Genomic DNA, 144,179 nt, shown 5'->3' on the forward strand with positions numbered 1-144,179 from the left:
TCAACAAGCTTCTATTCAAAATCTGGAACAAGAAGTAAGCAACCTAGCAAGGTTAATAGGTGAAAGAAAACCGGGAAGTCTACCTAGTGATACAAATGCTAACCCCCGAAATGAAACAGCTAAAGCCATTACCACAAGAAGTGGTACAACACTTAAACCACCCGAAATACCTGTAACTTCTGATGAAGCCATTCCTACTCCACAAGAACCACAACCTGATCAAGATAAGGAAAAAGAACCGGTAGTTGAAAAGGTTAATGAAGATAACACAGTTAAGGATAAACCTTATGTTAAACCATACCAACCACCACTTCCTTACCCGAGTAAAATGAAGAAAGAGAAACTTGAAACCGAGCAATCCAAATTCTTGGATATGTTTAAACAGATAAATGTAAATCTTCCTTTCATTGATGTGATTTCAGGAATGCCTAGATATGCTAAATTCTTGAAAGATCTAATTTCAAATAGAAAGAAAATGGAAGAACTCTCGGCTGTTACTATGAATGCTAATTGTTCAGCAGTGCTGTTGAATAAGATACCAGAAAAACTATCTGATCCAGGAAGTTTCACAATTCCATGTTTTCTGGGTAGTCTTAGTTCAATAGAAGCATTGGCAGACTTAGGTGCTAGTATAAATCTAATGCCGTATTCACTATACACTAAACTAGACCTTGAAGAATTGAAACCAACCAGAATAAGCATACAACTAGCTGATAGATCAATAAAATATCCTAGAGGGATAATGGAGAACATGCTAGTTAAAGTTGGTACTTTAGTATTTCCAGTAGATTTTGTTGTTCTGGACATGGAAGAAGATTCTCAAGTTCCTCTCATATTAGGAAGACCATTCTTAAACACGGCTAAAGCAATGATAGACGTGTTCGGTAAGAAACTGACCCTAAGTATAGAGGATGAGAGTGTTACATTTTCAGTTGATAGAGCAATGCAACAACCACAATCTGCAGATGATACATGTTATTATATTCAAACTATAGATGCACATGCAGAATTATTAGAAGAATTTCCAGAATTACAAGGAACAGGAGAATGTTCTTTAGGAGAAGGTAATGAACCAATTGATGAAGCTAAAATGTTAGCTACACTTATAGCTAATGGATATGAACCAACAACAGAAGAAATTCAAATGCTAAAAGAAGAAGACAGATATCGATACAAATCATCGATAGAAGAACCTCCGAAATTAGAGTTAAAGCCACTTCCAAACCATTTGGAATACGCTTATTTACATGGTGAATCTGAATTACCTGTAATAATATCGTCTTCTCTTACTGAAAATGAGAAATCACAACTCATTTTTGTGCTTAAAGCTCATAAACCAGCCATTGCATGGAAGATTCATGATATTAAAGGAATAAGTCCTTCGTATTGCACACATAAAATCTTTATGGAAGAAGGTCATAAAATGTATGTACAATGCCAACGAAGACTAAATCCTAATATGCAAGATGTAGTTAAGAAAGAGATTATTAAACTGCTAGATGCAGGTTTGATATATCCAATTTCTGATAGTCCATGGGTAAGCCCAGTTCAATGCGTGCCTAAGAAGGGTGGCATGACTGTCATCACAAATGAGAAAAATGAGCTTATTCCTACTAGGACTGTAACAGGATGGCGTATATGTATTGATTATAGAAAATTAAATGACGCCACCAGAAAAGATCACTTTCCCTTACCTTTCATAGATCAAATGTTGGAAAGATTAGCCGGAAATAGTTACTATTGTTTTCTAGATGGATTTTCCGGATATTTTCAAATTCCAATAGCAACCGAAGATCAAGAGAAAACCACATTCACGTGCCCTTATGGTACTTTTGCTTACAAACGCATGCCATTTGGACTTTGTAACGCCCCTGCAACCTTTCAAAGGTGTATGATGGCGATTTTTCACGACATGATAGAAGAATGCATGGAAGTATTCATGGATGACTTTTCAGTCTTCGGTGATACATTTAAATCATGTCTAGTTAATCTGGAACGAATGCTAATTAGATGCGAAAAATCAAATCTAGTACTTAATTGGGAGAAATGCCATTTCATGGTTAAAGAAGGCATCGTTCTTGGACATAAAATTTCAAAAGAAGGAATTGAAGTGGATAGAGCTAAAGTAGATGTAATTGCTAAACTTCCACATCCCACCAATGTTAGAGGAGTTAGGAGTTTTCTAGGGCATGCCGGTTTTTACCGACGTTTCATAAAAGATTTTTCTAAAATTGCCACTCCTATGAATAAACTCCTAGAAAAGGATGCTCCATTCATCTTTTCAGATGAGTGTATCAAATCTTTTAATATTCTTAAAGAGAAACTCACTAATGCACCGATCATGATAACACCAAATTGGAATCTACCATTTGAACTAATGTGCGATGCAAGTGATTTTGCAATGGGAGCCGTTTTAGGACAAAGGATTGAAAAACGATTTCAACCTATATATTATGCTAGTAAGACGTTACAAGGAGCACAAACGAACTATACAACTACTGAAAAAGAACTCCTTGCTATTGTCTTTGCATTTGACAAATTTCGTTTATATCTCGTTCTAGCAAAAACGGTGGTCTATACCGACCATTCTGCTCTTAGATACTTATTTTCAAAACAAGATGCTAAACCAAGATTAATCTGTTGGATCTTACTCTTACAAGAGTTTGATATTGAAATCCGAGATAAAAGAGGAGCAGAAAATCTCGCCGCCGATCATCTTTCTCGTCTTGAAAATCCCGATTTAGAAATTCTAAATGAATCGGCCATTCAAGATAACTTTCCCGATGAATATCTATTGAAGATAGATTATAAAGAAATCCCATGGTTTGCAGACTATGCAAACTACTTAGTTTGTGGATTCCTTGAAAAAGGATTATCGTACCAAAGACGAAAGAAATTCTTCAGTGATATAAAACACTATTTCTGGGAAGATCCACATCTGTTTAAAAGTTGTCCCGATGGAATAATACGCCGATGTGTATTTGGAGATGAAGCTAGTAAAATATTAAACCATTGTCACACAGGACCAACAGGAGGGCATTATGGGCCTCAACTAACAGCAAGAAAAGTTTATGATGCTGGATTCTATTGGCCTACAATTTACAAAGACGCACACTTTCTTTGCAAATCCTGTGATGCATGTCAAAGGGCCGGAAAAATAAGTCAACGTGATGAAATGCCACAAAATGTCATCCAAGTATGTGAAGTATTTGACATTTGGGGTATTGACTTTATGGGTCCATTTCCAAAATCTCATAAAAATCTATATATACTCGTAGCCATTGATTATGTATCTAAATGGGCGGAAGCACAAGCTCTCCCAACTAACGATGCACGAGTTGTAGTCAACTTTTTAAAACGTCTTTTTGCAAGGTTTGGAACACCGAAAGCTTTAATAAGTGATCGGGGTACTCATTTCTGTAATAATCAACTTGAGAAAGTTCTTAAAAGATATGGAGTAACTCATAAAATCTCCACCGCATATCATCCACAAACAAGTGGACAAGTTGAAAATACCAACCGAGCTTTAAAACGTATTCTAGAGAAAACCGTAGGATCAAATCAGAAGGAATGGTCCATTAAATTGGAGGATGCACTCTGGGCTTTTAGAACAGCCTACAAAACTCCAATTGGAACCACACCTTTTAGACTTGTTTATGGAAAAGCATGTCATCTTCCAGTAGAAATTGAACACAAAGCATTTTGGGCTTTGAAGACATGTAATCTTGATTTACATGAAGCCGGACGTCTACGATTAAGTCAACTAAACGAATTAGAAGAATTAAGACATGAAGCATACGAAAATTCGTTAATCTATAAAGAAAGAACGAAGAAATGGCATGATAAAAGAATCAGAAGTTCAAAAGAATTTAAAGAAGGAGACAGAGTTCTTCTTTTCAATTCACGATTCAAGCTATTTCCTGGAAAATTGAAATCAAGATGGTCTGGACCATTCATAGTCAAAAGAGTTTTCCCATACGGAACGATAGAATAAATAAATTCAAAAGGGATTGAATTTAAAGTTAATGGTCACAGAGTTAAACATTACATACATGGTCCGATGGAAGTCGACAACGAAGTTAATCACAATTTCGACACCACGGCTAACTAAGTGTGGGGAGAATCAAGTCTTTAAAGGATAATATGTATTTCTGTTAGAGTTAGATTGTCTGTTTTCGTGTAGTTCTCGAAAATGGAACCTGAATGGTCTTTCCCTAGCAGACCCTAAAGAACTAGTCTTCTCCCCCCATTCTGAATTTTTATTTTTTTTAGGTTTTTACGAAATGAAGATATTTTGATCAAAAATTACAAACCGATTTATTTTCTGAAAACCCTATTTTCAATGCGTTCATTACCATTGAACGTAAAATCCTAGGAATTCACCTGGAATTCATTAGGTCACCTGAACCAAATCGGGTGTCAACCGTAAGAACGGTGGTTGCATAGCATGGTCAAAGACAGGACCTTGTGCCAGACCGAAAAATCATAAGGGTGAGCTTTACTATTGCTCCTACCAAGGATAGTAATTGCGTCCGACATGTTATAGACCATAATTAAAAGCATGTCAGGGGACATTGCCTTAACAGTTGCTTGTTCAACGCTTTCCTTTACAACCGGACGGTAGTTTACCGAAAGGTAATTTACGGGACAAGTAAACTGGACGTGTTGCTTTCCTAATACAAGGTTAGCAAGTGGGTGACACAAAACCGCAAGTTTTTAGCTAAAATTTTCAAATCTGAAACCCATCAAACCCACAAAAATATTTTGCAAACACCGGTGAAGGGTTATTCTGGAAAACTTATCTAGGGTAAAAGCTAGATTTAATTTTCAAAAGATCAAATGTTTTCATAAAGATCCAATTTCCTTAATGGATCTAAATTTTTATAGTCATGTGGGACTGTAAACCATATCGTTGCTACCATTGTTTATACCGCCGTATAGAAATCACTGATGTACAAAGTGTGAAGAATAAAGAAGTGATTCTAGTATTTCAAGACGATATTGCTTGAGGACAAGCAACGCTCAAGTGTGGTAATATTTGATAATGCTAAAAACGAACATATATTTCATAGCATTATTCCTCAAGAAAGACAAGCTTTTAGTTGCAATTGTTCTATTTACAAGTGATATTCGTTTAAATAATAAAAGGTGAAGACAAAAGACAGATTCGGCGAATTGAAGACGCAAACGACCAAAAAGCTCAAAAGTACAAAATACACTCAAAGAGGTTCCAATTATTGATAAGAAACGTCTCGAAATTACAAGAGTACAAGATTCAAAACGCAAAGTACAAGATATTAAATTATACGCAAGGACGTTCGAAAATCCGGAACCGGGACCAGAGTCAACTCTCAACGCTCGACGCAACGAACTAAAATATAAAAGTCAACTATGCACATAAATATAATATAATATTTAAATAATTCTTATAATTATTTAATATATTATATTTATTTATAAAACCGTCGGTAAACAAAGAGCCAAACTTGTGTGAGCTGTAAAAGCAAACTCCGCGACTCGCGGAGTTTGAAGGCCAAAAGGGCCGCGAGTCGCGGAGCCCCAAAGTTTGAAACTCCCTATAAAAGCAACCGAATTCTGAGCATTTTTCATCCATCATATATCATTCTCTCTATCTATATACGTAAAATATATATATATAATTTATATTTTAATTTTAATTTTAATTTTAAACTTAATAATAAGGGTATATTAGCGAATGTTGTAAGGGTGTAAGTCGAAATTCTGTCCGTGTAACGCTACGCTATTTTTAATCATTGTAATTTATGTTCAACCTTTTTAATTTAATGTCTCGTAGCTAAGTTATTATTATGCTTATTTAATCTGAAGTAATCATGATGTTGGGCTAATTACTAAAATTGGGTAATTGGGCTTTGTACCATAATTTGGGTTTGGATAAAAGAACGACACTTGTGGAAATTAGACTATGGGCTATTAATGGGTTTTATATTAACTAAACAATACCTTGTTAATTTAATATACAAACTTATAATTCGACGTATTTATATATAACCACATACGCTTGACTGGGTACGGTGGGCGGAATATCTATAAATACCAATAATTATTCATTTTACCGGATACGGAACTGGATTAATAGTTAATAGACTTGTTGAAACAGGGGTGAATTACATTCAAGGGTAATTGGTGTAATTTTTAACAAAGTAGTAAAACCTTGGTTTACACGCAGTCGATAACCTGGTGTATTCATTAAACAAAGTATTAAAACCTTGTTACAATTCGAATCCCCAATTAGTTGGAATATTTGACTTCGGGAATAAGAATAATTTGACGAAGGCTTTCGCTCTTTATATTTATGACTGATGGACTATTATGGATAAATCCGTATGGACATATTAAATAATCCAGGACAAAGGACAATTAACCCATGGGCATAAAACTAAAATCAACACGTCAAACATCATGATTACGGAAGTTTAAATAAGCATAATTCTTTTATTTCATCTTTAATTTCCTTTATTTTATATTTAATTGCACTTCTAATTATCGCATTTTTATTGTTATTGTATTTAATTGCACTTTTAATTATCATACTTTTTAATTATCGCAAGTTTATTTTATCGCATTTTTATTATTCGCAATTTACTTTACGCTTTAATTTAAGTCTTATATTTATTTTTAATATTTTACATTTGGTTTTAACTGTGACTAAAGTTTTAAAATCGACAAACCGGTCATTAAACGGTAAAAACCCCCCTTTATAATAATAATATTACTTATATATATATTTGTATTTTTATAAAAGTAAACTAATATAGCGTTAAGCTTTGTTTAAAAAGATTCCCTGTGGAACGAACCGGACTTACTAAAAACTACACTACTGTACGATTAGGTACACTGCCTATAAGTGTTGTAGCAAGGTTTAAGTATATCCATTCTCTAAATAAATAAATATCTTGTGTAAAATTGTATCGTATTTAATAGTATTTCCTGTAAAAATATAAGCTATTTCGTATACCCCGCTGCGCACATCATATATATTCTCTTCAGATGTAACGTAGATTTTATTGAGTTAATACTAAATTAAACTCATTCGATTTACGGTTGGAACTAGAATTGAATAATCCCTTGAAGGCTTTAGAGATTACATAAGTATTTCTTCAATAATATTGAAATTATGAACCAATACTTCATTATTTGTTGAGGCGTGATGTTGGTTTTTTTTATTTTTTAAATTCTTGTGAACTTCGCAAAGTACGAATGATGGTATCTGAAAAGTTTTGGGTACATCGATGATGAAAGTGTAAAATCAAATATATACTTGATTTATTATGAATTGAAATTTGTTGAATTGAGACAGAGATTGTAGTTAACGATGGTTAAGTTGTGGCCGAAGAACGTACATTATTTCATATTTGTAATATGAATTAACTGAGTAGTTAAGATTCACACACAATAGCTTAGCACGGAAAGATTTATTTTTATTTCAAAATATATATATATATATATATATATATATATATATATATATATACATATACATATAATTTCTTTAGAGGGAGTGAGTTAATTCTTCATAACTCGTTGATACAATATACGCGTTATTGATTCGTAATGATGTCCACAGTGATTCTTGAACTGACGGAGTTTGTGATGTTATAAGTGTTGTTGATTCTGATGTTGACTGTACTGACGATGCTGGTGACACTGACGGTATTGTTGATGTTGTTGGTAAAACAAGTTTAGTTTGTTAATCACACACCATTTTTGTCAGGGTTTATACTCTTCCTTCTATCATTTTGGTTCGCTTAACTGATTTATGTTTAGGGCTAGATTAGATAATCTCTAAGACTTTAGAGATTACATAATCACTGCAGAATTTTCTCCAATGAAGTTATGAATTAATACTTCATCAGTTATTGTTGTTGGTACTCCTTGGTATCTATGGTGCGTATGACGTTGATGCTCGTGGGACAGATTGTGAAGTTGAGGTTTATGACGCGGTTTTGGTTGGGGTTGGTAATGGTACTGTTGGCGTTGATGATGGTGGTACTGGTTATGCTGATGGTGCTGCTGCTGGTGTTTGTAATCTTTTCACCATATTCTCCAAAGCCACTACCCGAGCGCGAAGCTTGTTGACTTCTTCTATTACACCGGGGTGATTGTCGGTTCAGACAAGTGGATAAATAAAATCTAGAATTTGATGTAGTATATAATCGTGACGAGATACTCTGGAAATGAGAGAGAAAATGGTGTTTCGGATTGGTTTGGCGGTAAGTGCTTCAGGTTCTTCGTCAAGAGGACAATGTGGTGGATGGAAAGGATCGCCCTCTTCTTGTCTCCAATGATTGAGGAGGCTACGAACCCATCCCCAATTCATCCAGAATAGATGGTGGCTGATTGGTTGATCCATTCTGGTCACACTGCTTTCGGAGAGGGAGTGGGATTCCATTTCGGAATCCGAGTGACTTGAACTAATGACGAATTCCATTTTGTACGATTGAATAAAGGATTTTTTGATATGAAATAATTTTCCGGCTATCGGATGGTATTCTAATTACATAGAATATCCATATATATAGAACAAAAGATTTTGTAGATTACGGAGGAATTTGCGGAATATGTCAGGCAAAGTTTACAGTAACAGATACGATAAGATATGATTTAGCAGATACGCTAAGATATGAATTTTGTCTATACACTATTCATGCAATCAATGTAGCAAGATGTGTCTAGACTTAAGAATGATAAGCAGGTAATTTTCTACGGATGATAAGTAGATGATTTTCGACACAAAATGATAAGCAAAACTTTTGACATGCAGACACGATCGAAGTCCAGACTCACTAATGCATCCTAACAACTTATCAGTTAGACACACTATTGCAGACCTGGTTCGCTAAGACCACCGCTCTGATACCACATGTAAAGACCCGTCCTAATCCATAAGAACGAATACAATAACATATGATTATATCGCGAGGTATTTGACCTCTATATGATACATTTTACAAACATTGCATTCATTTTAAAGACAAACTTTCATTACATCGAAAGTTGACAGCCATGTATACCATTTCATAATATCCATCTATAAATGATCTAATCTGTCATTTACTTAATCATAATCTTTACTGAACTCAACGACTTGAATGCAACATCTTTTGAAATATGCCATGAATGACTCCAAGTAATATCTTTAAAATGAGAAAATGCACAGCGGAAGATTTCTTTAACACCTGAGAATAAACATGCTTTAAAGTATCAACCAAAAGGTTGGTGAGTTCATTAGTTTATCATAATCGATCATTTTCATCATTTTAATAGACTACAAGATTTTCATTTTCATTTCTCATAAATATACGCCCCATGCATAGAGACAAAAATCATTCATATGGATTGAACACCTGGTAACAGACCTTAACAAGATGCATATAGAATATCCCCATCATTCTGGAACACCCATCGGACATGATAATTTCGAAGTACTAAAGCATTCCAAATTCCAGAATGGGGCTTGTTGGGCCCGATAGATCTATCTTTAGGATTCGCGTCAATTTGGGGGTCTGTTCCCAAATTCTTAGGCTACCAAGCTAAAAAGGGACATACTCGGCTTCGATCATTCAACCATATAATGTAGTTTTAATTACTTGTGTCTATTTAGTAAAACAGTTATAAAAATTGCGCATGTATTCTCAGCCCAAAAATATAAAGGGTAAGAAGGCAAATGAAACTCACCATATTGTATTTCGTAGTAAAAATACATATAACGTCATTGAACAAGTGCAAGGTTGGCCTCGGATTCACGAACCTAAATTAATTATATATATTTATATGTTGGTCAATATTTGTCTAACAAATTAGGTCAAGTCATAGTGTACCACAATCCTAATGCTCGAGACTAATATGCAAAAGTCAACAAAAGTTAATTTGACTCAAAATGATTTTCAAATTTATACATGATTATTATATAGTTTAAATATCGTCGTTTTATATTTTTAAATATTTTTAAAAGATTTTATTAGAGTAAATAATATAATTCATTTATTATAATAAAAATATACTTTTATATATCTTAAGTAATAAAATTTATAAGGTTCATTTAATATCATAAAAATAATATGATAGGTAGTATTAATGTAATTATATTACACTTAGAAAAATATCTTTGTATTACATATTTATTTGATAAAATAATATCGATAATAATAATAGTAAGTAAAACTTGTATTATTTTGTAATAATAATTATTATTATTCTACTAATAATAATAACAATATTTATATTTACGAAAAATTTGTATTATGATAAAATGATAATTCTTAATAATAAAAATAAATGAAATTTTTATATTAACAATGATATTCCTATTAAAATAATAATTTTGTAAAAAATAGTTTTAATATTAATAATATTTTTAATAATATTAGTGATAAAAATAATGAAAAATGATAATTTTATTTAAATCCGTATTTTACGATATTTTAATTTCATCATGATACTCATACTCATTATTTCCTAATCGATTCGTTTAATAGCTTTTAATCGTCTTTTATATCGCGTTCATATTAATGGTAATAATAGTAATCATAATAATTAGGTGTTACTAATATTAGTTTTAATAATGATAATAAATATTATGATGATAATACTAATAACTATTTTAATGATAATAATAATAATACTAATTATAACTTTAACAAAAATACGATAGTAATAATAACTAAAATAACAATTTTTAATGATAATACTTTTTATTGATAATGATAATAATAATAATAATAATAATAATAATAATAATAATAATAATAATAATAATAATAATAATAATAATAATAATAATAATTAGATAAAAATTAGAACGACGATAATAACGACGATAATAATAATCATTTTTAATAATAATACAAAAATTCAATTGACTATAACTTTTAATCTGTTTATCGAAACCATTCGATATCTAAATGAAAAGTTCTTAATTTTTCGCTAGCTTTCCAACGACATGCATATCTTATACCTTATCTCAACCCCAGGTGTAACTAATTTAAGATTCAACATAACCTATCTATGGGCAATATTAAAAGTACAAGCATGCATACTCCTAAATACTCGAGCACTAGTCAGGGATACACTAATAATATGTAAAATTTAAATTATAAGTGCTTACGTATCAATATTGAGATTCAATATTGCAGGAAAGGTACGTAGATACAACGGAGACGATAAACACTAGGTTGACCTCACGAACATACCCATGAACATTACCCATAACCTCCATAGCTATAACCCATAATTTCCTTAGCTCTATCCCTCTCGAAAAACCCGTTTTGAAATAATTCGCTCATGACTTTGTCGTAGTATTTTATGTATAATAGTAATACTACTACTACTAATAATAATAATAATAATAATAATAATAATAATAATACGATTAATAATAATAATAATAATAATAATAATAATAATAATAATAATAATAATAATAATAATAATAATAATAATAATAATAATAATAATAATAATAATTGAAAGGACCCGTTCATATACATTATAAACGATTCACAATAGTTGATTACATCGCGAGGTATTTGACCTCTATATGATACGTTTTACAAACATTGCATTCGTTTTTAAAAGACAAACTTTCTTTACATCAAAAATTGACGGCATGCATACCATTTCATATTACATCCAACTATAATTGACTTAATATTAATCTTGATGAACTCAACGACTCGAATGCAACGTCTTTCAAAGTATGTCTTGAATGACTCCAAGTAATATCCTTAAAATGAGCTAATGCACAGCGGAAGAATTCTTTAATACCTGAGAATAAACATGCTTTAAAGTATCAACCAAAAGGTTGGTGAGTTCATTAGTTTATCATAATCCATCATTTCCGTAATAGTGATAGACCACAAGATTTCAGTTTCTATAAATATCCGTACACTCGCAAGTGTATAAAAGTATTCTATAAGTTGTAGGCACCCGGTAACAAGCTTTAACGTTCATGTTTTACCCTCTGAAGTACACCAGATCAGGTGTGTTTAAAATAACCTCGAAGTACTAAAGCATCCCATAGTCAGGATGGGGTTTGTCAGACCCAATAGATCTATCTTTAGGATTCGCGCCTATCGTACATAAACAAGTAGTTTAATGTTACCAAGCTAAGGGTATATTTCTGGTTTAAACCCACATCGAATTAGTTTTAGTACTTGTGCCTATTTCGTAAAACATTTATAAATCAGCGCATGTATTCTCAGCCCAAAAATATATATAAAAAGGGAGCAAATGAAACTCACAATACTGTATTTCGTAGCAATTATGTATATGACGGCACTGAACAAGTGCAGTGTTTGTCTCGGATTCACGAACCTATATTAAGTATATATATTTATATGTTGGTCAATATCTGTCTAACAATTTAGGTCAAGTCGTAGTGTATCACAATCCTAATGCTCGAGACTGACATGCAAAAGTCAACAAAAGTCAACTTGACCCAAAATGACTTCCAAAATCTATACATGTTTATTATATAACTTATATATAGTAGTTTTATATATTTAAATATATTTATCAGATCTTATTATACTAAATAATACAAGTCATTTATTAATAAATAAAAATTTATATTAAAATTCATATATGATAAAAATATACTTTTATATATCTCAAATAATAAAATTTATAAAATTCACTTAATATCATAAAAATATAGTGGTATGTATTATTAATGTAATTACATTACGTGTGGTAAAAATATCTTTGTACGCATATTTATTTGATAAAATAATATTGATAATAATAATAATGATAAAAATAATAAAATGATAGTTTCAATAAAAATATTAATTTTTAGTAATAAAGATAATTTTAGTAATAACATCAACTGATAACAGTTATAATAATCGTTTTAATAATAATATTAATATTAAAATTAATGATAATTCAGTTGACCATATCTTTTAATCCGTTCATCGAAACCACACGATTTCTAAATGAAAAGTTATTAATTTTTTCTTCAGATTTTCAACGACATGCATATCATATAACTTATCTCAGTAGCATATGTATCAAATTTGTGATTTATCATAAACTATTTAATGACGAAACTAAGCATACAAACATGCATAATCACATATACTCGAGCACTAGTTAGGGATACACTATTAATATATAAAAGATAAGATATGAATGCTCACGTATCAATATTGTGATTTAATATTGCAGGAAAGTACGTAGACGCAACGAAAATGATAAACGTTAGGTTGACCTCACGAGCAATACCCTCGATCAATACCCATAACCTTCATAGCTATAACTCATAATTTCCTTAGCTCTATCCCATTTGAAAACTTATTTTGAAATCGTCTGAATATAACTCCGTCGTAGTATTTTATGTATACTAATAATATCTTGAAATAATACTAAGTAAATATATATATATATATGTAATTCGATTGACAGAGTTTAGAGAAATATATTTTCAAGTTTCTATGAAATAATGAAACCTATTGAATTCTATTTATAATAGATTTTTGAATTATTAAAGTGAATTATTAAAGTATGAATTATTAAAGTGAATTATTAAAGTATGAATTATTAAAGTGAATTATTAAAGTATGAATTATTAAAGTGAATTATTAAAGTATGAATTATTAAAGTATGAATTATTAAAGTATGAATTATTAAAGTGAATTACTAAAGTATGAATTATTAAAGTTAAAGTAAAGTAAAAGTAAAGTAAAGGTAAAGTTAAAGTATAGTAAAAGTATAAAACTATGTACGTATAATACGCGTATAAAAATATATATAAATTAATTTAAATCGTTATATATATATATATATATATATATATATATATATATATATATATATATATATATATATATATATATATTTAATAAAATAAAATATAAATATCGTTATCTTTATCATACTGGTTAAGTAATGAGTTGTCAAAAAAAAATAGATTTCTTAAATCACAGTGGACCTCATAACATAGGCCCGTAATGATATCATAATGTATCTGATAATTCAATTATTTGATATTATCTCTTAATTCTGTCGATAAATTTATCGAAACAAATATGTTTATGTAAAGTATCATATATCTAATACTTTGTTAATGTTTTCAGTTAATATTATATATTATATATACATATCTATATACACATAATTGTTCGTGAATCGTCGAACACGGTCAAAGGGTAATTGATTACATGAATGTAGTTCCAAACTTTTTGAGATTCAACATTACAAATTCTGCTTATCGTGTCAGAAACATATAAAGGTTAAGTTTAAATTTGGTCGGAAATTTCCGGGTCGTCACAGTACCTACCCGTTAAAGAAATTTCGTCCCGAAATTTGATCGAGGTCGTCATGGCTAACTATAAAAATGTTTTCATGACGAATATGAGTTGATAAATAGAGTTTTATCATCATTGAGTAATATAGATAAAACAATTTGATTACGCGAAGAGTATAAGTGAAGCTATCGCAAGAGAGTGAAATGAGTAAACGTATATTCGTTTTAACCGATTACGTAGTTATGATTGATTTTCGAAATTCATGGGATTTAAAGAAAATCTTTGCAATAAGATTTGGTTCTTCGGTGATTAAGGAAATCAGGATCTTCTTTGATTAAATGCGATAATCTGTCTCGATTTCTCTGTCTGATATTTTACTATAATTCCACCCCCTTCGTTTCTTTATTTCCACAGCTCACACCTTCTAGTCTTTCTTCCCAATTCATACTTTAAAGCATTCATTAATATGCTTCATCCAGTATTGATTCTTGATATACTTTTAACTTTCATATCTGTCATTCTTCTTTTTCATCTACCACCGGAGGAAGTTATTTTCTTCTACCATTACCTTGGGGTTATTGTGTTTTTCATTCTCCCGTGTCTTTATATTGCTATACGCATTTATATACACGGTTTGTAATTTCGAGGTTGTTATCGGGCTTTATATTCTCCATTATATTTCGTAGCTTCATGCTTTCGTTTTCTCTTCCCGATCTTAAGTCAAGCGGATAATAGTCCAGAATTCGTAGATATGAATTTTTAGATGAACATAGTTAATGTTCCAAGAAAAAAATCGTAATAGCACGATCTTGATTTGGCAAATTACCAGAATATCCGAAAATATAGAGCTATCAAGATGATATGTTCTTAATATGTTTGAAAATTGGGTAGAATGTAAGAGTCGTGTAAACAGTACATGATGACGGTATGTTCTGTGAATCATCACGTTCCATTAGAAACTCAGCATGACTTACTGTAATATAATCACGTTGATCAAGTGTCATTATATTATACTAACTCATGCTTCAGTTCCCAACACTACTTCAAAAACATTCCTATTTTAAATTCAAATTTTTTTTTTAAATTTAGAAACTAACACAGTTTCTTTTTATGTTGTAACGCAGATATTGCGAAGAGATAAAATATATCGGTTAAGAATAGTTGTGAAAATATCTTCAGGAATATCGAAGATATTATAATAAAAGATACGATAATATGGATTATGAAGAAGATTTGTCTGTGAAGGTTTAGAATAAGAAGTAAGGTGTTTGCTAACGATTTCAGTAGACACTGAATCATTTGGATCCTTTGAAGGCAGGTTTAGTCTTTGTGATTTGTCCACAGCCTCCTTCATGGTCTGCTCAATTCGCTTTCCAGTTTCAAACCTTCTCTTTTTCTCAGCTTTACCACCATACTATTCTTTATCATCAAACTTTTGACTGTTAAAGTCGTTTACAGTTTTTGCTGCTTCATCAGCATTTTTCCAATTTCGGAGAACTAGTTCATAGTTTGGGATGTTTTTCAGAAAATTCACATTCGAAGTATGTAAGTCTAGGAGATAGACGTTATATGTATAACTTTTGACGTAAAATTGTCTCGAAATTCAAAATACTGATTGCTAATTCCCAGTAGTTGGTGTGACAATTATTGTTACAGGATGTAGGTGAGTACATGATGGGGTTTTAATGAATAAGTATAGTGGCTTTTCGGAGAGGCTTAAGTCGAAGGTTAATGAAGTTGTTGATAAGTTTACTGCTAATGTGGCGAGATATGAAAGTTTCCCCGGTAACAATGATGAAGGGGTAATTGTTATAATAAGGTTTATTCGTATAAACAAATGAAGGTGATTTGCTGGAGCTGTGACAAAACTGTCTATTTTGGAAAGAGATTGAAAAATTATATTTGGTAATAAATATCAAAGGATCTGACACGAATACGTGTTAAACTATAACTTTGGTTTCGAGAGCTTTTCAGATGCATGACAGTGGGTAATATGTGGTTGGATCATCATCTCGCATGTCTTTAGGAATTTCGAAGTGTTTGAACACATATTGTAATTGTTAATATACATATGATGTTCTAAGATTTTGAATGATACAAATATTTTTGTGAGTTCCATGAATAGAAATGAGGTTCTAGGACAGTTTTGAAGTCAAAGTATAGTTTTGAAAGATGTAGGAATCTAAGAGTGATGATTTCGGTTATATCTTGAATCGAATTCTGAGATTTCAAAATCAGAATATGTAATTAGATTTTGAATGAGTATGGTTGTTTTGATTTCTATAAAAGAATGTATATTGTTGTGAAAGTAGGGAGTATAATGGATGATTTGCTGAATCAGATTCGAAGAATGTAACATATTAATTGTGAATTTATATATCTCTCGGGTATTACCTACCCGTTAAAAAAAATTTCACAATTAATATTTTGTACAAAAGAATTTTATTACAGTCTTTATGGAAATATATATGTGTATATTTCTTCAGATGTAATATTGATTTAATGAGTTAATATTAAATTAAACTCATTTGATTTATGGTTAAGGCTAGGATAGATAATTCCTAAACTTTAGAAATTACATAATCGCCGTAGAATGTTTCCCCAATGAAGTTATGAATCAATACTTCATCGTTGTGGTATTCCTTGGTATCTACATGGCGTATGACGTCGATGCTCGTGGGACAGATTGTGAAGTTGAGGTTTGCGATGCGGTTGTTGTTGGTGGTGGTAATGGTACTGTTGATGTTGTTGATGGTGGTACTGGTTATGCTGCTGGTGCTACTGCTGGTGTTTGTAACCTTTGCACCATATTCTCCAAAGCCACTACCCGAGCGCGAAGCCCGTTGACTTCTTCTATTACACCGGGGTGATTGTCGGTTCGGACGAGCGGATAAATAAGATCTAGAATTTGGTGTAGTATATAATCATGACGAGATACTCTGGAAATGAGAGAGAAAATGGTGTTTCGGACAGGTTCGCTGGTAAGTGCTTCAGGTTCATTTCCAAGAGGACAATGTGGTGGATGAAAGGGATCGCCTTCTTCTTGTCTCCAATGGTTAAGTAGATTACGAACCCATCCCCAATTCATCCAGAATAGATGATGGCTAATTGGTTGATCCATTCCGGTCACGCTGCTTTCGGAGCTCATGTAGAAATCCATATCGGCATAGCTGTCGGAATTCGAGGAACTCGAACTGGTTGAGGGATCCATCTTGTATGATCAGGGAAAGAATTTTTTTGGTATGAAATAGATTGTAGAATTTAGATTTGGTATTCTTCAATATATAATTTACATATGTATATATAATACCAAAATCCCATAAATTACGGAGGAATCTTTGAAAGATGTCAGTCAAAGTTCACAGTAACAGATATGCTAAGATAAGAATTCGTCTATACAATATTATGCAATAAATGTAGGAAAACGCGTCTAGACTTAAGAATGATAAGCTGGTAATTTCTTAAGGATGGTAAGTAGATGATTTCCGACTAAAAACGATAAGCAAAACTTTTGACATGCAGACACGGTCGAAGTCCAGACTCACTAATGCATCTTAACAACTATCAGTTAGACACACTAATGCAAGACCTGGTTCGCTAAGACCACCGCTCTGATACCAACTGAAAGGACCCGTTCATATACATTATAAACGATTCACAATAGTTGATTACATCGCGAGGTATTTGACCTCTATATGATACGTTTTACAAACATTGCATTCGTTTTTAAAAGACAAACTTTCTTTACATCAAAAATTGACGGCATGCATACCATTTCATATTACATCCAACTATAATTGACTTAATATTAATCTTGATGAACTCAACGACTCGAATGCAACGTCTTTCAAAGTATGTCTTGAATGACTCCAAGTAATATCCTTAAAATGAGCTAATGCACAGCGGAAGAATTCTTTAATACATGAGAATAAACATGCTTTAAAGTGTCAACCAAAAGGTTGGTGAGTTCATTAGTTTATCATAATCCATCATTTCCGTAATAGTAATAGACCACAAGATTTCAATTTCTATAAATATCCGTACACTCGCAAGTGTATAAAAGTATTCTATAAGTTGTAGGCACCCGGTAACAAGCTTTAACATTCATGTTTTACCCTCTGAAGTACACCAGATCAGGTGTGTTTAAAATAACCTCGAAGTACTAAAGCATCCCATAGTCAGGATGGGGTTTGTCAGACCCAATAGATCTATCTTTAGGATTCGCGCCTACCGTACATAAACAAGTAGTTTAATGTTACCAAGCTAAGGGTATATTTCTGGTTTAAACCCACATCGAATTAGTTTTAGTACTTGTGCCTATTTCGTAAAACATTTATAAATCAGCGCATGTATTCTCAGCCCAAAAATATATATAAAAAGGGAGCAAATGAAACTCATAATACTGTATTTCGTAGCAATTATGTATATGACGGCACTGAACAAGTGCAGTATTTGTCTCGGATTCACGAACCTATATTAAGTATATATATTTATATGTTGGTCAATATCTGTCTAACAATTTAGGTCAAGTCGTAGTGTATCACAATCCTAATGCTCGAGACCGACATGCAAAAGTCAACAAAAGTCAACTTGACCCAAAATGACTTCCAAAATCTATACATGTTTATTATATAACTTATATATAGTAGTTTTATATATTTAAATATATTTATCAGATCTTATTATACTAAATAATACAAGTCATTTATTAATAAATAAAAATTTATATTAAAATTCATATATGATAAAAATATACTTTTATATATCTCAAATAATAAAATTTATAAAATTCACTTAATATCATAAAAATATAGTGGTATGTATTATTAATGTAATTACATTACGTGTGGTAAAAATATCTTTGTACGCATATTTATTTGATAAAATAATATTGATAATAATAATAATGATAAAATGATAGTTTCAATAAAAATATTAATTTTTAGTAATAAAGATAATTTTAGTAATAACATCAACTGATAACAGTTATAATAATCGTTTTAATAATAATATTAATATTAAAATTAATGATAATTCAGTTGACCATATCTTTTAATCCGTTCATCGAAACCACACGATTTCTAAATGAAAAGTTATTAATTTTTTCTTCAGATTTTCAACGACATGCATATCATATAACTTATCTCAGTAGCATATGTATCAAATTCGTGATTTATCATAAACTATTTAACGACGAAACTAAGCATACAAACATGCATAATCATATATACTCGAGCACTAATCAGGGATACACTTTTAATATATAAAAGATAAGATATGAATGCTCACGTATCAAAATTGTGATTCAATATTGCAGGAAAGTACGTAGACGCAACGAAAATGATAAACGTTAGGTTGACCTCACGAGCAATACCCTCGATCAATACCCATAACCTTCATAGCTATAACCCATAATTTCCTTAGCTCTATCCCATTTGAAAACTTATTTTGAAATCGTCTGAATATAACTCCGTCGTAGTATTTTATGTATACTAATAATATCTTGAAATAATACTAAGTAAATATATATATATATGTAATTCGATTGAGAGAGTTTAGAGAAATATATTTTCAAGTTTCTATGAAATAATGAAACCTATTGAATTCTATTTATAATAGATTTTTGAATTATTAAAGTGAATTATTAAAGTATGAATTATTAAAGTGAATTATTAAAGTGAATTATTAAAGTATGAATTATTAAAGTGAATTATTAAAGTATGAATTATTAAAGTGAATTATTAAAGTATGAATTATTAAAGTGAATTATTAAAGTATGAATTATTAAAGTATGAATTATTAAAGTGAATTATTAAAGTATGAATTATTAAAGTGAATTATTAAAGTATGAATTATTAAAGTTAAAGTAAAGTAAAGGTAAAGTTAAAGTATAGTAAAAGTATAAAACTATGTACGTATAATACGCGTATAAAAATATATATAATATTAATTTAAATCATTATATATATATATTTAATAAAATAAAATATAAATATCGTTATCTTTATCATACTGGTTAAGTAATGAGTTGTCAAAAAAAAATAGATTTCTTAAATCACAGTGGACCTCATAACATAGGCCCGTAATCATATCATAATGTATCTGATAATTCAATCATTTGATATTATCTCTTAATTCTGTCGATAAATATATCGAAACAAATATGTTTATGTAAAGTATCATATATCTAATACTTTGTTAATGTTTTCAGTTAATATTATATATTATATATACATATCTATATACACATAATTGTTCGTGAATCGTCGAACACGGTCAAAGGGTAATTGATTACATGAATGTAGTTCCAAACTTTTTGAGATTCAACATTACAAATTCTGCTTATCGTGTCAGAAACATATAAAGGTTAAGTTTAAATTTGGTCGGAACGGGTCGTCACAATAATAATAATAATAATAATAATAATTTATAAAATAATTATGCTACGTAGTAATATAGATAGGAGTAATATAGAAAAAAATAGATTTGTGAAATTAACTTGCAATTAAGTTCGAGCTTTATAGCTCATTACTCGTGACTTACAGCTCATTTTCACATGGACTGCTAATGATTTATATATATATATATATATATATATATATATATATATATATATATATATATATATATATATATATATATATATATATATATATATAAATTATATATATATATAATTTATATAATTAATTATATATTATATAATATTTACGTGCATAGTTAACTTGTAATTTTAGTTCCGTAGACTCGCACGTTGTCACTCGACTCATGTCCCACTTTCGGTTTTTCGAACGACTTTTTGTACGATAAGAAAACTGGCAATTTACGTTACGCGACAAGTACCTTTAACAATAATTAGACTTAAACATTGATGAATCTTATCGTAAGAAATGTAACTTATAGATTTGAGGGTTGTGGTCATTTGCTTCTATAAATCAATGACTCGTTGTTTATCAAAATATATTATTTTAAATCATGACGTTTTATGACTAAGTTAAAATATATATATATATATATTTATTTAGAACTGTAAATTTGTACATAGTATATATGTTTGAAATATTTATCTAATGATATAATATTTAGTCTCTCAAAACTAATTACATTTCAAAGTTCGTTTTATATAATATAACTCGTTTTAAATAATAGTAGTTATTTTACCAAATAATATTTTTAATATGAAAACTAAATAGTTGATTTATCAAGGGACACAAGTTAATCAAAGTAAAGTACACTTTTGAAATTTAAAAGAAAATGATTACTAACTTTTAACTAACTCTCGTTAATGACACTTTTTGTAAATCACTTTTACCAAATATTCCGGATACCGTTAAAAAGGAAAGGTTTTCTAAATCAAAGTGGACCTCTTAACAGAGCCTCGTAATCATAATTCAAGGTAACTGTTAAATCAATCATTTGATATTATCTTCAAATTCCATCGATAAATATATGAAACTAAATACTATTAAGTAAAGTATTTATACTTAATACTTTGCTAACGTTTTCAAGTTATAAGATATATACATATTCATATATAATCATTTATGTTCAATTAATGGTTCGTGAATCATTGAAATTTGGTTGAGGTTAAATGAATGTATGAACATAGTTTAAAATCCTTGAGATTCAACTTAACAAACTTTGCTTATCGTGTCGGAATGATATAAAGATAAAGTTTAAATTTGTTCGGAAATTTCCGGGTCGTCACACCAACCTACCAGAACTGGTGGCCGAGCAAAACAGGTTTTAACAACTTGTTTTGGCCATAACTTTTCGACCGTAACTCTGTTTTCGATGAATCAAATATCGTTGGAAACGTAATAAGATATTCTTACCAATGGTAAGGCTTTAAAACATCAACTTAAACTTTATTCGGGGTTGAAAAATTATGTTACACACCTTGTAACTCAAACAACATCCTGAATAACGTGTAACAGAAAAACGGTGAAATGTCCCGTTCTTATTGATTAAAAACGTTCCATATTAATTGATTTCGTTGCGAGGTTTTGACCTCTATATGAGACGTTTTTCAAAGACTGCATTCATTTTAAAACAAACCATAACCTTTATTTCATCAATAAAGGTTTAAAAAGCTTTACGTAGATTATCAAATAATGATAATCTAAAATATCCTGTTTACACACGACCATTACATAATGGTTTACAATACAAATATGTTACAACAAAATAAGTTTCTTGAATGCAGTTTTTACACAATATCATACAAGCATGGACTCCAAATCTTGTCCTTGTTTAAGTATGCGACAGCGGAAGCTCTTAATAATCACCTGAGAATAAACATGCTTAAAACGTCAACAAAAAAATGTTGGTGAGTTATAGGTTTAACCTATATATATCAAATCATAATAATAGACCACAAGATTTCATATTTCAATACACATCCCATACATAGAGATAAAAGTCATTCATATGGTGAACACCTAGTAACCGACTTTAACAAGATGCATATATAAGAATATCCCCATCATTCCGGGACACCCTTCGAATATGATATAAATTTCGAAGTACTAAAGCATCCGGTACTTTGGATGGGGTTTGTTAGGCCCAATAGATCTATCTTTAGGATTCGCGTCAATTAGGGTGTCTGTTCCCTAATTCTTAGATTACCAGACTTAATAAAAAGGGGCATATTCGATTTCGATAATTCAACCATAGAATGTAGTTTCATGTACTTGTGTCTATTTTGTAAATCATTTATAAAACCTGCATGTATTCTCATCCCAAAAATATTAGATTTTAAAAGTGGGACTATAACTCACTTTCACAGATTTTTACTTCGTCGGGAAGTAAGACTTGGCCACTGGTTGATTCACGAACCTATAACAATATATACATATATATCAAAGTATGTTCAAAATATATTTACAACACTTTTAATATATTTTGATGTTTTAAGTTTATTAAGTCAGCTGTCCTCGTTAGTAACCTACAACTAGTTGTCCACAGTTAGATGTACAGAAATAAATCGATAAATATTATCTTGAATCAATCCACGACCCAGTGTATACGTATCTCAGTATTGATCACAACTCAAACTATATATATTTTGGAATCAACCTCAACCCTGTATAGCTAACTCCAACATTCACATATAGAGTGTCTATGGTTGTTCCGAAATATATATAGATGTGTCGACATGATAGGTCGAAACATTGTATACGTGTCTATGGTATCTCAAGATTACATAATATACAATACAAGTTAATTAAGTTATGGTTGGAATAGATTTGTTACCAATTTTCACGTAGCTAAAATGAGAAAAATTATCCAATCTTGTTTTACCCATAACTTCTTCATTTTAAATCCGTTTTGAGTGAATCAAATTGCTATGGTTTCATATTGAACTCTATTTTATGAATCTAAACAGAAAAAGTACAGGTTTATAGTCGTAAAAATAAGTTACAAGTCGTTTTTGTAAAGGTAGTCATTTCAGTCGAAAGAACGACGTCTAGATGACCATTTTAGAAAACATACTTCCACTTTGAGTTTAACCATAATTTTTGGATATAGTTTCATGTTCATAATAAAAATCATTTTCTCAGAATAACAACTTTTAAATCAAAGTTTATCATAGTTTTTAATTAACTAACCCAAAACAGCCCGCGGTGTTACTACGACGGCGTAAATTCGGTTTTACGGTGTTTTTCGTGTTTCCAGGTTTTAAATCATTAAGTTAGCATATCATATAGATATAGAACATGTGTTTAGTTGATTTTAAAAGTCAAGTTAGAAGGATTAACTTTTGTTTGCGAACAAGTTTAGAATTAACTAAACTATGTTCTAGTGATTACAAGTTTAAACCTTCGAATAAGATAGCTTTATATGTATGAATCGAATGATGTTATGAACATCATTACTACCTTAAGTTCCTTGGATAAACCTACTGGAAAAGAGAAAAATGGATCTAGCTTCAACGGATCCTTGGATGGCTCGAAGTTCTTGAAGCAGAATCATGACACGAAAACAAGTTCAAGTAAGATCATCACTTGAAATAAGATTGTTATAGTTATAGAAATTGAATCAAAGTTTGAATATGATTATTACCTTGTATTAGAATGATAACCTACTGTAAGAAACAAAGATTTCTTGAGGTTGGATGATCACCTTACAAGATTGGAAGTGAGCTAGCAAACTTAAAAGTATTCTTGATTTTATGTAACTAGAACTTGTAGAATTTATGAAGAACACTTAGAACTTGAAGATAGAACTTGAGAGAGATCAATTAGATGAAGAAAATTGAAGAAGGAAAGTGTTTGTAGGTGTTTTTGGTCGTTGGTGTATGGATTAGATATAAAGGATATGTAATTTTGTTTTCATGTAAATAAGTCATGAATGATTACTCATATTTTTGTAATTTTATGAGATATTTCATGCTAGTTGCCAAATGATGGTTCCCACATGTGTTAGGTGACTCACATGGGCTGCTAAGATCTGATAATTGGAGTGTATATACCAATAGTACATACATCTAAAAGCTGTGTATTGTACGAGTACGAATACGGGTGCATACGAGTAGAATTGTTGATGAAACTGAACGAGGATGTAATTGTAAGCATTTTTGTTAAGTAGAAGTATTTTGATAAGTGTATTGAAGTCTTTCAAAAGTGTATAAATACATATTAAAACACTACATGTATATACATTTTAACTGAGTCGTTAAGTCATCGTTAGTCGTTACATGTAAGTGTTGTTTTGAAACCTTTAGGTTAACGATCTTGTTAAATGTTGTTAACCCAATGTTTATAATATCAAATGAGATTTTAAATTATTATATTATCATGATATTATCATGTATGAATATCTCTTAATATGATATATATACATTAAATGTCTTTACAACGATAATCGTTACATATATGTCTCGTTTAAAAATCATTAAGTTAGTAGTCTTGTTTTTACATATGTAGTTCATTGTTAATATACTTAATGATATGTTTACTTATCATAGTATCATGTTAACTATATATATATCCATATATATGTCATCATATAGTTTTTACAAGTTTTAACGTTCGTGAATCACCGGTCAACTTGGGTGGTCAATTGTCGATATGAAACATATTTCAATTAATCAAGTCTTAACAAGTTTGATTGCTTAACATGTTGGAAACATTTAATCATGTAAATATCAATCTCAATTAATATATATAAACATGGAAAAGTTCAGGTCACTACAGTACCTACCCGTTAAATAAATTTCGTCCCGAAATTTTAAGCTGTTGAAGGTGTTGACGAATCTTCTGGAAATAGATGCGGGTATTTCTTCTTCATCTGATCTTCACGCTCCCAGGTGAACTCGGGTCCTCTACGAGCATTCCATCGAACCTTAACAATTGGTATCTTGTTTTGCTTAAGTCTTTTAACCTCACGATCCATTATTTCGACGGGTTCTTCGATGAATTGAAGTTTTTCGTTGATTTGGATTTCATCTAACGGAATAGTGAGATCTTCTTTAGCAAAACATTTCTTCAAATTCGAGACGTGGAAAGTGTTATGTACAGCCGCGAGTTGTTGAGGTAACTCAAGTCGGTAAGCTACTGGTCCAACACGATCAATAATCTTGAATGGTCCAATATACCTTGGATTTAATTTCCCTCGTTTACCAAATCGAACAACGCCTTTCCAAGGTGCAACTTTAAGCATGACCATCTCTCCAATTTCAAATTCTATATCTTTTCTTTTAATGTCAGCGTAGCTCTTTTGTCGACTTTGGGCGGTTTTCAACCGTTGTTGAATTTGGATGATCTTCTCGGTAGTTTCTTGTATAATCTCCGGACCCGTAATCTGTCTATCCCCCACTTCACTCCAACAAATCGGAGACCTGCACTTTCTACCATAAAGTGCTTCAAACGGCGCCATCTCAATGCTTGAATGGTAGCTGTTGTTGTAGGAAAATTCTGCTAACGGTAGATGTCGATCCCAACTGTTTCCGAAATCAATAACACATGCTCGTAGCATGTCTTCAAACGTTTGTATCGTCCTTTCGCTCTGCCCATCAGTTTGTGGATGATAGGCAGTACTCATGTCTAGACGAGTTCCTAATGCTTGCTGTAATATCTGCCAGAATCTTGAAATAAATCTGCCATCCCTATCAGAGATAATAGAGATTGGTATTCCATGTCTGGAGATGACTTCCTTCAAATACAGTCGTGCTAACTTCTCCATCTTGTCATCTTCTCTTATTGGCAAGAAGTGTGCTGATTTGGTGAGACGATCAACTATTACCCAAATAGTATCAAAACCACTTGCAGTCCTTGGCAATTTAGTGATGAAATCCATGGTAATGTTTTCCCATTTCCATTCCGGGATTTCGGGTTGTTGAAGTAGACCTGATGGTTTCTGATGCTCAGCTTTGACCTTAGAACAGGTCAAACATTCTCCTACATATTTAGCAACATCGGCTTTCATACCCGGCCACCAAAAATGTTTCTTGAGATCCTTGTACATCTTCCCCGTTCCAGGATGTATTGAGTATCTGGTTTTATGAGCTTCTCTAAGTACCATTTCTCTCATATCTCCAAATTTTGGTACCCAAATCCTTTCAGCCCTATACCGAGTTCCGTCTTCCCAAATATTAAGATGCTTCTCCGATCCTTTGGGTATTTCATCCTTTATATTTCCCTCTTTTAAAACTCCTTGTTGCGCCTCCTTTATTTGAGTAGTAAGGTTATTATGAATCATTATATTCATAGATTTTACTCGAATGGGTTCTCTGTCCTTCCTGCTCAAGGCATCGGCTACCACATTTGCCTTCCCCGGGTGGTAACGAATCTCAAAGTCGTAATCATTCAACAATTCAATCCACCTACGCTGCCTCATATTCAGTTGTTTCTGATTAAATATGTGTTGAAGACTTTTGTGGTCGGTATATATAATACTTTTGACCCCATATAAGTAGTACCTCCAAGTCTTTAATGCAAAAACAACCGCGCCTAATTCCAAATCATGCGTCGTATAATTTTGTTCGTGAATCTTCAATTGTCTAGACGCATAAGCAATCACCTTCGTTCGTTGCATTAATACACAACCGAGACCTTACTTTGATGCGTCACAATAAATCAAAAAATCATCATTCCCTTCAGGCAATGACAATATAGGTGACGTAGTTAGCTTTTTCTTCAATAACTGAAACGCTTTCTCTTGTTCATCATTCCATTCAAATTTCTTCCCTTTATGCGTTAATGCAGTCAAGGGTTTTGCTATTCTGGAAAAGTCTTGGATGAACCTTCTGTAGTAACCAGCTAGTCCTAAAAATTGGCGTATTTGTTTCGGAGTTTTCGGGGTTTCCCACTTTTCAACAGTTTCTATCTTTGCCGGATCCACCTTAATACCTTCTTTGTTCACTATGTGACCGAGGAATTGAACTTCTTCCAACCAAAATGCACACTTTGAAAACTTAGCGTACAATTCTTCCTTCCTCAATACTTCTAACACCTTTCTCAAATGTTCACCGTGTTCTTGGTCATTCTTTGAGTAAATAAGTATGTCATCAATGAAAACAATGACAAACTTCTCAAGGTATGGTCCACACACTCGGTTCATAAGGTCCATGAACACAGCTAGTGCATTAGTTAAACCAAACGGCATGACCATAAACTCGTAATGACCGTAACGTGTTCTGAAAGCAGTCTTTGGAATATCATCTTCTTTCACCCGCATTTGATGATACCCGGAACGTAAGTCAATCTTTGAATAAACAGACGAGCCTTGTAGTTGATCAAATAAGTCATCGATTCTCGGTAGTGGGTAGCGGTTCTTGATGGTAAGTTTGTTCAACTCTCGATAGTCGATACACAACCTGAATGTACCATCTTTCTTCTTGACAAACAAAACAGGAGCTCCCCACGGTGATGTGCTTGGTCGAATGAAACCACGCTCTAAAAGTTCTTGTAATTGGCTTTGCAGTTCTTTCATCTCGCTGGGTGCGAGTCTGTAAGGAGCACGAGCTATTGGTGCAGCTCCTGGTACAAGATCTATTTAAAATTCAACGGATCGATGTGGGGGTAATCCCGGTAATTCTTTCGGAAATACATCGGGAAATTCTTTTGCAATGGGAACATCATTGATGCTCTTTTCTTCAGTTTGTACTTTCTCGACGTGTGCTAGAACAGCATAGCAATCTTTTCTTATTAGTTTTTGTGCCTTCAAATTACTAATAAGATGTAGCTTCGTGTTGCCCTTTTCTCCGTACACCATTAAGGGTTTTCCTTTTTCTCGTATAATGCGAATTGCATTTTTGTAACAAACGATCTCTGCTTTCACTTCTTTCAACCAGTCCATACCGATTATCACATCAAAACTCCCTAACTCTACTGGTATCAAATCAATCTTAAATGTTTCGCTAACCAGTTTAATTTCTCGATTCCGACATATATTATCTGCTGAAATTAATTTACCATTTGCTAATTCGAGTAAAAATTTACTATCCAAAGGCGTCAATGGACAACTTAATTTAGCACAAAAATCTCTACTCATATAGCTTCTATCCGCACCCGAATCAAATAAAACGTAAGCAGATTTATTGTCAATAAGAAACGTACCCGTAACAAGCTCCGGGTCTTCCTGTGCCTCTACTGCATTAATATTGAAAACTCTTCCGCGGCCTTGTCCATTCGTGTTCTCCTGGTTCGGGCAATTTCTAATAATGTGGCCCGGTTTTCCACATTTATAACAAACTACATTGGCATAACTTGCTCTGACACTACTTGCTCTGCCATTACTCGTTCTGACACCATTTGTTCCTTTCGTTCTATTAACCCCTAGTCCGTAAACCTCACACTTCGCCGCGCTATGACCATTTCTTTTACACTTGTTGCAAAATTTGGTGCAGAACCCCGAGTGATACTTTTCACACCTTTGGCATAGCTGCTTCTGATTGTTGTTGTTGTTGCGGTTATTATTGTTGTTGGGATGATTGTTGTAGTTGCTGTTGTTGTTGTTGCTGTTGTTGTTGTTGTTGTTGGGCCGTTTGTTGTAGTTGCGATTGATGTTGCGATTGTTGGGATAATTGTTGCGATTATTGTTGTAATTGCTGTTGTTGTTGTATTGGTGATTCTTATCACCGTTTTCCTCCCACTTTCTTTTGACTTGCTTCACATTGGCCTCTTCAGTAGTCTGTTCTTTAATTCTTTCTTCAATCTGGTTCACTAGTTTATGAGCCATTCTACATGCCTGTTGTATGGAGGCGGGCTCGTGTGAACTTATATCTTCTTGGATTCTTTCCGGTAATCCTTTCACAAACGCGTCGATCTTCTCTTCCTCATCTTCGAATGCTCCCTGACACAATAGGCACAATTCTGTGAATCGTCTTTCGTACGTGGTAATATCAAATCCTTGGGTTCGTAACCCTCTAAGTTCTGTCTTGAGCTTATTGACCTCGGTTCTGGGACGGTACTTCTCGTTCATCAAGTGCTTGAATGCTGACCACGGTAGTGCGTAAGCATAATCTTGTCCCACTTGCTCTAGATAGGTATTCCACCATGTTAACGCAGAACCTGTGAAGGTATGCGTAGCGTACTTCACTTTGTCCTCTTCAGTACACTTACTTATGGCAAACACCGATTCGACCTTCTCGGTCCACCGTTTTAATCCGATCGGTCCTTCGGTTCCATCAAATTCCAAAGGTTTGCAGGCAGTGAATTCTTTGCAGGTGCATCCTACACGATTTCCTGTACTGCCAGATCCAAGGTTATTGTTGGTATGTAGCGCAGCCTGTACTGCGGCTATGTTTGAAGCTAGAAAAGTACGAAATTCCTCTTCATTCATATTCACGGTGTGTCGAGTAGTCGGTGCCATTTCCTTCAAAATAGTCAAATGGAACAAGTTAATCATACAGAATATTAAGAGTAGTTAATAGTATTTCGTAGCATAATATGAACTCATTTATAAAAGCTTTTTCTTCATATTAGCGTTTTATAAGTTTAAATTCGGGTAGTACCTACCCGTTAAGTTCATACTTAGTAGCTAATATACAATTCAACTACTACAATTCTATATGAAAAACTGATTATAATAATATTTCGCGTTCAAACTTTTACATAATATTTTACAAACTTACAATACCGCTTATTTTACATATAGCATGAAATATAGCACACAATAAATTTGATACAAGATGGTTGTGAAGATAATTCTAGCTAGTACACAAGTCGTTCAGCAAAGGCAATAAAGACACGTAATTCATACGTCCAGAAACAAGTCATGCATTCTGGTTTTACTAGGATTACTTCCCATCCTTGGTCTTGTGGAACATAACCGTTATGGCCGTTGATAAGACAGCGTGTTGTAACGTCGTCAAAGGGACGAGGGTTACGTAATGTCCAACAGTCCCGTAACAATCTAAAAACCTCATTTCTTACCCCAATTACCGACTCCGTCACTTGTGGGAACGTTTTGTTTAATAGTTGTAGCCCGATGTTCTTGTTCTCACTTTGGTGAGAAGCGAACATTACTAATCCGTAAGCATAACATGCTTCTTTATGTTGCATGTTAGCCGCTTTTCTAAATCATGAAGTCCTATATTCGGATATACTGAGTCAAAATAATTTCTTAACCCGTTGCGTAAAATAGCATATGGGTTCCCCGGAATATATGCGTCAAAGTAAACACATCGTAACTGATAATGCTAAAAACGAACATATATTTCATAGCATTATTCCTCAAGAAAGACAAGCTTTTAGTTGCAATTGTTCTATTTACAAGTGATATTCGTTTAAATAATAAAAGGTGAAGACAAAAGACAGATTCGACGAATTGAAGACGCAAACGACCAAAAAGCTCAAAAGAACAAAAGACAATCAAAGAGGTTCCAATTATTGATAAGAAACGTCTCGAAATTACAAGAGTACAAGATTAAAAACGTAAAGTACAAGATATTAAATTGTACGCAAGGACGTTCGAAAATCCGGAACCGGGACCAGAGTCAACTCTCAACGCTCGACGCAACGGACTAAAAATTACAAGTTAACTAGGTATATAAATATAATATAATATATAATTAATTATATTAATTATATATATATTATATTTATAAATAAAAACCGTCGGCAGAGAAAGACTCCAAGGACTGAGCTGTAAATTCATTCTCTGCGACTCGCGGAGTTTGAAAAGGATTTCACCGCGAGTCGCGGAGCCCCAAAAATCAAAAATCCCTATAAAGCCAACCGAATTCTGATCACAATTCATAATCTTTTTCTTCTCTTATCATACGTAAACGATATATATATATATATATAATTTATATTTTAATTTTAATTTTAATTATAATTCTAATAATAAGGGTATGTTAGCGAATATTGTAAGGGTGTAAGTCGAAATTCTGTCCGTGTAACGCTACGCTATTTTTAATGTTAATATAAAGATTTACAATTGGGCGTCCCTATAAATTACCATATACACTCGATCGGACACGATGGGCGGGGTATTTATATGTACGAATAATCGTTCATTTAACCGGACACGGGAATGGATTAATAGCCACTAGAATAATTAAAACAGGGGTGAAATTACATTCAAGGGTAATTGGTGTAATTGTTAACAAAGTAGTAAAACCTTGGTTTACACGCAGTCGATAACCTGGTGTATTCATTAAACAAAGTATTAAAACCTTGTTACAATTCGAATCCCCAATTAGTTGGAATATTTAACTTCAGGTATAATAATAATTTGACGAGGACACTCGCACTTTATATTTATGACTGATGGACTGTTATGGACAAAAACCAGACGGACATATTAAATAATCCAGGACAAAGGACAATTAACCCATGGGCATAAAACTAAAATCAACATGTCAAACATTATGATTACGGAAGTTTAAATAAGCATAATTCTTTTATTTCATATTTAATTTCCTTTATTTTATATTTAATTGCACTTCTAATTATCGCATTTTTTATTGTTATTATATTTAATTGCATTTTTAATTATCGTACTTTTTAATTATCGCAAGTTTATTTTATCGCACTTTTATTATTCGCAATTTCATTATCGTTATTTACTTTACGCTTTAAATTAAGTCTTTTATTTATTTAATATTTTACATTAGGTTTTAACTGCGACTAAAGTTTTAAAATCGACAAACCGGTCATTAAACGGTAAAAACCCCCCTTTATAATAATAATATTACTTATATATATGTTTGTATTTTTATAAAAGTAAACTAATATAGCGTTACGCTTTGTTTAAAGATTTCCCTGTGGAACGAACCGGACTTACTAAAAACTACACTACTGTACGATTAGGTACACTGCCTATAAGTGTTGTAGCAAGGTTTAAGTATATCCATTCTATAAATAAATAAATATCTTGTGTAAAATTGTATCGTATTTAATAGTTTTTCCTAGTAAAATATAAACTATTTCGTATACCTTAGCTTTAACATCAAGTATTTTTGGCGCCGCTGCCGGGGAGATTTCTAAACGCCGGAAGCGCAACGCTAATAATAAAAAAAAAAAAAAAAGATTTTTAGCTTACTTCTATTAAAAATTCGTTTTTGTAAAAATACGTGTTAATTATTCAAAAATATAAAAAGAAAAACAAAAATATAAGTATTTTTTTTAAAATATTTAAGTTTTATAAGTTTCTTTATTTTTATTTTAATTTATAAAAATATAAGTTTTATTAAATATCTTTTATATATAGAAAAAACAGAAAACAGAAAATAAAAAAAAAATAAAGAAAAAACGCGTCGATTCAAACTGTGCCAGAATTGAATTTCTGAACCCCGCGACTCGCGGGGTTTTCTTCATTAATTACCGCGACTCGCGGAGACTTTCTGACAGGCGACAAAAAACCCTAAACCAGCATTAATTACGGGTATTAATTAATTATTATTATTATTTAACCCTAATAATTATTATTATTATTATTAGTCTTATTTTAACTTTTACTTTTTAATTAATTTGTATTTTTAGTTTAAATAAGTTTAATTAAATTGTAAAATTAGTAGTTTTATTAAATAAATAATATAAAAATAATATTTTTATAAAAATTGTACTTTTTACAATTTTTTTTGTATATTTTTATATTTTGGCCCTTTTTAATCGTTTTATCGTAATATTTGTATTTTTAGCTCATATTTAATTTTAAACTTAGTTTTTGCTATAGTTATTTTTACTCCTAGATTTTTAGGCTTTGCCGTAGAATTCCTTAAGTGCTTTTTCTTTAGACTAAGATTTAGGTACTTTAGAATTTTGCGACGCCTTTTTAAGTTTTAGTTTCTTTTTAAGTTATTTCCATTTGGGATTTAGTTTTTCCTGTAAGCTTTAATATTTTTAGACACCTTTTACTATGTATCAATTATCATTCCAATTAGTAATTTCAATTTGCAATTATAATTTTAAGTTAGTTGTAGTAATAAGGTTAGGTTAGTTAAGTATTTTTAAGTTTTGATAAGTTTCTTTTATTTTTTTTCGTCACCTTTTATTTTTCAACCATTTTTCTTTTTCTACCTTTTGCGACGAACTCTTTTTCTCTCTTATTTCTCGCCATTCTAGTTTTTAGGACTTAGAATTTTTTCTACTTCTTATCTAAATTTTCTTAAAATTACGAAAATTTATTTTAAGTGGTTAAATTAATAGACATCAAAATTTTCTGGTTCGTAGTAATAGTTGGATTTGTACGTGGACCGGGTTATTGGAGCCAAACAGTCCTCAATTATATTGAGACCAAACGAATCCTGCCCCTCTGCTGCATCTTTTGGCTATTCGAAACGTGGGCAAAATCAGAAAAGTCTATTAATTGGATAACTTATTATAATTTTTCTTTCCTTTTTAAAAACTAATAGGATATTCAGTGAATGCACCGAGCAAGACGTTCACCACCTTTTGTACGTTCACCACCTGTAACTAGATCAAGACATTTAGCAAATATAACCGCCGTTGATTTTTCTTTAGAATCGTCATCCAGTCGACCAAGTACTTCAGTTCAGATTTCCAATAATCCATTTTTTTAACCCAACATCACAATTGAGAATCCGGAAAATATTCAGGAACGGTTCGTAGATCCTGAACCATTAAACTTTCCTCCGGAGCCACCAATCATTCAAACAGAGATTGTTGAGGAACGAACCATTAAATCAGAATCATCTAGTGATACCGATTCAACAAATTCAATTATGAAGAATCTGGAACCTTTAAGTATGGAAGACCGAATGAGAGCTAAACGCAATGGCCAAGGTCACGCAATTACTCATCCAGACATTAATGCGCCAGATTATGAAATCAAAGGACAAATTCTACACATGGTGACTAATCAATGCCAATTTAGTGGTGCGCCGAAGGAAGATCCAAATGAACATCTACGTACCTTTAATAGGATCTGCACACTATTTAAAATCCGAGAAGTGGAGGATGAACAGATATATCTCATGTTATTTCCCTGGACTTTAAAGGGAGAAGCCAAAGATTGGTTGGAATCGTTACCTGAAGGGGCGATCGATACATGGGATGTTTTAGTTGACAAATTTCTTAAACAATTCTTTCCTGCATCTAAAGCCGTAAGACTTCAAGCTGAAATTGTTACGTTTACACAGAAACCAAATGAAACTCTATATGAGGCGTGGACTAGATATGGAAAGTTATTAAGAGGATGTCCGCAACATGGTTTAGACACCTATCAAATAGTACAAATATTCTACCAAGGATGCGACATCACTACAAGGAAAGACATAGATATAGCAGCTGGTGGTTCTATTATGAAGAAAACCGAAACTGATGCTTACAAAATTATTGATAACACTGCTTCCCACTCACATGAGTGGCACCAAGAAAAAGATATCGTTAGATCATCTAAAGCAGCTAGAGCCGATTCTAGCCATGACTTAGATTCCATTTCCGCAAAGATAGATGCTGTGGAGAGACGAATGGAAAAGATGACTAAAGATATTCACTCAATACGAATTAGTTGTGAGCAGTGTGGAGGACCACATTTGACAAAAGATTGTCTCAGTATTGAATTAACAATGGAACAAAGAGAGAATATTTCATACATAAACCAAAGGCCTGGAAATAATTATCAGAATAATTATCAACCGCCAAGACCGATTTACAATCAAAACCAGAATTATAACCGAAATATTCCATACAACAACCAACAAGGTCCTAGCAATCAACAAGTATCCAATAATACTTACAACCAGCAAAGACCTAATTTTCAAAACAAACCACCACAACAAACCGATGATAAAAAGCCGAATTTAGAAGATATGATGACGAAGCTAGTTGAAACTCAAACGCAGTTTTTCACATCTCAAAAACAAACTAATGAACAAAATGCTCAAGCATTTAGAAATCAACAAGCTTCTATTCAAAATCTGGAACAAGAAGTAAGTAACCTAGCAAGGTTAATAGGTGAAAGAAAACCGGGAAGTCAACCTAGTGATACAAATGCTAATCCCCGGAATGAAACAGCTAAAGCTATTACCACAAGAAGTGGTACAACACTTAAACCACCTGAAATACCTGTAACTTCTGATGAAACTATTCCTACTCCACAAGAACCACAACCTGATCAAGATAAGGAAAAAGAACCGGTAGTTGAAAAAGTTAATGAAGATAACACAGTTAAGGATAAACCTTATGTTAAACCATACCAACCACCACTTCCTTACCCGAGTAAAATGAAGAAAGAAAAACTTGAAGCCGAGCAATCCAAATTTTTGGATATGTTTAAACAGATAAATGTAAATCTTCCTTTCATTGATGTGATTTCAGGAATGCCAAGATATGCTAAATTCTTGAAAGATCTAATCTCAAATAGAAAGAAAATGGAAGAACTCTCGGCTGTTACTATGAATGCTAATTGTTCAGCAGTGCTGTTGAATAAGATACCAGAAAAATTATCTGATCCAGGAAGTTTCACAATTCCATGTTTTCTGGGTAGTCTTAGTTCAATAGAAGCATTGGCAGACTTAGGTGCTAGTATAAATCTAATGCCGTATTCACTATACACTAAACTAGACCTTGGAGAATTGAAACCAACAAGAATAAGCATACAACTAGCCGATAGATCAATAAAATATCCTAGAGGGATAATGGAGAACATGCTAGTTAAAGTTGGTACTTTAGTATTTCCAGTAGATTTTGTTGTTTTGGATATGGAAGAAGATTCTCAAGTTCCTCTCATATTAGGAAGACCATTCTTAAACACGGCTAAAGCAATGATAGACGTGTTCGGTAAGAAACTGACCCTAAGTATAGAGGATGAGAGTGTTACCTTTTTAGTTGATAGAGCAATGCAACAACCACAATCTGCAGATGATACATGTTATTATATTCAAACTATAGTTGCACATGCAGAATTATTAGAAGAATTTCCAGAATTACAAGGAACAGGAGAATGTTCTTTAGGAGAAGGTAATGAACCAATTGATGAAGCTGAAATGTTAGCTACACTTATAGCTAATGGATATGAACCAACAACAGAAGAAATTCAAATGCTAAAAGAAGAAGACAGATATCGGTATAAATCATCGATAGAAGAACCTCCGAAATTAGAGTTAAAGCCACTTCCAAACCATTTGGAATACGCTTATTTACATGGTGAATCTGAATTACCTGTAATAATATCGTCTTCTCTTACTGAAAATGAGAAATCACAACTCATTTCTGTGTTGAAAGCTCATAAACCAGCCATTGCATGGAAGATTCATGATATTAAAGGAATAAGTCCTTCGTATTGCACACATAAAATCCTTATGGAAGAAGGTCATAAAACGTATGTGCAACGCCAACGAAGACTAAATCCTAATATGCAAGATGTAGTTAAGTAAGAGATTATTAAACTGCTAGATGCAGGTTTGATATATCCAATTTCTGATAGTCCATGGGTAAGCCCAGTTCAATGCGTGCCAAAGAAGGGTGGCATGACTGTCATCACAAATGAAAAAAATGAGCTTATTCCTACTAGGACTGTAACAGGATGGCGTGTATGTATTGATTATAGAAAATTAAATGACGCCACCAGAAAAGATCACTTTCCCTTACCTTTCATAGATCAAATGTTGGAAAGATTAGCCGGAAATAGTTACTATTGTTTTCTAGATGGATTTTCCGGATATTTTCAAATTCCAATAGCACCCGAAGATCAAGAGAAAACCACATTCACGTGCCCTTATGGTACTTTTGCTTACAAACGTATGCCATTTGGACTTTGTAACGCCCCTGCAACCTTTCAAAGGTGTATGATGGCGATTTTTCACGACATGATAGAAGAATGCATGGAAGTATTCATGGATGACTTTTCAGTCTTCGGTGATACATTTAAATCATGTCTAGTTAATCTGGAACGAATGCTAATTAGATGCGAACAATCAAATCTAGTACTTAATTGGGAGAAATGCCATTTCATGGTTAAAGAAGGCATCGTTCTTGGACATAAAATTTCAAAAGAAGGAATTGAAGTGGATAGAGCTAAAGTAGATGTAATTGCTAAACTTTCACATCCCACCAATGTTAGAGGAGTTAGGAGTTTTCTAGGGCATGCCGGTTTTTACCGACGTTTCATAAAAGATTTTTCTAAAATTGCCACTCCTATGAATAAACTCCTAGAAAAGGATGCGCCATTCATCTTTTCAGATGAATGTATCAAATCTTTTAATATTCTTAAAGAAAAACTCACTAATGCGCCGATCATGATAACACCAAATTGGAATCTACCATTTGAACTAATGTGCGATGCAAGTGATTTTGCAATGGGAGCCGTTTTAGGACAAAGGATTGAAAAACGATTTCAACCTATATATTATGCTAGTAAGACATTACAAGGAGCACAAACAAACTATACAACTACTGAAAAAGAACTCCTTGCTATTGTATTTGCTTTTGACAAATTTCGATCATATCTCGTTCTAGCAAAAACGGTGGTCTATACCGACCATTCTGCTCTTAGATACCTATTTTCAAAACAAGATGCTAAACCAAGATTAATCCGTTGGATCTTACTCTTACAAGAGTTTGATATTGAAATTCGAGATAAAAGAGGAGCAGAAAATCTCGCCGCTGATCATCTTTCTCGTCTTGAAAATCCCGAATTAGAAGTTCTGAAAGAATCGGCCATACAAGACAACTTTCCTGATGAATATCTATTGAAGATAGATTATAAAGAAATCCCATGGTTTGCAGACTATGCAAACTACTTAGTTTGTGGATTCCTTGAAAAAGGATTATCGTACCAAAGACGAAAGAAATTCTTCAGTGATATAAAACACTATTTTTGGGAAGATCCACATCTGTTTAAAAGTTGTCCCGATGGAATAATACGCCGATGTGTATTTGGAGATGAAGCTAGTAAAATATTAAACCATTGTCACACAGGACCAACAGGAGGGCATTATGGGCCTCAACTAACAGCAAGAAAAGTTTATGATGCTGGATTCTATTGGCCTACAATTTACAAAGACGCACACCTTCTTTGCAAATCCTGTGATGCATGTCAAAGGGCCGGAAAAATAAGTCAACGTGATGAAATGCCACAAAATGTCATCCAAGTATGTGAAGTATTTGACATTTGGGGTATTGACTTTATGGGTCCATTTCCAAAATCTAATAATAATCTATATATACTCGTAGCCATTGATTATGTAACTAAATGGGCGGAAGCACAAGCTCTCCCAACTAACGATGCACGAGTTGTAGTCAACTTTTTAAAACGTCTTTTTGCAAGGTTTGGAACACCGAAAGCTTTAATAAGTGATCGGGGTACTCATTTCTGTAATAATCAACTTGAGAAAGTTCTTAAAAGATATGGAGTAACTCATAAAATCTCCACCGCATATCATCCACAAACAAGTGGACAAGTTGAAAATACCAACCGAGCTTTAAAACGTATTCTAGAGAAAACCGTAGGATCAAATCCGAAGGAATGGTCCATTAAATTGGAGGATGCACTCTGGGCTTTTAGAACAGCCTACAAAACTCCAATTGGAACCACACCTTTTAGACTTGTTTATGGAAAAGCATGTCATCTTCCAGTAGAAATTGAAAACAAAGCATTTTGGGCTTTGAAGACATGTAATCTTGATTTACATGAAGCTGGACGTCTACGATTAAGTCAACTAAACGAATTAGAAGAATTAAGACATGAAGCATACGAAAATTCGTTAATCTATAAAGAAAGAACGAAGAAATGGCATGATAAAAGAATCAGAAGTTCAAAAGAATTTAAAGAAGGAGACAGAGTTCTTCTTTTCAATTCACGATTCAAGTTATTTCCTGAAAAATTGAAATCAAGATGGTCTGGACCATTCATAGTCAAAAGAGTTTTCCCATACGGAACGATAGAATTAATAAATTCAAATGGGATTGAATTTAAAGTTAATGGTCACAGAGTTAAACATTACATACATGGTCCGATGGAAGTCGACAACGAAGTTAATCACAATTTCAACACCACAGCTAACTAAGTGTGGGGAGAATCAAGTCTTTAAAGGATAATATATATTTCTGTTAGAGTTAGATTGTCTGTTTTCGTGTAAATCTCGAAAATGGAACCCGAATGGTCTTTCCCTAGCAGACCCTAAAGAACTAGTCTTCTCCCCCCATTCTGAATTTTTATTTTTTTTAGGTTTTTACAAAATGAAGACTGCCTGTGAGCTAAACCATGGTCTAATGCTACACGCTTTGATCACTAAACGTAATAATGACATACTACCGAGTGAAATAGTATCAGTAATCAGAGAAAGAATGGACGGAGTTAGAAAAGAATCCAGATGCGAAGATAATAAGTTACAATTTGGTAAAGGAAAATCAAAATCCGCAGCGAAAAGAAGAGCACGACACCTAGAAAGATGTCACAAATGCGGAAAATGGTCACATGGAGGTAAATGTTCAAATAATCAAACCTATTCAAATACCGAATTTGTTACTTTATGCAGAGACGGACCGTTCATATGTTTAGAAGAAAAGACACTGAATGCTCGAGGTTACGCCTATGTAGCCATGGAAAATCAATTAAACCGACTATCTTATGAATGGGATAGATCATATAACTAAGAAATCTATTTCACAGGTATGTCTGTACAGTTTTTATTATTATTTTTATTTTTAACCTTTTGATAATAAACGCTAATTTGTTCGCTAAAAAGTATTAAATTGGTATTAAATAAAATTAGGTTTGGCGACCGAAATTATTGATATCATTCAAAAATTTATTACATCACTGCGAAATTTAACGTTTATTCTTAAGGTATAAATATCTTTAAACAATCAACCCAAAATATTTCAAAAATTCGTCATGAGTTAAATTAGGTCCTGGAACCGAAATTACTTTACCGAAAAGAGGGGCGCATATTTTTGATAATATTTGATTGATTAAAGTGGGATAAAAAGCCAAAAAGATTTTTAATTTTATTTTTACCATTTTTTTTTTTTAAATTAATATTTAAATCTTAAATTAATATTGTAAACTTTGTAAAAACAATATATTTAAAATTGTAAATATTTGAAAAATTAATATAAGTTTGGTGTGAATTTATAATATGAATTTTTAAATTAAGATTGGTGTGAATTTTTTTTATTTTTAAAATATGAATTTTTAATTTTATGCATTTTAAATTTTAAATTTGGTGTGAATTTTTAATTTTTAAAATATAAATTTTTAATTTTATGCATTTTAAGTTTGGTGTGAATTTTTAATATTAATTTTGAATTTTATATTTAAGTTGTGTGAATTTAAAAAAAAAAAAAAACAAAAATTTACTTTATCTCATTAAGTTAAGAATATGATTTTTAAAATTCGTCGTAAGTTGAAGACTAGGTCTTTGAACCGAAATTGCTTTACCCAAGGGAGGGACGAGAACTTTTATTATCATTATTTTTAATCTTATTGATTTAAAGTATGCCAAAAACATTAAAAAAAAAAAAACCCCCAAAAATCTTAGCTTTTAAAACAATCGCTACAAAAAGACAAATTTTAAAATTTTGTCGAGAGACGGACTAGGACATCGATCCGAAACGACCTCGTCCTAAATAATAAGGGAAACAAAATTTTAAAATTAATTTCTTAATTGTTTTCAAAAGTTAATGATTATAAAAAAAAAAAAAAAAAAACAAACTCCGCGAGTCGCGGAGTTTGAAGTGCATTTCGCCGCGACTCGCGGAGGGGCCGGATTACAGAAAAAAAATAAAAAGAGCTGAACGATCAGCTTCAGTCCTCAACCCAAAAACTCAAAAACAAACCGCGAAAAACCCCGCAAAATACACCCCAAAATCACAATTTTTAACCGTTAATCACCAAATCTTTTGCTAAAATCATGTTGAGAAGGATGCTATCTAAGAATTACTCAAGAAAAACGGTAAATTTCTACACCTAAACACCATTTAATTCGAAATTTGGTGTTCTTGAGCTATTTTTTCCCCAAATTGATTTTGATGCTTTTTAGTGTAATTAGACTTAAATTGTTTATGTATTATGCTTGTATAACCTAGATTGATGCTGTTTAACATGATTAGAAGCCTTAAACTTCAAATTTTGAATAATCTAGGGTTTGTGTTCTTGAGCAAATTTGGGGCTTTTTGATATAAACAGGTTATGGCCGATTTTTGTCATGAATTGTTGCTAAATTGAGTAGTGTAACATGTCTAGGTAGTTAAATGATCCAAACTTTGAGCCTAAACATGATTTTGAGAATTAAAGTGGACTTTTTCAAGTCTAAAATTCATGAACTTGATTTTTGAAAGATAATGCCATTTGAGACTTGTTTAATTGCTAGTAATGATTATTTTGACATGTTATTTGAGTTGAATGCTTATGAACTTGGCGAACATTTTCGTATATGCTTATTTGAAAAAGTGTAGATTTGATAAAAATGTGAAAATGAGCTTAAGTTTGATATAAATTGATAATGTCATTGTAATTATTTTGATTGATGATTTTGCTGACACTAATGCATATTTGGATGCACAAAAATTGTGTTTGATGTGTTTTGCAGAATGAAAGGGGTGAATCTTCATCCCAAGCCCGCAATGCTCCTGCTGAGAATTTGGAACAACAGGAGGTGGATAACTACTACAAGCAGGATATACCTCATCCAGTCATGACCTTTTCCGATATGCACTTGGAAGAGTTGCACCCGAACCTGAGATTTGACAGACTTTGGATAGATTATCCAAAATATCAAAGGAGTTTGCATACTCTTCATTCTAAGGTTGTTGAGGTACCAAGGGTCATAGAATGGGGACCCTTAGAAGCTGTAGAATTGGCCTGGCCAATTAGGGAATTACTTGTACAGAGGTATGGTAATTCTTCTTTTAATGACTGGGTACGTTTATTCACCATACGTAGACCTGTATATAAAGTATGGTGTGAAGAATTGTTATGTAGTATAGAGTTGAATGATCGGGTAGCTAGTTTAACCGATCGTTCTTTTATTAGATTTTTGTTAGGCGGTTCGATGCGCCACATGTCTTTACTGGACATGGCTCAGGCTTTACGTATATATACGCCTGAGGAGTTAGCGTCTGCCGATTGTAGAGGATTGATACTAAACGGTAGAAAGATAGATGAGAATTTTGATACACACGGTGTGTGGAGTCAAATGACAAGCCATCACCGTTTCAAAGGGGGAAATTACTCTTATTTGGATATAGATAGAGCCGAATTAAGAGTGATACATAGGTTTTTAGCTAATTCGATTACACAAAGGGGTAAGAACAAAGAAAAAGTAAATGAACAGGATTTGTTTTACCATATGTGTATTCGAGACCCACAAAGCACTGTAAGTATACCATATTGTGTGGGTTATTATTTATCAGCTATGGTTCGGGGGATGCGACCACATAGCATAATAGGAGGTGGTATTTTTATTACTTTGATTGGTGAATATCTCGGTGTGGATATAAGTCGGGGGGGATTATTAGTAGAAGAACCGGAACCCCGCGATACTATAGGTTTAAATATCTCGTAGCATGTCTTCAAGCGTTTGTATCGTCCTTTCGCTCTGCCCATCAGTTTGTGGATGATAGGCAGTACTCATGTCTAGACGAGTTCCTAATGCTTGCTGTAATATCTGCCAGAATCTTGAAATAAATCTGCCATCCCTATCAGAGATAATAGAGATTGGTATTCCATGTCTGGAGATGACTTCCTTCAAATACAGTCGTGCTAACTTCTCCATCTTGTCATCTTCTCTTATTGGCAAGAAGTGTGCTGATTTGGTGAGACGATCAACTATTACCCAAATAGTATCAAAACCACTTGCAGTCCTTGGCAATTTAGTGATGAAATCCATGGTAATGTTTTCCCATTTCCATTCCGGGATTTCGGGTTGTTGAAGTAGACCTGATGGTTTCTGATGCTCAGCTTTGACCTTAGAACAGGTCAAACATTCTCCTACATATTTAGCAACATCGGCTTTCATACCCGGCCACCAAAAATGTTTCTTGAGATCCTTGTACATCTTCCCCGTTCCAGGATGTATTGAGTATCTGGTTTTATGAGCTTCTCTAAGTACCATTTCTCTCATATCTCCAAATTTTGGTACCCAAATCCTTTCAGCCCTATACCGGGTTCCGTCTTCCCAAATATTAAGATGCTTCTCCGATCCTTTGGGTATTTCATCCTTTATATTTCCCTCTTTTAAAACTCCTTGTTGCGCCTCCTTTATTTGAGTAGTAAGGTTATTATGAATCATTATATTCAAAGATTTTACTCGAATGGGTTCTCTGTCCTTCCTGCTCAAGGCATCGGCTACCACATTTGCCTTCCCCGGGTGGTAACGAATCTCAAAGTCGTAATCATTCAACAATTCAATCCACCTACGCTGCCTCATATTCAGTTGTTTCTGATTAAATATGTGTTGAAGACTTTTGTGGTCGGTATATATAATACTTTTGACCCCATATAAGTAGTGCCTCCAAGTCTTTAATGCAAAAACAACCGCGCCTAATTCCAAATCATGCGTCGTATAATTTTGTTCGTGAATCTTCAATTGTCTAGACGCATAAGCAATCACCTTCGTTCGTTGCATTAATACACAACTGAGACCTTACTTTGATGCGTCACAATAAATCACAAAATCATCATTCCCTTCAGGCAATGACAATATAGGTGACGTAGTTAGCTTTTTCTTCAATAACTGAAACGCTTTCTCTTGTTCATCATTCCATTCAAATTTCTTCCCTTTATGCGTTAATGCAGTCAAGGGTTTTGCTATTCTGGAAAAGTCTTGGATGAACCTTCTGTAGTAACCAGCTAGTCCTAAAAATTGGCGTATTTGTTTCGGAGTTTTCGGGGTTTCCCACTTTTCAACAGTTTCTATCTTTGCCGGATCCACCTTAATACCTTCTTTGTTCACTATGTGACCGAGGAATTGAACTTCTTCCAACCAAAATGCACACTTTGAAAACTTAGCGTACAATTCTTCCTTCCTCAATACTTCTAACACCTTTCTCAAATGTTCACCGTGTTCTTGGTCATTCTTTGAGTAAATAAGTATGTCATCAATGAAAACAATGACAAACTTGTCAAGGTATGGTCCACACACTCGGTTCATAAGGTCCATGAACACAGCTGGTGCATTAGTTAAACCAAACGGCATGACCATAAACTCGTAATGACCGTAACGTGTTCTGAAAGCAGTCTTTGGAATATCATCTTCTTTCACCCGCATTTGATGATACCCGGAACGTAAGTCAATCTTTGAATAAACAGACGAGCCTTGTAGTTGATCAAATAAGTCATCGATTCTCGGTAGTGGGTAGCGGTTCTTGATGGTAAGTTTGTTCAACTCTCGGTATTCGATACACAACCTGAATGTACCATCTTTCTTCTTGACAAACAAAACAGGAGCTCCCCACGGTGATGTGCTTGGTCGAATGAAACCACGCTCTAAAAGTTCTTGTAATTGGCTTTGCAGTTCTTTCATCTCGTTGGGTGCGAGCCTGTAAGGAGCACGAGCTATTGGTGCAGCTCCTGGTACAAGATCTATTTAAAATTCAACGGATCGATGTGGGGGTAATCCCGGTAATTCTTTCGGAAATACATCGGGAAATTCTTTTGCAATGGGAACATCATTGATGCTCTTTTCTTCAGTTTGTACTTTCTCGACGTGTGCTAGAACAGCATAGCAACCTTTTCTTATTAGTTTTTGTGCCTTCAAATTACTAATAAGATGTAGCTTCGTGTTGCCCTTTTCTCCGTACACCATTAAGGGTTTTCCTTTTTCTCGTATAATGCGAATTGCATTTTTGTAACAAACGATCTCTGCTTTCACTTCTTTCAACCAGTCCATACCGATTATCACATCAAAACTCCCTAACTCTACTGGTATCAAATCAATCTTAAATGTTTCGCTAACCAGTTTAATTTCTCGATTCCGACATATATTATCTGCTGAAATTAATTTACCATTTGCTAATTCGAGTAAAAATTTACTATCCAAAGGCGTCAATGGACAACTTAATTTAGCACAAAAATCTCTACTCATATAGCTTCTATCCGCACCCGAATCAAATAAAACGTAAGCAGATTTATTGTCAATAAGAAACGTACCCGTAACAAGCTCCGGGTCTTCCTGTGCCTCTGCTGCATTAATATTGAAAACTCTTCCGCGGCCTTGTCCATTCGTGTTCTCCTGGTTCGGGCAATTTCTAATAATGTGGCCCGGTTTTCCACATTTATAACAAACTACATTGGCATAACTTGCTCTGACACTACTTGCTCCGCCATTACTCGTTCCGACACCATTTGTTCCTTTCGTTCTATTAACCCCTAGTCCGTAAACCTCACACTTCGCCGCGCTATGACCATTTCTTTTACACTTGTTGCAAAATTTGGTGCAGAACCCCGAGTGATACTTTTCACACCTTTGGCATAGCTGCTTCTGATTGTTGTTGTTGTTGGGATGATTGTTGTAGTTGCTGTTGTTGTTGTTGCTGTTGTTGTTGTTGTTGTTGGGCCGTTTGTTGTAGTTGCGATTGATGTTGCGATTGTTGGGATAATTGTTGCGATTATTGTTGTAATTGCTGTTGTTGTTGTATTGGTGATTCTTATCACCGTTTTCCTCCCACTTTCTTTTGACTTGCTTCACATTGGCCTCTTCAGTAGTCTGTTCTTTAATTCTTTCTTCAATCTGGTTCACTAGTTTGTGAGCCATTCTACATGCCTGTTGTATGGAGGCGGGCTCGTGTGAACTTATATCTTCTTGGATTCTTTCCGGTAATCCTTTCACAAACGCGTCGATCTTCTCTTCCTCATCTTCGAATGCTCCCTGACACAATAGGCACAATTCTGTGAATCGTCTTTCGTACGTGGTAATATCAAATCCTTGGGTTCGTAACCCTCTAAGTTCTGTCTTGAGCTTATTGACCTCGGTTCTGGGACGGTACTTCTCGTTCATCAAGTGCTAATGCTGACCACGGTAGTGCGTAAGCATAATCTTGTCCCACTTGCTCTAGATAGGTATTCCACCATGTTAACGCAGAACCTGTGAAGGTATGCGTAGCGTACTTCACTTTGTCCTCTTCAGTACACTTACTTATGGCAAACACCGATTCGACCTTCTCGGTCCACCGTTTCAATCCGATCGGTCCTTCGGTTCCATCAAATTCCAAAGGTTTGCAGGCAGTGAATTCTTTGTAGGTGCATCCTACACGATTTCCTGTACTGCCAGATCCAAGGTTATTGTTGGTATGTAGCGCAGCCTGTACTGCGGCTATGTTTGAAGCTAGAAAAGTACGGAATTCCTCTTCATTCATATTCACGGTGTGTCGAGTAGTCGGTGCCATTTCCTTCAAAATAGTCAAATGGAACAAGTTAATCATACAGAATATTAAGAGTAGTTAATAGTATTTCGTAGCATAATATGAACTCATTTATAAAAGCTTTTTCTTCATATTAGCGTTTTATAAGTTTAAATTCGGGTAGTACCTACCCGTTAAGTTCATACTTAGTAGCTAATATACAATTCAACTACTACAATTCTATATGAAAAACTGATTATAATAATATTTCGCGTTCAAACTTTTACATAATATTTTACAAACTTACAATACCGCTTATTTTACATATAGCATGAAATATAGCACACAATAAATTTGATACAAGATGGTTGTGAAGATAATTCTAGCTAGTACACAAGTCGTTCAGCAAAGGCAATAAAGACACGTAATTCATACGTCCAGAAACAAGTCATGCATTCTGGTTTTACTAGGATTACTTCCCATCCTTGGTCTTGTGGAACATAACCGTTATGGCCGTTGATAAGACAGCGTGTTGTAACGTCGTCAAAGGGACGAGGGTTACGTAATGTCCAACAGTCCCGTAACAATCTAAAAACCTCATTTCTTACCCCAATTACCGACTCCGTCACTTGTGGGAACGTTTTGTTTAATAGTTGTAGCCCGATGTTCTTGTTCTCACTTTGGTGAGAAGCGAACATTACTAATCCGTAAGCATAACATGCTTCTTTATGTTGCATGTTAGCCGCTTTTCTAAATCACGAAGTCCTATATTCGGATATACTGAGTCAAAATAATTTCTTAACCCGTTGCGTAAAATAGCATATGGGTTCCTCGGAATATATGCGTCAAAGTAAACACATCGTAACTGATAATGCTAAAAACGAACATATATTTCATAGCATTATTCCTCAAGAAAGACAAGCTTTTAGTTGCAATTGTTCTATTTACAAGTGATATTCGTTTAAATAATAAAAGGTGAAGACAAAAGACAGATTCGACGAATTGAAGACGCAAACGACCAAAAAGCTCAAAAGAACAAAAGACAATCAAAGAGGTTCCAATTATTGATAAGAAACGTCTCGAAATTACAAGAGTACAAGATTAAAAACGTAAAGTACAAGATATTAAATTGTACGCAAGGACGTTCGAAAATCCGGAACCGGGACCAGAGTCAACTCTCAACGCTCGACGCAACGGACTAAAAATTACAAGTTAACTAGGTATATAAATATAATATAATATATAATTAATTATATTAATTATATATATATTATATTTATAAATAAAAACCGTCGGCAGAGAAAGACTCCAAGGACTGAGCTGTAAATTCATTCTCCGAGACTCGCGGAGTTTGAAGAGGATTTCACCGCGAGTCGCGGAGCCCCAAAAATCAAAAATCCCTATAAAGCCAACCGAATTCTGATCACAATTCATAATCTTTTTCTTCTCTTATCATACGTAAACGATATATATATATATATATAATTTATATTTTAATTTTAATTTTAATTATAATTCTAATAATAAGGGTATGTTAGCGAATATTGTAAGGGTGTAAGTCGAAATTCTGTCCGTGTAACGCTACGCTATTTTTAATCATTGTAAGTTATGTTCAACCTTTTTATATTAATGTCTCGTAGCTAAGTTATTATTATGCTTATTTAAAACGAAGTAATCATGATGTTAGGCTAATTACTAAAATTGGGTAATTGGGCTTTGTACCATAATTGGGGTTTGGACAAAAGAACGACACTTGTGGAAATTAGACTATGGGCTATTAATGGGCTTTATATTTGTTTAACTAAATGATAGTTTGTTAATGTTAATATAAAGATTTACAATTGGGCGTCCCTATAAATTACCATATACACTCGATCGGACACGATGGGCGGGGTATTTATATGTACGAATAATCGTTCATTTAACCGGACACGGGAATGGATTAATAGCCACTAGAATAATTAAAACAGGGGTGAAATTACATTCAAGGGTAATTGGTGTAATTGTTAACAAAGTAGTAAAACCTTGGTTTACACGCAGTCGATAACCTGGTGTATTCATTAAACAAAGTATTAAAACCTTGTTACAATTCGAATCCCCAATTAGTTGGAATATTTAACTTCAGGTATAATAATAATTTGACGAGGACACTCGCACTTTATATTTATGACTGATGGACTGTTATGGACAAAAACCAGACGGACATATTAAATAATCCAGGACAAAGGACAATTAACCCATGGGCATAAAACTAAAATCAACATGTCAAACATTATGATTACGGAAGTTTAAATAAGCATAATTCTTTTATTTCATATTTAATTTCCTTTATTTTATATTTAATTGCACTTCTAATTATCGCATTTTTTATTGTTATTATATTTAATTGCATTTTTAATTATCGTACTTTTTAATTATCGCAAGTTTATTTTATCGCACTTTTATTATTCGCAATTTCATTATCGTTATTTACTTTACGCTTTAAATTAAGTCTTTTATTTATTTAATATTTTACATTAGGTTTTAACTAAGACTAAAGTTTTAAAATCGACAAACCGGTCATTAAACGGTAAAAACCCCCCTTTATAATAATAATATTACTTATATATATGTTTGTATTTTTATAAAAGTAAACTAATATAGCGTTACGCTTTGTTTAAAGATTTCCTTGTGGAACGAACCGGACTTACTAAAAACTACACTACTGTACGATTAGGTACACTGCCTATAAGTGTTGTAGCAAGGTTTAAGTATATCCATTCTATAAATAAATAAATATCTTGTGTAAAATTGTATCGTATTTAATAGTTTTTCCTAGTAAAATATAAACTATTTCGTATACCTTAGCTTTAACATCAGTAACTTATGGATTTCCCAATGTGATATCCCCCATCTTTCGAACGAAAGCCTTTTATAAACCAAGGCATTCTTGGAATGTTCTTCGAATGTCTTACAAACTGATCTCGCCTTAAATAGTTGTGCCGAAGAATTCTGACCGACTCTAGACAAGATTTCATCAATCATGTCTCCGGGTAGGTCTCTTAAAATATTGGGTTGTCTATCCATTTTGTGTTTTTATACTGTAAAATAGACAAGAGTTAGATTCATAAAAAAAAATACTTATTAATACAAGCAATTTTTACATATATCATAAAGCATAAGCACACTATATTACATATATTACACCACACGAATACAACTATCTTATTCCGACTCGCTTGTTTCTTCTTCTTCGGTTTTGGATCGTTTTGCCAAGTTTTGTAGGGATATATGATGTTCCCCTAATACGAGCCGTCGTTTTCCACGTTGGTTTAGAAAAACCTGGTGGTTTAGAGGTTCCCGGGTCATTGTTACAACTTAAGGACTTCGGGGGTTGACGATACATATAAAGTTCATCGGGGTTGGAATTAGATTTCTCTATTTTTATGCCCTTTCCCTTATTATTTTCTTTTGCCTTTTTAAATTCAGTTGGGGTAATTTCTATAACATCATCGGAATTCTCGTCGGAATCCGATTCATCGGAGAATTGGTAATCCTCCCAATATTTTGCTTCCTTGGCGGAAACACCATTGACCATAATTAACCTTGGTCGGTTGGTTAAGGATTTTCTTTTACTTAACCGTTTTATTATTTCCCCCACCGGTTCTATTTCTTCATCCGGTTCCGATTCTTCTTCCGGTTCCGATTCTTCTTCCGGTTCCGACTCTTCTTCCGGTTCCTCTTCGGGAGCTTGTGAATCAGTCCACGAATCATTCCAATTTACATTTGACTCTTCATTATTATTAGGTGAGTCAATGGGACTTGTTCTAGAGGTAGACATCTATCACATAATATCAAACGCGTTAAGAGATTAATATATCACATAATATTCACATGTTAAAAATATATAGTTTCCAACAAAATTTGTTAAGCAATCATTTTTCAAGTAAACACGGTCGAAGTCCAGACTCACTAATGCATCCTAACAAACACGATAAGACACACTAATGCAAAATTCTGGTTCTCTAAGACCAACGCTCGGATACCAACTGAAATGTCCCGTTCTTATTGATTAAAAACGTTCCATATTAATTGATTTCGTTGCGAGGTTTTGACCTCTATATGAGACGTTTTTCAAAGACTGCATTCATTTTAAAACAAACCATAACCTTTATTTCATCAATAAAGGTTTAAAAAGCTTTACGTAGATTATCAAATAATGATAATCTAAAATATCCTGTTTACACACGACCATTACATAATGGTTTACAATACAAATATGTTACAACAAAATAAGTTTCTTGAATGCAGTTTTTACACAATATCATACAAGCATGGACTCCAAATCTTGTCCTTATTTAAGTATGCGACAGCGGAAGCTCTTAATAATCACCTGAGAATAAACATGCTTAAAACGTCAACAAAAAAAATGTTGGTGAGTTATAGGTTTAACCTATATATATTAAATCATAATAATAGACCACAAGATTTCATATTTCAATACACATCCCATACATAGAGATAAAAGTCATTCATATGGTGAACACCTGGTAACCGACTTTAACAAGAAGCATATATAAGAATATCCCCATCATTCCGGGACACCCTTCGGATATGATATAAATTTCGAAGTACTAAAGCATCCGGTACTTTGGATGGGGTTTGTTAGGCCCAATAGATCTATCTTTAGGATTCGCGTCAATTAGGATGTCTGTTCCCTAATTCTTAGATTACCAGACTTAATAAAAAGGGGCATATTCGATTTCGATAATTCAACCATAGAATGTAGTTTCATGTACTTGTGTCTATTTTGTAAATCATTTATAAAACCTGCATGTATTCTCATCCCAAAAATATTAGATTTTAAAAGTGGGACTATAACTCACTTTCACATATTTTTACTTCGTCGGGAAGTAAGACTTGACCACTGGTTGATTCACGAACCTATAACAATATATACATATATATCAAAGTATGTTCAAAATATATTTACAACACTTTTAATATATTTTGATGTTTTAAGTTTATTAAGTCAGCTGTCCTCGTTAGTAACCTACAACTAGTTGTCCACAGTTAGATGTACAGAAATAAATCGATAAATATTATCTTGAATCAATCCACGACCCAGTGTATACGTATCTCAGTATTGATCACAACTCAAACTATATATATTTTGGAATCAACCTCAACCCTGTATAGCTAACTCCAACATTCACATATAGAGTGTCTATGGTTGTTCCGAAATATATATAGATGTGTCGACATGATAGGTCAAAACATTGTATACGTGTCTATGGTATCTCAAGATTACATAATATACAATACAAGTTGATTAAGTTATGGTTGGAATAGATTTGTTACCAATTTTCACGTAGCTAAAATGAGAAAAATTATCCAATCTTGTTTTACCCATAACTTCTTTATTTTAAATCCGTTTTGAGTGAATCAAATTGCTATGGTTTCATATTGAACTATATTTTATGAATCTAAACAGAAAAAGTACAGGTTTATAGTCGGAAAAATAAGTTACAAGTCGTTTTTGTAAAGGTAGTCATTTCAGTCGAAAGAACGACGTCTAGATGACCATTTTAGAAAACATACTTCCACTTTGAGTTTAACCATAATTTTTGGATATAGTTTCATGTTCATAATAAAAATCATTTTCTCAGAATAACAACTTTTAAATCAAAGTTTATCATAGTTTTTAATTAACTAACCCAAAACAGCCCGCGGTGTTACTACGACGGCGTAAATTCAGTTTTACGGTGTTTTTCGTGTTTCCAGGTTTTAAATCATTAAGTTAGCATATCATATAGATATAGAACATGTGTTTAGTTGATTTTAAAAGTCAAGTTAGAAGGATTAACTTTTGTTTGCGAACAAGTTTAGAATTAACTAAACTATGTTCTAGTGATTACAAGTTTAAACCTTCGAATAAGATAGCTTTATATGTATGAATCGAATGATGTTATGAACATCATTACTACCTTAAGTTCCTTGGATAAACCTACTGGAAAATAGAAAAATGGATCTAGCTTCAACGGATCCTTGGATGGCTCGAAGTTCTTGAAGCAGAATCATGACACGAAAACAAGTTCAAGTAAGATCATCACTTGAAATAAGATTGTTATAGTTATAGAAATTGAATCAAAGTTTGAATATGATTATTACCTTGTATTAGAATGATAACCTACTGTAAGAAACAAAGATTTCTTGAGGTTGGATGATCACCTTACAAGATTGGAAGTGAGCTAGCAAACTTAAAAGTATTCTTGATTTTATGTAACTAGAACTTGTAGAATTTATGAAGAATACTTAGAACTTGAAGATAGAACTTGAGAGAGATCAATTAGATGAAGAAAATTGAAGAAGGAAAGTGTTTGTAGGTGTTTTTGGTCGTTGGTGTATGGATTAGATATAAAGGATATGTAATTTTGTTTTCATGTAAATAAGTCATGAATGATTACTCATATTTTTGTAATTTTATGAGATATTTCATGCTAGTTGCCAAATGATGGTTCCCACATGTGTTAGGTGACTCACATGGGCTGCTAAGAGCTGATAATTGGAGTGTATATACCAATAGTACATACATCTAAAAGCTGTGTATTGTACGAGTACGAATACGGGTGCATACGAGTAGAATTGTTGATGAAACTGAACGAGGATGTAATTGTAAGCATTTTTGTTAAGTAGAAGTATTTTGATAAGTGTATTGAAGTCTTTCAAAAGTGTATAAATACATATTAAAACACTACATGTATATACATTTTAACTGAGTCGTTAAGTCATCGTTAGTCGTTACATGTAAGTGTTGTTTTGAAACCTTTAGGTTAACGATCTTGTTAAATGTTGTTAACCCAATGTTTATAATATCAAATGAGATTTTAAATTATTATATTATCATGATATTATCATGTATGAATATCTCTTAATATGATATATATACATTAAATGTCTTTACAACGATAATCGTTACATATATGTCTCGTTTAAAAATCATTAAGTTAGTAGTCTTGTTTTTACATATGTAGTTCATTGTTAATATACTTAATGATATGTTTACTTATCATAGTATCATGTTAACTATATATATATATATCCATATATATGTCATCATATAGTTTTTACAAGTTTTAACGTTCGTGAATCACCGGTCAACTTGGGTGGTCAATTGTCGATATGAAACATATTTCAATTAATCAAGTCTTAACAAGTTTGATTGCTTAACATGTTGGAAACATTTAATCATGTAAATATCAATCTCAATTAATATATATAAACATGGAAAAGTTCAGGTCACTACAAACGGAGTGTTACAGATTCAAGTATATGTAAGGCTGTTAGCCCATAACTAAAGTAAAAACAAATAAAGGATAAGAATTAAGATAAAGAATCATACTGACATAGAAGAGATAGAAAAACAAACGATTGATTAATAAACTTGAATGTTGAAAGGAAATAAAAACCTAACTAATTCGTGTTTTTGCTCTGAATGCAGAGAAAACTGAACTGACTTGTTAAAAACTCTGGCCTAAGGCCTTTATTTATACTGTTTCAAAACGGCTCCCAAGCCGGAGGCTTCTGGGTGAAGCCAGCGGCTTCCTTGAGGCGGTGAATTCTTCTCCAAGTAAAACTTGATCCGTAAGTAAAAAAACGCGTAACAGTCATAATTAAGCCGGCGGCTTTGGTAGCAAACCGGCTGCTTCTAGGATCCGGTAATCTTTTTGATTTGGTTTCCATATTTACTTGAACTTGATCAACAAGTCGAGAAACCGTGTCTCTAAGGCCGGCGGCTTCAGTATGAAGCCGGCGGCTTTACTCCATTTTTTTCTTTGGCTCCAAGTTTAGCACATTTTACGATCAAATCTGGAACATTCTAGATATCTTCGAGGAAGCCGGCTGCTTTATTGCCCACAGGCCGGCGACTTCATCTCATATTCTTCATTTTTTTACTGTTTTTATTCCTGTTTTGCACATAAATTAAACAAAATATCAAAAATACATATTTTTCCATTTTTACCCATTTTAGTGTGTTTTAGCATTGAAATGACTTTAAAATACCAAGATAACTCCTCAAAATGTTATCAAAATACTGTATAATTTAGGAGTTATCACCCATTCTCATATTAATATCTTAACAAATACTCCGTTCAATATAGTGTAACACTTTGAAGAAACAAACTACATTTAAAAATCATAATGATAATGATAATTCATATTATAAGTCAAGTCTGAAATAGATATATTGAAAAAGTAATTCTAATATCAAAACCAAGTTCTTTTCTAGTCGGAATAGTGTGACTTGATACTAGAAAAAGATTAGAGTTCAAAAATATAATTTAACTTTTTACTAAATTATTACATACTCTGTAGAATTTATTCAAGAAGACATAATAACCATAACTTATTATATCAATAAAGTAAAATATTCGATAATCAAGAGTTATCTAAATAAAAACTACTCCATATAATTCTTGTATTTAACAGAATATAGAAACATCAAATTTGTGTAGACAAATTGTATAGCTCGTTTAATATGACAAAGAATCAAAATAAAAGGAAAAAAAAGAAATATGAATATAAATAATTATTATTGAGCTAAATATATGAAGTTTTGAAAGACAGATGTCACCAACATTTCAAAGTTACCAATTCATATAGTTTCAAAAGGTACACTACTACTTTATACATTTTTTCCCTTCAAGTTAATCTACCTTTCATTTCTTCCTTATTCTCATTCATCTCTTTACTCATTCTCTACTATTCGGTTTTTTATTTTTTGAAAAATAAATAAATTCGAACACCATATTTGATGTCATTTCTAACTTAATGCCCGGTGCGATCGCACCTACAGTTCAGGTCCAGCTCGGTTCAAAAACAAATATCACCTTATTTTATCTTCAATATCTATCTATAGTTTCTATTATATTGCTAAAATGATGATGTCATTATTAGGCTAATTTCTTTGTTAAGAAAAAATCAAAAAGAAAAAGAAAAAAATCTAAGCATGGTGGATGATGTCATTAATCTAAATAATTTTTAATTAAAATTTAATCTTATTAATTAATTATTATTATTAAATCTTATTCATAATTATTTTAATTATTAAAATTAAATTATTTTAAATTATTTTAATTAATTATTTATAAAAGTTAAGCAGAAGGAAACCAATTCTACATTTATATTTTAATTTACACTCTTAAAATAAAATGACAACCAATATTATCTATTATGATTGGATGTGGATTGTTAAATATGCATTTTAGGTGTTTGATGAAATGTTCAGCTGACGAGTTTCTTAGTCGAACTATGTAGTTCTACGGGTCATTAAACTAAATAACTTTAGCATTTACGTTCACTTAATATCTATCATTAAAATGTTTTGTTTAAACAAACCCGTGATTTCACGGGTGATTTCACTAGTAATAATATAATTTTTCCAACTTTCTTTTTTCCATTGTTCCTTTCCACGGGGATAAAAATTTGAGAATGTAGTGAATAGTGATAGGCTGATAGCTGATCGGTCTAAGACTCTAAACAAATACAGTACGAATTATCGCAGCAGAAAGGGTTTAATCAACCACCCACCGAACCTAACACATCTTCTATTGCACCTCTGACGATCTTCACCCAACTAAGCCTGCCATGGTTTCTCACACAACGTGGTTGCGTTATTTTGCCCGCCGTTTCGAATACTCCATCGCTCACAACTACAAGGTTCTGTATTATCTACCTTATTTTTTACTCCATATTTGATTGATTGATTTTAGATCCTTATGCAACCTTTATCTAGCTCCCTTTATAGAAAGCTGCTTCAGTTTTTAGGGTTTTTGAAAGATTACGTGCGAGAATGAGCTAATGACCAGATTGAGCTTGTGATGGTTGATTGTAAGAAATTGTATCACAGGGTAATTAATTGACCTAATTTTGTGTCCATTTCAAAAGTTTACATTTTGTCTAGGTTTCTTATTTCAAATAAGTCTCATTTTAATTTTTGATTTTGTAGAATATTCTTTGTTAAATATTTTGAGAATGCATTTAAAAGGAGTCGTGATGTTGAACAAATCAATCGAAACAATAGTTTAAGCTGTTAAATAAAAATCATTCACAGTTAGATTTTAAAGTTATACATTTATGTGCTTCACGATGTTGTAAGGTTTATAATGATGAACAAGAAAACAAAATCATCATTGGATGAGCAGGAGAATTTGTATCTTGTCATATTTTGAGGACAATCATCATGAAAACAAAATCACGAGTCGATTTAGGCAAACATTTAAATGTTTAACTTTAACTTCTGTTGTTTTTAAAATGCTTAACTAAACCAAACTTTTGAACGGATCGAATATATAGAATCCACCTCGTGAGTTTTTTTTTTTTTTATTTTTATTTTTTTTTTTTATTTTTTTCAGTAGGCGGTCTAATCCATGGAATGCATTAGCCATTTTAAAGTTGATGGACGTGGTTTCACAACTTATCAATTCTTTTACGTAAAGGATGCCACAACTTTTAAATTAACCATTAAAGGCTTTGTTATGTAGAAGACAACATAACATAATGGAACAACGTTACTGTCCTAGCACAATTAACATCAACAAGTCTTTTATAGACTCCTGTTGTTTACTCTGTAGATACATTGTAGTAAGGAACTTTAGAAGATACAGAAAACTGGATGGATAAATGAGTAAGAAAAGATTAGGAGAAAAACTCAAATAACTGTTGTTATCGCATACATCATTATCAGAGAGAAAACGTTAATTAGTTATTCACTATTGTTTTGTGTATCTCGACAAATTCCAAAACGTTTTGGAAATTTCAATACTCTGATTTTACAAGTAAATTAATGTTAAAGTAATCAAACAATATTTTGTTGCAGAACTACCAACATGGTAAAATCTCTAATACACAAGTGACGGACAGTGTATGGAAAACTTTCTTTCAAGGAAAGTTGACATTTTTGCATTGGAACGAAAAAGGAGATGAGATGTCTCCGACAATTGGACTCGAGGGTGGCACTCTTCTTGTCAGAAAACTACCAGCTGCAAATTCACAGTAATAATCTCACAAAATTCTGATAACTATTTATTTATTATTAATTATTAATTATTACTGAATGTTTTGCTTTAAATATAATTACTTGTGACCCCTGTACTTTCGGGGAGTTTTAGAAGATGTTATCATGGAAATATATTATGATGCAGATTTTAATATTCCCTCATGCTTAAAAAGATTAATATGATTATTCGTACAGTTAGACTTAAATTAAATTAAAAAATAATATGCTACCATACTTTCATACTACGATCATCTTTTACAATCAGTGATATTAGCTTGAAATAAGCAATTTAGTGAAACCATTATGTAGAATTTTTTTTATTTATTTTTTTTAATATCTGCCTTTTGCTGACTTGACTTCAATTCGACATGTGAGATGCTTAGCAGGTTGGCATCACTTTTCTTAATTGCTTTTTTCAGGCGCGTTTTTGTTGGGGATGTAGTGGTCATTAAGGACCCAGAAAAATCAGATAATTATCTGGTTCGAAGATTGGGTGCCATTGAAGGATATGAAATGGTTTCAAAAGATGAAAAAGAGGAACCTTTTGTACTTGAAAAGGATCAGTGCTGGGTTTTGGCTGACAATGACAAATTGAAACCCAAGGTATTTTACCAATTCGTTCTTTTTGTAGTACATTAGTCTGGAACGCTCGTAGAAAACTATCAAATTTGGAAGTAAATTATATAGTTTACCAAAACAAAAACAAAAAATTCTTTTTTTTTTTTTTTTTTTTTTTTGTTGTCTCTTTACATGACATTTTTAAAAAAAATTCAGGAAGCAAAGGATAGTCGATTATTTGGTCCTGTTTCTATGAATGACATAGTTGGTAGAGTTTTGTATTGCCTGAGAACGGCGGTCGATCATGGTCCCATACAGAACAGGTATATTCTTGAAGTAGATGATACATGATATTTACATATAAAAATCATGAAAATCTTTAAATAATGTGTTTATTGCTACATTTGCCAGTCAATACAGCATGCAGAAGGATATGCCTGTGTTGGAAGTGGAATTGGATGTTGATGAGATGGCCAAAAACCACAAAGCATAGAAAGTTTTGCAACAAATAAACCCACCCTTCTCAAATTGGTTTGTATGTGCTTCGTTTCGTTCGAAATTTACCATGTTTTCCTCATGATCGAAAAGCTAATAACGGAAGTTCGTATTGTCTCGATTCTAATGATCTTCAACTCAAGTGGAAAATCTTTGGTGTATTCTTATCATGTTTTTCATACTTTTTGACTTCAATCAATTTATTGATAAGGTTTTTTAGGAAGGTCACTTGAATTTCTCTACAGATTTTGTAAGTTACCTTTTTTGAGCGACATTTTAAAGAATTGTTCTTGTATATATGTATTTCTGACATGTATCGAGTTTGTAGAATGTATTGTGCTTTGAACCTTCAAATAAATGTTCATGTTAATTACTATAGTTTCAGTTGTGGCGAATAAGATTTATGTTTGAAGTTGAATTTAAGCTAGTCCATAGCTCATCCCAAGTTCCGAATCAGCTAAGTAATATTGCAATTGGCAAGTGTTTGAAGTTTGATACCTATATTATCATAAATAGTCCGATTTAAGTTTTTGGCTATGGACCCTACTACGTATCTGCTATGCCGCTATGGTAATAGAGATTTTAACCCATCATATGATGCAACTTGTATTGGCACTAATCATTTCTTTTTAAATAATTTAACTTGCATTGTTTTGGTTGACGGATTACTCTAACATACTGTTGGGTCAAAAATCACGTAGTGCAAAATTGCCACACTGGGAATCTACCTTGTAATTCGCAAAATCAAGATATTTTATTTCAAACCATGTACAAAATATATTGTTTAGCAAGTAAAACGAAGAAGTAACTTGTAATACATAAAATCAACATCTTTCAATTCACAATGTCTAGCTAGGGACTTTAACTTTAGCATTTTCTTAAGAATGATTTACTTATTTAATATTGATGTGGTGGTTTATTTATTGAAATGGCTCCCGGTGACTATAAAAATCAATCAAAGATAAAAGATCGAAGAGAATGAAACGCACATAAGTTGGATTGAATACACTTTGAGTTAGCTATTGTCTTTTACGAATTACAATTATCCATCACATGTATATTCTTTTATTTATACGTGTATAATGTTCATTTCAGATAATTATCAAACTTGCGGTTGTTATTTATAATCAAATTCATGTAGAAACTATAACCATTTTAATCTTTGTTTAACAAATCAATCGTAATTAGAATCCGTTTTAAACTTTTGTTGTCCTAGCACAAAATGGAAAATTATTCATCAACTTTCCAAATTTGCCCCTTATGAGAGAGCATATTTACAAATTAACTAATAGACAAAAGTTATGAATAGTAACCATGGTCATTTTTGCCTTTTCACCTTTTTTTTTTTTAATTTTAACTAAATTTCATTTTACCAACAAAGTCCTCCACACTTTTTAAAAAAATTCAAATCGACCCCCCAAACAGGGGATAAAGTGTCAAATAACCATTTTTATAAAAAATCTTAAATAAACTCCGCCCAAATATTTGACGGGTCATATCTTCTTGCTCGCAACGAGTTAAATTTTTCCGACACCATCGTTAAACTCGAAATAATTTTAGGAACACAATGTCACTAGCTATACGCAAAACGGACGCTTTTTAAAAAACGCTAAATATTTGGGGTACTTTTCATACACGTTGATTTTGCGTTAAATTTTTAAAAGTCGACAATTCCATAGCGAAACGCGGAGATGCACTGTTAATTTAAAATAACATTTAAATCTCTCACGGGTTATACCTTTTAGTTCGACTCGAGTTGCGCTTCAACGACATCATCGTTAGCCACAAAATAATTTTATTAAACGCAATAAAATACATTGAAAACCGAACCCCGGCGCGAAGTTCGGGTTACGTTACAACAAAAGGGTTCACCCTCTTTGTCCAAGCACAAAACCTCCAGCAACAACAGGAACAATCCCATACCTTTACTCGTTGAAATGTTGCCGGCGTCCCATCTCACCTCTCACGGCGTCTCTGGTAATTTTCTTCGTTCACCGGAAATAACTTAACATATAATACCTGTAATATCGCCATTCATTTTACTTTATTTATGTAATACGGAGTATTTAATTTCCCAATTTTTCGTTTTAACTGAATATAAATACCTCTTGTGTATAAAGTTGTTAAATATTTTCTTATTTATTTAATTTCAGTTCTAGCTTGTTTAACAGGTATCCATTCCATTGTTTAGTTTCTGCTTTCTTGAGTTTAAAATGATTTTGATTTTATCTAGTGTTTTTTATGCCACTACCTGTTTGCGCACCAACCGTTCGACGAAATGCCTGAGTGAGTTTACGAGCTAGAATTATATTTGATAGTAATCTGTAATGTCTAGTAAGTTTTTCCTTTCATAACATGCTGTTTTGGTGCTTAATTTGTATCCCCCTATATCAGTGAAAGATATGATGTACTTTGATTATTTGATGTCAAAAGAGTACTTTTCTGTACAAACTTAATACTCGAGATATGATGCAGTTTCGTTACTGAACTATCTTGTGTCTCTTGTAAAAGATATCAGATTTGAGAACATGGTTTTCTTTTACCAGCAAGCATAACATAATTATAATTAAAACTTATTGCGATTCTGTTCAGGTCATGGATTATCAGATGGTAGGTACCTAACTGGATTCATGATACCACCATGTTCTTCTTGTAATGACTATAAAAGATCCCAACATATCAAAGTTGCACCTTTCAGTCCGGTTTCAAAGGGTACAACGTCTTTTATCTGCAACGCAAACTCTAGTGGTCAGCGAAGAAATCCCGACTTTCCAAGGCAAAATAGACAAGGATATTCAAGAAACAAGAATAGAAATAATGAAGATGTTGATGGATTTGAAGATTCTGAAACTTTTTCTTCAAAGAATGGCCCGGCTTTTTTTCCAAACTCTCCTCCCAAATTCCAATCTTCTTCAACTCCTGGGCCTAGAGAGAGAGAAATTGTGGAAATTTTCAGAAAGGTCCAGGCCCAACTCCGAGAACGGGCTGCACAAAAGGAAGAGAAAAAGGTTGAAGATTCACAAGGACATAATAAACAGAACGAAACCGTTGATTCTCTTTTAAAACTCCTGAGAAAACACTCTGTTCAACATGGAAAGAGCACAACCAGCAGCAGAAACAATAAAGATTTCGTGTTAGACCACCAACCAGAGCAGAACAATTCGTTTATAGAAGATAAAACCCCAAAAGACTCGAATAACCAAGTTAAATATACCCGACCCACATCAAATTTTCAGAAGAGGTCACCGGTTACTAGATTGAAATACAAGCAGATTTTGAATGGTGAAGAGTCTTTTAATCCTGGACCATTTAAAAGGAAAGAAGCTGTAGCTGAGCCTGAGTCAACACCTGAGGTCAAAACAGAGATTAGGTCTGAGCCGGAGGTTAAGAGTAAAGCCTTTGATGATGAGTTTGATGAAAGTTCAGATGATGATGAAGCTTCTGACATTGAGTATACTGCTGATGAAATTGATGATTCTGAAGAAGTGAAATCAGTTGAAAAGGACGATCTGAGTAGCATGAAACTGGTGGAGTTGCGAGAAGTGGCTAAATCTCGAGGCATAAAAGGGTTTTCGAAACTGAAGAAAGCTGAGCTGTTGGAGTTGCTGACGAATTGAGAGCTTACATTACATGCACCTTTTTTCACTGTAATGTATTCTTAGGATTCAAGTTGTTTTTTGCTTTCCATTTTCAGTTATTATGTTATAATAATATTTATTTATTAGTACTAGGTTTTAGAGCCCGTGCGTTGCACGGGTGAGTAAATAACCGTGCAAAATTAATTGAGTTTATCAAACAATTACGGAGTATTTATTAGAGCTAATATTTTCAGTAAAATGATAATAAATGATAAAATTATTGAAATGTTAACACTTTATAAAATAGTTAGTGTATGAAGCCCGTGCATTACACAGTAGTTAAAAACGCTTGAAATTTTGAGTTTTTTTTAAACAGTTTCCATTGTGAGCCATCACCTACCTTTATAACCTTTATATGACATAAATTCTTATGAATTTAAGAGCCTGTGTTATTGACAAAATTTAGAAGTGGTTTTTGTTATTCATTTGATATATATATATATATATATATATATATATATATATATATATATATATATATATATATATATACTAATCAAATCAAATTTAAAATTACATGAATCCATTATCGTATAAAAAAATATTAAATTAATCATCATATATATCAAATCCTCCTAACTATAATACGTGGATCTTTTTTTCCATATATATCCATTATCTTTTTTTATTCTATTATTATAATTATTCAATAATTATTAAATTCAGTTTAATTTAGAAAATGACATGTATGATTATTTAATTCAGATTACTTAATAGAATGACACGTATGATTATTTAATTAAGATTAGTTGAGAAGATGACACGTAGGATTCATAGCACGCGCTTTATAATAATGTGTATAGAAGATTATATCATATATTATATATTATATATTAGTTTGTATGTGGAGTTGGGTTTGTTTGATACGGTAGAAAACTTTCACTGCATCTAATGTAAGAAAGTTGGAAAACACACCACCTAGAACTTCAGATTGAGAATGCGAGGGTGCACACCAGTGGCGGAACTAGGATTTTTTTCACCGGGGGTTAAAAGAAATTTAAAACTGTAGCAATTTTTTTGGACAAAATATGGAGGTTTTGGGGCAAAAAATTGAGGTTTTTATGAAGGTTTTTGGGCAAAAGTTGAAGGTTTATGGGCAAAATTTGAAGGTTTTGTAGCAAAAGTTGGAGAACATTGGGCAAAATTTGAATGTTTTGGGGCAAAATACGTAGGTTTTGCGCAAAAAAAAATCCACTGGCCGCCCCCCTCTACCTCCATGTAGTTTCGCCCCTGGTGCACACCACCTTGAGTTTGTGTGTCAAATGATTAATAGTTAGGGCCACCTGGAAAAAAAATATTGTCCAAAAAAGAAAAGGAAAAAAAAAAAAACAAATCCGCAGAGCTTGGAGATCAAGACGTTAGCGCTTAAGGACTTCATTTGAGCTTTGTTCTTTTCTTAACCCAAATTAAATTTATGTGTATACTTCCTTGTTAGTATGTGTAACATGTGACATGGATACAACAACTTATATCTATACATGGCGTTTTACTTTTAACAGAAAGTTGAGTTGTAACAATATAAAAGTTATCCTAAAGTTATACAGTTTTGATAAAAGAATCAGAAGTTGCTTTCTTGTTATTAATATTAATATATACATTAAATTAATTATTAAGTGAAGTCAGTATTTTTCAACAGATTATTTGTAACGACCCTGGTTTTTCCAACGTTTAATTATTAATAATTATTATTATTAATACGTGTGATTAATCGAATGTATGTTATTACATTTACATGTTGCTTTGATTGCCCGTACTTGAACTTTAAATGCCCGAAACGTCTTTGTGACACCCGGAACTTGCACGAATAATATTTTAAGATATTATTTACATTCATGATTAATTTTATTAATCATTTTAATTAACTAAAGCTATTAGTTAGTTACTTGGGCTTAAGTTGGACTTTTATTGGATTACTTGCTAACTACTTGCAAACTTGGGCCTTTTAGTGTTAATGGACTTGTGTAAGCCCACCCTACTTATATTATGGATTAATTAGCCCACTCTTGCAACTTGTAAGTATCATTTAACTTGGAACTAGATGGTTAGCTTAGAATTGGAATCTTGTTGCACTTAATCCCCATGTAAACACACTTATTATCCATCTTTTGTAAGCCTTACACACTAGTGACCAAGGAACTAAAGCCACCCCCCTTTGAATGGGCTGCTGGCCGTCGCCCTTGGTGTAGGCCAAGGGTGTGATTTCCTTTCCATTTTGCTTACTTACTCTTTACTAGTCTTCATTCCAAAATACACACACACTAGCATTTCAAATTTTCTCTCAAACTCTCTAGTTCTTGTAAGTGTATGAACTTTATTTCTCTTCTTTTTCTTCAACCAAAACCGATTTCCAATCCATCTTCATCATCATTCTTTGTTGTTAAATTGTTACTTGTTCTTGTTTAAGGTTGATTACTTGTAAGTTACTAGTTATTATTTACTTACTTACTTGTCTTTCTTTACTAAGTTACAAGATCAAACTTTCTAGTTTTGATTCTTCATCTTTATCTTGTTATGACAAGAACATCAAGAACATAATCTATCTAGTTATGTTCTACATATTTTGTTTCAAAGATTATGAGTTCTTTGTTGTTAAAATCATACTTGCAAGTCATGGAAGTAAACTTAAAGTTTACTTTACTTAAAGGTCAACTTTGGTTGAATCTTTAAAGTATGAGCAACACTTGAACTAACTACTTGTTTAATTAACTTGTTTCTTTAATTTATGCACCTAAATTACTTGTTTGTTGGTTTGTTGGTCAAGAACTACTAGTTAGTCTTGATCTCATAATTTTCTTGAACTTAAAAGTTAACTTATAAGTTTCAAGAACATAGAAGTGTAACTTACTAGTTACAACTTCAAATACCTTTGGAAGATCTAAGTTATCTAGCTTATGGTCTTCTTAATTTGTCATAAACAAAAGCTACAAAGCTTACATACACTTTACTAGTTGATAATTTAAGTTTATAACTTGTTTTTACTTCTAAAGTTAATATAAGTGTTGAAACTAAGACTTTGATGTAACTTTGGTTCATCAAACCTCATACAACTCTTAAGTGAGTTGATCTACATGTCTTAAGAACTCACACTTGTGTTATAATTGTCAAAATTTAGTTGTATTACTTTTACATTTCATGTGTGTGCTAAATCTAAGACTTTGATGTAACTTTGGTTCATCAAAACACTTACAACACTTAGATGAGTTGTTCTTCATGTCTTAGACTTGCACTTGAGTTATGATGGACAAACCTTGGTCAAGATGATGTTAACACATCAACGAGTTGTACACTTGAAGCTATACGCATCAAGGATGAGAACCATGATGAGCATCAAGCACCAAGACACCGGAACTCACCTAAAACCCACTGTTTCTGTCCAAAAGTTTCTGTTCAGCTATTTCTGGAACAGACCCGTGGGTCTGGGCTGACCTAACCTTGATTTTTGGATAGAACTTTTCGAGTAGATAATTTTTCATTTAGGACTCGTCTTCATCCGAGTTACGGTTTAGGATTTATGGCCCTCCGTTCGTCACTATGTCCTTTAACGTTGTGCAGAAAATTTCAGACCTACTCGCACATATACCGTTGCCACGGTCAAACGAAGACGAGTTAGCTTCTGTAAATTTAATCACACTTAAACGACTCATATACGGAGCCATAGCCACTGGCCTCACCTCTGTTCGGTTTGTGTAGAGGCCGTGGTGACTGATCCAAGTCAGCCTTTGTTTTAAACGACTTTCATAAACGAACCTTACTTGTTACCTTTTGTTTAATGATGATTGATGATGACCCTTATGACCTTAATTACATACTTGTAAACATTTTGAGACGACTTATTGACTTAGTGCTATTTGACTTAGGTTGAGGACATTTGGACCGTTACTTGCACACCATTTCCCGACTACTACTTTACCGCTACTACTATCATTGTGAGTTATAGCATTCCCTTTTTACTTTAACTTATTTTGGGAACTGAGAATGCATGCGGATTTTATGTTTTACATACTAGGCACGAGTACTTAAACTTTATATATGTGTGGGTTATATAACGGCAGAAACATTCCCTTTAGCTCGGTAACGTTTAATCATTGGTTTTTGAACCGTGAACGCGAATCTTAGATATGGATCCATAGGGTTTGACATCCCCACTCGGGCTAGTTGTGCTAGCATTTAACGAGTGTTTAATACTTCGAGGTTATACGCACTTGCCAAGTGCACTTTAAGGGGGTACATTAAACGTTAAGTTAGTTACCGGGTGCCCACGGTTAAGCATATACTTTTACATACTTTTGAAACGCTCGTTGTAGCACTGAAATCTCGTGGCCTACTTACATTACTGTTATACTTAAACTATAGCTCACCAACCTTTGTGTTGACATTTTTAAGCATGTATTTCTCAGGTGCTTGAAGTCGCTTCCGCTATCATACTAGTCGTGCTGTAGAACCCGCTGCTTAGAGTTGTCATCGCATGACTACTTATCTTGCATTCAAACTTAATTACTTTTGAAACTATGTTATGTAACGACCATTGGGGTCACGTACACTTACTTATTGCTTCTACTTAGCGAAGCATGCTTTTGATTTGTAAAACAATTGACGTATGTTATGACGTCACTTTTATTAATGAATGCAAACTCTGTTTTGAAAACGCATATAGTACTTAACCTTGTAATGATCCTGTTGATGATGGTCCGTACATGATGATTTAGTACGGGGCGTCACATTTGGTATCAGAGCATTGGTTGTAGGGAATTAGGTTGCATTAGTGAGTCTAAGACCGACCCGGGTAGGATTCACTAATAGGACTAATCTACAACTTGCTAGTTTACTTGTTTCCGCTGAATTTACTGCATGCTACTGCTTACTGTTACTGCTATATGCCGTATGCTACTACATGATATCACTACTGCATGATATTACTTGCTTTCGATTGCATGCTACTTTCATACGAATTACTGTTATTGCCATGCTAGTTACTGTTATACATGATTTAAACTGTTGGCCTATTATTTGCTTGCTTTATGACATACTGACATGGAAAATTTATTTTTCCTTGTTCAGATGTCGGATGTTCCACCTGCTGGCATTTCGGGCAGTACAGACTCAGACCCCGTCGCCCTACCTACTGCTACACCTGCTGCTGCTACTGCCGATACACCGGCCCCGACACCCACTAGTGATCCCGGCGCTTCTACTTCCGGAGCTGGTACTAGTGCACCTGCCCCAGTGTCCGCTCCCGGACCCTCGAGGTCACAGCCCCGCATTGGTGGTATTGAGATCCCCGCGGAGTTCGGGGAAGGGCCGTTTCGTAACCACATGCGCACGCCTTGCCGACGCACTCCCGACGGACGTTTAGTCGTGATTCCTCCAGGCAGACACCGACAGATGTTGGCCGCCTTCGGACGCTTTGGATTACCAGCTCAGCCACCAGTGTCACCACCACACGATTCGGATGACTCATCATCCGTCGATTCTTCATCATCAGACGACTCCAGCGATGATGAGGATCCTGCTGATAGACCTATTCAGGCACCCTCCACCCCGCCGAAGAAGCGGTACCGTTCCGACGGCACCGTCATTCTAGGGGTGAATGGAGGTCGTGCTTTTACTGATGCTTTTGGCCATCGACGTAGGGTTACTGCTCGTAAACGAGTTGTGCCATACCCTGCCGACCCACAGATACGTAAGGTTCCCCGTTACGTATTGACTATTCCTGGAACCGTACCACCTAGATTCAGATATGCACCACTTACATCTAGGGACGTACCGTCTACATCCGGAGCCGGACCATCTACATCAGCACCACCGGCACCACCCGCCCCACCTGCACCGCCTGCCCCACCAGCTCCCTCTAACGAGGAACTGATGAGGGAGATTGAGACTCTCCGAGCTCGAATCACTGAGCTCGAGGAGCAGTTGGCTCGAGGAGCAGTTCACCCGCCTTCACCGTAGGACCTTGTATTTAGATTTCATGATGTAATCTAGACATAGTTTCATGTATTTCATATGTATTGTACGAACTTATTCAGATGTATGAAACTTATTATTATTAATGAATGGAACTTTGCGTTATTTAATTCTTGCACGATGTTCTATTTACATTGCTGTACGATGATTCTGTGGTATTTGTACCTAGATGCATTATTTAATAACATGTGATGTTTTGATTCCATGTTAGTCACTATATACTGTATTACTACTACTTGCATGCTGGATTTTGACTTGGGTCAAAATTTTTGTTTAGAATACCATGGCTAATGGAAGAACCACACCTACCGCCGCCCAGATTGAGGACATGATCAGCGAACGGGTCGCTGCAGCCCTAGCAGAAAGAAATCTCCAAGCTCCACCGCCACCACCACCAGTTATCCCACCCGTTCGAAATGGGTGTACATACAAGGAATTCCAGAGCTGCAAACCGCATAACTTCAGTGGCACCGAAGGACCAGTTGGTCTCACCAGATGGTTTGAAAAACTTGAATCAGTATTCCGAGTTAGCAACTGTTCGGAGGATAATAAGACCAAGTTTGCATCTTGCACGCTATCTGACGGCGCGCTAACGTGGTGGAACACGTTAGCTCAAGCAAAAGGGATTGATGAGGCGTATGCCACGCCTTGGGAAGAGTTTAAGTGTGCTATGATTGATGAGTATTGTCCAAGAACCGAAATTCAGAAGATGGAAATCGAATTTATGCAGTTAAAGGCCGTAGGGAAAGACCTTAACAGTTACAACCGTAGGTTTTTGGAGTTGGCTCTTATGTGTCCGACCATGGTCACCCCCGAATTCAAGCGCATGGAGAAATACTTCTCGAGACTTCCTAAGTCCATCAAAGGAAATGTCACCTCATCCAAACCACCAAATGTTCCCGAAGCAATGCGCATGGCGCATACTCTCATGAATCAGATCCTTATTGATGAGCCGGAGAAGGCTAAGTTTGAAGCTGGTAGTAGCGAAAAGAGGAAATGGGATAACAACCACAACAACCACAACAACAATAACAACAACAGGGGTAGAAACTATGATCAAAACCCGGCGAAGCGACATGAAGGGTTCAGGCAAAACAACAACAACCCCAACCCCAACAACAACAACTCCAACCCGAACTACAAAGGCACGCTACCACAATGCAAGAGGTGCTACAAGCACCACACCGGGTATTGTAATGCTGTTTGTGAGAAGTGCAAGAAGAGCGGGCACATCGGTAGGGACTGCAAGACTACCACGATGACAGGGAGGCCGAACACCAACGGGCCGAAAAAGTGTTACGAATGCGGGCAGACGGGCCATTTCAGAAACGAGTGCCCGAACAAACGAAAGGATGGCGGACCACCGCGTGCTAGAGCTTTTAATGTTAATGCAAGGGATGCACGCGATAACCCCGACTTGGTGACAGGTATATTCAAAATCAACAATCTTTTAGCTTCTGTCTTGTTTGATACTGGTGCGGATAGAAGTTATGTATGTAGACATTTTTGCGATAAGATTAATTGGTCATTAGTCCCGTTAAAAGAGAGTATGCTTGTCGAGGTCGCCAATGGAAAACTTGAAAAGGTTGACCATATTAGTCGTGGAGCTATTATCAACATAGCTGGTGTAGATTTCGAAATTGATTTGATACCTATCAAACTGGGAAGTTTTGACGTGATCGTCGGTATGGATTGGTTGAGCAAGATAAAGGCCGATGTTATCTGTGGAGATAAAGCACTTTGCATACCACAAGGAGATGGCGAACCACTGGTTATCTATGGAGAGAGATGTACCTCGAAGTTGAACCTCATTAGTTGCGTGAAAGCGCAAAAGATTATGAAGAAGGGACGCTTTGCTGTCCTAGCACATGTGAAAGCGGTAGAAACTGAGGTGAAGAGCGTGAACGACGTTCGAATTGTGAACGAATTTTCCGATGTCTTTCCAGAGGAATTGCCTGGATTACCACCGCCGAGAGCCGTAGAATTTCAGATTAATTTAGTGCCAGGAGCTGCACCTGTAGCTCGCGCACCTTATAGACTCGCACCTTCCGAGATGCAAGAATTACAGAGTCAACTACAAGAGCTATTAGATCGAGGGTTTATCCAACCAAGTTTCTCGCCTTGGGGCGCACCTGTTCTGTTTGTGAAGAAGAAGGATGGACCCTTTCGTATGTGTATCGACTACCGTGAGCTCAACAAATTGACAATCAAGAATCGATATCCTCTTCCACGAATTGACGATCTTTTTGACCAACTACAAGGATCGAGTGTCTACTCAAAGATCGATTTGCGATCCGGTTATCACCAGTTGAGGGTGAAGGAAAGTGACGTGATGAAAACTGCATTCAGGACCCGTTATGGTCATTATGAGTTTCTTGTGATGCCATTCGGTTTGACAAATGCACCTGCCGTGTTCATGGACCTCATGAATCGTGTCTGCAAGCCTTACTTGGACAAGTTTGTTATCGTCTTCATAGATGATATCCTCATCTACTCTAAGAGCGAAGAAGAACATGAGCAACACCTTCGATTAGTGCTTGAACTCTTAAGACAAGAGCAACTTTACGCCAAATTCTCCAAGTGCAAATTTTGGTTGAAGGAAGTACAGTTTTTGGGTCATGTTGTGAGTGACCAGGGTATCAAAGTTGACCCCGCCAAGGTTGAAGCCATCAGCAAGTGGGAGACCCCCACTACTCCGACGCATATTCGCCAATTCCTAGGTCTCGCCGGTTATTACCGAAGATTCATCGAAGGATTTTCTCTGATTGCGCGTCCTTTGACCGCACTGACTCACAAGGGCAAGAAGTTCATTTGGGAACCCGCACACGAATCAGCATTTCAAACTTTGAAGAAGAAGTTAACCACCGCACCTATCCTATCACTTCCTGAAGGCAGTGACGACTTTGTTGTTTATTGTGATGCATCGAAGAGTGGTTTTGGTTGTGTACTGATGCAACGATCAAAGGTTATTGCCTATGCCTCCCGCCAATTAAAGATTCACGAGCAGAACTACACTACACATGATCTTGAACTTGGAGCCGTTGTATTTGCACTCAAATTGTGGAGACATTATTTGTATGGAACTAAGAGCACTATCTTCACCGATCACAAGAGTCTCCAGCACATCTTCGATCAGAAGCAACTGAATATGAGACAGCGTCGATGGATCGAGACGCTCAACGACTACGATTGTGAACTCCGTTATCACCCTGGCAAGGCCAATGTTGTAGCTGACGCTTTAAGCCGAAAGGAGAGGACGGCACCTCTCCGTGTTAGGGCTCTGAACATCACCATCCATTCGAACCTCAACAACCAGATCAGAGTAGCCCAAGTTGAGGCTCTCAAGGAGGAGAACATATCTCACGAGCATTTGAACATACTTGTCTCTCGATTCGAGGTTAGAGAGTCTGGACTCCGATGTTATGCCGGAAGAATTTGGGTACCTTATTATGGAGATCTACGAAACCTAATACTTGATGAAGCACACAAATCGAGATATTCGATTCACCCCGGTGCGGGTAAGATGTACCACGACCTTAAAGAACAGTATTGGTGGCCGAATCTTAAGAAGGACGTTGCGACTTATGTTGGTAAGTGTTTGACTTGCTCGAAGGTTAAAGCTGAGCATCAGAGACCTTCTGGGTTACTTCAACAGCCGGAAATCCCACAATGGAAGTGGGAAAGGATCACAATGGATTTCATTACTAAGCTGCCGAAGACGGTGGGCGGATACGATACTATTTAGGTTATTGTTGACCGCCTTACCAAATCTGCACACTTCCTAGCGCTGAAGGAAACTGATACAATGGAAAGACTTGCTCAGTTATACATCAAAGAGGTTGTATCTCGTCATGGTGTACCTTTATCGATCATCTCCGATCGCGATCCCCGTTTTGCTTCTAGATTTTGGCGTTCTTTGCAAGAAGCCATGGGAACTCGTCTCGACATGAGCACTGCTTATCATCCTCAGACTGACGGGCAAAGCAAACGAACGATTCAGACCTTGGAGGACATGCTGCGTGCATGTGTCATTGATTTCGGAAAGGCCTGGGAAAGGCATTTGCCACTCGCCGAATTCTCGTACAACAACAGTTATCACTCTAGCATTAATACTGCACCTTTCGAAGCGTTGTATGGCCGTAAGTGCCGATCTCCTATTTGTTGGGCCGAAGTAGGCGAAAAGCAAATCACCGGACCCGAGGTAGTCCACAAAACGACGGAGAAGATTGCTCAGATTCAAGCTAGACTTAAGACTGCCCGTGATCGCCAAAAGAGTTATGCCGATCTTAAACGTAAGGACTTTGAATTTAATGTTGGTGATCGTGTAATGTTGAAGGTTGCACCTTGAAAAGGTGTGATCTGTTTTGGAAAACGTGGAAAGTTGAACCCACGATACATTGGTCCTTTCGAGATCTTGGAACGTGTTGGACCCGTTGCTTACCGATTAGATCTACCAGCACAATTGAGCTCAGTTCATCCTACCTTCCATGTGTCAAACTTGAATAAGTGTCTTGCTGCACCTGAACTTATCATACCACTTGAGGAGCTTACGATTGACGACAAACTCCACTTTGTGGAAGAACCAGTTGAGATTATGGATCGTGAGATCAAAACTTTGAAACGCAACAAGATTCCGATCGTTCGAGTACGATGGAATGCCAAACGAGGACCTGAGTTTACTTGGGAGCGAGAGGATCAAATGATGCGAAAGTATCCTCACCTTTTCCCGACTCCTCCATCTACCTCAGCTTAAAATTTCGGGACGAAATTTTCTTTAACAGGTGGGTAATGTAACGACCCTGGTTTTTCCAACGTTTAATTATTAATAATTATTATTATTAATACGTGTGATTAATCGAATGTATGTTATTACATTTACATGTTGCTTTGATTGCCCGTACTTGAACTTTAAATGCCCGAAACGTCTTTGTGACACCCGGAACTTGCACGAATAATATTTTAAGATATTATTTACATTCATGATTAATTTTATTAATCATTTTAATTAACTAAAGCTATTAGTTAGTTACTTGGGCTTAAGTTGGACTTTTATTGGATTACTTGCTAACTACTTGCAAACTTGGGCCTTTTAGTGTTAATGGACTTGTGTAAGCCCACCCTACTTATATTATGGATTAATTAGCCCACTCTTGCAACTTGTAAGTATCATTTAACTTGGAACTAGATGGTTAGCTTAGAATTGGAATCTTGTTGCACTTAATCCCCATGTAAACACACTTATTATCCACCTTTTGTAAGCCTTACACACTAGTGACCAAGGAACTAAAGCCACCCCCCTTTGAATGGGCTGCTGGCCGTCGCCCTTGGTGTAGGCCAAGGGTGTGATTTCCTTTCCATTTTGCTTACTTACTCTTTACTAGTCTTCATTCCAAAATACACACACACTAGCATTTCAAATTTTCTCTCAAACTCTCTCTAGTTCTTGTAAGTGTATGAACTTTATTTCTCTTCTTTTTCTTCAACCAAAACCGATTTCCAATCCATCTTCATCATCATTCTTTGTTGTTAAATTGTTACTTGTTCTTGTTTAAGGTTGATTACTTGTAAGTTACTAGTTATTATTTACTTACTTACTTGTCTTTCTTTACTAAGTTACAAGATCAAACTTTCTAGTTTTGATTCTTCATCTTTATCTTGTTATGACAAGAACATCAAGAACATAATCTATCTAGTTATGTTCTACATATTTTGTTTCAAAGATTATGAGTTCTTTGTTGTTAAAATCATACTTGCAAGCCATGGAAGTAAACTTAAAGTTTACTTTACTTAAAGGTCAACTTTGGTTGAATCTTTAAAGTATGAGCAACACTTGAACTAACTACTTGTTTAATTAACTTGTTTCTTTAATTTATGCACCTAAATTACTTGTTTGTTGGTTTGTTGGTCAAGAACTACTAGTTACTCTTGATCTCATAATTTTCTTGAACTTAAAAGTTAACTTATAAGTTTCAAGAACATAGAAGTGTAACTTACTAGTTACAACTTCAAATACCTTTGGAAGATCTAAGTTATCTAGCTTATGGTCTTCTTAATTTGTCATAAACAAAAGCTACAAAGCTTACATACACTTTACTAGTTGATAATTTAAGTTTATAACTTGTTTTTACTTCTAAAGTTCATATAAGTGTTGAAACTAAGACTTTGATGTAACTTTGGTTCATCAAACCTCATACAACTCTTAAGTGAGTTGATCTACATGTCTTAAGAACTCACACTTGTGTTATAATTGTCAAAATTTAGTTGTATTACTTTTACATTTCATGTGTGTGCTAAATCTAAGACTTTGATGTAACTTTGGTTCATCAAAACACTTACAACACTTAGATGAGTTGTTCTTCATGTCTTAGACTTGCACTTGAGTTATGATGGACAAACCTTGGTCAAGATGATGTTAACACATCAACGAGTTGTACACTTGAAGCTATACGCATCAAGGATGAGAACCATGATGAGCATCAAGCACCAAGACACCGGAACTCACCTAAAACCCACTGTTTCTGTCCAAAAGTTTCTGTTCAGCTATTTCTGGAACAGACCCGTGGGTCTGGGCTGACCTAACCTTGATTTTTGGATAGAACTTTTCGAGTAGATAATTTTTCATTTAGGACTCGTCTTCATCCGAGTTACGGTTTAGGATTTATGGCCCTCGGTTCGTCACTATGTCCTTTAACGTTGTGCAGAAAATTTCAGACCTACTCGCACATATACCGTTGCCACGGTCAAACGAAGACGAGTTAGCTTCTGTAAATTTAATCACACTTAAACGACTCATATACGGAGCCATAGCCACTGGCCTCACCTCTGTTCGGTTTGTGTAGAGGCCGTGGTGACTGATCCAAGTCAGCCTTTGTTTTAAACGACTTTCATAAACGAACCTTACTTGTTACCTTTTGTTTAATGATGATTGATGATGACCCTTATGACCTTAATTACATACTTGTAAACATTTTGAGACGACTTATTGACTTAGTGCTATTTGACTTAGGTTGAGGACATTTGGACCGTTACTTGCACACCATTTCCCGACTACTACTTTACCGCTACTACTATCATTGTGAGTTATAGCATTCCCTTTTTACTTTAACTTATTTTGGGAACTGAGAATGCATGCGGATTTTATGTTTTACATACTAGGCACGAGTACTTAAACTTTATATATGTGTGGGTTATATAACGGCAGAAACATTCCCTTTAGCTCGGTAACGTTTAATCATTGGTTTTTGAACCGTGAACGCGAATCTTAGATATGGATCCATAGGGTTTGACATCCCCACTCGGGCTAGTCGCGCTAGCATTTAACGAGTGTTTAATACTTCGAGGTTATACGCACTTGCCAAGTGCACTTTAAGGGGGTACATTAAACGTTAAGTTAGTTACCGGGTGCCCACGGTTAAGCATATACTTTTACATACTTTTGAAACGCTCGTTGTAGCACTGAAATCTCGTGGCCTACTTACATTACTGTTATACTTAAACTATAGCTCACCAACCTTTGTGTTGACATTTTTAAGCATGTATTTCTCAGGTGCTTGAAGTCGCTTCCGCTATCATACTAGTCGTGCTGTAGAACCCGCTGCTTAGAGTTGTCATCGCATGACTACTTATCTTGCATTCAAACTTAATTACTTTTGAAACTATGTTATGTAACGACCATTGGGGTCACGTACACTTACTTATTGCTTCTACTTAGCGAAGCATGCTTTTGATTTGTAAAACAATTGACGTATGTTATGACGTCACTTTTATTAATGAATGCAAACTCTGTTTTGAAAACGCATATAGTACTTAACCTTGTAATGATCCTGTTGATGATGGTCCGTACATGATGATTTAGTACGGGGCGTCACATTATTGTTACTGCATTACTTAAGTTGACAGGATGTTAAAACTACAGATATAAAAAAGTAGTTGTATCGAAGCCAAATGGCTTTTCGCCTACAAAGTCGAATGATAGTCGTGTTACATCGTTTTTGATTTTCAACTTTCCGGATTCTTGGTCTCGTGATGATTGTTGGAGAGTTTTCGAGAATTATGGGGCTCTCAAAGACGTGTACTTTGCTCGTAAGAGATTGTCGAGCGGCCAACGCTTCGGGTACGTCCGATTCGATGGCATTTCCGACATCGATTCCTTCACGAAAGTTTTAAACAACATACATGTCAACGGGAGGTGGATTCGTGCCTATAAAGCTTTAGAGAGAAATGTAACCAAACGAGTACCGCATAAAGGTCGTGTTTCTAACCTGAATGCTGATGTTTACGGTCGTGCTACCAATCTAAATGTCGATGATTATGATGAATTTCCACATGCTCCTTGGAGTCGTGCTTCGTCAAACCCGTCAAATCCAATTAGTCGGGAAGGTAAATCCTTCGCAGATTCTGTTGTTGGGTCTAACCAACAACCTAATGTGTCTCAGCTTAATAATTCAAATCGTATCGAGATAAAAGTCGGAGGTAAATGGATCGATTTTGATCTTCCGGAATCGGTGAGCAATCATAATCTTGTTTTTAGTTTTAACAAGGATCGGATTTCGTGGTCTCTAATCGAAGTAAATAAGTTCCGATTCGAAGATGCTGATAGTGGGATTCAATCGAAGCAGGCCAAGGGTTATAATTTGGGTGATAATAAATCGTCAGATATGGATTCAGTTTCGTCACATGAGCTTAATGTAACGGCAGAGGGGGATGTGCATTGTGAAGAAGTTAAGATGGAAGTTCACGGTGATAATCTTACTGTGAATGTCGATGCTGTCGTTGATGATGAGGTTGAAGAGGGAGAGATCACGACGGTTGATTTTGGTGATAACGTAGTTCTGCCACAATCCGACGACCCTCTAGCCTCGACATCCACACCGGATTTCAAATTAGGCGGCGACTCTCTGCCCAAAAACTTACATTCGCCGATGTCTTCCGATGCAATTTCCAACGTTGAGGGTGCTGTGTTCGAGGAAAGCAAGGGCATGCGTGTGCCTGTTTATCCGATTCCCCATTCGTGCATTTCCCAAAATCAACATCAAACTGGGCCAGTTCCTCATGTTGGGCCAGACTCTTCATGTGAATTTGCTATGGACAATCAGACCCTAAACGGGCTGGACCTGGGCTTAGATGAACGTGACGTGGGTGACCCCAGCCCAATAGGAAATGTTCATGCCGACTTGCAGGACGTACCCCTTTGTCCTGCTTTTACCGCGGTAGCTCGGTTTCGTGTTAAAAGGAAAAAAGCTCCTCCTTTGATCAAAAGTCATTTTATTAAACATGTGTGGGGTAGGAATAATATGAAGCGTAACCGACGTCGGGATAATTTTCGATGGCACGATAGATATTTTATCGAGAATGTGATGAATGACTCGGAAGAGGATATTGGTTGTTGTTCGTGTTACTCTTCTTGCGCGTCATCGGACTCGGAAGCATAGTTTTTTAGTTGTCGTGTCGTGTCCTCGTGATTGTGTGTCTTCTTTAGTTTCGTGCATTTGTGTGTGCGTGCGTCCTTTTTTGCGGTTGTGTGTTAGTTCGTGTAATTGTCTAGCTCCTTGCTAGTCTTTTTTCGTGTATTGTTTTATTCTTAATAATAAAATCTGCTTGCCTTTCAAAAAAAAAAAAAAAAAAAAGACAAATATAGAAGAAACACAGAGGCTAGAACAAAGATCTAAAGAGGGTCAGTTGATATTACAAGATTAAACTCAATGTTCAAAATTTAATTCCAATGCAACCGTTTGGTGATTACAATAACATGATTACTAACTGCAGTACCCCATATCTAATACTTCTACTTTATGGTATCTATTGTGTCGGAAGTTTTCAAGCCGATTTTATCTTGGCTGAGGTTGAAGCAAGGTGGGAAAGAGTGCTATGTCCCACAAACATCAAAAAGATCCCAAGAACTCCCAATGTTTTCAAAGTGGTGAAAAGATCCAACTGTCGGCAAAAATAAACAAAATTATAAAAAAACATATCCACGTTAGAGGTGTCATGAAAATTGAAGTTGCTAAACGATTAGAAAGAAGTGAAATGAGACGCATACCTTCAACCAGAAAAAGGCATAAAGCACGAGCACTGCAGCAATACCTCCATGAAAGAGGATGGCGAATGTCGCAGGTATGGTTGATGTTGGGAAGTTCTTCAGGTTCACACCAAGACGTAATAACTAACATAAAAAATAGAAACCATTGATAATTAGTTAGCTACAAGATTTAGACTTCAAGACAGATTACTAATAAAAGCATGAGAAGCAGGTTGTGGTAATGGGTCAAAACAAGTAGGGTTGCAAGGTCAAGTTGTGTTGACCCAAAAACACAATTTGGGCCTTCAAAAATATCTAAGTAATCATAGAGGTTAATTATAATTAAAATCCCAATCCCATTCAATAACAACAAAAGTTATATAAACCTTTGAATATACAAATTCAGGAGGGTTGTTTTTGTTTTGTTTTAAACTGCAAACTCACACGTCAGTACGTCACTCACACACACACACACACACACACACACACACACTTCGAATAAACTTTGCTTACTCCTTGAGTGCCTTTAACCAGTTTCACCCATTATAGTTTTAGCTTTGATTGAGCACTTTTAGATTTGTGTACACAAATATCACAATACAAACGATCTACGCAAAAACTTACCCCAACTAAGAATGCCAGGAATGGAACAATAACCAAACCCAAGAAAGCAAAAGAAACCTCTTGAGGAGGACGTTTTTCAGGAACTCGGAAGATGTGCTTTATCTCTTCCTTGGGTCCATATCTTAAGTAAGGATCGACAGCTTGTGTAGGGGGGCGGGTTGATTTCTCAGGCGCATTTGGAAAATCCAACTCAATAGAGCCGAGAGGTTGCAAAAAGGAGTTCTCCTGAAAGACACAAATAGGCTTAGAAAATGAACAGCATATGAACATTAATTATTGCTGATTATGCAATATTTACCATGACTGCGTCACCCACTGTCAGCTCAATTTCATATTGACCAGAGAGATAATAGAACTTCTCTACAAGACCAAGAAAATCCTGAAACGCGCATAGTAAACAAGTGTAAGAATCACATTAAACTTTTCATACATGATCAAATTCCTACGAATACAATATTCTAGCACATATTTTAGAAATCCATTGGCGACTTGACTGAATCTTGGAGCCTAAATTAATTTTCAGGCAGGATTTAAAACCCATGGAAATTTGATTTTACCATTTTCATGGCGTCTCAATTTTATTTTATTTTTTTTAAAAAAAAAAATTTCCTACTTATTGGTTATTGGCCGGAGGTCCACTCGGAAGCAATGGATAGAGAGGGACGACTTTCTCTACTTTTGAGTGTTTTCACTCTGGGTGGAGAAATAACTTGTCTTTATTCTCGGATAGAGGAAGGATTGTCTACATCTCACCTCCCCCTACACCACTTATGTGGTATTGGGTTTTGTGGTATTGGGTTTTGTTGTTGTTGTTGTATATTTTAGAAATCCATAGCAAAGCACAAGCTATTATAGTATAAAGAATATACACTATAGCATTGAAAGCCTTAAAACCAGTAGAGTTGTGCTGGAATGATCCAAGTGGAAATTTCAACTGATTTACTAAATAAGGGTCCGATTTGGGGTGTGTTACCAACTGGTAGAAATGTGCCATATACTAAGTAGCTAAACACCAAAGGGCCTTTTAGCCTAGCTGTATATGAGGAGCCCATCAAACAAGAGGTTTTGCGACGCACATTGGTTGAAATTTGTAAGATTGCCATTCTAAGTAAAATTATATTAAGATAAAAAAAAAAATAAAGTAGCAAAATATAAAATAGGTAAATTGAGTTGGACGTTGGCCAGAGTGCTGTTCAAATGTAATCAACTTTTCAAATTCACTTACGCAAACAAAATATATACGGAGTATTATTTTTATAGTAAAGTTTTGCATCAATATTTTTATGATTTAACTTGTGAAATTTAAAACGCGTTACATAATAAAATTTAGGCAAGTCAACTCTAAGCGGAGCCCATTTTTCCTCTACATGATTGACCATTTTTGGCCCATTACCCAACCCACGGACGCATCCATCCATCTTTCCACCACTACAGGACACATAAAATTTCTCGTAATTGGTACGTAAAATATAAAACAGCAACTTGAAAACAAAAAAGAAATCGACCAGAGTTATCTCAAACTGCTTCCCAGGGTTTCCCACAACAAAGACATGCTCAACTCCAGTTTCATGCTTCAGCTTTAATAAAGCCTGCAAAGTTAACAGAAGTCAGTTAAGCAAACAAAAACTGATCATATATAAATAGTCTGAAAGCTAGTTAGAAACCTGATGAGGCTTGAACGGTTTGCCCAATGGGGTTGTCAGAACAAAGGATAAGAGCAACTTTTGAAGGTGGTTAGCTGATAAAGCCAGCTCAGACTTTCCAGGTAAATCAAGCCTAACAAACCAAAGATCAAGAAGATGCATATACAAAAATGTCAGTTTACGTGAACAAAAACAATGAAATGACACATTATGATCAAGTCATTAGTCTGCTATAAGTTCATGTTATGATCAAGTCAGTTTGTACGTCCAATAAAGGTTTAGAAGGACATACTTTTTTTCTGACTCTACGATATCGCCCTCAAGTACTGCAACTTTGGCGTTATTAACTTCAATTACTCCTGTAACATGGATTGGCACTTTCGTTCGGCCTCCAGTTGCATACTTTCTTTTATGTTCTGGATCTGAAAGCACAATCTAGAGAAGGAATAGATTAAATTGGAGATGGAAATACATGTACTAAGGTACTATTGAACACCAAATAGGGCTGGCAAATAACAGTATAAGTTTTGGATCAATCTGAAGTACCTCAAAAGCAAAAACGTACTCCCCAACATCAACACTTTCAGGAAGATCCATGGTATGTATATCTTCTTTTGGATCAAAATGAAGTTCCTGAAGTAAAATGAATCATAGAAAACTAAATCTGGGACTCAAGCTTATAGATATACAAGTCATGGGTAACAATTGCCGAGTAATAGAAGACCTGTTTAAGGACCGAGGCGTCTTTTGAACCAGAGGCAAAAACTTGCATAAGTTTCACTGACAAGGGAGGAGCCGAAGAGCCCAGCACAGTTTTCACACTGACCTGCAAGCAAATTAATATCAAAAATCCTTGATAATCGATCGAAAAATAATTAGATAATCATCCGCTATTACGTGTCTATTTTAAATAACATTTAATGCATGTTTAGCCATTAGGTACATTACTAAAACCCATGTATGATATGATCAAGTAGCAAAATGAACTTCAAAAATAGACCTAATAAGATGCTTCACCCTTTAATATAAGATGTCTCTAGACAATGTCGGCCTATTTAATGTTCATGTTTCACTTCAGATTCTCTCTCTCATTATACTACTAAATGTTCAGAATCTAGGAATATGACAGATCACAATAGAATGTAAATAAAATAGATACAGCATGATAAAACAGGCTAGGCACCATAGCACACACCTTAAGTTTATCTTTACTGGTCAATGAAAGCACAGTAGCAGGAAGCGACAAAATTAAAGGAGCTGATACACTGCAACAAGAAACGATTTGCGATATTAGAAGAAAGAAAAAAGTATGTGACAAATAAACGCAGAAGGGACAAGATGTAATGATCAGACGAGAGTTACCTGTTGTTTTCTAAGCAAGATAAGGCATCAATTTGGTAATACAAGTCCTTGCTATTACCAGGGGTTCCAATGCCAAGAAAAAATCTTGCTAAACCCAGTATTTTGTCCTCGGGTATCTACAAAATTTGAGCAACAACAGAAATAAACTATTAGATATAGGAAGTGGATTGTATCAAAAGTTCATGAGAGTTAATCGCACGTTTAAACTTCCAGAAATAGAAGCAAAAGCAGTCAGCCCTCGAACAACTGCAGAAGTAGCTGAAAGTGGGCCTTTTTGCCCACTGGCATCAATGTGTTTGTCATCGAAGTAATAAGCCCCGTCATCTGCAAAACAATGATGAAATAAATAACTAACTAGTGTATTCAAGGCACAAACAACTTTCAATAGAGTTGGAAATCAACCCTCATGCATATATGAATATTCTCAAAAACTAGTACAGTACCACATTGAGCTCACACTCTTTATAGTTGCATATTAACACATTTTATTAAAGAATGGAATCAACATGTATGTTCACTTTTTTATTTATTATTCGTATTTGCCATGTGTACCATCAGATATGTTTCACCAAAATCTACACAACCTTATAAAGCATAAAGCATAAAAAATGCCACATGCAAAGTTGAGGTGAAAATTAAGTAGAATAACCAAAAAAACAAAGAGGTATAAGCATACTACAATATAAATATATATCGAGTCACCATTAGTACAAGATCATGAACTCTGATGCAGGGATAAAATCCACATTAGTTCAAGTGTGGACTTTAATCTAATAAAATAAGTTCCACACTCTTGAGAATTAATATATTAATATTAATATACAAACTACACTAAAAAGAGGTAAAGAACAATTCATGCACTAACCATATTTCTCGATACTGTCAAAGAGCTTCACAATATCTTTTTTCAGCGTACCAATCTGCACAAAGGTACGCAGAAGTTATGGGCATTTCATGTTAACGTCAGTAGAACTGACAGATGGTAAACATCACACAACAGTGTGCACTATAACCCGAAAGATGTGGAAAGGCACAGCTAGCATCAAGTTTAGTGATTGAAAAAAAAAAATGCTACTGAAGCATTAATCATATAAGCATGTTGAAACAGGGGTTATCGTTATCAACTCCTCACACCATTAACAAAACTAGCTAACATTCACAGTACTAGTCAAATATCAAATATTTAGATGAATAAAGAATATAATATATCTTAAAACTGATTCACATAGGCTGCCAATACATATGGCTACAAAGCATATCTCAGATGACACACATCCTTGTAGCCCCACCACTTGTGTGTCATAAATGTTGGGACAACACATTATTCAAACAAAAACAAGAGCAGGCAGTGTGGACTTGTTGGCATAGTTGCACAAAAAATATGTGAATGGTTCAAGTTTGTCATGAAAGACACATATATACTATCAAACAGAATGCAAATTACCAGATTTTCATCGATCGCAGAAGCTGCTAATGATACAGCTCCAGAAAGTGTTTCAAATGCCACTCCTGATTCAGGTTAAAAACACATAATTAATTGACCAAATAGCATGAATGTTGACACTTAATCAAGTTGACTATGACCAATCTTCAGCAGGACAAAAAAGTTGGGATCTTTTGACTAACAGTAATTGAATAGTCATTAACATCATCATTAAGCAAAAAAAATCTTGCCTGCCGCATAAGTACTAGACTCAGGATTGTTAACACTATAACGCCACCTTCCATCACTTTGACTGAGAGCCTGAGAAATGACAATTATTACAAAGTCAGCTAAGACATTCACATAACAAGAAGCAAAAAGAAATCGCAAATTCTGCTCTAGATTGGAAAATATAACAATTATCATACGTTACAAATATAACCAACCTTTATAGAACGTAAAATCCCATCAGCATTTTCAAGAAGTACATCCACTTCGGAACTCAGATCCTACAAGGAAAATGAAAATAAAAGGATCATCATTTCATAGAAAAGATAAACACGAAGCTAATATTTATCAGAAGGATTAAAAATGGCAATAATTTATAGGTACTGGCTTCAATATGTCAAAATAAACTGACAAGAAAGCGAAAAATTTATGCAAAACTAAGCACTGAATTAATCAAATTTCCATATAAGTTGGTATACCTTAATAAGTAGCAAACTTCCTATAGAATGATAATAATCCAGAAGCGATGATGCATCTTTAACAGCATCTTTAAGTCTTGATACAACGCCCTAAAGAAGTAAGAATCAGTATAAGAACATTAAATCCTTCATAAAACGGACATCAATGTATATACATGAGCATAACATGGTGCGAGATCAATCATACTCTTAAATCTGTCTGACTAATCTTGCATTTCAATAGCCCATTAACTCGTAACGCGTGATACAATTCCTTTGCGTTCGAAGAAGGCGATGAAAGAGTATCCACCACAGAACTACAAGTGTGGTCCTTTATATCAGGTTTCTTTTCAATTCCAAGAACCTCAAATGTCCTTAATGCTTCATAGGATTCTTCTAAGCTGCAATGTAGAACCCTCAATCAGTTGTCTAAGTTAGATTACAACAAATACGTTATCAATCTTCCACAAACAGATGAAGAATGAAAACATAATAGGAGTAGATACATGAGAGATTAAGATTCAAATGAGTGGCAATTTATTTTAGTACATATCTATATCCTCTAAGCAACAAAACTGTGATACATTCCATTTTAATAAGCTTAAAACCATTACGACTAATCAGCCTTTACAAATCACAGCCAAATCCATACATCAACCAATTAAGAGTTCCTTCTTTTTCGATTACCAACTAAAAAATAAGTGTAAACTTAAATTACTTAGCCATGTGTCTACTCTTCAGTCAAATAAGCCTCTACAGCGACAAACAACAATAAGTGTGCGTCTGTGTATGTATTCATTTCACCACCTCTAAAGTTTTAATCCTTACACAAACACACAAAAAACCTCACATAAGATACGATAATCCGTAACGCCATATCATTCAGAAAACTAACATTTCATAATGTAATACCTAAAATAACAATAAAAAATCAGATACTGAAGTTGATTTAGAGTTTAAGTAAACCTCGAAAACGATCCAGCGGCGGGAGAAAACAGTTCTAATGCAGCGGACCGGTGAGATTCAGAGATCGGATTAAATACCGCTACAGCTTCACAGATCCATGTTACTGCTACTAGTACAATGATAAACCCTAATTTTATCGTCATTGCCTGTATTAATTAAGTTTTAAACAATAAATTGAAAACGAAATAAAGCAATCTAATAGCTACAAATTTGATCGATGATTCATAATATATAATATATAACTGTATGTAAATTTAGGATCTTACGAATTTGATCGGAATTCGAAGAGAAACAAGTTATCGACACAAGTGTAGTGTGTGTAAGTTCAGAGTCTTCGACGGACTGTAATTCAACGCCGGAATGAAAGCTTAGGTATTGCACTGGAAATATGTTTCATTTTTCACCCTTTTCTTATACTTTTAACCAGAGTCAGTCCTTGTGAGAATGCAAGTTAGGAGCTCTTACACTGTATTCTGGAAAATATTTAAAGAGAAAATACAAGAAATAAATAAGAATGGTAAATTAGCATTTTTTTTAATTTAGAATAGAAGATAGAAGATAAAAGATACGAAGAGAAATTACATCAAATCATCCATTTACTTTATTTTCAAGAACATCCTACTGCTAACTTTAATGGGTCTGGTTTGGTCCCCACTCATTTTGGGCTTGTTGGGTTCATGAATCCTTTTGGGTCTGGTCTGGTTTCTGTAACAACCCGTCTTTTTCCGTTTACTTTCCATTTAACTATTTTACGTCCGTTATTTAGTTATAACATCTCTCGTTAATTTGCGTTTTTAAAATATTTCGTTTAGATGATTCACGCACCCGCTTTTAAACTCGAAGGACTAATTTCGCCATTTGACCAAAGTGGCAACTAGTTGAACTAGTCACCACCTCCCTCCCCACCACTCATTATATTTTCTTTTTCTTTTCCATTTTCTCTCATTTTCTTACTTCCAAACTATCATCCTTTTCATCTTCAACATTAAATCATCATCTAAATCATTTCAAGGAAGTTTACAACAAAACGGATCGTACTTTTGGAATCATCTCTTCATCCTCTACGTTTTGGTACCAATTTCACTACTTGGGGTAAAGTTTCTAAAAACTCTAGATTTCTCTAATTCGATTTATAGACTTGAAATGGTGTTAGTTAGTGTCTATGGCTCGAGTCTAGCATGAATATGTGATTTATTTGCTCGATCTTGTTGTTTTGCATAAACTAGCATGAACTTGAAATGGGTGTGTTTAATCTTGAGTTTTGGTTGATTAAATGTTGTTTAAATGTTAAAGTTCGTATATTAAATGTGTTACTAGCATCATTAGCTTCGTTTTGGTATGTTGGTTGACTTAGAAAAACTTCATTAACATAAGTGTTAAATTCTTGATTCTCGATTAGGGTTTGATAGCTTTTAAAATGAACTTTTGATGTTTTGAATGCTATGAAACGTTGTAAGTAAGTGTTTAGTTGCAATGTATGTTAAATTACCTTCGAAATTGCATATCGTATGTGTAAATTGGATGTCTGAATCACCATTTGCATTTTTTGAGCTTGAAACATTAAATAATGATCATTCGATGAGATTTCGGTTATTGAAAATGATGTTTTTGTTTGATGAAATGTGTTTAGTTGTGTTCCTCGTTAAATTACCTTTTCAACGATGTATGGTACGCGCTTTGAGTGTTTTCGGTTCATAATTTGTGAATGAAATAGTTTTGGTTCGTGCACTTGACCAATTTACAGCCATTCAGCACCTGGAAGTTCACCTGAAAGTTTAGTGTTGTAGTGACCCGTCCTAATCCTCCTGGACGAAGTCATCAACATTTGGTCCCATTGCGATGATCGACTCCAAGTAATGTCCTTAAAATGAGCTAATGCACAGCGGAAGACTTAATTCGTACCTGAGAATAAACATGCTTAAAAGTGTCAACCAAAAGGTTGGTGAGTTCATAGGTTTATCATAACAATCATTTCAATATTTTAATAGACCACAAGATTTCATAATCATAAACATAATACACTCGCAAGTGTATAAAAATATTCTATAAATTGTAGGCACCCGGTAACAAGCCTTAACGTTCATGTTTTACCCTCTGAAGTACACCCGATCAGGTGTGTTAAAAATACCTCGAAGTACTAAAGTATCTCATAGTCAGGATGGGGTTTGTCAGGCCCAATAGATCTATCTTTAGGATTCGCGCCTACCGTACATAGACAAGTAGTTTAATGTTACCAAGCTAAGGGTATATTTCTGGTTTAAACCCACATAGAATTAGTTTTAGTACTTGTGCCTATTTTGTAAAACATTTATAAAACAGCGCATGTATTCTCAGCCCGAAAATATATATTGCAAAAGCAATTAAAAAGGGAGCAAATGAAACTCACAATACTGTATTTTGTAGTAAAAATACATATGGCGAAACTGCACAATGCAGGGTTGGCCTCGGATTCACGAAACTATATCGAGTATATATATTAACACATATAATTAACATGTAATAATAATCAAACTAGTTTATATATATTACATATTTAATTTAGTAATATATTTGTTTTGTATAATATATATAATTAGTATTATATTGTTAAATCAAAAATTTGTTATATGTAAATATTTATGTAAATAATGTTATTAGGTTTAATATATAATGTATATATAATATTAATATAGTTATAGTATATGTAATAAGTATATTTTTATATACAAAATATTTATTTGTTAAAATGATAGTTTTGAAGATAATGATTTATTAATAATAATAATAATAACTTTATTAATCATGATAATACTAATAATAAAAATGAGATTGTTAATAATGATACTTATGTTAATAATAATAGTAATAGTACTAATAATAATAAAAATAATACTAATACTAATGTTGATGAAAATAATAATAATTTGTATTGGTTTCAAAATAATAATAATAATAATTGTAGTCATAATAATGGTCATAATACCTATTTTAATAATAATAATATTAATAATACTCCTAATACTTAATGATAATACTTAGTAATAACAATAATGATAATAATATTTAATTGTGTTAATAATGGTAACAATAATAATTAACTTATCCATAATAATAATAATAACAATAATAATAATAATAATAATAATAATAATAATAATAATAATAATAATAATAATAATGAAAACTACCTTTGAAGGCTTAAAAATAATAAACTACTAAAGCCGGGACTCGAGCTCAAGACCCCTCGCTAAACACAAACAGTCCTAAACCACTCTTCCATTGTTGCTTTTCTGCTATGATTCAATGCCAATATATATTTAATCTATATCTTTTCTGTTCTACTTCTTATCATCATCAATACATTCGATTATCACCAATATCACGGTCCAACATCATCATCATCGTTATTACAGTCCAACTGCGAAATATAAGCCTGATCTTGGCCCAAAAACACGACAGGGAATGGCCCAACAAGCAGATCATGGCAGTCCATATTAGCCCAACAATCATAAGCAACCCTGGCCCAACTAAAAGCACCCGGCCCAATCAAGTTAAAGAAAGAACTCGGTTGTTTGCTAAGTTATAAAAGTATCTGTTCCTTATTTTAGTGGCATACAGCTGTGCAGTTTTCTGTTAATCATAAACTCGACAAGTTTCACTTTACAGCAATTGATGTTATCGTTTAGTATTAATTATGATCATTATCTTTAGTCATAGCCCAACGTCTCTATCCTCTCCATCATAATCGATATTTTTGTTTCTAACAGGAACATAGGCAACAATATGCCTGTAGAAGGATAGTGTGACGGTGGAGTTTGTTGTGGTTTCGAATAAAGTGATAGGAAATAGAATCGTTAGCAGCAGCAGTTATAATTGGTGATGGTTTTTGATAGGGTTTCGAGTAGAACGGAAAAATAGCTAGAGGGTGCAGCAGGAGTATACGTACAAGGTTATGGCTTGTGGTGGCGGTTTTTCATAAAAAAAAATATCACTGTGACTGCGAGCAGAAATAGTAGGAATACCGCATCAGTAAAGTCGTATAACAAGGGGATTGTTTAGTGATCGTTTAGAGATCTTGTTTCGAACAGTACAAAATTAGCAGCAACCTTAGTGACAGAAACAGGAAGATGTACTCGTAGATAATAGATGGTGGGGTGTTTTGGTTCGAATGAAAAATAGAAACAGAAGATTAGTAGCAGTTATAGTTCACTATAACAGCTCATGGTGACGTTTTGTTGGTGGTTTTAGAATTAACGAATGGTTGCAACGGTTAGTAAGGATAGTAGCAGTGAGAAGAACGATCGAAATGGTGATGATCGATGCTTCGGTTAAGGTGGTCGAAGATGGTGATTTCGAAAGAATAACAGAAATTGTTCGAGTAGCAGTATCATTTGTGGTTCGTGATAAAATGTAGAGAGAGAGAGGTTGAGAGAGAAGGAAGGTTCATGGTGGATGTTAGGTTAGTTGTGGTGTTGTGTGGTGGGTTTACTAGTTGGTCTCGATGAAACACAAACAGAAGTGGGTTTCAATAGGTACATGGAGGTGTAAAGGTGATGGTGGCTCGAATGATGAAGGTGATGGTTTCTAGGTGGCGGGTGTGGAGATGAAGTGTTGGCCGGTGATGGCCTAGTTTATGTGCTTGACACCAAAAAAAAATAGGATGTTTTAGATGGTGATGAAACATACCATGTGTGTGTTTTATGTATATATATATAAACATAAATGTATTAAGTACATGTTTGTTAAAGGTTAATCTTTCAGATGATTGATCGAATCAAAAGGAAAACAGCCAAAAATTTATTAAAGCAATACAAGGATTTGATTGAGAATTGTCTTATAGGGAAGATTGGGGATCGATTGAGCTTCACGGGCATAATAGAAATAGAGAAAGGAAAAAGATGATAGTGATATAAATAGATAATTATTACGCGTATATATAATATATATCAGTATTTATATATATATATATATATATATATATATATGATTAATCTTAATTATTAATAATAATATATAATACTTTTAATATTATAACAAATAATAAAAATAATATAATAGTAATAATAATAATAATAATAATAATAATAATAATAATAATAATAATAATAATAATAATAATAATAATAGTATTAATATTAATATAACAAATCATTATTAACATATACATACTCATATAGAATGAAATGTTATAAATTTTCTACATGTAATATTTATAAGTTAATTTATAAATTATATATATATATATTACAATATACATATACTAATCATATATATATAAATATAAATTTGTATATATTTTATATATATTAACCCACAAATGTATATATAAGTATTCATTATTAACCAAGAAGAATTAAAACGTGTGTTTCTAAATAAAGTAATCAAAGTTTATATATTTCAAAATACTATATATATATATATATATGATTACCTTTTAAATTATAAATTTTTATTTTATATCATAACTTATCTTACATCATTAATTCTAATAACTAAATTATATATTATGGTTTCAAGTTAAATACAATATATATATATATATATATATATATATATATATATATATATATATATATATATACACACACACATATCAAATTACAAACAATTGTTCGTGAATCGTCGAGAATGGTCGAAGTCAATTGCATATATGAAAATAGTTCAAAATTTTTGAGCTCAACCTAACAAACTTTGCTTATCTCGTCAAAGAATAATATTGTATCGAGAGTTTGGTTCAAAATTAGTCGAAATTTTCCGGGTCGTGACAGTACCTACCCGTTAAAGAAATTTCGTCCCGAAATTTGATCGAGGTCGTCATGGCTAACACTAAAAAGGTTTTTCATGACGAATATGAGTTGATAAATAGTGTTTTATCATTATTGGGTAATATATATAAAACGATTCGATTGTGTGAAGCGTGCGAGTGAAGCTGTCACAAAAGAGTGAAAAATTTCGTTTTCACTTTTGACGTAGTCATGGTGGATTTCCGGAATTCAAGGAATTTAAGGAAATCTTCTATTCAGAAAGAAAATGAAATAGCACGATTTATTAGCAAACTGTTGGAATTACGGAAGAACGTGAATTTAAAGGAAATATTTCCTTGATATTCTTAGAGCTTAAGTAGAATGAAAGAGTCATGTAACATGGCTCATGATGAGGATAGGATCTGTGAATCATCATCACGTTCCATTAGAAACTCAGCATGACTTATTGTAATATAATCACGTTGGCCAAGTGTCATTATATTATACTAACTCATGCATCAGTTCCCAACACTACTTCAAAATCATTCATATTTTAAATTCGAATTTTAAAGAATATAGAAACTAAGGCAGTTTCTTTTAGGATGTAACACAGATAGCACGAAGAGATAGATAATTTCGGACAAGAATATTTATGATGATATTTTGGAATTTATAAGTTCGAAAGATGATGATGAAAAATTGTCCGCAAGATTTTAACATGACCTCGGAGTAAGATATTCTCTAAAGATTTCATCGGATCCCGAATTACCTGGATTCTTCGAATATAGGGTTTGGTCTTTGTATTTGTCCTTGGTCTCCTTCGTGGTTAGCTCAATCCATTTTTCAGTACCAAATTTTCTATCGAGCGTTCCTAACACTTCCTTCTTTATCATCAACTTTTGGTCATTAACACCATCTTCAACATGCTGCTTCGTCAGCATTTTCAAAGTTAACGGATCTGGGTCATCGGTTATCAAACTGAGGTGGTTTCAGGAGAATTGTATTTTTAGATGATTAAACGTTGATGGTCATATGGTGGAATATAAAAGATTCTCCGGTAACGATAAAAGAGTACGCATATATATATAAAGATTATAATAAGGTTGTTTTGAGTGAAAAGTCGAAATCAACTTGCTGGAGCTGCGACAAAAATTGGCTAATTTGGAAAGGAATTGCAAAGTTATTTTGGGTAATAATAATGCCAAAGGAGCTAGCACGGATATGTGTTAAACGTTTACTCAGTTTCCGAGAGTTTTTCATGTGCATAACTATATGCATAAATCTTTCCTTCCGTAGATGAAGTGCGGTTGGTTCATTCTCTCAATCGAGGTGTTTTCAAGAATCATGAAAGGTTTGAACGCAAATTGGAATCGTCAAGATACAAATGAGGTTTAAGATGAAATCAAGTGGCAAACTTGAAGAATTGTTTAGTTTCATATGTTATAATCAATATTTTAATCATTTTAATTGTCCAAAGTTAGCAGTCCAATAGTCCAATTGTCCAATAGTCCAATAAATTCATATATAATTTAATATATAATATTTGAATTAATTTAATACGTATCGTGACCCGTGTACCGGTCTCAGTATTGATCACAACTCAAACTATATATATATTTTGGAGTCAACCTCAACCCTGTATAGCCAACTCCAACATTTACATATAGAGTGTCTATGGTTGGTCCGAAATATATATATAGATGGGTCGATATGATAGGTCGAAACCTTGTATACGTGTCCCGTTATTTAAAGTGCGTAAAATAAATACAGAAATTAAATAACGATAAATAAAATTGCGAGAATGTAAATTGCGAGAATGTAAATTGCGATAATTAAATTGCGATAATTAAAATGTAACCAGTTAGCTAGGAATAGTTAGCGTGGATTCTTAACAATATTTTAATTAGTTAATTCATTTGTTTCTAACAAGTTTTATTTTTGTCCAATGTTTTCTTCATTATGCCACTTGTTGGATTCTGATAGGTCAAAATCCAAATATGAAATTTGAATGAAAATGGTTATTCTGTGGTGAACAGATACATATATTGGTGATTGCAGGTAGGATAGTAAATGACTGTTGATTCAGATTCAAAGAATGTACAATGTAACTTATTAATGTGAAATCTCAATATTCCTCGGGTACTACCTACCCGTTAAAATATTTTCATCATTAACAGTTTGTACAAAAGAATTTTTAATTACAATCTTTATGTAAACATATATACATATATATTTTATTCAGATGTAATCATGGATTTAATGAGTCAATAAGATATTAAACTCATTTGATTTATCGTTAATTAAAACTTTATAAATTACATAATCTCCATGTCGAGCAAAGATAATCGATGTAGAACGATATGTAGAACGAAGATAAAGTAGATAGAACGATACGTAGAATGATGATTATGCTCGAGGTATAGATTGTGATGTTGAGAAATGTGATGTTGAAACTTGGGTTGTTGGTGGTACTGATGTTGATGTTGGTGGTACTGTTGGTACCGATGATGTTGCTGAAGCTAGTACGTTTTGCACCATATTTTTCAAAGCTACAACTCGGGTGCGAAGTTCGTTGACTTATTACTCCGGGATGATTGTCGGTAGGAACGAGCGAATGAATAAGGTTTGGAATTTTAGATAGAAGATAATTGTGGCGAGGTATTCGGGGAATGAGGGTGAAAATGGTGTTTCAGATTGGTTCGGCGATGAGTGCTTTAGGTTCTTTGCCAAGAGGTGAATTCGATTGGTGGAAGAAAATGATCGCCTTCTTCTCGCCTCCATTGATTAAATCAACTACGAACACATCAGATGAATTGGGGATGGCTGATTGGTCGATTCATTCTGGTGACGCTGCTATCGGAGCTTAAGTGAGACTTCATATCGGAATTCGAGGGATTTGAACTAGTGGTGAGTTTCATTTGATACGAGTGAATAAAGGATTTTTCGATATGAGATGATTTTTGGATATCGGATAATATTCTAATTACATAGAATACCTATACATAGTACAGAAGATCACGTAGATTACGGATTTAAGGAAACGTGTCAGATAAAGTCTACAGTAACATATACGCTAAGATATGAATTAGCAGCTGCGTTAAGATATGAATTTGTCTATACACTATTCATGCAATCAATGCAGCAAGATGTGTATAGACTAAGAATGATAAGCAGTAAATTTTCCACTAGGAATGATAAACAATACTTATAATATGCAGCTAAGGTCGAAGTCCAGACTCGCTAATGCATCCTAACAACTATCAGTTAGACACACTAATGCAAGACCTGGTTCGCTAGGACCAACGCTCTGATACCAGCTGTAGTGACCCGTCCTAATCCTCCTGGACGAAGTCATCAACATTTGGTCCCATTGCGATGATCGACTCCAAGTAATGTCCTTAAAATGAGCTAATGCACAGCGGAAGACTTAATTCGTACCTGAGAATAAACATGCTTAAAAGTGTCAACCAAAAGGTTGGTGAGTTCATAGGTTTATCATAACAATCATTTCAATATTTTAATAGACCACAAGATTTCATAATCATAAACATAATACACTCGCAAGTGTATAAAAATATTCTATAAATTGTAGGCACCCGGTAACAAGCCTTAACGTTCATGTTTTACCCTCTGAAGTACACCAGATCAAGTGTGTTTAAAATACCTCGAAGTACTAAAGCATCCCATAGTCAGGATGTGGTTTGTCAGACCCAATAGATCTATCTTTAGGATTCGCGCCTACCGTACATAGACAAGTAGTTTAATGTTACCAAGCTAAGGGTATATTTCTGGTTTAAACCCACATAGAATTAGTTTTAGTACTTGTGCCTATTTTGTAAAACATTTATAAAACAGCGCATGTATTCTCAGCCCGAAAATATATATTGCAAAAGCAATTAAAAAGGGAGCAAATGAAACTCACAATACTGTATTTTGTAGTAAAAATACATATGACGAAACTGCACAATGCAGGGTTGGCCTCGGATTCACGAACCTATATCGAGTATATATATTAACACATATAATTAACATGTAATAATAATCAAACTAGTTTATATATATTACATATTTAATTTAGTAATATATTTGTTTTGTATAATATATATAATTAGTATTATATTGTTAAATCAAAAATTTGTTATATGTAAATATTTATGTAAATAATGTTATTAGGTTTAATATATAATGTATATATAATATTAATATAGTTATAGTATATGTAATAAGTATATTTTTATATACAAAATATTTATTTGTTAAAATGATAGTTTTGAAGATAAAGATTTATTAATAATAATAATAATAATAATAACTTTATTAATCATGATAATACTAATAATAAAAATGATATTGTTAATAATGATACTTATGTTAATAATAATAGTAATAATACTAATAATAATAAAAATGATACTAATACTAATGTTGATGAAAATAATAATAATTTGTATTGGTTTCAAAATAATAATAATAATAATTGTAGTTATAATAATGGTCATAATACCTATTTTAATAATAATAATATTAATAATACTCCTAATACTTAATGATAATACTTAGTAATAACAATAATGATAATAATATTTAATTGTGTTAATAATGGTAACAATAATAATTAACTTATCCATAATAATAATAATAACAATAACAATAATAATAATAATAATAATAATAATAATAATAATAATAATAATAATAATAATAATAATAATAATAATAATAATAATAATAATAATAATAATAATAATAATAATAATAATAATGAAAACTACCTTTGAAGGCTTAAAAATAATAAACTACTAAAGCCGGGACTCGAGCTCAAGACCCCTCGCTAAACACAAACAGTCCTAAACCACTCTTCCATTGTTGCTTTTCTGATATGATTCAATGCCAATATATATTTAATCTATATCTTTTCTGTTCTACTTCTTATCATCATCAATACATTCGATTATCACCAATATCACGGTCCAACATCATCATCATCGTTATTGCAGTCCAACTGCAAAATATTAGCCTGATCTTGGCCCAAAAACACGACAGGGAATGGCCCAACAAGCAGATCATGGCAGTCCATATTAGCCCAACAATCATATGGCCCAACTAAAAGCACCCGGCCCAATCAAGTTAAAGAAAGAACTCGGTTGTTTGCTAAGTTATAAAAGTATCTGTTCCTTATTTTAGTGGCATACAGCTGTGCAGTTTTCTGTTAATCATAAACTCGACAAGTTTCACTTTACAGCAATTGATGTTATCGTTTAGTATTAATTATGATCATTATCTTTAGTCATAGCCCAACGTCTCTATCCTCTCCATCATAATCGATATTTTTGTTTCTAACAGGAACATAGGCAACAATATGCCTGTAGAAGGATAGTGTGACGGTGGAGTTTGTTGTGGTTTCGAATAAAGTGATAGGAAATAGAATCGTTAGCAGCAGCAGTTATAATTGGTGATGGTTTTTGATAGGGTTTCGAGTAGAATAGAAAAATAGCTAGAGGGTGCAGTAGGAGTATACGTACAAGGTTATGGCTTGTGGTGGCGGTTTTTCATAAAAAAAAATATCACTGTGACTGTGAGCAGAAATAGCAGGAATACCGCATCAGTAAAGTAGTATAACAAGGGGATTGTTTAGTGATCGTTTAGAGATCTTGTTTCGAACAGTACAAAATTAGCAGCAATCTTAGTGACAGAAACAGGAAGATGTACTCGTAGATAATAGATGGTGGGGTGTTTTGGTTCGAATGAAAAATAGAAACAGAAGATTAGTAGCAGTTATAGTTCACTATAACAGCTCATGGTGACGTTTTGTTGGTGGTTTTAGAATTAACGAATGGTTGCAATGGTTAGTAAGGATAGTAGCAGTGAGAAGAACGATCGAAGTGGTGATGATCGATGCTTCGGTTAAGGTGGTCGAAGAGGGTGATTTTGAAAGAATAACAGAAATTGTTCGAGTAGCAGTATCATTTGTGGTTCGTGATAAAATGTAGAGAGAGAGAGGTTGAGAGAGAAGGAAGGTTCATGGTGGATGTTAGGTTAGTTGTGGTGTTGTGTGGTGGGTTTACTAGTTGGTCTCGATGAAACACAAACAGAAGTGGGTTTCAATAGGTACATGGAGGTGTAAAGGTGATGGTGGCTCGAATGATGAAGGTGATGGTTATAGGTGGCGGGTGTGGAGATGAAGTGTTCGCCGGTGATGGCCTTGTTTATGTGCTTGACACCACAAAAAAATAGGATGTTTTAGATGGTGATGAAACATACCATGTGTGTGTTTTATGTATATATATATAAACATAAATGTATTAAGTACATGTTTGTTAAAGGTTAATCTTTCAGATGATTGATCGAATCAAAAGGAAAACAGCCAAAAATTTATTAAAGCAATACAAGGATTTGATTGAGAATTGTCTTATAGGGAAGATTGGGGATCGATTGAGCTTCACGGGCATAATAGAAATAGAGAAAGGAAAAAGATGATAGTGATATAAATAGATAATTATTACGCGTATATATAATATATATCAGTATTTATATATATATATATATATATATGATTAATCTTAATTATTAATAATAATATATAATACTTTTAATATTATAACAAATAATAAAAATAATATAATAGTAATAGTAATAATAATAATAATAATAATAATAATAATAATAATAATAATAATAATAATAATAGTATTAATATTAATATAACAAATCATTATTAACATATACATACTCATATAGAATGAAATGTTATAAATTTTCTACATGTAATATTTATAAGTTAATTTATAAATTATATATATATATTACAATATACATATACTAATCATATATATATAAATATAAATTTGTATATATTTTATATATATTAACCCACAAATGTATATATAAGTATTCATTATTAACCAAGAAGAATTAAAACGTGTGTTTCTAAATAAAGTAATCAAAGTTTATATATTTCAAAATACTATATATATATGATTACCTTTTAAATTATAAATTTTTATTTTATATCATAACTTATCTTACATCATTAATTCTAATAACTAAATTATATATTATGGTTTCAAGTTATATATATATATATATATATATATATATATATATATATATACACACACACACATATCAAATTACAAACAATTGTTCGTGAATCGTCGAGAATGGTCGAAGTCAATTGCATATATGAAAATAGTTCAAAATTTTTGAGCTCAACCTAACAAACTTTGCTTATCGTGTCAAAGAATAATATCGTATCGAGAGTTTGGTTCAAAATTAGTCGAAATTTTCCGGGTCGTGACAAGTGTCACCTGAAAGTTTAGTGTCACCTGAAAGCTTGGTGTCACCTGGAAGTTTACCTGAAAGTTATAAAAAAAATAAATATAAAAATGTTTCGTTTTTGGTGAACGGTTTTGAGGTCGTCACATTATTGATGGACAATTGTCGAATACCCGACCCGACCCCGTTGACTTTGACTTTGACTTTGACCAAGTTTGACTTTTAGTCAAACTTAACTAAACTCTTATGCAATCGTTCTAACTTGCATTTATACTTATATCTTGCATGAAACTTGACAATTTGACTCACATGCTATATTAATCGAGTCGTAACGAGCCATAGGACTAATTGAACACATTTCGACCGACCTTGTGTCTTACCCGGTATTGATACAACTTACTTGTTTAGGTCAAGACTAAACAACTTTCATGCACACGTTTACTTTGTGAAGTACCTTTATACTCGTGCACTCAAGGTGAGATCATTGTCCCACTTTTACTCTTTTATACTTATACTTGGGATGAGAAAACATAAACGATTCATACTTTTATACTTTAAACACAAATACGAAAACAAAGATACGTACGAATTAGAACAAAAATCCTCAAGTCCAATTATCATTAGTTACACTTGTAGGGTGTAAGCGAGAACTTATGTTGTGTGGCCATACGGGTTTGACGAACCCTCTTTCGGATGGATGAAACGTATTTTCGGTATATAGTGTAGGTTCTAACACTATTATGTAGAGGTAAGATTCAGTTAAGTTTTGGTAATTGGGTGCTCGTGATGCAAACAACATCTTTTGGAATGTAAACGATTTGGATAATCAACTGATACAAAATCTTGTGGTTCAATACAATATACTTACTAAACCTATGATTTCACCAACGTTTTCGTTGACAGATTTTCTATGTTTTTCTCAGGTCCTTGAATGCTAAGTGATACATGCTTCCGCACTCTATTTTGATACTTGCTTGGATGTCGAGTATACATGCATACATGGAGCGTCTTTTGACTTTACTAATTTGTGTCGCATAGGTTTCATTTGTACTTTAAACGTTGTAATGTAACTAGTCGTTGAACTACTTTTGTAAAACCATGAAACATCTTCACTTTTGAAATGAATGCGACATAGTTTTGGTCAAACGTTGTTTTAAAGACTTATGACCACGTAACGGGACCTAAGTAGACGGCGCCGTCAAATGACGATTTTGTCGGGTCGCTACAGATGGTATCAGAGCATTGGTTGTAGGGATTTAGAGCTCATTGGTGTCAACCCCGAGTCACAGGGTACATTAGTGAGCCTAGACTATTACCGGCATATAGACTTGAAGTAGGACTTGCTTGACTACTTGTGCATTTATACTTGAACTCTTCTATTCGTATCTAACTCCTATTTCATCTTAATCTCACGTTGTTTATTTTGATTGACACGCCATCTTGACTTTATGAGGTAATGTCGAATGCACATACGAATTAGGGTAATATAATTGCCGGGATTATATTACGGTGACTCATATGGACGTTCCGACATTATAACATAAAGAATTTAGGGCGAGTCAAGGAAAATTTTCTCTCTATCTTTATTTCATATCACGATTAGTATTATTGAGAATACTAATCAACGATATTCTTGTATCTTGAAGGAACAATGCCTCCTCGCCGAGTCCCACGCAATGAAACTCCCGAACAAGTTCTTCAACGAATGATAGCCACCGCCGTAGATGCGGCCATGGCCGGTCACTCTTCCAACAACAATAACAATAATAACAACAACAACAACCATGGAACCGGTAATTCAAACAAGGGATGCTCCTACAAAGCTTTCATGGGGTGCAAACCTCACACTTTCGATGGGACCGGAGGACCGGTTGCTCTCACTCGATGGTTTGAGCAAACGGAAGCCGTTTTTAGCATAAGCGGTTGCCGGGACCAAGACAAGGTCAAATATGTAACGACCCGACCAAAACCGTTATTGACGGCGCCGTTAACTTAGGTCCCGTTGCGTGGTCGTAGTCCCTATATGAGACTCGTTTGACCAAAATTATGTCGCATTCATTTGAAAGGTACAAGACTTGCAAGTTTAGTTTACAAAACCGTTCGACAACAAGTCTAAGTTTACAAAAGTCATAAAGTATAAATGAAATAACTTGCGACATAATTAGTTTAAAAACACAGTTGCTATAAATAGCGTAAGTATGTAAACAAAAGTTTGAATCCAAAGGTGCTATCACTAGCGTATGTATGTATGTATCTTGACTCCAAGCAAATAATCAGAGTGTATGCATGTATGCTTGACCCCAAGCAAGTATGAGTGTACGCGGAAGCATGTATCAAATAGCCAAGTATGAACCTGAGAAACATATAGAAAACTGTCAACGAAAAACGTTGGTGAAATCATAGGTGTATTAGTAAATGTTATATTTTGAACCACAAGATTTAGTATTTCCATAAATTGATCATCCAAAAGTTGCATTCCAAAAGTTGGTTCGCGAGCACCCAATTATCAAAGCTTAACATTCCTTCCATTGTATACCCCATCACTTAGTGCTAGAACAAACACTGATTCTCGAAAATATATTTCATCCGTAGACGGTAGCGAACCGTCAAAGATGAGGGTTGTCAACCCATATGGCCATATAACATAAGTTCTCGCTTACACCCGGCAAGTGTAACTAATGATAATCGAATTGAGGATTTTTGTTCTAAACTCGCTGTAGAATGTTTGTTTTCCTTGTACTTGTGTTCAAAGTATAAAAGTAAGTAGTACAAAATGTAACAAAGTATATGTTTCTCAGCCCACAATTTAAAAGTATAAAAGTTGTTGAAAAGGTGGGACTATGATCTCACCTCGAGTGCACGAGTATAAAAGTACTTCACAAAGTAACGTGTGCATGAAAGTTGCTTAGCCTTGACCTAAACAAGTAAGTTGTATCAATTAACCGGTTACGACACAAGGTCGGGTGAAATGTGTTCAATTAGTCCTATGGCTCGTTACGACTCTATTAAGTATAGCATGTGAATCACGTTGTCAAGTTTCATACAAGAAACAAGTATAAAAGCATGTTAGAACGATTGCATAAAAGTTTGGTTAAGTTTGACTAAAAGTCAAACTTGGTCAAAGTCAAAGTCAACGGGGTCGGGTCGGGTATCCGACAATTTTCCCATGATGAGAAATCATTTATGAGCAGAATGGCCAAGTTTCATGTTAATCGGAGTTACGGTTAAGCGGGAAACATTTTGTGAAAGGAAAAATAAAAACAAAAATGAGCTGGGCATATGCGCGGCGCGCAATGGGTTGCGCGGCGCGCACCCAGTGCAATTTCTGGTCAGAACTCAACCAAGAAGGCAAGCATCTGAGATTTCTGATTCTGCGCGGCGCGCGGGTAAATGCGCGGCGCGCACCATGCTGTTCAGCTATTTTCTGCAGTTTTCAACTTATGCACGAATCCAACTTCAAATACCCATAAATCCTAAACCGTAAACATCCAAAACAAGTATCTTATATCGTTGGAAAGGTATTTTGACAAGGAATACAACTAACCACTTTTCATCAAGCAAAAACATCATTTACAATAACCGAAAACTCGTCAATTGATCAAGAAAGGTTAATTTTCAAAGTTTCAAGTTCGTAAAACGTATTTTATGATTCGGGAATCCAATTTACACATACGATATGCCGTTTTGAAGGTAATGAAGCATACATTACAACTAAACACTTACTAATAACATTTCATGGCATTCGAAACATCAAAAGCTCGTTTTAAGTCTATCAAACTCTAACCAAAATCCGCAAAAATCAATATTCATGTTTTTGAAGTTTCCTTAATCAACCTACGCATCAAAACGAAGCTAGTGATACTAGTAACACAATTAAAACATGAACTTTAACAATTTAACAACATTAACTCATCCAAAATCAAAGATTTAGCACACCCATTTCAAATGTTCAAACTAGTTACTCAAAACAACGAATCGAGCAAACAAAACATATATTCATGTTATACACGAGCCATAGACACTAACTAACACCATTTCAAGTCAAAAACACGAATTTAGAGAAATCTAGAGTTTTAGAAATGTTACCCAAAATCAATGAAGTTAGTATCAAATCGTAGAGGATGATGAGAGGATCAAGAATATGTAGTCGGATTTGTTGTGAGCTTCCAAGATTGAATTTAGATGATGAATGAATGGAATGGGTTTGTGTGTGTGTTCTTGAGATGGAGAGAAAAGGGATGAGGGAGATGATGGAATGGATGAAATGGGTTGACTAGTTGACCTAGTCAACTAGTTTGCCCATTTGGCAACTCCGGTCCCTCGAGTTTCAAAGCGGGTGCGGGATTTAACCGATCGAATATTTTTAAAACGCAAGTTAACGAGAGATGTTATAATTAAATGACGGAATTTTTATGAACGTTAGTCAACGGAAACTACGAATTTAAATAACGAAAGGTATTATTTAAAAGAAAAAGACGGTGTTAAAAATAAATTTAACGGAAAAACGCGGGATGTTACATTATCCACAACTCAAAAGAAATTTCGTCCCGAAATTTAGTTGGAAGTAGTAGTTATTGAATCTTCCTCGAGATTTTGTGTTGCCAATTCTACGAATGAAGGAGAAGTACGTTCTAGGGTATTTCAACGAACCTGAAGGTCGGGGTCGTATGTCGTTTTAAGGTTTGGTTCCATGATTTTATGGTTTCCGGTCCTCCTAGGAAGTGAGGTTCATCGTCGATAGTGAGTTCATCAAAGAAGATAACAAGTTCTCGTTTCGCAAAACACGTCTTTGAGTTGATACATCGAATGTAGGATAACGGAGACCCCAAAATGAGTCGGAAAGGTCTAAACGGCTAGCGACGGGTCCAAAACACCCCAAGAATTTAAAGGGTCAAAATATCGCGGATTTAGCTTCCTACGTTTTCCCGAAACGGATTGCACCTTTCCAAGGTGCGACTCTTAACGCGACGCGGTTTCCCACGTGGAATTTGAAATGTTTACGTCTAACATCGGCGTAACTCTTGGTGATTACGAGTCGCGTAGGGTTTTACCTGAATATGAATAAATTTTCTCGGTTGTTCATGAATAACCTCGGCCCCGGTGAATTGATCATTGTTTACTTTGTTCGACAAAAGAGAATGACGTTTCCGGTCACATGTGGTTTCAAAAGGAGTGACGTTAAAACTCGAGTGAAAATTTTGTAGTAAGAGAGTTTGATTAAAGGCAAAGACGTTTCTCAAGAAAATTTGAAGTTGGTAATACAAATTCGTATTATGGTTTTCAAGACTTAAATCGTATGTTTGTTCGGTCCGTCGGGTTGTGGATGGTACGCGGTACTCATGTCTAAACGCGGTCCCGAGGCTTTTTGTGAGGCACTCCAAAATCTAGAAGTGAAACGAGGATCTCGATCCGAAACGGGGTATATTTCCCTAAGGCATATTGAACAAGTTTGCTAGGAATTGAAAACGTTAGCTAGGACAAGTTTCTCAAGAAAATTCGCGTCGCGGAAGATTTATCGGTTTCCAAAAACGTTCGTCGGGGCAAGTTCTCCTCGGTTTCTGAAAGAAAAACGTTCGTCGGAACTATTCACCCTCGAGGTGAATACTAGTATAACGTGGAGAGTCTCTCTCCATTGAGAGTTTAGAGTAAAGATTTCCTGAACCGGAAGTACGAGTGTGATGAGAGAGAAGTTTCCGCCTCGGTGCGAGCATAACGAGTAAATTGTAGTTAGTCAATAAGACTGTGCGAGGACGAGATAGTATACACGTGTAACATACGGTTGAAGTCGAGAGGAATCGGTAATTCATTCGGAAGCACAAGTATAGTTCGACAAAAGTCGAAGGGGTGTCCCCGGTATGGTTGTTATCAATATTCTCGGAGTTTTCGGATGTCCAAACATGAAAGGATGAAGTCATGTATATGGCACATGGTGGTGTTTAGGTTGATCGAGTCTAACCACCATCACGCGTCACTAGAACTTTGGTATGTCTTACCGTAATATAACCACGTTGATCGAGTGTCGTTATATTACGCTAACTCATACCTCCATTCCCACATCACTCCATAGATTCAAGTTCGTGTCATCGTGAAAACCTAAAATGAACAAAATGTAACGACGTCTCAAACGTGACTCGTATTGAATCGAAAGAATTAGTGCAACTATAAAGAAGCGTTCCCTGAGGGAAGTGTATAAATGATTGTTCACGTCAATGTGGTTCGAGTCAGACAATAAGGTATTCAGGTATGAAAAGAGTAACGAGTCATGATAACGAGTAGCACGCAACCGTAGTGATAAATGGTGATGACGATACTCATCTAGAGTAGTGATGGTAGTAACACTAAAAAGTAGATAGTAAGAAACACCAGTGGGAAACCGATAGTAAGTTGAAACGGTGGCAAATAACAATCCGGGAGACAGAGTTCCCGAACAAGTGTGACTAATGAAGTCGTCGTCATCCATACGTGTATGAATCATGAATTTACGTGTGTTACCAAAAAGTGGCGGAATACGAGTTCGTATGATGAAGGTTGGGTACCATTAATAAGTTTGCCTAAGAATGATTCAAGTATAATGCACAAGTAGTCAAGTAAGTGCTATCTATAGCAAATGTATGTCAGAATGCAATGGCTAACTATCCGGTTGTAGTCTAGACTCACTAATGCGTCCTAACGACTCTGTTAGACACACTAATGCACGTCCTAGTTCCCTACAACCAACGCTCTGATACCATCTGTAACGACAGATGGGGTAGAAACCCACCCAGTGCCTTTCCAGCTAACCGCTTGGTGACCACTGAGTGTACCTCAGACACTGATTTTACGGCCCGCATTTCTGCCAAACTGCCAACCCTCAAATTCCAAGGGATCGCAAGGGGTAAGAGCCAATGCTTCGTCACAGGTAACACTGTGAGAACCCCCTCTACGATTAACCCGCCAAAAAGCATAGTCCGTATGAGTGCCCGGCCTGACAGCCGGCGCGCGTGACTACCTTTACGGCTAAGGTTAAACCAGCTCTGATACCATCTGTAACGACCCGACCAAAACCGTTATTGACGGCGCCGTTAACTTAGGTCCCGTTGCGTGGTCGTAGTCCCTATATGAGACTCGTTTGACCAAAATTATGTCGCATTCATTTGAAAGGTACAAGACTTGCAAGTTTAGTTTACAAAACCGTTCGACAACAAGTCTAAGTTTACAAAAGTCATAAAGTATAAATGAAATAACTTGCGACATAATTAGTTTAAAAACACAGTTGCTATAAATAGCGTAAGTATGTAAACAAAAGTTTGAATCCAAAGGTGCTATCACTAGCGTATGTATGTATGTATCTTGACTCCAAGCAAATAATCAGAGTGTATGCATGTATGCTTGACCCCAAGCAAGTATGAGTGTACGCGGAAGCATGTATCAAATAGCCAAGTATGAACCTGAGAAACATATAGAAAACTGTCAACGAAAAACGTTGGTGAAATCATAGGTGTATTAGTAAATGTTATATTTTGAACCACAAGATTTAGTATTTCCATAAATTGATCATCCAAAAGTTGCATTCCAAAAGTTGGTTCGCGAGCACCCAATTATCAAAGCTTAACATTCCTTCCATTGTATACCCCATCACTTAGTGCTAGAACAAACACTGATTCTCGAAAATATATTTCATCCGTAGACGGTAGCGAACCGTCAAAGATGAGGGTTGTCAACCCATATGGCCATATAACATAAGTTCTCGCTTACACCCGGCAAGTGTAACTAATGATAATCGAATTGAGGATTTTTGTTCTAAACTCGCTGTAGAATGTTTGTTTTCCTTGTACTTGTGTTCAAAGTATAAAAGTAAGTAGTACAAAATGTAACAAAGTATATGTTTCTCAGCCCACAATTTAAAAGTATAAAAGTTGTTGAAAAGGTGGGACTATGATCTCACCTCGAGTGCACGAGTATAAAAGTACTTCACAAAGTAACGTGTGCATGAAAGTTGCTTAGCCTTGACTTAAACTAGTAAGTTGTATCAATTAACCGGTTACGACACAAGGTCGGGTGAAATGTGTTCAATTAGTCCTATGGCTCGTTACGACTCTATTAAGTATAGCATGTGAATCACGTTGTCAAGTTTCATACAAGAAACAAGTATAAAAGCATGTTAGAACGATTGCATAAAAGTTTGGTTAAGTTTGACTAAAAGTCAAACTTGGTCAAAGTCAAAGTCAACGGGGTCGGGTCGGGTATCCGACAATTTTCCCATGATGAGAAATCATTTATGAGCAGAATGGCCAAGTTTCATGTTAATCGGAGTTACGGTTAAGCGGGAAACATTTTGTGAAAGGAAAAATAAAAACAAAAATGAGCTGGGCATATGCGCGGCGCACAATGGGTTGCGCGGCGCGCACCCAGTGCAATTTCTGGTCAGAACTCAACCAAGAAGGCAAGCATCTGAGATTTCTGATTCTGCGCGGCGCGCGGGTAAATGCGCGGCGCGCACCATGCTGTTCAGCTATTTTCTGCAGTTTTCAACTTATGCACGAATCCAACTTCAAATACCCATAAATCCTAAACCGTAAACATCCAAAACAAGTATCTTATATCGTTGGAAAGGTATTTTGACAAGGAATACAACTAACCACTTTTCATCAAGCAAAAACATCATTTACAATAACCGAAAACTCGTCAATTGATCAAGAAAGGTTAATTTTCAAAGTTTCAAGTTCGTAAAACGTATTTTATGATTCGGGAATCCAATTTACACATACGATATGCCGTTTTGAAGGTAATGAAGCATACATTACAACTAAACACTTACTAATAACATTTCATGGCATTCGAAACATCAAAAGCTCGTTTTAAGTCTATCAAACTCTAACCAAAATCCGCAAAAATCAATATTCATGTTTTTGAAGTTTCCTTAATCAACCTACGCATCAAAACGAAGCTAGAGATACTAGTAACACAATTAAAACATGAACTTTAACAATTTAACAACATTAACTCATCCAAAATCAAAGATTTAGCACACCCATTTCAAATGTTCAAACTAGTTACTCAAAACAACGAATCGAGCAAACAAAACATATATTCATGTTATACACGAGCCATAGACACTAACTAACACCATTTCAAGTCAAAAACACGAATTTAGAGAAATCTAGAGTTTTAGAAATGTTACCCAAAATCAATGAAGTTAGTATCAAATCGTAGAGGATGATGAGAGGATCAAGAATATGTAGTCGGATTTGTTGTGAGCTTCCAAGATTGAATTTAGATGATGAATGAATGGAATGGGTTTGTGTGTGTGTTCTTGAGATGGAGAGAAAAGGGATGAGGGAGATGATGGAATGGATGAAATGGGTTGACTAGTTGACCTAGTCAACTAGTTTGCCCATTTGGCAACTCCGGTCCCTCGAGTTTCAAAGCGGGTGCGGGATTTAACCGATCGAATATTTTTAAAACGCAAGTTAACGAGAGATGTTATAATTAAATGACGGAATTTTTATGAACGTTAGTCAACGGAAACTACGAATTTAAATAACGAAAGGTATTATTTAAAAGAAAAAGACGGTGTTAAAAATAAATTTAACGGAAAAACGCGGGATGTTACAAAATATTCCACCCACACTTTCGCCGGTATCACTCTCACATGGTGGAATACGTATGTACAATCGGTGGGTACCGATGAAGCTCACGCTCTCTCTTAGGCCGAATTAAAAGAAAAGATGATCACCGAATACTTCCCGCGCGAAGAGACCCGAAGGCTCGAAAACGAGCTAAGAAGTTTAAAAGCGGTCGAAAATGACCTCAAGGCTTATAACCAATGGTTTGCCGAGCTAGCCTTAATGTGTCCAAACCTCGTGACTCCCGAATCCCTACGAGTTGAACTTTGCATGGATGGCCTCCCTAAGAGCATCAAACACGGGGTAATATCATCCAAACCCGCCAACCTACAAGAAGCTTTAAAGATGGCCCGCCAATTGATTGAAATGGTGGATGAAATCGTAGTACCGGCACCTAAGGCCGAGGATAAATCGGGTAGCAACAAAAGAAAATGGGAAGCCACTCAATCAAGCAACTATAACAACAACACCTACACCAAAAAGCCTTTCACTTCCGACGGCAAGAAAGGTTATGCCGGAAATTTGCCGTATTGCAACAAGTGCCACAAACATCATTTAGGTGAATGTGGAAAGTCGTTTTGCATCAAGTGTCAAAGAAGTGGCCATGTGGCCCACGATTGTAGAAATACCGCTCCCGTTGCTCAAAAAGGGCCCAATGCACCAAGACCGGGTGTTTGTTATGAATGTGGCCAACCGGGTCATTATAAGAACGCATGCCCAAAGAAGAAAGCCAACCCTAATGCACGAGACCAAGCATTCAACATTAACACCGAGGAGGCCCGAGATGACAATGAACTAGTCACGGGTACTTTTCTTCTCAACAATTCTTATGTCTCTTGCTTATTCGATTCGGGTGCCGATAAGAGTTTTGTATCCAAGACTTTGACTCATTCTTTTTGCACTCCACCACTCCCACTAGATACTACTTATACCATTGAAGTGGCCAACGGGAAACTATTGAGTGCCGACAAATTTTATCGGGGGTGCACGTTAAACTTAATGGGTAAAGAGTTTGAGATTGACTTGATACCTATAGAACTAGGGAGTTTCGATGCAATCATTGGTATGGATTGGTTAACCAAAACGAAATCTCACATCCTTTGTGATATTAAAGCGATTCAAATTCCTATCGAGAATGGTGAACTCTTGATTGTCTATGGCGATAAGAGTTGCACCGGACTCAACCTCGTCTAATGCCTTAAAGTTGAAATTCCTATCTTCGAAAAGGTTGTTTCGCGATCATAGCCCACGTTAAGAAAGTCAAGACCGATGAGAAGCATATCGACGATGTGCCAATTGTTAGTGACTTTTTCGATGTTTTTCCCGACGAATTGCATGGTCTTCTACCTCATCGACCGGTAGAATTTCAAATCGATCTTATCCCGGGAGCCGCACCCATAGCACGTGCACCTTACAGACTTGCTCCATCAGAAATGCAAGAATTACAAAGTCAAATTCAAGAACTACTTGACCATGGTTTTATCCAACATATACATTCACCATGGGGCGCTCCAATTTTATTCGTTAAAAAGAAAGATGGATCCCTACGAATGTGCATCAATTATCGTAAACTAAACAAATTGACGATTAAGAACCGATATCCTCTTCCACGCATCGACGACCTCTTTGATCAACTACAGGGGTCTTGTGTATATTCAAAAATCGATCTCCGCTCGGTTTATCATCAACTAAGGGTTAAGGGGGAAGATGTCTCCAAAACCGCTTTCCGGACTCGCTATGGTAGTTACGAATTCCTTGTCATGCCATTTGGATTAACTAATGCACCGGCGGTGTTCATGGACCTTATGAATCGCGTGTGCAAACCGCATCTAGACAAATTCATTATCGTATTCATCGATGATATCTTGGTCTATTCTAAAAGCGAAGAAAAACACGAACAACACCTCCGACTCGTGCTTGAACTCTTGAGACAAGAACGACTCTATGCTAAATTCTCCAAGTGTGAATTTTGGTTGAAGGAAGTTCAATTTCTTGGTTATGTTGTAAGCAACCAAGGTATTAAAGTCGATCCCGCAAAAATCGAAGCCATTAGCAAATGGGAAACCCCTACTACTCCTACTCAATTCGTCAATTCTTAGGCCTCATCGGGTATTATCGTAGATTCATCGAAAATTTCTCTTTGGTTGCACGTCCTCTAACCGCGTTAACTCATAAGGGAAGGAAATTCATTTGGGCAACTGAACAAGAGTCCGCATTTCAAATCTTGAAGTAAAAGTTAACCACCGCTCCTATCTTATCGCTTCTCGAAGGCAATGATGATTTTTTTTTTGTATATTGCGATGCCTCGAAACATGGTTTTGGGTGTGTATTGATGTAACGAAAGAAGGTTATTGCTTATGCCTCCCGACAATTGAAAATTCATGAACGGAACTACACGACACATGATCTCAAACTCGGAGCCGTTGTCTTTGCACTCAAAATGTGGAGATACTACCTTTATGGAACCAAAAGTACCATCTTCACCGATCACAAAAGCCTCCAACACATCTTCGATCAAAAGCAACTAAACACGAGACAACGGCGGTGGATTGAAACTTTGAATGATTACGATTGTGAGCTTCGTTACCACCCCGGGAAGGCGAATGTAGTAGCCGACGCCTTAAGTTGAAAGGAAAGAATTGTGCCTCTTCGTGTCTGAGCTTTAAACATCACCATCCACACCAATCTCAATAATCAAATTCGTGTAGCCCAAGATGAGGCTCTCAAGGATGAAAACATCTCTCTCGAACACTTGAACGTCCTCGCCTCTCGATTCGAAGTTAAGGAGATCGGAGTCCGATATTTCGCCGAAAGAATTTGGGTGCCTAATTATGGGAACTTACGAAGCCTTATTCTAGACGAAGCCCATAAGTCAAGGTATTCGATCCACCCCGGTGCCGGTAAGATGTACCACAATCTAAAAGAACAATATTGGTGGCCGGACATTAAAAGGGACGTCGCTACTTATGTAGAAAAGTGCCTAACATGATCCAAAGTCAAAGCTGAATATCAAAGGCCGTCCGGGTTACTTCAACAACCCAAAATCTCACAATGGAAGTGGGAAAGAATAACGATGGATTTTATCACAAAACTACCCAAGACAATAGGTGGTTATGATACCATTTGGGTTATTGTTGACTGTCTTACCAAATCCGCCCACTTTCTAGCCATAAAGGAAACTGACAAAATGGATAAACTTGCACAACTTTACATTAAAGAGATCGTAGCCCGTCACGGTGTACCATTATCGATTATTTCCGGCCGAGATGGCCATTTTGTTTCTAGATTTTGGGTTACCTTACAAGAAGCGTTGGGAACATGCCTACATATGAGCACCGCGTACCATCCGCAGACCGACGGACAAAGCAAACGCACGATTCAAACTTTGGAAGACATGTTACGAGCTTGCGTTATCGATTTCGGAAAAGCTTGGGACACGCACTTGCCTCTCGCCAAATTCTCTTACAACAATAGTTATCATGCGAGTATCAACGCCGCACCATTCAAAGCGTTATATGGCCGAAAATGTCGTTCTCCTCTTTATTGAGCCGAATGATAATGCTAAAAATGAAGATATATTTTATAACATTATCCCTCAAGAAAGACAAGCTTTTAGTTGCAGTTGTTTTATTTACAAGTTATATTCGTTTAAATAATAAAAGGTGAAGACAAAAGACAGATTCGACGAATTGAAGATGCAAATGACCAAAAAGCTAAAAATTACAAAGTACAATCCAAGTGGTTCAAATTTATTGATGAGAAAGATCTAAAAATTACAAGAGTACGAGCCGCAAAATGCAAAATACAAGAGTACAAGAAAACCGCAACTGAAGCTTACAAAATTATTGATAACACTGCTTCCCACTCACATGAGTGGCATCAAGAAAAAGATATCGTTAGATCATCTAAAGCGGCTAGAGCCGATTCTAGCCATGACTTTGATTCCATTTCCGCAAAGATAGATGCTGTCGAGAGACGAATGGAAAAGATGACTAAAGATATTCACTCAATACGAATTAGTTGTGAGCAGTGTGGAGGACCACATTTGACAAAAGATTGTCTCAGTATTGAACAAACAATGGAACAAAGAGAGAATGTTTCATACATAAACCAAAGGCCTGGAAATAATTATCAGAATAATTATCAACCGCCAAGACCAATCTACAATCAAAACCAGAATTATAACCGAAATGTTCCATACAACAACCAACAAGGTCCTAGTAATCAACAAGTATCTAATAATACTTACAATCAGCAAAGACCTATTTTTCAAAATAAACCACCACAACCCGATGATAAAAAGCCAAATTTAGAAGATACGATATCCAAGCTAGTTGAATCTCAAACTCAATTTTTCACATCTCATAAACAAACGAATGAACAAAATGCTCAAGCATTTAGAAATCAACAAGCTTCTATTCAAAATCTGGAACAAGAAGTAAATAACCTAGCAAGGTTGATAGGTGAAAGAAAACCAGGAATTCTACCTAGCGATACAAATGCTAACCCCCGAAATGAAACAGCTAAAGCCATTACCACAAGAAGTGGTATTACACTAAAACCACCTGAAATACCTGTAATTTCTGAGGACGCTATTCCTACTACACAGGCAACACAATCTGAGCAAGATAAGGAAACAGAACCGGTAGTTGAAAAGGTTAATGAAGATAACACAGTTAAGACAAAACCTTATGTTAAACCATACCAACCACCACTTCGTAATTAGTTTTAAGTGTAGTATTTTGCCGTAGTTATTTTTATTTCTAGATTTTTAGGCTTTGCCGTAAAATCCCTTAAGTGCTTTTTCTTTAGATTAAGATTTAGGCGCTTTAAAATTTTACAACGTTGCTTATCGCTTTAGTTTTAAATAAGTTTTAGTGCCTTTTAAGTTATTGCCGTTTTGGATATAGAATTCCTTTAAGCTTTAATACCTTTAGACGTAAGTTTTAATTTTTAGTTTTTAGACTTTTAAGTTTCGACGCTGCATTTTTCTATTTTATTATTTTTCGACTTTTGTTTTTCGATGCTTATTTTTTGACTTTTTATTTTTCGACGTTTTTCGACGCACTCTTTTTCTTTCTTATTTCTCGACGCTCTAGTTTTTAGGACATAGAATTTTCTTTATTTTCTTTAAAATTTCGACGAAAAAATTATTTTAAGCTGTTAAATTGATAGACATCTAAAATTTTCTGGTTCGTAGTAATAGTTGGATTTGTTAGTGGCGAGTTGTGGGCTTCCGATTAAAAGGGTCCTGGCTACCTGCTGCATCTATTGGTTATTCGAAACGTGGGCAAAATCAGAAAAGTCTATTAATTTGATAACTTATATAATTTTTATTTTTATAACTAATAGGATATTCAGTGAATCCACCGAGCAAAAAGTTCACCACCTTTTATACGTTCACCACCTTTTATACTCGATCAAAACATTTAGTCAACATTGTCGCTGTTGATTTTTCTTTAGAATCGTCATCTAGTCGACCAAGTACTTCAATTCAAATTTTCGATAATCCATTTTTTGAACCCGACCTCACAATTGAGAATTCGAAGGATATTCAGGGACAATTCAGAGATCCTGAACCACTAATCATTCCTCCTGAACCACAAATCACTCATCCAGAGATTGTCGAGGAAGAAAACCATTAAATCAGAATCCTCTAGTGATTCAGATTCAACAAATTCAATCATGGAAAATCTGGAACCTCTAAGTATGGAAGACCGAATGAGAGCTAAATGCACTGGCCAAGGTCACGCAATTACTCAACCAGACATTAACGCACTAGATTATGAAATAAAAGGACAAATCCTACACATGGTAACTAATCAATGCCAATTTAGTGGTGCGCCGAAGGAAGATCCAAACGAACAACTTCGAACCTTTAATAGGATCTGTACTCTATTTAAAATCCGAGAAGTTGAGGATGAACAGATTTATCTCATGTTATTTCCCTGGACTTTAAAGGGAGGAGCCAAAGATTGGTTAGAATCGTTACCTGAAGGGGCGATTGATACATGGGACGTTTTAGTTGAAAATTTTCTTAAACAATTCTTTCCGGCATCTAAAGCTGTGAGACTTCGAGGAGAAATAGTTACGTTCACACAAAAACCAAATGAAACTCTATATGAGGCGTGGACAAGATTTGAAAAGTTGTTAAGAGGATGTCCGCAACATGGTTTAGACACTTATCAAATAGTACAAATATTCTACCAAGGATGCGATATCACTACAAGAAAAGACATCGATATAGCAGCTGGTGGTTCCATTATGAAGAAAACCGCAACTGAAGCTTACAAAATTATTGATAACACTGCTTCCCACTCACATGAGTGGCATCAAGAAAAAGATATCGTTAGATCATCTAAAGCGGCTAGAGCCGATTCTAGCCATGACTTTGATTCCATTTCCGCAAAGATAGATGCTGTCGAGAGACGAATGGAAAAGATGACTAAAGATATTCACTCAATACGAATTAGTTGTGAGCAGTGTGGAGGACTACATTTGACAAAAGATTGTCTCAGTATTGAACAAACAATGGAACAAAGAGAGAATGTTTCATGCATAAACCAAAGGCTTGGAAATAATTATCAGAATAATTATCAACCGCCAAGACCAATCTACAATCAAAACCAGAATTATAACCGAAATGTTCCATACAACAACCAACAAGGTCCTAGCAATCAACAAGTATCTAATAATACTTACAATCAGCAAAGACCTATTTTTCAAAATAAACCACCTCAACCCGATGATAAAAAGCCAAATTTAGAAGATATGATGTCCAAGCTAGTTGAATCTCAAACTCAATTTTTCACATCTCATAAACAAATGAATGAACAAAATGCTCAAGCATTTAGAAATCAACAAGCTTCTATTCAAAATCTGGAACAAGAAGTAAATAACCTAGCAAGGTTGATAGGTGAAAGAAAACCAGGAAATCTACCTAGCGATACAAATGCTAACCCCCGAAATGAAACAGCTAAAGCCATTACCACAAGAAGTGGTATTACACTAAAACCACCTGAAATACCTGTAATTTCTGAGGACGCTATTCCTACTACACAGGCAACACAATCTGAGCAAGATAAGGAAACAGAACCGGTAGTTGAAAAGGTTAATGAAGATAACACAGTTAAGACAAAACCTTATGTTAAACCATACCAACCACCACTTCGTAATTAGTTTTAAGTGTAGTATTTTGCCGTAGTTATTTTTATTTCTAGACTTTTAGGCTTTGCCGTAAAATCCCTTAAGTGCTTTTTCTTTAGATTAAGATTTAGGCGCTTTAAAATTTTACAACGTTGCTTATCGCTTTAGTTTTAAATAAGTTTTAGTGCCTTTTAAGTTATTGCCGTTTTGGATATAGAATTCCTTTAAGCTTTAATACCTTTAGACGTAAGTTTTAATTTTTAGTTTTTAGACTTTTAAGTTTCGACGCTGCATTTTTCTATTTTATTATTTTTCGACTTTTGTTTTTCGATGCTTATTTTTTGACTTTTTATTTTTCGACGTTTTTCGACGCACTCTTTTTCTTTCTTATTTCTCGACGCTCTAGTTTTTAGGACATAGAATTTTCTTTATTTTCTTTAAAATTTCGACGAAAAAATTATTTTAAACTGTTAAATTGATAGACATCTAAAATTTTATGGTTCGTAGTAATAGTTGGATTTATTAGTGGCGAGTTGTGGGCTTCCGATTAAAAGGGTCCTGGCTACCTGCTGCATCTATTGGTTATTCGAAACGTGGGCAAAATCAGAAAAGTCTATTAATTTGATAACTTATATAATTTTTATTTTTATAACTAATAGGATATTCAGTGAATCCACCGAGCAAAAAGTTCACCACCTTTTATACGTTCACCACCTTTTATACTCGATCAAGACATTTAGTCAACATTGTCGCTGTTGATTTTTCTTTAGAATCGTCATCTAGTCGACCAAGTACTTCAATTCAAATTTCCGATAATCCATTTTTTGAACCCGACCTCACAATTGAGAATCCGGAGGATATTCAGGGACAATTCAGAGATCCTGAACCACTAATCATTCCTCCTGAACCACAAATCACTCATCCAGAGATTGTCGAGGAAGAAAACCATTAAATCAGAATCCTTTAGTGATTCAGATTCAACAAATTCAATCATGGAAAATCTGGAACCTCTAAGTATGGAAGACCGAATGAGAGCTAAATGCACTGGCCAAGGTCACGCAATTACTCAACCAGACATTAACGTACTAGATTATGAAATAAAAGGACAAATCCTACACATGGTAACTAATCAATGCTAATTTAGTGGTGAAGGAAGATCCAAACGAACAACTTCGAACCTTTAATAGGATCTGTACTCTATTTAAAATCCGAGAAGTTGAGGATGAACAGATTTATCTCATGTTATTTCCCTGGACTTTAAAGGGAGGAGCCAAAGATTGGTTAGAATCGTTACCTGAAGGGGCGATTGATACATGGGACGTTTTAGTTGAAAATTTTCTTAAACAATTCTTTCCGGCATCTAAAGCTGTGAGACTTCAAGGAGAAATAGTTACGTTCACATAAAAACCAAATGAAACTCTATATGAGGCGTGGACAAGATTTGAAAAGTTGTTAAGAGGATGTCCGTAACATGGTTTAGACACTTATCAAATAGTACAAATATTCTACCAAGGATGCGATATCACTACAAGAAAAGACATCGATATAGCAGCTGGTGGTTCCATTATGAAGAAAACTGCAACTGAAGCTTACAAAATTATTGATAACACTGCTTCCCACTCACATGAGTGGCATCAAGAAAAAGATATCGTTAGATCATCTAAAGCGGCTAGAGCCGATTCTAGCCATGACTTTGATTCCATTTCTGCAAAGATAGATGCTGTCGAGAGACGAATGGAAAAGATGACTAAAGATATTCACTCAATACGAATTAGTTGTAGCGACCCCGACAAATCGTCAAGTGACGGCGTCGACTACGTAGGTCCCATTACCTGGTCATAAGTCTTTAAAACAGACGTTTGACCCAAAATATGTCGCATCCATTCAAGTGTAAAGATTGTTTCAAAGTTTACAAAGATAATTGACCACAAGTTAAGTTACAACGTTATAAGTACAAATGAAAACTATGCGACACAGTTTAAATAAGTTCAAAAGATGCCCCAAAATGCATGTATACTCGACATCCAAGCAAGTATCAAAAGAGTGCGGAAGCATGTATCACTAAGCATTCAAAACCTGAGAAAACATAGAAGAATCTGTCAACGAAAACGTTGGTGAAATCATAGGTTTAGTAAGTATTAAACGTTGTTTTTGAACCACAAGATTTTGTATTTCCATAACGTAGGTTATCCAAATCATTTGCATTCCAAAAGTGTTGTTATACGCGAGCACCCAATTATCAAAACTTAACCAACGTTACCCCATCACACAGTGCTAGAACCCACACTAAAACACAAAAATATATTTCATCCGCATAACGGTAGCGAACCGTCCGAATGAGGGTTTGTTAAACCCGTATGGCCACACAATATAAGTTCTCGCTTACACCCTGCAAGTGTAACTAATGATAATCGAATTGAGGCATTTTTTGTTCTAACTCGCACGTGGAATGTTTGTTTTCACACTTGTGTTCAAAACATAAAAGTAAGTAGTACAAGATGTAACAAAGTATGTGTTTTCTCAGCCCACGATTTAAAAGTATAAAAGTTGTTGAAAAGGTGGGACTATGATCTCACCTTTGATTGCAAGAGTGAAATAGTACTTCAACAAGTAAACGTGCAAAGAACAATGCTAGTCTCGACCTAAACAATTAGGTTGTATCAATAACGATAGTCACGAAGGGTCAAAGATGTTCAATTAGTCCTATGGCTTGTTACGACTCGATTATGTAGCATGTGAATCAATTAGTCAAGTTTCATGCACGATACAAGTAATTAAGCATGTTAGAACGATCGTATAATTGTTTGGTTAAGTTTGACTAAAAGTCAAACTTGGTCAAAGTCAAGGTCAACGGGGTCGGGTCGGGTGTCCGACAATTTTCTCATGATGAGAAGTCATATACGAGCATAATAGTCAAGTTTCATGGTAAACGGGGTTATAGTAAAGCGGGAAACATTTTTGTGACATGAAAAACAAAGACAAAATGAGCTGGGCAGATGCGCGGCGCGCTATGGGTTGCGCGGCGCGCACCCAAGTGTAAATCCTGGTCAGAACTTAACCACGAAGGCAAACATCTGGGATTTCTAATTCTGCGCGGCGCGCGGGTATATGCGCGGCGCGCAATACCTGGGAAACATGCAGTTTGCAGAAAAATGGTCCAAGTCACGAACCAAAATACAATTTAACACATCTCATGCACCGAAAACACTTAGAACATGTATCTTATACCATCGGAAAGGTATTTTGACAAGGAAAACATCTAAACGCATTTCATCAATCAAACTTCCACTTACAACAACCAAAAACCGCAATTAAACATTCATAATCAAAGTTCAAGTTCCAAAAACGCATTTTATGATTCGGGCAACCAATTTACATGTATGTTATGCCGTTTCGAAGGTAATCAAACACACATTGCAACAAAACACTTAACAACAATATCTCATAGCATTTGACGCATCAAAAGTTCATGTAAAGCTCATCAAACCCTAATCCAAGTTCACAAAATCATTAATCATGTTCTTGGAGTTTCCTTAATCAACCTATACATCAAAACGAAGCTAATGATACTAGTAACACTTTTAAAACATGCACTTTAACAATCTAACAACATTTGATCATCCAAAATCAAGGATTTAGCAAGTAATTTTCATATTGAACTAGTTACACCAAAAACAACGAATCGAGCATACAAATTACATACACGACATCACAATGAGCCATAGACACTAATTAACAACTTTATAACTCAAAAATCTCAAGAACACATAAAATTAGTGATTTTAGAAAGTTACCCAAATGAGATGAAGTTGGTATCAAATTGAAGAGGATGAAGAGAGGATTCCAAATATGTATTTTGTTTTGGTTGAAGCTTCCAAATCCGAATTTAGATGATGATTCTTTGTAGTGGTGTTTGAGAGAAAATTGGGAAGTATAGAAAGAAAATGGAAATGAAAATGAAAAGGAAAATGGGGAAGTGGGTGTTGACTAGTCAAGCTAGTCACATCTTTGCTCCAATGGCGAAACTAGTCCCTCGCGTTCGGTTGCGGGTGCGTGAATTGACCAAACGAATTATTTTAAATTACACGGAAGTACGGGAGATATTAAAAATCCGATAACGAGAATATTTAAAATGTTACTTAACAAAGGATACGAATCTAGATATGAAGGGTATTATTTAAAAAGAAAAAGACGGGCGTTAAAATAATTTAACGGAAAAATGCGGGGTGTTACATTATCCACACCTCAAAAGAAATTTCGTCCCGAAATTTAGTTGAAAGTAATAATCGATGCCTCTCACTCGAGACCGGAGATGCCAATGCTATGAATAAGTGAAGGTACGTCCTTGAGTGTTCTTATGAATTTGGATAGTTAGGGTTTCACGTTGTATTAAGTTTTTTTTTTTTTTTTTTTTTTTTTTTTTTTTTTTTTTTTTTTTTTACGATCCCTGGTTTCAACTGGTTTTCCTATGAAGAGTAGTTTGTCATCGATAGTTGATGTATCTAGCAGGATTGCACGTTCCTATTCCGCAGGACACGTTTCTAAGTTTGTTACACGAAATGTAGGGTAAACGGAAACTTAATTGAGTCGGAAGTTCTAAACGGTAGGAAGCGGTTCCAATACGCCCCAAGGTTTCAAAAGGTTCAATATTGCGGCTATAGCCTTTCTCGATTTCCCAAAATGGATTACACCTTTCCAAGGTGCGGTTTCTCAATATTACGCGGTTACACACTGGGATTTGTGAGGTTTTCATCTAAGTTTGGTATAACTCTTCTGGCGACAATGGGTTGTCTCGAGCCCTTCTCGGACTTGAACGATCTCAATTGTTGTTTCTTGATGGAGTTCAGATTTCGGTGGTTGATGCTTTGGTTAAATGAACAGGGATATGACATTAGCGGTCATATAGGGTTTCGGAAAGTGCTGCGTTAATATACGAGTGATAGCTGTCGTTGTAAGAGGAACTACTGAAGGTGACAATACCAGTCTGTAACATGTCTTTCCAAGATTGAATCGTACGTTTGCTCGGTTCGTCGGTTGTGGGAGATACGCGGTACATGTGTCTAAGCGGGTTCCCAAGGTTTCTTGTAACACTAGAAGTGAAACGAGTATTTCGATACAGGATAAATGACGAAGATACACCGTGTTGGAATAGAATCTCTTAAGATATGTTTGAACAAGTCAGTTAGGGTTCGAAAAAAAATGTTCGTTAGGACTATTCACCGTCGTGGCGAATACTAATGTAATATAAGGAGTTTCTCTATCCATGGAGAAATGTTACAAGGAGTTTCCTTAAACGGAAATGCGAGCGATAAAGATAGGAGTGAAATGAGGACTTAGAATAGGATGAGTTTACATCTCAAGGTCGCCGTATTGTGCATCTAGTTGTCAAAAGTTGAAGTTTGAAAGAAAATCGAGATAGTACACGTAGTTGTATAGTTCGGGGTTGAATAGTAGTTGGCCGATTATCAGAAACACAAGGACGTTATGTCAAATAAGAGTGATGTATCCTTGGATTGCGGGTTATCTTAAGTTCCAGTAATATCAGACGGTAACGGTGGAATAACAGAGGTACGTAGTGTGGTACGTGATGACGAGAAAATTGATCGGATCCACAATTTAGTATTCGAATTCTTCGTGCAAAATAACGAATTTCAGTTCCGTTGATTTCGAGTCGAGAGAGTATGCCTTTCGGGCGTTTAAGTAGAATTATTTCCATATTGAGTTTCGTTATGTGCTATACGAATTTTTAACTAGAAATGTTGGTGTGAAGAATCACGCTCAAGGTTCGAACACGGAGAGGTTTAGAGTTTTCCTTAGTGAGTTAACGAGTTTAAAAGTCGTGTGACACGAGAAAAGTCAGAAATGAATCTTCGGTAACAACCGGTGAGATCTAATATTTTTACGAATATAAGTCTGAGTTGGGAGAGTTTCCTGATTACATGTGGCTTGATTTCGATATTGATTGTAATGCCTTGACCATTAACATCATGGTCTAGAAAATTGGACTTCATTCAACAGAAACTCTCACTCGGAGAATTTGGTATAGAGTTGCTCTTTTCTCAAAAGTTCGAGCTTAAGATGGTGATGTTGTTCGTTTTCCTTCTTTACTTGAATAAGTTAAGATGTCATCTATAAATACGATAACAGATTAGTCTAAATGAATTTGCATACGCGGTTCAAGAGGTTTATGGATACGGGCGAGCCCTAAATAAATCAAACGGTACTAAGAGAGATTTACAACTAACGTTGCGAGTTCGGAAAGCGGCTTAGGAGACATCGTCTCACTTAACCCCCAATTGATGATAACCGGAACGGAGGTCGATTTGGAACATACGGGATTCGTGCAAATAATCATGAGGTCATGGATGCGAGGGAGAGGGTATCGGTTTCCAACCGAAAATTTCTTAGTTCACAATAATCTATACATAAATGTAGGGCAACAATTTCTCCTTAATGAATAGGTTTTGAGTTCCTTAGCTCTATTGGTGTCGAGTTCAATTTCTTAACGTATATCCTCCAATAAAATTTATAGGCACACAATATTTTCCGTCGGTCACTTAAATCGTCTAAGTAGTATCTGGGGGAAAGAGGTGGAATATAAAGAGCACGAGTCAAATCCTTGGTTATAAAACGTCTAACGGTACTCGAATCGAATAAGTATGAAATATACGGTTTGTTGTGAAGAAACGTACCCGTGACTAGTCCATCATCGCCTCGGGCATCCTAGGTGTCGATGTTGCAAGTTCAACGGCGCGCGTTGGTTTTTGCTTTATTCTTTGGGCATTCATTCCTAAAATGACCCGATTGGCCACATTTGTAGCAAATACTCGGCTTTGGTGCGTCGGGCCCCTTTTGAGTGACGGGGGCGGTACTTCCACAATACTTGGCAATATGACCACTACCTTGGCACCGATGGCAAATTAGCTTGCTACATTCACCAAAATGATGCTTGTGGCATTTGTTGCAAAAAGGTCGTGTCCCGGCATAACTTTTCTTGCCGACGGGGGTGAGAGGTTCCTTGGCAAAGTTGTTGTTGTAGTTGCTCGATTGGGGGGCTTCCCATTTTCTTTTGTTGTCACCCAACTCATCCTCGGCTTTAGGTGCCGGCACTTCAATCTCGTCTACCGTTTCGATCAATTGATGAGCCATATTCAGGGCCTCTTGGTGATTACTGGGTTTGGATGACATTACTCCTTGTTTGATGCTCTTGGGAAGACCATCCATGTAAAATTCAACCCTTAGAGGTTCGGGGGTCACGAGGTTTGGACACATCAAGGATAGCTCAGAAAATCGTTGATTATATGCCTTTAGGTCATTCCCGACCGCTTTTAAAGTTCTTAGTTCGTGTTCGAGCTTACGGGTCTCTTCGCGCGGGAAGTATTCGGTGATCATCTTTTTCTTTAAGTCGGCCCATGAGAGAGTGTGAGCTTCATCGATACCCACCGACAGCACATACGTATTCCACCATGTGAGGGCGATACCGGCGAAAGTGTGGGTGGAATATTTGACTTTGTCTTGGTCCCGACAACCGCTTATGCTAAAAACGGCTTCTGTTTGCTCAAACCATCGGGTGAGCACAACCGGTCCTCCGGTCCCATCGAAGGTGTGAGGTTTGCACCCCATGAAAGTTTTGTAGGAGCAACCCTCGTTTGAATTACCGGCTCCATGGTTGTTGTGGTTGTGGTTGTTATTGATGTCGGAGGAGATACTAGCCATAGCCGCACCTATGGCGGTGGCTATCATGCGTTGAAAAGCTTGTTCGGAAGTTTCATTACGTGGCCCGCGACGGGGAGGCATTGTTCCTTCAAGACACAAGAATATCGTTGATTAGTATTCTCAATAATACTAATCATGATAGGGAAAGATGATGTAGAGAAAATTTTCCTTGACTCGCCTTAAATTCTTTATGTCATAATGTCGGAATGTCCATATGAATCACCGTAATATAATCCCGGAAATTATATTACCCTGATTCTCATGTGCATTTAACATTACCTCATAAAGTCAAGGTGGCGCGTCAACAAAATTTATCAACGTAAGATCAAGATCGAATACGAGTTAGATATGATAGAAGAGTTCGAGTATAGATGCACAAATAGTCAAGTAATTCCTACTTCAGTCTATATGCCGGTTGTAGTCTAGATTCACCTATGTACCCTATGACTCGGGGTGGACACAAATGAACTCTAAATCCCTACAACCAAGGCTCTGATACCACTTGTAGCGACCCCGACAAATCGTCAAGTGACGGCGTCAACTACGTAGGTCCCATTACCTGGTCATAAGTCTTTAAAACAGACGTTTGACCCAAAATATGTCGCATCCATTCAAGTGTAAAGATTGTTTCAAAGTTTACAAAGATAATTGACCACAAGTTAAGTTACAACGTTATAAGTACAAATGAAAACTATGCGACACAGTTTAAATAAGTTCAAAAGATGCCCCAAAATGCATGTATACTCGACATCCAAACAAGTATCAAAAGAGTGCGGAAGCATGTATCACTAAGCATTCAAAACCTGAGAAAACATAGAAGAATCTGTCAACGAAAACGTTGGTGAAATCATAGGTTTAGTAAGTATTAAACGTTGTTTTTGAACCACAAGATTTTGTATTTCCATAACGTAGGTTATCCAAATCATTTGCATTCCAAAAGTGTTGTTATACGCGAGCACCCAATTATCAAAACTTAACCAACGTTACCCCATCACACAGTGCTAGAACCCACACTAAAACACAAAAATATATTTCATCCGCATAACGGTAGCGAACTGTCCGAATGAGGGTTTGTTAAACCCGTATGGCCACACAATATAAGTTCTCGCTTACACCCTGCAAGTGTAACTAATGATAATCGAATTGAGGCATTTTTTGTTCTAACTCGCACGTGGAATGTTTGTTTTCACACTTGTGTTCAAAACATAAAAGTAAGTAGTACAAGATGTAACAAAGTATGTGTTTTCTCAGCCCACGATTTAAAAGTATAAAAGTTGTTGAAAAGGTGGGACTATGATCTCACCTTTGATTGCAAGAGTGAAATAGTACTTCAACAAGTAAACGTGCAAAGAACAATGCTAGTCTCGACCTAAACAATTAGGTTGTATCAATAACGATAGTCACGAAGGGTCAAAGATGTTCAATTAGTCCTATGGCTCGTTACGACTCGATTATGTAGCATGTGAATCAATTAGTCAAGTTTCATGCACGATACAAGTAATTAAGCATGTTAGAACGATCGTATAATTGTTTGGTTAAGTTTGACTAAAAGTCAAACTTGGTCAAAGTCAAGGTCAACGGGGTCGGGTCGGGTGTCCGACAATTTTCTCATGATGAGAAGTCATATACGAGCATAATAGTCAAGTTTCATGGTAAACGGGGTTATAGTAAAGCGGGAAACATTTTTGTGACATGAAAAACAAAGACAAAATGAGCTGGGCAGATGCGCGGCGCGCTATGGGTTGCGCGGCGCGCACCCAAGTGTAAATCCTGGTCAAAACTTAACCACGAAGGCAAACATCTGGGATTTCTAATTCTGCGCGGCGCGCGGGTATATGCGCGGCGCGCAATACCTGGGAAACATGCAGTTTGCAGAAAAATGGTCCAAGTCACGAACCAAAATACAATTTAACACATCTCATGCACCGAAAACACTTAGAACATGTATCTTATACCATCGGAAAGGTATTTTGACAAGGAAAACATCTAAACGCATTTCATCAATCAAAATTCCACTTACAACAACCAAAAACCGCAATTAAACATTCATAATCAAAGTTCAAGTTCCAAAAACGCATTTTATGATTCGGGCAACCAATTTACATGTATGTTATGCCGTTTCGAAGGTAATCAAACACACATTGCAACAAAACACTTAACAACAATATCTCATAGCATTTGACGCATCAAAAGTTCATGTAAAGCTCATCAAACCCTAATCCAAGTTCACAAAATCATTAATCATGTTCTTGGAGTTTCCTTAATCAACCTATACATCAAAACGAAGCTAATGATACTAGTAACACTTTTAAAACATGCACTTTAACAATCTAACAACATTTGATCATCCAAAATCAAGGATTTAGCAAGTAATTTTCATATTGAACTAGTTACACCAAAAACAACGAATCGAGCATACAAATTACATACACGACATCACAATGAGCCATAGACACTAATTAACAACTTTATAACTCAAAAATCTCAAGAACACATAAAATTAGTGATTTTAGAAAGTTACCCAAATGAGATGAAGTTGGTATCAAATTGAAGAGGATGAAGAGAGGATTCCAAATATGTATTTTGTTTTGGTTGAAGCTTCCAAATCCGAATTTAGATGATGATTCTTTGTAGTGGTGTTTGAGAGAAAATTGGGAAGTATAGAAAGAAAATGGAAATGAAAATGAAAAGGAAAATGGGGAGGTGGGTGTTGACTAGTCAAGCTAGTCACATCTTTGCTCCAATGGCGAAACTAGTCCCTCGCGTTCGGTTGCGGGTGCGTGAATTGACCAAACGAATTATTTTAAATTACACGGAAGTACGGGAGATATTAAAAATCCGATAACGAGAATATTTAAAATGTTACTTAACAAAGGATACGAATCTAGATATGAAGGGTATTATTTAAAAAGAAAAAGACGGGCGTTAAAATAATTTAACGGAAAAATGCGGGGTGTTACATTAGTTGTGAGCAGTGTGGAGGACCACATTTGACAAAAGATTGTCTCAGTATTGAACAAACAATGGAACAAAGAGAGAATGTTTCATACATAAACTAAAGGCCTGGAAATAATTATCAGAATAATTATCAACCGCCAAGACCAATCTACAATCAAAACCAGAATTATAACCGAAATGTTCCATACAACAACCAACAAGGTCCTAGCAATCAACAAGTATCTAATAATACTTACAATCAGCAAAGACCTATTTTTCAAAATAAACCACCACAACCCGATGATAAAAAGTAAAATTTAGAAGATATGATGTCCAAGCTAGTTGAATCTCAAACTCAATTTTTCACATCTCATAAACAAACGAATGAACAAAATGCTCAAGCATTTAGAAATCAACAAGCTTCTATTCAAAATCTGGAACAAGAAGTAAATAACCTAGCAAGGTTGATAGGTGAAAGAAAACCAGGAAGTCTACCTAGCGATACAAATGCTAACCCCGAAATGAAACAGCTAAAGCCATTACCACAAGAAGTGGTATTACACTAAAACCACCTGAAATACCTGTAATTTCTGAGGATGCTATTCCTACTACACAGGCAACACAATCAGAGCAAGATAAGAAAACAGAACCGATAGTTAAAAAGGTTAATGAAGATAACACAGTTAAGACAAATTCTTAGATATGTTTAAACAAATAAATGTAAATCTTTCTTTCATTGATGAAATATCAGGAATGCCAAGGTATGCTAAATTCTTGAAAGATCTAATCACAAATAGAAAGAAAATGGAAGAACTCTCGGCTTTTAACGACCCGTCCTAATCCATCTGGACGAATACATTACATTTGGTTACATCGCGAGGTACTTGACCTCTATATGATACATTTTACAAACATTGCATTCGTTTTTAAGAAGACAAACTTTCACTACATCGAAAGTTGACGGCATGCATACCATTTCATAATATATCCAACTATAATTGACTTAATAATAATCTTGATGAACTCAACAACTCGAATGCAACGTCTTTAAAATATGTCATGAATGACTCCAAGTAATATCTTTAAAATGAACAGATATACAACGGAAGATTTCTTTCACACCTGAAAATAAACATGCTTTAAAGTGTCAACCAAAAGGTTGGTGAGTTCAAAGGTTTATCATAAAACAATAAAATTCATCATTTTGATAGACTACAAGATTTAAATCCTGCATGGTACAAATGGGCCCGAATCCTATACCCACCTGTAATGTACATGCGATATCTTTTATATACAGTACACCTTTCTCGTGTACTAAATCATCTTTCATAAATCTTAGTAACCGTACACATATCTTGTACACAAAAATAACATACACATAACCTATGTATAAAATCATTCTCTCGATACATAACATTCACTTTTCCTTGCTTTCATAGCTTGGCTTGGTAACCGACCTTAATATATAATGCGCATAATAATATCCCCAAAACAGAACATCTCGTCTGTATAATAATCATATAAACTTCGAAGTACTAAACACCACGCCCATTAGCCCTTCCGTCTAGTGAACATTCTGGTGGGGGTGTTAAACCCGATAGCTACCTTTAGGATTCGCGTCAATTAGGCGTGCACTAATTCTCAAAATTAGTGATGTTCCCTAATTCTTAGGTTACCAAGCAATAATAATCAGGGGAAAATATTCATATCAATTGTGGTAATTATCACGTCCACATAATTCAATGGTGACAATTATCACGTTCACATAATTCATTCGAGGAATGTTTTGCTTGTGTCTATCTCGTCAAACATTTATAAAAGCATTTCATGTATTCGCAGTTCAAAATGTATTTCAAAAGCATTTAGTAAAGCAGTTGTAAAAGTAGCGCATGTATTCTCAGTCCCCAAAAATGTAAAGAGTAAAAGGGAATCAAATGAACTCACAATACGATATTTTGTAGTAAAAATATGCATACGACGAAACTGAACAATGCAGGGTTGGCCTCGGATTCACGAACCTATATCAGTTATATATATATATATATATATATATATATATATATATATATATATATATATATATATATATTAAAACATATAAGCTCATAATTCCATTTATTAATCATATGATGTTTATTTAAGTATTTTAATTATATCATACACAATTCTATTTAAGATATATATATATATATATATATATATATATATATATATATATATATATATATATTTTACTTATATATTATATCTTCAATTATGTGTTACATATATTTATTTTGTAAAATAGTTAATATTTTTACATATAGTTATATTAATATATGTATATAAGTAGTTAGCATTATATCAAAAATCAGTAATTTGTTATAGGTAGTAGTTATATAATTAATATCAATATGTTCATTCTAATATCTTATGTAATATTAATATAATTATATTATGTATCAAATATAATTTTATGTATCTAATATTTATTTGATAAAATAATGTTAATAATGATAATAATGATAATAATAATAATAGTAATAATAATAATAAGAATCATGTTAATGATAAAAATAATAATAATAATGATAATTTTTAATAATAATACTAATAATCTTAATAATTTAATAAAAATACTTATAATGATGTTAGTAGTAGTAATAATAATAATTATAATAATAACAATAATAATACTAAAAATAAAGATAAACTACCTTAAGGGTATAATCTCCCAAAATAAAATAAAACTGTCTCTGCCAAGACTCGAACCTGCGACCTCTCGTTAAACCAACATAACCCTAACCACCTGATCTAGTCTGCTTGTCTTGATTCAATACCCAAAATAGTTATATTAACCCATTTTCTGTTTCGAGCCCGAAGAGCCCAGCCACACTTGGCCCAACAACCCAATCACCTTTAGCCCAACCTGTGCAGCTATTTATTTTAAAAAAAAAAAAAAACTGCAGCAGCCTAGGTTCGAACCGACGACCTCCTGCTCAAACTCAAACACCCTTAACCATCGTGCTACCAATTTCTTTCTGTTTTAATTATGATCTAAAAACTATTTAACTCATGCATCTCAGTTTCCTAATCATAATTATCACTTTGTAAATAAAACATAAGGAACGATTAGGAGAGTAGCGTGTCGGCCATTGAAGCTCCAATTCTTCCCACTTGCAAAACTGGATCCGTAATTTGTAATGCTTTTTATAAAGTAAATTTAATACACCCCAATTGATAACTTTAGATTATAATATATATGACCCGTTTGTTATATATATATATATATATATATATATATATATATATATATATATATATATATATATATATATATATTTATCTCGACCAAGATTCCATTTCCACATCTTCCCTTCACTCAATTTAACAATACTTTAAATTGTAAGCACGTTTAACATCGCCACCTTCAAGTATTAACTCTTAACATCGCCACCTTCAAACAATAGTATTATCATCCTCGTTCTATATTCGTTTAAACAACAGTATGAGTAAAATATATGCAGCGACCTAGAACACATACGATGGTGGGGTTATAGTGGTTTTCGGTGATACTCCGGTGGTGATTAAAAGAAAAAAATATAAACTGAAGCAACAGTAGGTGTTTCAATGGTGATGATGTGATGATCGTTGAAGTGTTTTTACAATAGTTTGAAATAGAAACCGCTGTAGTAAGAGCAGTTTCTCATGGTGGTGGTGGTGATTAGGTGATGATGGTTTAGAGGTTTAAGTGACGAGTAAAAATAAATAACGAAGGAGATTTATGATGGTTCGTGGGTGGTTTTGGATAAACGAGAACATCATGATTTTTTTTTTGATGGTAATTTACGTGAGATCTGGGTCTGATCAAAACAGTATCTAAACAACTTGAATTCGTAAATGGTTTGCAATAACTATAAAGTCTATGGTGGTTCTCAAAGGTGGTGGGTTTATGATTGACACATAAGCAATTTTGCATAAGTGGTGTTTGGGTTTCGATTAAGCTTCGATGATGGTTGAATCATATGTAGAAAACAGAAAGTATAGTAGGCGGTTTAGAGTGGTCCTTGGTGTTCGATAGTTTGGGGTAACAATGGAAACAAAACCCATTAGAAAAAGAGATATCATATGGGGTTAAGGTTGAAGTGGTGGATGGTTCATGATGGTATTAGCGGGTTGCCGGAGAAAGTAGTCGGTGGTGTTGTAGGGTGGTGATAGGTGATCCGGTGGTTGAGGTGGTGGCGGCAATGGAGATGGTTGATCGGATTGATATATCTCTTGTACATATAGAGATGGAGTAGATATAAGATTATAATAAATATAAAATTAACAATAATTAATACTAATAATAATATATAATATATAATACTTTAATTATAATATAATAATAATTAATTTTAAGCATGTGAGTAATAATCATATCATTGGACCGACAGTTTTAGACGGACTGGCTATATCGGGCTCCGTTGTAAATCAGTGGCGGATAAGAGTCTTCAAAAAAATCCCAGATTTTTAAATTAGCTATATTTATTTATTTTGGTCATTATGGTATAAAATTTAATCATTAATTTGTTAAATAAAAATTACATCAACCGTCCCTCTCATTTATGGGTAAAGTATAAAAAGTGTTAAAATTTAATAACTAGATCTTAAATACATTTTTAGTAAGCCTAAAATGTATAGAACTCATTTTAGGATCACCGTTTATTTTAAAATTATATAAGTTTGAATTTAACTTGCTTACTATCGATAGACTGACAAACGAGTGATATTATCGTTTACTAAATAAATTCGAAGCCATATAAATATTCATTCAATACACCTTACATATATATATTGATTTATTTTAATATCATATATTATTTTATTTACATAATTAATTAACTCATATAATATTTTAATTTATAATAATTAATATATATATATACATATTTATTCATATATTTATTTACACACAATGGTTCGTGAATCGTCGGGAATAGTCAAAGGTCAAATGTATACATAAACACTGTTCAAGGTTTTTGAGGTTTAAATATTACAGACTTTGCTTATCGTGTCAGAAATAATATAAAGATTAAGTTTAAATTTGGTCAGAAATTTCCGGGTCGTCGCACGGCTGTTACTATGAATGCTAATTGTTCTGCAGTGCTGTTGAATAAGATACCAGAAAAATTATCAGATCCCGGAAGTTTCACAATTCCATGTTTTCTGGGTAGTCTTAGTTCAATAGAAGCATTGGCAGACTTAGGTGCTAGTATAAATTTAATGCCGTACACACTATACACTAAACTAGACCTTGGAGAATTGAAACCAACACGAATAAGCATACAACTAGCAGATCGGTCAGTAAAATATCCTAGAGGGATAATGGAGAACATGCTAGTTAAAGTTGGTACTTTAGTATTTTCAGTAGATTTTGTTATTCTGGACATGGAAGAAGATTCTCGAGTTCCTCTCATATTAGGAAGACCATTCTTAAACATGGCTAAAGCAATAATAGACGTGTTTGGTAAGGAACTAACCCTAAGTATTGAGGACGAGAGTGTTACCTTTTCTGTTGATAGACCCATGCAACAACCGCAATCTGCAGATGATACATGTTATTATATTCAAACTATAGATTCACATGCAGAATTGTTAGAAGAATTTCCAGAATTACAAGGAACAGGAGAATGTTCTTTAGGTGAAGGAACTGAACCAATTGATGAAGCTGAAATGTTAGCTACACTCATGGCTAATGGATACGAACCAACAACAGAAGAACTTCAAATGTTAAAAGAAGAAGACAGATATCGATATAAATCATCAATAGAAGAACCACCGATATTAGAGTTAAAGCCACTTACAAACCATTTGGAATACGCTTATTTACATGGTGAATCTGAATTACATGTGATAATATCGTCTTCTCTTACGGAAAATGAAAAATCTCAACTCATTTCTGTGCTAAAAGCTCATAAACCAGCTATTGCATGGAAGATTCATGACATTAAAGGCATAAGTCCTTCGTATTGCACACATAAAATCCTTATGGAAGAAGGTCATAAAAAGTATGTGCAACGCCAACGAAGACTAAATCCTAATATGAAAGATGTTGTTAAGAAAGAAATTATTAAACTGCTAGATGCAGGTTTAATTTATCCAATCTCTGATAGTCCATGGGTAAGCCCAGTTCAATGTGTACCTAAGAAGGGTGGCATACTGTCATCACATATGAAAATAATGAGCTTATTTCTACTAGGACTGTAACAGGATGGCGTGCCTGTATTGATTATAGAAAATTAAAGGACGCCACCAGAAAAGATCACTTTCCCTTACCTTTCATTGATCAAATGTTGGAAAGATTAGCTGGAAATAGTTACTATTGTTTTCTTGACGGTTTCTCCGGATATTTTTAAATTCTAATAGCACCCGAGGACCAAGAGAAAACCACCTTTACGTGCCCTTATGGTACTTTTGCTTACAAACGCATGCCATTTGGACTATGCAACGCCCCTACAACCTTTCAAAGGTGCATGATGGCGATTTTTCACGGCATGATAGAAGAATGCATGGAAGTTTTCATGGATGACTTTTCAGTCTTCGGTGATACTTTTGAAACATGTGTAGTTAACCTTGAACGAATGCTTATTAGATGCGAGCAATCAAATCTAGTTTTTAATTGGGAAAAAATGTCATTTCATGGTTAGAGAAGTCATCGTTCTTGGTCATAAAATTTCAAAAGAAGGAATTGAAGTGGATAGAGCTAAAGTAGATGTAATTGCTAAACTTCCACATCCCACCAATGTTAGAGGAGTTAGGAGTTTTCTAGGGCATGCCGGTTTTTACCGACGTTTCATAAAAGATTTTTCTAAAATTGCCACTCCTATGAATAAACTCCTAGAAAAGGATGCTCCATTCATATTTTCGGAAGAATGCATCAAATCTTTTAATATTCTTAAAGAAAAACTCACTAATGCGCCGATCATGATAACTCCAAATTGGAATATACCATTTGAACTCATGTGCGATGCAAGTGATTTTGCAATGGGAGCCGTTTTAGGACAAAGGATTGAAAAACGATTTCAACCTATTTATTATGTGACGACCCGAAAATTTTCGACCAAATTTAAACTTTAATCTTTATATTATTCCGACATGATAAGCAAAGTTTGTTAAGTTAAATCTCAAGAATTTTAAACTGTGTTCATACATTCATTATAACCTCGACCAAATTCTGACGATTCACGAACCGTTATATATAAATAGATATATATATATATATATATATATATATATATATATATATATATATATATATATATATATATATATATATATATTATAACTTGAGAATATTAATAAAGTATTAAACGTATAATACTTTACCCGAACGTATTTGTTTCAATATGATTTTTGACGAAATTAAAAAATATATATTAAATGATTGAATTATCAGAAATATTGAATTATGATTACAAGTCTCTATTGAGAGGTCCACTATGATTTGAGAAAATCTATTCCTCTTAACGATATTCAGAATAATTTGTAAAGTTATTTATAAATAAAAACATAAAGTGTCATTTACGAAAGTTAGACAAAAGTTAGTGGAGAATTGGTTTCCATAATATTCTATTAATCTATTTTCAAACGTACAAAGACGTTTTCAATTTAAAAAGAACTTTATTATTAAAACGTATATAACTTTTATAAATATCTAGAATCACTTTTGACAACTCATTACTTAACCAGTATGATAAAGATAACGATATTTATATTTTATTTTATTAAATATATATAACGATTTAAATTAATATTATATATATTTATACGCGTATTATACATACATAGTTTTTATACTTTTACTATACTTTAACTTTACCTTTACTTTACTTTACTTTTGCTTTACTTTAACTTTAATAATTCATACTTTAATAATTCATTTTAATAATTCATACTTTAATAATTCACTTTAATAATTCATACTTTAATAATTCACTTTAATAATTCATACTTTAATAATTCACTTTAATAATTCATACTTTAATAATTCACTTTAATAATTCACTTTAATAATTCATACTTTAATAATTTACTTTAATAATTCACTTTAATAATTCAAAAATCTATTATAAATAGAATTCAATAGGTTTCATTTTTTCATAGAAACTTGAAAATATATTTCTCTAAACTCTCTCAATCGAATTACATATATATATTTTCTTTGTATTATTTCAAGATATTATTAGTATACATAAAATACAACGACAGAGTTATACTCAGACGATTTCAAAATAAGTTTTCAAACGGGATAGAGCTAAGGAAATTATGGGTTATAGCTATGGAGGTTATGGGTATTAATCGAGGGTATTGCTCGTGAGGTCAACCTAACGTTTATCATTTTCGTTGCGTCTACGTACTTTCTTGCAATATTGAATCACAATATTGATACGTTCGTGAATTCGAGACAAACCCTGCACTTGTTCAGTGCCGTCATATACATAATTGCTACGAAATACAGTATTGTGAGTTTCATTACTCCCTTTTTATATATATTTTTGGGACTGAGAATACATGCGCTATTTTTATAAATGTTTTACGAAATAGGCACAAGTACTAAAACTAATTCTACGTGGGTTTAAACAAGAAATATACCCTTAGCTTGGTAACATTAAACTACTTGTCTATGTACGGTAGGCGCGAATCCTAAAGATAGATCTATTGGGCCTGACAAACCTCATCCTGACTATGGGATGCTTTAGTACTTCGAGGTTATTTTAAACACACCTGATCTGGTGTACTTCAGAGGGTAAAACATGAACGTTAAGGCTTGTTACCGGGTGCCTACAACTTATAGAATACTTTTAAACACTTGCGAGTGTATGGATATTTATGGAAACTGAAATCTTGTGGTCTATTACTATTACGGAAATGATTGATTATGATAAACTAATGAACTCACCAACCTTTTGGTTGACACTTTAAAGCATGTTTATTCTCAGGTATTAAAGAAATCTTCCGCTGTGCATTAGCTCATTTTAAGGATATTACCTGGAGTCATTCATGACATACTTTGAAAGACGTTGCATTCGAGTCATTGAGTTCATCAAGATTAATATTAAGTCAATTATAGTTGGATGTAATATGAAATGGTATGCATGCCGTCAATTTTTGATGTAAAGAAAGTTTGTCTTTTGAAAACGAATGCAATGTTTGTAAAACGTATCATATAGAGGTCAAATACCTCGCGATGTAATCAACTATTGTGAATCGTTTATAATGTATATGAACGGGTCATTTCAGTTGGTATCAGAGCGGTGGTCTTAGCGAACCAGGTCTTGCATTAGTGTGTCTAACTGATAGTTTATAAGATACATTAGTGAGTCTGGACTTCGACCGTGTCTGCATGTCAAAAGTTTTGTTTATCATTTTAGTCGGAAATCATCTACTTACCATCCTTAGAAAATTACATGCTTATCATTCTTAGTCTAGACACGTCTTGCTGCATTGATTGCATGAATAGTATATAGACAAAATTCATATCTTAGCGTATCTGCTAAATCATATCTTATCGTATCTATTATCGTAAACTTTGCCTGACATATTCCGTAAATTCCTCCGTAATCTATGAAACCTTTTGCTCTATATAATTAGAATACCACCCAATAGCCGAAAAATCATTTCATATCGAAAAATCCTTTATCAAATCGTACGAAATGGAATTCGTCATCAGTTCAAGTTCCTCGGATTTCAAAATGGAATCCCACTCAAGTTCCGAAAGCAGTGTGACCGGAATGGATCAACCAATTAGTCATCATCTATTCTGGATGAATTGGGGATGGGTTCGTAGCCTCCTTAATCATTGGAGACAAGAAGAAGGTGATCCTTTCCATCCACCACATTGCCCTCTTGGCGAAGAACCTGAAGCACTTACCGGCGAACCTGTTCGAAACACCATTTTCTCTCTCATTTCCAGAGTATCTCGTCATGATTATATACTACACCAAATTCTAGATCTTATTTATCCGCTCGTCCGAACCGACAATCACCCCGGTGTAATAGAAGAAGTCAACGAGCTTCGCGCTCGGGTAGTGGCTTTGGAGAATATGGTGCAAAGGTTACAAACACCAGCAGCAGCACCAGCAACATAACCAGTACCACCATCAACAACATCAACAGTACCATTACCACCACCAACAACAACCGCATCGCAAACCTCAACTTCACAATCTGTCCCATGAGCATCGACATCATACGCCCTGTAGATACTAAGGAATACCACAACGATGAAGTATTGATTCATAACTTCATTGAGAAAACATTCTATGACGATTATGTAATTTCTAAAGTTTAGAAATTATCTATCCTAGCCTTAAACATAAATCAAGTGAGTTTAATTTAATATTAACTCATTAAATCTATATTACAACTGAAGAAATATACACATATATTTCCATAAAGACTGTAATAAAATTCTTTTGTACTGATGTGGTAGCGTGGGGATACGTGATAGTACTATATTTTACTACGAAATACGTTACAAATTACACAAGTTTTAATTATTTATTTACAAATGGGATATACCTAAACCTTGCTACAACACTATAGGCAGTGTACCTAATCGTAGAGTAGTATAGTTTTTAGTAAGTCCGGTTCATTCCACAGGGAGCTGGCTTATTTCACACTATATTTTAAACAATTATATTCGTACAAAATATATTATATTAATAATATATAAAAGGGGGTTTTACCGTTTATTGACCGGTTTGTCGATTTTATATTTTAAGCGAAGCGTAAAGTAAATGACGATATTTAACTAACAATATAAAATAAATAACAATAATTACAATGACAATAAATAAAAGTACGAGGAAAAATGAAATAAAATATATTATGCTTATTTAAACTTCCGTAACCATGATGTTTGACGTTTTGATTTTAATTTATTGTCCTGGGTTAATTGTCCTTTGTCCTGGATGTATTTGTAACCTATCTGGTTTTTGTTCATAATAGTTCATCGGTCATAATTATAAACTGCTCGGCAAATTTAACCTTATACCCGAAGTCAAATATTCCAACTAACTGGGGATTCGAACTGTAACAAGATCTTAATACTTTGCTTAATGAATACACCAGGTTATTAACTGTGTGTAAACCAATGTTTTAATACTTTGTTAACAATTACACCAATTACCCATGAATGTAATCCACCCCTGTTTTAATGAGTCCATTGACTATTAATCCATCCCCGTGTCCGGTCAAATGAACAATAATTCGTACTTATAAATATCCCGCCCATCGTATCCGATTAAGCGTATGTGGTTATATATAGATACGTCAAATCATAACCTTTATATTAAATTAACGAGGTATCGTTAATTTAATATAAAGCCCATTAATAGCCCATAGTCTAATTTCCACAAGTGTCGTTCTTTTGTCCAAACCCCAATTATGGTACAAAACCCAATTACCCCGTCTTTAATATTTAGCTCAACATCATGATTACTTCGGCTCAAATAAGCATAATAATAGCTTAAGTACGAGACATTAATTTAAAAAGGAGAACATAGCTTACATTGATTATTTATCGCGTAGTAGTACACGGACAGAGCTCCGACTTTAAAAACCCGTAAAATAACCTTTACATAACCCGAACTAATCTAATATAACACTAATCTATATTTTATATATATATATATATTATATATATTTATTTATATTATACTAGGGAGTATTATTATTATTATGTTATTTTTACTCGCAGAATTCGTGACCTTTTATAGGAGTTTTGATTTCTGACAGCTCCGCGAGTCGTGGAGTTTTTAGCCTTCAAACTCCGCGACTCGCGGAGTTTGAAAATCCAGCTCAGGATCATTTGTTTCATAGCTTGTCGACATAATTTTTAAATATATATAATATATAAATAATTTATATAATTATTTAAATATTATATTATATTCTTGTACATAGTTGACTTGTAATTTTTGGTTCGTTGCGTCGGGCATTGATAGTTGACTCATGTCCCGGTTCCGGATTTTCGAACGTCCTTGCGTACAATTTAATATCTTGTACTTTGCGTTTTGTAACTTGTACTCTTGTCATTTTTAGACGTTTTTCATCAATAAATTGAACCTTTTGAATTGTATCTTGAACATTTGAGCTTTTTGGACGTTTGTTGTAACGACCCGGATTTTTCCGATCGTTTTACACTTATAAGATTAATATTTACATAAATTAAAACTTACCAACATGATAAGCAATCTAAATTGTTGAGATTTATGATTTTGAAAAGAGTTTTACATAACGTTTAACCGTCTAGTTTGACCGATGATATCACGAACTATACAATATATGTTAATTATACGTTTGTGTATATATATGTATATATACATATTTAACATGATTTAAGGATGTTTAAATATCTCATTTTGTATTAATAACAATAAGTTATAAGTATATTTTGAAACTACTAACTTAAGCTTTCAAAACGATAACTATACGTAACGTTAATTGACATAAATACTTACGACCTATAATGTTTATACATATATCGTATATATAATGTATTTAATCACTTTTAAAGACTTAAATACATAAAACAATATAAGTATATTCACAAAAGATAGCTATATTTGAATCCTCATTCCATTTTTCACAAGATTTCTATACGTATATCTAGAGTATATGTACTCGTATCATACCTAGCTTCTATACGTATTTACTATTGGTATATACACATCAAATCACCACCAACCAGCCCTTGTTCATGCCTTATGTATAAGGTAACTACTTTTGTTATTTAGTATGACAATTTCACATGATTAAAAGATCTTTTCACAAAATTACAAATTTATACACCTTTTACACCACCATAAATACATGCATCCATTTTCAATTTTTGGAACATCATTTCTCTAGCTAAACACACACACTTACTAGCCTCATGTCTCTCTAAGAACTCCAGCAAAAATCCTCTCAAGAATCACCTTAAACACCACCATAAAAAGATCAACAAAAACACTACAAAAATACAACTTTCAATTCAAGTTTATGTCTTAAGTTGCTTCCAATCTTTCATCCAATTTCATCACTCTTTTGGTTCTAGGTTTTTACTCTTCTTTTACAGCAATCTTGTCCAAGTAACTTGAGGTAGTAACTTTGTTCATAACCTTATTCGATTCATATATATATAGCTATCTTATTGTATGGTATACAATTTTAACAACAAAAACATAGTTTGAATGATTTCAAACTTGTTTGCAAACTAAATAGATCCTTCTAACTTAACTTTTAAAATACTTCAAGACCTGTAATATAACTTAAATATATGCTAATTTAACAAGGTATAACTTGGTTTTTCAAAGAATACCTTAAAAAACTGTTTTTATGACGTCGGAGTGCAACCGGAGGCTGTTTAGGGTTGGATAATTAAAAACCATCTTGAACTTTGAATTGGAGGTTTATATTCTGGAAAAATGATATTTCTTATGAATATGTTAACACATAAAAATTTCATGATTTAATTCATAGTATAAGTATTTTTAGAAAAATGGTCATTAAATGATGTTTTTGTAACAAAAATGATTAACTTCATAAGTTTCACCAAAATTTGACCTATGACCTATGATTTCAAATACAAACTAAGGTATTTACAGTTCATATTCTTAAAGAGGGACTCGATCCAAGGAAGTGGAAAGTTGAATCAACGAAAACGGAGTTGTAACGAAGAAATTATGACCAAAACAAAATCGGATATCCAAGACTAGTTTAGCCACGAAAATAATTGGAGAAAATTAAATAAATCACATCTTCCTAAAGTAACATGATATTTTATACATATGTACTCATAATTTAATTTTATATGGTTCAGGATCACCCGTAAACAATACGAGAAGATTAATCATAAGATCCCATGATTGTACGCAACACGTCATTTGACAACACCGGTACTTTATGTACGCAACACGTCATTTGACAACACCGGTACCATGGGTCAAGATTAATCTCGACCAATACATATACGATGGGGGTTTTATTTATTTCATTGGGGGTTTATTAAACAACTAAATATGAACCATTAAAATTGAATTACTAACATCGGACTGCTAACTATGGACTAAGGAATTATTAAAAGTATTAAAAGTATTATAAGTATATATATGTGACGATTGTTTAAAAAGAAAAGGTTTTGATATATTATATATGGATAGGTTCGTGATATCAATCGGAGACCAAGTCGAAATTACATATCTTCAAGACAAAAGTGAGTATATAGTCCCACTTTTAAACTCTAAATATTTTGGGATGAGAATACATGTATTTTATATTTTACGATATGGACACAAGTAACTGAAAAATATATTCTACGTTGAGTTGTACCACTGGCATACTTCCCTGTAGCTTGGTAACTGTTATTTACAGCGGTATTGTAAACGCGAATCCTGTTGATAGATCTATCGGGCCTGACAACCCCAACCGGACTGGACGACCAGTATTCAACGGTTGCACAGTACTTCGTTTCGTGACTACACCTTGGTACGGTGTAGTAAGATTTCATAATAAAGGGAATATGCGACGTGATTAAATGTTAAGTATGGTTACCAAGTGCTCAACCACTTAGAATATTTTTATTAAAATGTTTATATATGAAATCTTGTGTTCCATTGTTATAACGCTGCTAGCATCAAACCTATATATCTCACCAACTTTATGTTGACGTTTTAAAGCATGTTATTCTCAGGTATGAATTAAGTCTTCCGCTGTGCATTAGCTCATGTTAAGGATACTACTTGGGACCTTTTAAGCCATGATACAAAGACGTTGCATTCGAGTCATTGGAGTTCAATAGAGAATATAAATAAGTAAATGACAGATTAGGTCATTTGGATATTATGAAATGTTAAACGAAAATGTCAAATATTGATGTAATGATAGTTTGCCTTTTAAGAATAAATGCAACGTTTGTAAAATGTATCATATAGAGGTCAAGTACCTCGCAATGTTATCATATGTTATTGTATTCGTCCCTATGGATTGGGTCGGGTCGTCTCATGTGGTATCAGAGCGTTGGTCTTAGCGAACCAGGCCTTGCATTAGTGTGTCTAACTGGTAGTTGTTAGGATGCATTAGTGAGTCTGGACTTTGACCGTGTCTACATGTCAAAAGTTTTGCTTATCATATCTAGTCGAAAATCATCTGCTTATCATCCTTAAGAATCGCCTGCTTAGTATTCTTAAGTCTAGACACGTCTTACTGCATTTGGTGCATCGATAGTGTATAGACAAAATTCGTATCCTAGCGTATCTGTTGCTATAGACATTGCCTGACGAATTTCAAAGATTCTCCGTAATTCACGGGATTTTGAGTATTATAAATACATATGTAAATTATGTATTGAAGAATACCAAACCCAACTCCTATAATCTATTCCAAACCAAAAATTCATTTCCCCGACTGTACAAGATGAACTCCGCGTCCAGTTCGAATTCCTCCGACTCCGACAGCTACGCTGATATGGATTTCCATTCGGGCTCCGAAGGCAGCGTCACTGGAATGGATCAACCAATTTCTCATCATCTATTCTGGATGAATTGGGGATGGGTTCGTAGTATACTAAATTATTGGAGACAAGAAGAAGGTGATCCCTTTCACCCACCGAATTGCCCCATTGGCGACGAACCTGAAGCACTTACCGGCGAACCTGTTCGAGAAACCATTTTCTCTCTCATTTCTCGAGTATCTCGTCACGATTATATCCTATCCCATATTTCGGATCTTGTTCATTCGCTCACTCCAACCGCCAATCATCCTGGTGTACTAGCAGAAATTAACGAACTTCGCGCTCGTGTGACGGCTTTGGAGAACACGGTGCGAAGGTTACAAACACCAGCAGCAGCACCAGTAGCATAACCAGTACCGTTAACAACATCAACCTCGCAATCTTCAGTACCAGTAGCATCATCGACGTCAACGACATCATCAGCATCAACACCAACCGTATCATTACCACCACCAACAATCACATCCGCACCACGTACCTTAACATCATCATCTGAACTTCGAATATGATCTTTGTTCTACATATCATTCTACACCGATTACCTCTTCTTTACGTATTGTTCTTCGTTCGACATGACGACTATGTAATCTCTAATGTTTTGGAGATTATGTAATCTAGTAATAACGATAAATCAAATGAGTTGAATATTTTATTGACTCATTAAATTCATAGTTACCTCCGAAGAAAATATATATGCAAATATATTTTCATAAAGATTATAATTAAAAATTTCATTCGTACAAACTGTTAATGATGAAAATATTTTAACGGGTGGGTAGTACCCAAGGAATATTTAGAATTCACATTAACAAGTTACACTGTACATTCTTCGAATCTGATTCAACGATCATTTATTATCCTACTTACAATTACCGATATACGTATCCGTTCACCCCAGATTAACCATTTCCATTTAAATTTCATATTTGGATTTTTACCTATCCGAATCCAACAAGTGGCATAATGAAGAAACATTGGCAAAATAAAAATTGTTAGAAACAGATGAATTAATTAATTGAAATTGTGATAGGATTACACGCTAACTGTTCCGGCTAACTGTTCCCAGCTAACTGATTAATATTTAATTTATCGCAATTTACATTCTTGCAATTTTAATTTCTGTACTTTACATACCGTCGGGACACATGTACAACAACACGTCGGATTAATTCTGAGACAACACGTTGTATAATGGGTCATGATATATATTTATTTATTTTACGCATTTTAAATAACGGGACACGTATACAAGGTTTCGACTTATCATATTGATCCATCTATATATATATTTCGGAACAACCATAGACACTCTATATGTGAAGGTGGGAGTTGGCTATACAGGGTCGGAGTTGATTCCAAAATATATATATACTTTGAGTTGTGATCGACACCGAGACCAGTACACGGGTCACGATACGTATTAAGTAATTCGAATATTATATATTTAGTTCATATATGAATTTATTGAACCATTGGACAATCGAACTATTGGACTGCTAACTTTGGACAATTAAAAATGAGTTAAAATGATGATTATTACATATGAAACTAAACAATCCTTCAAGTTTGCCACTTGATTCTATTTTAAACCTCATTTGTATCTTGACGATTACAATTCGCATTCACAACTTTTCATGATTCTTGAAAACATCTCGATCGAGAAGTTCAACCAGCCGCACCTCGTCTACGGAATAAAGATTTATGCATACAGTTATGCACCTAAAAATTTTTGAACTCGAAGTTATAGTTAAAACGTATCCGCATCGAATTCCTTATCATCCATTAGCAAAAACAATCACGCGATTCCTTTTCAATTAACTAATTTTGTCACAGCTCCACTTCGATATCTCAGTAAGACTACTCTTATTACAATCTCGATATATATATATACGTTGTTCTTTCGCCATCGTTACCGGAGAACCTTTTATATTCCATCATATTACCATCAGCGTTTAATCATCTAAAAATACAATTCTCCTTAAACCATCTTGGTTTGATAACCAATGACCCAGATCCGATAACTTTGAAAATACTGACGAAGCAGCATGTTGTAGAAGGTCTTAATGACCAAATGTTGATGATAAAAGAAGGAAGTGTTAGGAACGCTCGATAGAAAATTGGTACTGAAAACCGGATTGAACAAACCATGAAGGAGACTCTGAACAAGTTACAAGGACTAAACTTGTACATAAAGAATTATGACGATTCTGTAGGAAACACCTTGCTTCTGAATCTAAACCCTTACGGGTCAATCTTCATCATCATCCTTCGACATTAGAAATTCCAAGATATTATCATATCTTTCATTATAAATATCCTCAATATTTCTGAAGATATTTTCACCACTATCCTTATCTGAAATCATTTATCTCTCTGTAATATCTGCGTTACAATATAAAGGAAACTGTGTTAGTTTCTAAATCCTTCAAGTTTAAAATATGAATGTTCTGAAGCAGTGTTGGGAACTGATGCATGAACTAGTATAATATAATGAAACTTGATCAACTTCATTATATTACAGTAAGTCATGTTAAGTTTCTAATGGAATATGATGATTCACAGTACCGTCATCATGTGCCATGTTACACGACTTTTACATTCTATCCAATTCTGAAACATATTAAGAACAAATCATCTTGATAGTTCTATTTTCCTGGATATTCTGGTAATTTGACAAATCAAAATCGTGCCATTACCATTCCTTTCTTAGAGCATTAGCTATGTTCATTCCGAATTTTATACCTACGAATTTCGAACTATTGATCACTTGACTCAAGGACGGGAAGAAGAAACGAAGGGACAAAGTCCCAAAATAGAAATTGGGGTATAGATTACAGCAAATAGGAGAGAGTATTAAC

At 34.4% G+C, this 144,179-nt stretch overlaps 3 protein-coding genes across 3 annotated transcripts; 2 read left to right on the forward strand and 1 right to left on the reverse strand.

Moving 5' to 3' along the window:
• Positions 1-56,522: 56,522 nt before the first annotated feature.
• On the forward strand, positions 56,523-59,421 carry LOC139853165 (mitochondrial ATP-independent inner membrane protease subunit 2-like). Its single transcript, XM_071842546.1, has 5 exons — positions 56,523-56,686; positions 57,846-58,021; positions 58,445-58,628; positions 58,800-58,906; positions 58,995-59,421. The coding sequence occupies exons 1-5, from the start codon at positions 56,615-56,617 to the stop codon at positions 59,074-59,076; spliced, it is 621 nt and encodes a 206-aa protein (XP_071698647.1). The 5' UTR covers positions 56,523-56,614; the 3' UTR covers positions 59,077-59,421.
• Positions 59,422-60,943: 1,522 nt separating this feature from the next.
• Positions 60,944-62,808, forward strand: LOC139853072 (rho-N domain-containing protein 1, chloroplastic-like). Its single transcript, XM_071842437.1, has 2 exons — positions 60,944-61,055; positions 61,671-62,808. The coding sequence occupies exons 1-2, from the start codon at positions 61,016-61,018 to the stop codon at positions 62,693-62,695; spliced, it is 1,065 nt and encodes a 354-aa protein (XP_071698538.1). The 5' UTR covers positions 60,944-61,015; the 3' UTR covers positions 62,696-62,808.
• A 15,527-nt stretch (positions 62,809-78,335) lies between these two features.
• On the reverse strand, positions 78,336-85,545 carry LOC139851557 (dolichyl-diphosphooligosaccharide--protein glycosyltransferase subunit 2-like). Its single transcript, XM_071840638.1, has 19 exons — positions 85,403-85,545; positions 84,645-84,837; positions 84,458-84,547; positions 84,197-84,259; positions 84,002-84,071; positions 83,772-83,836; positions 83,193-83,247; positions 82,527-82,651; positions 82,328-82,443; positions 82,161-82,230; positions 81,690-81,791; positions 81,512-81,598; positions 81,258-81,400; positions 80,987-81,098; positions 80,828-80,911; positions 79,621-79,701; positions 79,323-79,547; positions 78,720-78,842; positions 78,336-78,613 (listed from the first exon to the last, which is right to left on the reverse strand). Exons 1-19 carry the CDS (start codon positions 85,543-85,545, stop codon positions 78,497-78,499), a joined length of 2,064 nt encoding a protein of 687 aa, XP_071696739.1. The 3' UTR covers positions 78,336-78,496.
• Between the last annotated feature and the right edge of the window lie 58,634 nt (positions 85,546-144,179).

This window comes from Rutidosis leptorrhynchoides, chromosome 6, assembly GCF_046630445.1.
Source record: "Rutidosis leptorrhynchoides isolate AG116_Rl617_1_P2 chromosome 6, CSIRO_AGI_Rlap_v1, whole genome shotgun sequence".
Taxonomy (NCBI): Eukaryota; Viridiplantae; Streptophyta; class Magnoliopsida; order Asterales; family Asteraceae; genus Rutidosis; species Rutidosis leptorrhynchoides.

Bases quoted from the DNA above. Each gene is read 5' to 3' on its own strand.
- LOC139853165 (XM_071842546.1), top strand. From the start codon at position 56,615: ATGGTTTCTCACACAACGTGGTTGCGTTATTTTGCCCGCCGTTTCGAA. The intron at 56,687-57,845 runs GTTCTGTATTAT...ATTTTGTTGCAG, and splicing joins CCATCGCTCACAACTACAAG to AACTACCAACATGGTAAAAT. The intron at 58,907-58,994 runs GTATATTCTTGA...TACATTTGCCAG, and splicing joins CATGGTCCCATACAGAACAG to TCAATACAGCATGCAGAAGG.
- LOC139851557 (XM_071840638.1), bottom strand. From the start codon at position 85,545: ATGACGATAAAATTAGGGTTTATCATTGTACTAGTAGCAGTAACATGG. The intron at 81,599-81,689 runs GTCTTCTATTAC...ATTTTACTTCAG, and splicing joins ACGCCTCGGTCCTTAAACAG to GAACTTCATTTTGATCCAAA. The intron at 81,401-81,511 runs GTACTTCAGATT...TTCCTTCTCTAG, and splicing joins AGTACGTTTTTGCTTTTGAG to ATTGTGCTTTCAGATCCAGA.
- LOC139853072 (XM_071842437.1), top strand. From the start codon at position 61,016: ATGTTGCCGGCGTCCCATCTCACCTCTCACGGCGTCTCTG. The intron at 61,056-61,670 runs GTAATTTTCTTC...GATTCTGTTCAG, and splicing joins CACCTCTCACGGCGTCTCTG to GTCATGGATTATCAGATGGT.